The sequence below is a fragment of the Macrotis lagotis genome, chromosome X (assembly GCF_037893015.1).
Source record: "Macrotis lagotis isolate mMagLag1 chromosome X, bilby.v1.9.chrom.fasta, whole genome shotgun sequence".
Classification (NCBI taxonomy): Eukaryota; Metazoa; Chordata; class Mammalia; order Peramelemorphia; family Peramelidae; genus Macrotis; species Macrotis lagotis.
The window spans coordinates 621,364,626-621,484,598 of record NC_133666.1 but is presented as its reverse complement, the minus strand read 5'-3'; the positions used below and the strand labels follow the sequence as shown (position 1 = coordinate 621,484,598).

General features: G+C 44.3%; 5 protein-coding genes and 1 pseudogene across 11 annotated transcripts; 3 read left to right on the top strand and 3 right to left on the bottom strand.

Moving 5' to 3' along the window:
- Nucleotides 1-5,077: 5,077 nt before the first annotated feature.
- Nucleotides 5,078-8,390, bottom strand: SHARPIN (SHANK associated RH domain interactor). Its single transcript, XM_074203098.1, is given in 10 exon segments — nt 5,078-5,551; nt 5,642-5,770; nt 6,358-6,476; nt 6,606-6,774; nt 7,117-7,207; nt 7,303-7,328; nt 7,330-7,445; nt 7,529-7,621; nt 7,769-7,970; nt 8,165-8,390. Coding segments are annotated over 10 exon segments (1,224 nt in total). The 5' UTR covers nt 8,357-8,390; the 3' UTR covers nt 5,078-5,464.
- A 12,876-nt stretch (nt 8,391-21,266) lies between these two features.
- On the top strand, nt 21,267-30,964 carry MAF1 (MAF1 homolog, negative regulator of RNA polymerase III). Of its 4 annotated transcripts, none has more exons than XM_074203093.1 (8): nt 21,269-21,560; nt 23,602-23,748; nt 27,397-27,525; nt 27,662-27,827; nt 28,063-28,184; nt 29,701-29,820; nt 29,946-30,083; nt 30,351-30,964. In XM_074203093.1, exons 2-8 carry the CDS (start codon nt 23,666-23,668, stop codon nt 30,370-30,372), a joined length of 780 nt encoding a protein of 259 aa, XP_074059194.1. In that variant the 5' UTR covers nt 21,269-21,560; nt 23,602-23,665; the 3' UTR covers nt 30,373-30,964. The 4 variants fall into 4 exon arrangements, with proteins under 4 accessions (XP_074059197.1, XP_074059194.1, XP_074059195.1 ...); XM_074203094.1 differs by lacking the exon at nt 21,269-21,560 and adding an exon at nt 21,756-21,857; XM_074203095.1 differs by lacking the exon at nt 21,269-21,560 and adding an exon at nt 23,911-23,936 and having other exon boundaries at nt 23,676-23,748.
- Nucleotides 30,965-31,472: 508 nt separating this feature from the next.
- WDR97 (WD repeat domain 97) lies at nt 31,473-88,996 on the top strand. 4 transcript variants are annotated; one of them, XM_074203092.1, is made up of 26 exons: nt 31,473-32,032; nt 32,188-32,315; nt 32,437-33,065; nt 33,160-33,281; nt 33,538-34,294; nt 34,438-34,580; nt 35,913-36,155; nt 36,337-36,427; nt 36,601-36,733; nt 37,032-37,153; nt 38,156-38,219; nt 38,544-38,699; nt 39,677-39,745; nt 44,735-44,845; nt 44,976-45,074; nt 68,090-68,221; nt 69,667-69,798; nt 70,257-70,502; nt 72,023-72,220; nt 72,910-73,031; nt 75,633-75,795; nt 76,494-76,556; nt 77,931-79,123; nt 79,922-80,254; nt 88,228-88,289; nt 88,557-88,996. In XM_074203092.1, the coding sequence occupies exons 1-26, from the start codon at nt 31,915-31,917 to the stop codon at nt 88,763-88,765; spliced, it is 5,838 nt and encodes a 1,945-aa protein (XP_074059193.1). In that variant the 5' UTR covers nt 31,473-31,914; the 3' UTR covers nt 88,766-88,996. The 4 variants fall into 4 exon arrangements, with proteins under 4 accessions (XP_074059193.1, XP_074059189.1, XP_074059190.1 ...); XM_074203088.1 differs by having other exon boundaries at nt 77,931-80,254; nt 88,557-88,995; XM_074203089.1 differs by lacking the exon at nt 44,976-45,074 and having other exon boundaries at nt 77,931-80,254.
- On the bottom strand, nt 54,562-56,657 carry LOC141500148 (asparagine--tRNA ligase, cytoplasmic pseudogene; annotated as a pseudogene).
- Nucleotides 88,997-95,750: 6,754 nt separating the features above from the next.
- HGH1 (HGH1 homolog) lies at nt 95,751-115,356 on the top strand. The gene is made up of 7 exons (XM_074203087.1): nt 95,751-95,801; nt 95,945-96,502; nt 96,582-96,682; nt 96,762-96,860; nt 97,402-97,493; nt 97,589-97,711; nt 99,624-115,356. The coding sequence occupies exons 2-7, from the start codon at nt 95,949-95,951 to the stop codon at nt 99,798-99,800; spliced, it is 1,146 nt and encodes a 381-aa protein (XP_074059188.1). The 5' UTR covers nt 95,751-95,801; nt 95,945-95,948; the 3' UTR covers nt 99,801-115,356.
- On the bottom strand, nt 101,441-109,340 carry LOC141500145 (testis-specific serine/threonine-protein kinase 5-like). Its single transcript, XM_074203086.1, has 8 exons — nt 108,881-109,340; nt 106,151-106,258; nt 105,681-105,883; nt 104,302-104,357; nt 103,496-103,628; nt 102,606-102,721; nt 102,143-102,313; nt 101,441-101,943 (listed from the first exon to the last, which is right to left on the bottom strand). The coding sequence occupies exons 1-8, from the start codon at nt 109,082-109,084 to the stop codon at nt 101,507-101,509; spliced, it is 1,428 nt and encodes a 475-aa protein (XP_074059187.1). The 5' UTR covers nt 109,085-109,340; the 3' UTR covers nt 101,441-101,506.
- Nucleotides 115,357-119,973: the final 4,617 nt, after the last annotated feature.

Below are 119,973 nucleotides of genomic sequence, written 5' to 3'. Positions count from 1 at the left end.
CAGTTGGCAATCTCCATTTTTCAAAGCCTGGAGTTGTTGATTTGCTCAAGAACAATCAAGACTGCCTTGGAGAAGGAAATGTTTGGGTTTTAGGGGGAGGCATTGTGGTAGTCTTTAACTTCCTTATGTTCCTTGAGGAACTTAACCTGTTACCCGACCTTGTGAAGAGGCCCTCAAAATCCCTCATTCCTTTCTGCCTCTTGAGGATGATATTTTCTAGTATTGAGGCAGAACAGGACATAGAGGTTTATGTTTCCCATAATTTGAACAAAAATATTCCCTCATTGAGTTTTAGTACTCAAGAAACAGGTGGAATTTTAACTATCCGATTACCTTACTCTTCCCTACCCTTCCCCACGCCAAACACATCAAGGGCAGTTTTGAAGTTGGTACAAAAAGAAACATTCTCATACTCATATATACCCTTTGAAGATGGCTACCCCAGAGCTCCCTGCCTCAGGGGAGTGAAGAAACTGGAATTTTTTTCATCTCCAGTGTAGTTACCATTACCCCTGGTTCCCTCAATTCTTCCTCTTAAAATTCATCTGAAGGGCAGCTAGGTGGTATAGTGGATAGAGCACTGACCCTTGGAGTCAGGAGGACCTGAGTTCAAATGCGGCCTTAGACACTTAATAATTACCTAACTGTGTGGCCTTGGGCAAGCCACTTAACCCCATTGCCTTGCCAAAAAATTTTTATTAGCAACTAATGACATTTCTCTTCTAGAGCCACATACCACTGCCCTATCTCAGTCATTGCTTTCACTAACCTTCCTATTCCTGAATAATCTTTCTTTCCTTAGGCCCTCTTATTCCTTTAACTCAAGACACCATCAGTGGTTCTCCACTGAGTAAACACACAAACAATGGGACCCAGCATATAAAGCCTACCAAAACCAGGCTCAGTCTATCTTTCCAGTTTTGCTGTTGCTGTTTTCTGTGTTTGACGTAAGCTGTGATAAATGCTTCTGGTCCCCTCTCTCTCCCTAATGTGTGGAATAGACATCCAGCCCATCCCAGATGCTGGCATGCCAGCTTTCCAGTCCCTCAGCATGTTCCCCTCTGGAATGGTTAGGAAACCTTTCTCATCCTCCCATCTCCCACCCCTTTCAGTGAAAATGCTCTCCCTCTAGTTCCTCTAGGAGCATATTTACCTTTCCTTGCTATTGGGTATCTTGCTCTTTCTTGTTTGTGTTCCTTTTATACTATATTATATGGCCCCTGAGAGCATGTTTAATGCCTTATGAATGAAGTACATGAATGAGGAGATGTGCAAGTTACAGAGCCCAGGCCTCCCAAAAGCCAGTCCCTTAGGCCTGTGCTGATTTATACATCTTTTATTGGAAATAAAAAAAATCTACACACACTTCAGTCCATTCCTCTCAGCTTGACTCCATGGTTATCCCTCTGTCCTTGCCCTTCTGATTCCTCCAGAGCTTCATCCTACCATCTGCATCCTTTGCTCCTGCAAAGACATCTTCCTAAACCAAACAAAGCTCTTTACACATACTCATTTCTCTTCCACTTTCAAAGCTAAACTTGAAAATAACTGGCATGACACTTGACAAATATTAACCATATTATCCATATAACTATCCTGGGAGGCACTGTTATCCCCATTTTACGATGAAACTTAGGCAGACATTTGATCTTGGTTCTTGTCCTTTGTTATCAAAGAAGACCAAAATGACATCACTATGTTTGAGTCTAATTACAGTGTGTCTTGACTGGCTGATCAACCCAATATAAGCTGTTATTGCAGGTCGGGCACAAATGGTCCATGTGAACACTTTGGGCTAGGTACTCTAAACTTTTTCCTTTGAGCTGCTTCAATTCTTTTCTTCCCATAAAGTGCAGTATCCTCACTGAGGAGGGCACCCCATGCTGGGTGGTATTGTGCCAGTCTCTCCCATACTGCACAATCATTTCCAAAGTTCTTAAGAGAGACCTTCAGGGAGTCTCGGTATCGCTTCTTCTGATCCCCTTGTGAGTGTTGTCTTCTGTGAGTTCTCCATAGAACAGTCTTTGGCAAGTGTACTGGCATTCTAACAATGTGTCCAGTGCATTGTACTTTCACTCTCTGTAGTAATGTTGGAATACTTGGCAGTTTAGTTCTGGAAAGGACTTCAATGTCTGGTATCTTCTGCCAGGTGATCTTCAGAATCTTCCTGAGACAATTCAAATAGAAGCGATTCAGTTTCCTGACATGGCACTGGTAGACTGTCCAGGTTTCACAGGCATATAGCAATGAGGTCAGCACAGCAGCTCTGTTGACCTTCAGTTTAGTAGTCTAAAACTTCTCTCCCATTTCTTTGTCTGAGCTTTCCAAACACTGAATCTGGCAATGCAAGTATCAAATCTCCTTGACAGGACACTGCCAAGGTAAGTAACTTGTCCACAGTACTCAGAACTCCATTTTTTTAAATTTAAATTTATTTTTATTAAAGATATTATTTGAGTTTTACATTTTCCCCCAATCTTGCTTCCCTCCCCTCTCCCCCCCCACAGAGAGCACTCTGTCAGTCTTTACTTTGTTTCCATGTTGTACCTTGCTCCAAATTGGGTGTGATGAGAGAGAAATCATATCCTTAAAGAGAAGTCTAAGAGGTAACAAGATCAGACAACAAGCTATCTGGTTTTTTTTTTTCTAAATTAAAGGGAATAGTCCTTGCACTTTGTTCAAACTTCACAGCTCCTTATCTGGATACAGATGGTACTCTCCCCTGCAGACAGCCCAAAATTGTTCTCAATTGTTGCACTGATGGAATGAGCAAGTCCTTCAAGGTTGAACATCACTCCCATGCTGCTGTTAGGGTGTACAGTGTTTCTCTGGCTCTGCTCATCTCACTCAGCATCAGTTCATGCAGATCCCTCCAGGCTTCCCTGAAATCCCGTCCCTCCTGGTTTCTAATAGAACAATAGTGTTCCATGACATACATATACCACAGTTTGCTAAGCCATTCCCCACTTGAAGGACATTTACTGGATTTCCAATTCTTTGCCACCACAAACAGGGCTGCTATAAATATTTTTGTACAAGTAATGTTTTTACCCTTTTTCATCTCTTCAGGGTATAGACCCAGTAGTGGTATTGCTGGGTCAAAGGGTATGCACGTTTTTGTTGCCCTTTGGGCATAGTTCCAAATTGCTCTCCAGAAGGGTTGGATGAGTTCACAGCTCCACCAGCAGTGTAATAGTGTCCCAGATTTTCCACATCCCTTCCAACAATGATCATTATCCTTAGTGGTCATACTCAGAACTCCATTTGCTGTAATCAGTGGTTCCACATATGGATGGTTTTACAGATGAAGCTTGACTTCAAGACCAGCACTCTATTCACTGCACCACTCAGCTGCCTCTAAGGAAATGCCTGATGATACCTGATACTTCTACTCTTAACATTGCCTCTCTTTACCCTCTTATCATCTGACTTTTGCCAATGATTTCCAATCATATAATCCAAAGGTCTCTATTTAGATGTCATTCTCTTTGACTTTTTTTCATCATTTTACAATGTTGATCATGATATTCAGCAGTTTGCTGTTTCTCCTCTTATTGTTTGGGGTTTCTTAAAACAGACACTCCTCAGATATCTTTCCCTGGCTCTTTTCTCCCTACTCCATTTAGCATTTTTAATCATTCCCATGTGGATTAGGCCTGGGGTCAGCAGAATCTGAGATCAAATCCATACTAGCTAGGTAATCCTGTTTGCCTCAGTTTCCTCTTCTGTAAAATGAATTGAAGGAAATGGCAAACTACTCTAGTATTTTTGCCAAGAAAACTGCAAACCAGATCATAAAGTCAGACATGACTAATTGACAAGGCATCAACAAACATTAGTGATGCCCCAAGCCATATTTCTAGTTCTAAATTTTCTTCTAGGCTTCAGGCAGGATATCTCCACCTTGGATGTCCCATCTTGAATTCAACATCCCCAAGACTGAGTTTAATTTTCCCTATTATGAAGACATGTTTTATTTATCCAGTCTCCTATATGTCACCTTGGTTATCTTTTTTCTTCACCCTTTCATATATAACCAGTTCCCTAGACCTGTCAATTCCACCTTCTCAACAGCCCACACCCATAACCTCCATTATTTCTGCTGTCAACACACTGGCCCAGACTCTCATTATTTTACCTGCCTAGACCATTGGCAGTAGCAACTAGGCCTCCTACTGCACTCTACATGCTTCTAAGTCCATCTTCCTTGTATAAAGAACCTCACATCAATCTTGCCTCAGATGCCAGTCGCTGCCCATACAAGTCTCCTGTGAGAAGCTAAAATTTCATATTCTAGTATACGAGACTCTTCTCAACTTGGTATCCCTCCTGCCTTTCTGGCTTATTTTATATTTATTTTCCTGGTATTATTCCAATCAAACTGGACAGTTCTCAGGCACAAACCCAACAGATTGCCACCTCTACAATTTTGCTATCCCAAGTATCTCTGCATGGTGTATTTTTACCTATCCTCTTTTGCTGATGTTTGTCCTTCATTCTTGACAAGGACCATGATGTCAGGGAGGTGATACTGTGACAAGAGAGTGAATTGGATTTAAATGAGGGAGTGCTGTGCTAAGTCAACAGCCTCATTTTTCTCTGAGCTATCTGGGTCCAGTAGTTCTGGACTAGATAGGATGAGATAGTTCTGGATTCGAGGCTTAACCAACTGACTTGTCCAAGGTCACATAGCTTTTCAGCATCTGGTCTGAGATCAGATTTGAACTCGGGTCCTCCTGACCCCAGGGCTGGTGCTGTAACCATTTCACCACCTAGCCACCTAGGCGCCTAGGTCCTATTCTCTTTTATTTTTTTTTTCAAGGCAAATGGGGTTAAGTGGCTTGCCCAAGGCCACACAGCTAGGTCATTATTAAGTGTCTGAGACCGGATTTGAACCCAGGTACTCCTGACTCCAGGACTGCTGCTTCATCCACTGCGCCACCTAGCCGCCCCCTATTCTCTTTTGAAGTCCAAGTTTCTACTCTTCCAGGAAACCTATTCTCATTCATCCCCTCCCCTCCCAAAATTTTACTCCTAACTCTTCTGACTTTACAAAACATCTTAGTTTTATCTCCAATGAATTTAGGTAATATTTATTACAATTCTGTATTCTTATTCCATTCCTGGCTAGAGTTCTTTGAGAGGCTGGAATCCTGTGTAGACCAGTGAAGATAGTACTGATCACAGGATTCTATATATAGCCAGTGTTTAAAAAAAAAATACATTTGCTAAATTGAATTGATGTCTTCCCAGTGCGTTTGGAGAAGAGGTCTTAATGACAGAAGCCTGGCTCGTATAATGGATATAAAAGTGCTCTGACACAATCTTCTCCAAATATGATGAATTACTTTTATTATAGTCCAACTTCCATTCTCTTGTCCATTTAGGTTTAAAAGGGTAAGTCACTCTCAGATTTCTCTCAGTCTTTAATATTAGCTTCAGTTCATTGGTTTAACCTCATCAGTCAGGAGAATTCACTCGACATGTGAAGGAAGCCATCCAAGGACCCGATGCTAGAAGGAATAGTCATGTCTTCTCCCCGCCTTATAATCTAAAGAAAAATCAATATGTGAAAGTCAGTCCTGCACCTTAGCAAAGTGTGTACTTCATGACTGGTCCTTAACATTTTCCCTACCCTTACCCTTGGGGGCTGTTGAGTAGGAGCCTCTGGCTGGGGGCTTCGGAAAGCTGGCTGTTCGGTGCTGCACATCTCGCACCCTGGTCGCCCAGGAACATTGATGAAGGTACAGGAAGGGCAGGACCAGCCTCCCTGAGAGGAGGACAGATAAGGAAAGGAATCAATCAAATCTTGATACTTACTTAGTATGTTAAGTATGTTAGACCAATGAAAAGAAACCTGGACTAGGTTATGAATCAAGAATCTGAATTTGAACTCATCAAGATAAATCTTGATTCAAAGCCTAGCTTTAAATACTCTACCACCTAGCTACCCTGGAATCAGAAAGACCTGAGTTCAAATTCAGCCTCAGATACTTAACGACCTGTATGACCCTGGGCAATCTATAAAGTAGGACTACTAATAGTATCAACATCCCAGAGCAGCTGTAAAGATAAAATAAGTCTTTGTAAAGGACTTTATAAACCTTTAAGCACCCTATAAATGCTAGCTTGTATTATTTCTTCACTTTCTTACAGTCTGTTCATCCATACAAACAGGTACCTGTTGAGTGAACTGAATCAATGTCCATGTATGTGGGGTGTTGAGGGTAGAGGTTGGAGATAAGGCAGGGCAGAGGTCAGATGGGGAAACTGCTTTTCTTTGGACTTTTAGTCCAGTCCCATTCCCCACCCATCCTTCACAACAGACTAGAAGACATTCTCATACGTTATACTCACTTGCAAGCATTCAGAAAGGTTAGTGGGGGCTGGACGAGAGGTTTGAGGAAGCCCTGGTTGCTGGGTGAGGAGGGAGCTGACCTCCCCATTTGACTTCTCCCTGGTCTCTAATCCCCGACCTGTATCAAAGAATGGGTTATGAGAAAGAAAGGGGTATTCTTCCCTGTGATTTCACAGTTGGACTGACCCCTCCCCCAGGCCTGACGGCTCTGCCACCCTCCACCCTCCCCGACACCGATGCCACTAACCTGGAGGCCGAGCACCCCGAGGCCCAGGGGGCCCCGAAAGCAGGTAGAGAAAGGCAGGGTCTCCGTCTCTCTGCACCCCGTAGGAGGCCAAGCTCCTCTCGGGCACACACAAACACCGGCCTATCACCCAGCGCTGTACCCGGGGCGGGAAACCATATTCTTTGAACACCTGCGGTTCCAAACAGCCCAAGTCATGAGGTCCTTCATCCCCGGGGGGTCTGAAACAGCAGCCTCCCCACCTTTCCCTTCTCCGGCCTCGGCAGCCCCTGAAGCGCCAGGCTCACCTGCTCCCGGAGGGCTCACCTGCTCCCGGGGGGCTCACCTGCTCCCGGGGGGCTCACCTGCTCCCGGGGGGCTCACCTGCTCCCGGGGGGCTCACCTGCTCCCCGGGGGCTCACCTGCTCCCGGGGGGCTCACCTGCTCCCGGGGGGCTCACCTGCTCCCGGGGGCTCACCTGCTCCCGGGGGGCTCACCTGCTCCCGGGGGGCTCACCTGCTCCCGGGGGGCTCACCTGCTCCCGGAGGGCGGCTACCGTGCTGTGGGGCTGAACCCGGAGGGAGATGTGCGCCGAGGACGCCGCGTCCTCCACGGTGACCTGCATCCTGGGCAAGGGGAGAAGGGATGGAGGGAGGCAGGGGCGTCGGGCGGCGGCCGGGGTGGCCCCTGCGGCCCGGGGCGGGGTGCGGCTGGGGCTCACCTGACGGGCCCGGCGGGGGGGGCAGCTCTCCTGCAGCAGGACGCTGAGGGCCACCTGCTCCCGGGCCAGGGCGGCGGCGGCGGCGGCGGCTCCCTGCGCATCCCCGCCGCGGATGGCCCGGCTCAGCCGGCCGGCCAGGTCCTCTGCGGGGACAGGGGGTGCGTGTGAGGGGCGCGGGCCCGGCCGGGACCCCCGCCCCGCCCCGGAGAGGGGAGCCCGCGCCCACCTTTCTCGGAGAACTCCTGGGGGCTCCGCGGGGCCTCAGAAGCTGCGGGCGGGGTGCGGGGGCCCGGGGGGCCCGCGGCGGGGCTGGCAGCGGCTGAGAGAGAACACGAGGGGGCCCTCACCGCCGGGAAAACGCCGGCCGGCCCCGGGCCCCGGGCCCCGCCCCGCGCCGGAGCCCCCTCCCCCGGCCCCGGCCCCGGCCCCGGCCCCGGCCCCGGCCCCGGCCCCGGCCCCGCCAGACCTGCGGCCCCGGGGGCCGGCTCCCGGGCGCTCTCCAGCAGGGCGCTCTCCAGCAGGGCGCTCCAGCGCTGGGCCTCCTGGGGGTCGCGGAAGCACAGGGTCAGGGGGCCCGGCGCGGCGCCCTCCGCGGGCGGCTGCAGCGCCAGTTCCCCGGGGCCGCGGCTGCTGCAGGTCACCGACTCCAGCGGCCACTCGAAGCGCTCCTGCGGGGCGGCCAGGCTCAGCGGGCTCTCCGCGCCCGGCCCCGCCCCGACGCAGGCCCCGCCCCCGCCCACCCCCGACGCAGGCCCCGCCCCGATGCAGGCCCCGCCCCGACGCGCAGGCCCCGCCCCCGACGCAGGCCCCGCCCCGCGCCCGCCCCCCGACGCCCAGCCCCACCCCATCCCAGGACGCTCACCGCGGGGGGGCTCCCGGGGCCCCGCAGCGCCAGGCGGAAGCGCCCGGGCCTCGAGCTCTCGGCGCTCAGCTGCAGCCGCCACAGCCCGTCGGGCCCCGGCCCGGGCCTCAGGCCCCGCACCTCCACCAGCACCGACGCCTCCTCCGGCGGGGCGCCTGCCGCCTCCTCGCCCCCGCCCGCAGGCGGCGCCATCCCCCCGGGCCGGCCCGACGCGCCTGGCCCGGCCTGGGCTGGGGCAGCGGAGGCGCGCGCGGCGCGGCCACGGGCGCGGGGGGCGGGGCGCCGGGAGAGCCTACCTCGGCCCGGGGGTGGGCGGTGACGTGTCGGGCCTCCGCGCCCGGAGTGAGACGGACTGTACCAAGGACGGGGATGGGGGGAGCCGGGCGGGCCGCGCCACCCAAGGAAACGGAGCCGACATTCCCCGCAGCGGCGCCATTGCCCACCCTTGTGGGAGGCGCCGGCAACTGCAGCCACAGTATGAGCATAAAAGCCGGGGCGGCCGTCTAGGGTCACAGTGAAGTGGCTAAAGGAGCATTTGAACCCAGGTCTTGCTGTTGCTGTACCTTTTTTTATTTAAGGCAGTGAGGTTGTGACTTGCCCAAGGCCACACGGCTGGGCAATTATTAAGTGCCTGAGGCCTGGCTCCAGGGCCACCCAGCCTCCCTGTCATGCCTTCTCATGGATCCTGGTGTCCAGACTCTGACACTTGGAGGGGCCGTTCATTTCCTTACATATATGTGTGTGTGTGTGTGTGTGTGTGTGTGTGTAAATTTGCGTCATAGTTGCTTCCCTCTCAAAATTTCTGGGTTCTTCAGAAAACAACCAAGCTGGGACCAGGAGGTCTGGGACCCAGGACTCTGTGTCTCTACATGGTTTTAAGCTTTTGTTGTTGTTTTGCAAGGGCACACAGTAGTATCAAGAGTCTGAGGTTGGATTTGAACTCCTCACTCCGGGACTGATGCACCACCTACTGCATACCTAGCTGGTACAGTTCTATCACAGACTTGGACCAAGACTAGAATGGCCTCCTTATCAAACCTGCAGATGACCCAAAGCTGAGTAGAAAGCTAGATGACCAAGATCCAAAAATATCTTGAGAGGCCACAACAGTGGATTGGCTCTATTAAGAATGCATTTGGGGAGCAGCTAGGTGGCACAGTGGATAGAGCACGAGCCCTGGAGTCACGAGTACCTGGGTTTAAATCCAGCCTCAGACACTTAATAATGACCCAGCTGTGTGACCTTGAGCAAGCCACTTAACCCCATTGCCTTGCAAAAAAAAACTAAAAAAAAAGAATGCATTTGAATAGGGGTAAATGTAAAGGTTTACATTAGGGGTCAGAAATGAATATCACCAGAACAGAATTATGGGGAGCATGGTTTGACAGCCCTGAACCTGAAAAAGATAAAGACTTGAAAAAAACTCAAGCTTAGTATGAGTTGACAGTGAAATGTGGTGGCCTAAAAAGCCATTAATCTTTGGCTACATTTTTTAAAAAAGCATGAATAACCTCCAGAAATAAAAAGCTGGGTCTCCTGTACTTTGATCTAGTCAGATCACAACTGAAATATTCTATTTGGGTCTGGTACCAAGGTTTAAAAAGGACATTGAAAAACTGGAGAATGTCCAAAGGAGAGGCAACCATTAGGGTCAAGAATTTTGAGATCATGTACTATGAAGGTCATTCAAAGAAACTGAGCTTGCAGCATCTGGCACATCAGTAAGTGCTTAATATCAAATGCTTGTTGATTGATTGATTGGACTGATATTTAAGTCGGAGGAGAAGACTCAGCTAAGAGGAAGATTTGATTTGTTCTCTTTGTTCCCAGAGGGCAGATACTAGGAGCAAAAAGGTTACAGAGAGACCAATTAGTTTGTGTCAGGACAAATTTCTTAACAGAACTGACCAAAGTTGGACTGCCCAGGGGTGGCTAGGTGGTGCAGTGGATAGAGCACCAGCCCTGGACTCAGGAGTACCTGGGTTCAAACCCAGCCTCAGACACTTAATAATTACCTAGCTGTGTGGCCTTGGGCAAGCCCCTTAACCCCATTGCCTTGGAAAAAACCTAAAAAAAAAAAAAGTTGAACTGCCCATCCAAGAAGTACTGGCCTTCTCATGCCTGGAGATCTTCAAGCAAAGGCCAGATAGCCTATTGCCCATAACTATGTTATAGCTTTTCTATCATAGGTTGGCTGCTAAAGTCCCAATTTCATAATTCTGAGATTATTTTACTTCTCTGAGGTCACTTGAATATCCCACTATAAAATGGAGATTTTTTTTTTAAAATCATCAGATGTCCTGCTAAAGAGAGAAAATCCAAGGTGAACCCCAAAGACCACACATTCTCTAGTCTTCAGCCATGAGGTCAATACTTAGGAATTAGATATGAAAGAATTGATAGAGAGTCATCAGGGGATAGTTATTGTAGCAACCAGAAGTAGGCTGTCACGAGACTGCCCTGCATGTTGTACCTTTGGACCAAAATTATGTGTTCAGGGAATTCCCCAACAAACTTTCTGGGTGTGCCTATGGAAAGCCAGCTGCAAAAGACTGAATGGGAAAAATTGAGATTCCAGGAGATTCCCAAAGAGGAGCAGCAAGGTCACTCCTGGGCCCAGAGCTTCAGAACTTTGGCCATTTCAGTTCTGCTTTAATTCTAACCCATATATATATGTGTGTGTGTGTGTTTTATATGTCCATGTAAACAGATGTACATATGTGTGTATGTGTGAGAGAGAATAACCCCTTTAGGACTATATATATATATATATATATATATATATATATATATATATATATATATATATATATATAAAAGTGTTTCCATTCTGTCTTCCACAGCAGACTTCTTCCATCATCCCCATTCCCACTTAGTTTCAATCTTTTCCTGTCCACTAACTGCTACTGATACCCACCAACATGCCCATGTTTCCCATATTCTCAAAAAAAAATCCCTACTTGACCCTCTCTATCCTTACTAATGATTATGTCATATCTTTCCAACTTTGTATGGATAAAATCCTTGTGAAGGCCATCTAGTTAAATTACTCCACCTTCTTTCCTCTCGTTCTTATCTTAACTCTCTATAGCAGTGATGTGTGGTGAGGTCCATGACTGGGGAGGCAGGAACAGTAATGGTTTTGCCCTTCATTTTTGAAGAAGACCACAACATCAGGGAAGTGATGCCATGACAAACACATGAATTAGCTATGAGTGGGGATGTTGTGCTAAGTCACCCACCTCAATTTCTCCTCTGGAGTCACCTGAGTCCAGTGGCCAGATATAAACCAGGATGAGGACCAGGATAACTGGAGATGGCCCTGGATGCCAGGCAGTCAAGATTAAGTGACTTGTTCAAGGTCACACAACTAGTAGGAGTCAGGATTGAGCCCAACAGAGGTAGCATACACTTTTTCCCTTCAGTGAGGCAGTGGTACTGACTGCCTCAACCCAGATAGTTTTTCAGGTGGTTAAAATCAGATCAATAATACTAAATATTTTATATACATATGTGAAATGCATCGTGTAGACTATGAAAAATACATGTATAATAAAAGGGTCTACAAACTTTACAGAGAAATAGCAATAGGCACATGCTTGATGTACACACTCAAGCCAGTTTGTGAGGGATTGTGAAATCTGAGGTGAGACATAGGTTGCCACTGCTTCACTTTGTGTCTTTCCCTGTATTTGAGGCTAATATATGCAAATTTTGTCTATGAAAATAACTAGAATCATATAGAAATTACATATATAATAAAACAATGAGCAAATATTAATATTTATTTTATCAATTTTTTTATTTTTTGTTATCTCAGGGGAGCCAAAGTGATCTTCCCAGAACTCAATCTTGATCATGTCATTCTCCTATTTGAGTAATAAAAATGATAATAATAATGATATTTATACAGTGTTTATTATATACTGGATCTGTGTTAAGCATCTTACAATGATGACATTTGCTCCTCACAAAACTCTGAGAAATAGGTGCTATTATCCCCCCATTTTACAGATGAAGAAACTGAGGCAAACTGTGGTTAAATGACTTTCCCAGAGTCACACAGCTAGGGAGTATCTGAGGCTGGATTGGTTAAGTCTAAGACTGGATTGACTGGAGGTTTAGTGCTATCTCACTAGATTCCAGTGGCTTCCAGTCACCTGCAGGATCAAATAGTAACCTTATCCTCCTGCACACACTTTCGTCCCGTCTTCTTACACATTATATCACTCCACTCCCCATCATGTGCCCTGGGATCACTGGCTTCTTTTTTTGTTTTGTTTTCATTTTGTTTACAAGGCAATGGGGTTAACCATTTGACTTAACTTAATCAAGTTCACATAGGTAATCATTAAGTGTCTGAGGTCGGATTTGAACTCAGGACCTCTTGACTACAGGGCAGGTACACTAGTCAATGCATCACCTGGCTGCTCCAATCACTGGTTTCTTTACTGGTTCAGGGTATTTTCACTGATATGGAATGTTTTCCCCCTCATCTCTACCCCCTGGCTTCCCTGGCTTCCATCAAGTGCCAACCTTTCCTAATTCTAAGCCTTCTCTCTGTTGGTGATTCCACCTAAACCTTTATATATCTTCTTTGTACATAATTGCTTGCATAGGATCTCTCCCATTTGTGAGCTCCTTGAGGGTTTTTCACCTTTCTCTATATCCTCAGCGCCAAGGACAATATCTTTATACACTTAATAAATGTTTATTGTTTATTGACTGATTAGAATTTCAATTGGATGAGGTCCAAACCATGAGGTATTTATGAATCACCATTTAAGTTATTCTGATCCCTAGATAATGGAAATGCTGAGGATGGCGAAAATGCGGATCTCATGCTTGTATCAAAACAAGGTGTGTTGAACAGTCTCTACTGTCTTCATCTAGATATAGCTATCCACTAGGATACTGGTTTGTTCCCTGAAGTTATGCAGTGAATGAGTTCTCTTACACCAGTTTGGAAGAATCTAGAGTACCTAGATCATAGGAAATAGGTCATTAGTAAATCTCTAAAAAAGAAGGATGATTATAACAGCTAGCAAAGCTTCACCAAGAGCCGGTCATGCTCTGTGGCTGTAGAATATTGAATATATTCTCAAATTACTAGTTTTGCTCAACTATTATTTTTTTCCTTTTCCTTTTTAATTGCTGATTCAAGGGATGGCTTACTAGGTAGGGTAGTATACACATAGATATGTATACTTATGTATGTGTTGGGCATATGGATGTCTATTCACATATTTAGAAATGAGAATTATATAAGAAACAAAAAGTGATCAAGAAAAATATGATTTGAGGCAGTTAGGCAGTGCTGTGGATAAAGCACTGACCCTGGGGTCAGGAGGTCCTGAGTTCAATTCCGGCCTCAGACACATAATATACTAGCTGTGTGACTTTGGGCAAATCACTTAACCCACTGCCTAGCCAAAAAACAAGCAAGCAAACAAATTTGGCCTCAGACACATTTAATACTTACTAAGTTGTATGACCCTGGACAAGTCACTTAACTGTATTGCTTTACAAAAAAAAATTTTTTTAGGTTTTTTTTTTTTAGATTTTTGCAAGGCAATGGGGTTAAGTGGCTTGCCCAAGGCCACACAGCTAGGTGATTATTAAGTGCCTCAGGTCAGATTTGAACTCGGGTACTCCTGACGCCAGGACCGGTGTTCTATCCACCGCGCCACCTAGCTGCCCCAAAGAAAATCTTTTAAAAGATGTGATTCTAAGGGATGGCTAGGTGGTGCGGTGGATAAAGCACCGGCCCTGGAGTCAGGAGTACCTGGGTTCAAATACAGTCTCAGACACTTAATAATTACCTAGCTGTGTTGGGTAAGTCACTTTAACCCCATTGCCTTGCAAAAAAAACCGGAAAAAAAAAAACAAAAGATGTGATTCCAAAATAACAGCTTTGGTCAAACTAACTTTATTCCTTTTTTTTGAAAAGAATTTCTAAACTATAGATCAGGAACATTCTATGGCTATAGTTTAACCTAGACTTTAGGAAAATGTTTGATAAAGTATCTCCTACTATTCTCCTGTTGAAAAGATGGAGAGATGTGCTTATTTTTTGATAACACAAGTTGTAGAATAGCTGGAGTTGAAGTAGTTTATTTTTTAATGCAAAGAAGAAAGCCAGGGGGCAGCTAAGTGGCGTAGTGGATAAAGCACCGGCCCTGGAGTCAGGAGTACCTGGGTTCAAATCCGGTCTCAGACACTTAATAATCACCTAGCTGTGTGGCCTTGGGCAAGCCACTTAACTCTGTTTGCCTTGCAAAAACCTTAAAAAAAAAAAAGCAAAGAAGAAAGCCAGGATAAGTTGTCTTTCCCTTTGAAGACTCCTGAATGAGATGCTTTTCCTGGTTCAGTGCTCAATCCAATTTGATCCATCCCATGGGGTAGAGGATGCCCTTAGCAAACAGCTGAAATCCTTATCTCACATGTTCTTATGGTGTATGTTCTACTCCATTATACATATTTAATGATATATTTTAATATATGTGAAATGAATACAAGGCAGTTTAGGGACTGGTGGGGAAATGGGGAGAAGCACTAGTACTGGAGGGATCAGAAAAGACTTTATGTAGAAGATGGTGATTGGACTGAGTCTTAAAGAAAACCAAGAATTCCTAGAGGTGGAGATAAAGATGGACTAAATTCTAAACATTGCAACTGATCAACCAGTGCAAAGCATGAAGACAGTCATGGGGGGTCTTGGGTAGATGATAGGTGGGTTTGGGTTGGGGCAATGGAGGTTTGAGTGGGAATGTGTAAGAAGGAAAATTGAGAAGGGAGGTCAGGTTGTAAAGAGAGAGAGAATTTTATTTGATCCAAAAATTAATAGGAACAGAGAGCTTATTGAGCATGGGTGTGATATCAAATTCCTACTTTAGGAAAATCACTTTGCAGGTTATGTGAAGGTGAAGTGGAATTGGGGAAGAGACATGAAGTAGGGATACCAAATGGGCTATTGAGCTGGAAAGCTGAAGTGTTCAAAGCTTGGCTCTTGGAGCCAGAAACACCCGAATTCAAATCCAGCCTCCAATACTTAATAGTTGTGTAACCTCTGTAAAATAGGGATAATAACAGTTTCTACCTTCCAGAACTTTTATGAGGATCCAATGAGATAATATTTGTAAAACACCTTACAATCCTTAAAAGGCTATATAAATGATAGCTATCGTTGGGAGGTCTTCAGAGATTGGATGACCTCTTTTCAGCAATGTTGTTAAAAGAACTGATCATATACAGATCTCTTCCATGAGATCTTATAACAAGATCTGATTCCTACCCTCATTACCTTTACAATCCCACAAAGGGATGACACAAATCTAGGAATTACTATACAAGATTACTTTGCCTTCTAGCCCAACTTCTGCTTCTGATTTTTTTTTTATATCAGGAAATGCCACATCTTGTAGTCTTCTAGTTACTCAAGCTACCTCATGTAGGGAAGTAGTTGAAAGTCATCGGGTAGAGGACTTTGAATGTTAGGTAAGGACTTTGAATTTATCTTATAAGCATGAGCCAGTCAGTCATTCATGTCCTCCCAGATCATTGAGTATAAATAAAGGAGAAACTGAACCTACAATTCCCCATATGACTTGGGAAAGGAATAAGGAAAAGGGATGTCTGCTCTCTATCTCAGGTTCATGAATTAGAAGCCAGGGAAAGCAAAGAAGATAGTAAGGAAAAACAATTTCCCAGCTTACCATCCCAAGAAAAATCACAAGAACTGGTAGATATAGGAATTCTGGATCATCTCTCCTCTGGGCTCCCTCCTGTCTTCCTCATTCCAGAAACTCAAGGCCAGTGAAAGGAAGCCAAAAGCAAACAGTGGACATCGGCATGCAGATTATGTCTCCCTTCTCCTGGTGCATGTTTTTTTGGTCCCCAAAGCACCCATGTTGACTCCTCTGTCTTAGAGGCAATCAGGGCAGTCTCCCTTCTGGTGGAGTATCTCACAAATGTTTTCTATTTTTCTCTGTGGAAGACCTCCTGAGTCTTAGAGTGTCCAAAGAGATGAAAAGCAGGGAATGCAAAAGTACTAATTATAGAAATAACCCGAGTAAAAGAACTAAGAAAAAACAAGTACATTTAATTCATTGTTGGTAGAACTGTGAACTGGTCTAGACATGCTGGAAAGCAATTTAGAACTATTTCTGAAAGTAAAACTTTGCATAGTCTTTGGGCTCATAAAACCACAACTAGCCCTATACCCCAAAGATATTAAAAAAAAAAAAGAAAAGGACCCATATGTACAAAAATTTTCATAGTCATTCTTTTTTTTTTGGTGGCAAAGAATTGGGAACTGAAGGATGTGTCTGAGCAAATTATGGTATATGAATGTGAAGGAAGACAATTGGTATTATAAGAAATTTTGAAAATTATGCTTTCAGAGAAACCTGGGAAAATTTGTATAAATTAATACAAAGTGATGTGTGAAAAATTAGGAGAATAATTTACACAAAAAGAACAATGTCATAAAGACAAACAACTTTGAAAGAATTAGGAAATCTGATCAATACAATGGTTAATCATGATTCCAAAGGACTTAAGATACAATATGCTAGCCATCTCCAAATATGAGCTCAGAGAACAGATGGATTTATCTTGCTCTCTCTTCATATATGTATATATTTATATGTATATACATATACCTATATGCATACATACATACACACATATATATATAGTCACTGCAGGAATTTGGTATGACTATACACGTTTATAATGAAGGTTTTGGTTTTCTTGTTTTCTCAATGTAGGAGAGTCTGTGTGTGTGTGTGTGTGTGTGTGTGTGTGTGTGTGTGTGTGTGTGTGTGTGAGTGTGTGTGTGTGTGTGCGTGTGTGTGTGTGTGTGGGAGGTGGGAGGAGAGAACATGAAACTGAAAATAACATTAGGTTTAAAAAAAAAGAAAAAATCTGACCAAAGTATTGTTTTAGGAAGATTAATCTTGTAACTGTGTGCAAGATTTAGTAAAGGGGAGATAGTGGAGTAAAGAGTTGTTAGCCTTACAAAAAAATGATAGGTAGAAACTACTACTATACATACAGTAATTGGAAAATAAATAAAGTATGAAAAAATAAAAAGTTAGATTAGTTTAATGCAGCAGGGGGAAAATACTGAAACAAATGTCAAAACTCTGTGGATTTTTTTGGTGGTTATTTAACATCTTTGAGTTTCAGAGGTTTAACCAAGATAATGTTCCAGCACAAAATCTAGGATCATAAATGATAACTGCATTTTAGAGAGGTCCAAAACAAAATGAGGTGATCTATGAGATCCCAAAGGAAATTTTTCCTCACTCAAAGGATTGGAGAAGATTTTGTCTGGAGGGAAACATTGAAAGTTGGGTAGAAAGTAATTAAGCGAAGATAGGGAGGGAGAACATTTTCAGGATCAGAGAACACAGTGAACAAAGATAGAGTGGCAGAAGGGCATGGGGATGAGGGGGAGAAGCTGGAATGTAGAGTATGAAAGACAGGAAAACAAATCTAAAAAGATACAGTGGTGCTAGTTTTGAACTGTGGTAAACCTTGTATAATATATAAATTGTGTAGATTGTGCCACTTTGTGGGTAAACTATGACACTTGGGGTACTGCGTTTGGACTCTAAAGTAGAAGCAGTTCAATCATACATCAACTGAGAGTGTAGTATGGCTGAGTTGTCCACCAGGAGGTATTCTATTCCAACACCAACCAAATGATCTTGTTGAGTCTTCCTGTTGTATGTCTGAGAACCTCTTATACTACTATGCTGAGAGAGTTCTCAGCTGAGCAGTTTAAATGAGTTTGGCATTGAAATTAGTGTTATGCGAAGTTGATCAAAATAAGAATAGGAAATCTATGGTTCTTCCAATATCAAGTATATATCAAAATAACCCCATATTTACAAGACTCAGGTATTCAACATGCTGTAGCCACATAGTTTATTAAACTCAGAAAAAAATGAAAGGAAAACAAATGGCTGGGGTTGCTATAAGGAACCTTCTGTCTAATCATCTTCCAAAATTCCTCTTGTATCCATAAGTTATAGAAAAGGAATATGAAGAGAAAAAAATAGGGGAACCTAGAGGTTTCAAGAATGGAAGCATCTTCCCTTCTGTCTACAACAGCTGCTGCCTTCCATAGCTGCCAGTTCCTGCTGCTTTGGACCTGCCTCTATTGTAGCTCACTTTTACCATCTGTCTCGAAGTGCTGTGAATTTGGGGAGCATGGGTTTACAGACTCTAATCCTCTTCCTCTAGTCCTATCAATCAGCATATTCAGCTTGTGAGGCAGCTTGCCAGCATTTCGTTAGCACCCTAGCTCCAAGGCAGCCATTGAATGACCCAATTAATTGTTTTCATTTATAGAACACTTTAGGGTTTGCAAAGCCCTTCACCTATGTTGAATCTTACAACAACTTTATGCTGTTATTTTCTCCATTTTACAGATGATATAATTGAAGTTGGTGGAGGGAAGGACAAGAGCATGGTGATCATCAGAAATGTTTTTTTCCAGTTTATCTTTCTCAAAAGTATCATTTTCAGCAGCAAGAACAACATACTCTGGGCGTGTGGTGGGGGGGGGGAACAATGATAATTCAAATAGATAATTGTTGTGAGCAGAGATTAAGGAGTTTGAATTTTATTAGGCAATAGGTGACTGGTTGAAATTTCTGAATTCAGTATAGGACCATATTTCTAAATATAAGGATGATCCTGCAGAATGCTCTCCCCAGAACTTAAAACAACACTTTTATTTTGTAGATGGAGAAATGGTGGCCACAAAAGGGGTGGTGACTTGCTCTAGGTCACAAAAACAGGTAGTGGCAGATTAGGAATTCAGATCTAGGTTTTTGGCCTCTTGGGGCTTCAGTAAGGAGAAAGAGCACCTTATAATTAGAACTGAAGAAAAGGAGGAGAGAATGAAGGAAGAAGGCAAGAGGTTTTGCATTGTAGAAGAGAGAGGAAAGAACTCATTGCAAATAGTTTCTGTTTGTTATTCAAACAATGAGGGGTATATGGGTGTTCAAGGAGCACTAGCACCTCTGGTGTGAGGGCTTGTCAACCCCTTTTCAGGGCTGCTCATCCATCTTTGGTGTTCACCTGGCACTCAAATCTCACCTGTGGCTTCAAGAAGTTGTAGAAGCACAGCAGCTACATTCTGGTAAAACCATTTGACAGACTAAACCAGATTGAGCATAACTGACAGGCCTCAAACCCATCAGTGAATTAGAGAATGTCTATGACAAGCATGTGAAGACTTCCTCTAGCAGAATGGACCATCTATGGTGACAACTGAAGTAGGTGCTGTGGAGGACCTAGAGCTTAGTCAGACACTGAAGATGCCAAGGAATCATCCACCTAATCCTGGGCTATCCCAGTCTTCTTTATTTTTTATTTATTTTTATGTTATTTTTAAATTTAAGACAATGGGGTTAAGTGACTTGCCTAAGGTCACACAGCTAGGCAATTAAGTGTGTGAGGTGGAACTTGAACTCAGGTCCTCCTGACTCCAGGACTGATGCTCTATCCACTGGGCCACCTAGCCGCCCTATCCCAGTCTTCTTGACCTTTGTCTTGTCACTGGATTTCCATGACTTTGGGAGAGAGTGAGGCTGATGACTTTGGGCAACTCTGCCTTACAATAAACCAGATTCATGTACATGTCAAGACATCATACCTGATGCCATTGTAACTCTTTGAAAACCAAGGATGGGGACAGCTAGGATACCACGATAGAAAACCAATCCTGGAGTCAGGAGGACCTGAGGAGGACCTCAGACACTTAATACTTACCTAGCTGTGTGACCTTGGGCAAGTTACTTAACCCAACTGCCTTGCAAAAAAAAAAAAAAAAGACCTGTCTCTGAAAACCAAGAACAAATAACAAAATTTTATTAAATGCTAGAGTTATAAAAACAGGCAAAAGACAGTCCCTGCCCTCAAGGAGTTTATAATCTGATGAGGGAGATAACATGCAAAGAAGTATATATTATATATATATATATATGCAAATATCTAATGTGTATACATGTATACATATTATATGCATTTATGGAGAGAGAGCAACTTATATACAGGAAAATAAAAAATAATTAATAGAGAGAAGCACTATAATTAAGGGAGGGAGAATGTACCAGGTATAGGGAAGAGCCGGGAAAAATTTTTAGCATCAAGAGTGTCTTGTCTCTAGAACAGTGAAGAAGGCGACGCTGGACTGAACGGTATATTTCGGGGAGAAAGGTGTGGGAAGGCTAGAAAGGGAGCTCATGAGCACTTTGTATTCGATCCAGGAGGCAGGAGAGAACCTCCGAACAGCAAGTGGGGGACAGGGTCAGACGCTTTAGTCCACTTTAGTGGGCCCGTGGAGGATGAACTGGAGCGGAGGGGGCTTGGGCCGGCAGGCGCACTAGCGGGCTACCGGGGTGACGCCGGCGCGGGGTGCGGGGTGCGGCCCGGGGCTCACCCTCCTGACCCCCAGTCCGGCCTCGGACACTAGCCGGTCCCGGGGCCATCCTGCCGGGGACACTCACAGGGCGTCCGGCGGAGGCCCGAGGGGCTCGAGCAGAGGAGGCAGCGGAGGTGGGGAGAGGTGAGGCTGGAGGGTCGGCACCGGCATGGCTCGGTGCGGAAGGGGCACGCGAGTGGGGCCGCAGAAGGAAGCCCCGGGCCCTCGGCGCCCCCCGCGCAGCCTTTGTCTCCCGGCCTCCAGCGCGCAGGCGCGGCCCAGCCCACTCCCCGCCGTCCCGCCCCTTTCCAGGCCCGCCCTCTCCCTGGAGAGGAGACTCCGCCCACAGAGAAGGCGGGGCGGGCCCGGGAGAGATGAGTGGCAAGCGGGGCCACCAACGGGAAACGAGGCAGAGTCTGAGGCCGCTAGAAGGGAAACACACCAATACGAGATCTCCCCCTACACGATAGACCAATTAGTGGGGCGGCCGCATGGGGTGGAAAAAAAAGAATGACGGGCAAGAATACGAGCCAATAGCTATGAAGGACGTGATGAGCGGCGGGGATCGAGACCAATGGACATAGGCTAGCTAGACGAGGACGGGGAAAAAGAACCCAATCGTCAAGGCGAGATCCGCGGTGGGGGCGGGGTCGGGCCTAGCGGGCGCTTGTTGTTCTCGGGGTTGAGAGGCGGAGGCGGCTTCCTCTGTGTGTCTCTAGCCGTGTTGCCGTAGTCGGGCGCCGAAGGTAGCCGGAGCCGGGTCGGCGGTGGGGCCATGTCTCGGAGATCGCCCGCGCAGGCGGGCGGGACCCGGAGGAGAAGACTGTCGCTGCGAAGTTTTCCTCGGATACAGTGCGGCCCGAGCGGAGGCCGCAGCGTCGTAGCCCCCAGGGACTAAGGAGCCTCTGGGACCTCGGGATTTTCTGGTGCCCCGCGGCCGGACGCCCCAGGCAGGTTGGTGTCGCCGACGCCTTAGTGGTCGTCCGAGGACTACAGCTCCCGGCAGCCCCTCGCCCTCCCCCTTGCCTCCCAGCGCCGCACTGCCTCTTGGGACTTGTAGTTCCGGGGAGGCGGGGCTTGACCCGGGGGTGTGCCCGACCCGGGTTCCGGGAGGGGTAAGCTGGGAGCGGGCTCCCGGGAGGCTCTGGTTCCATTAGGTGCCAGCGTATTGAGACCGCCCCTCTCTGGGGAGACGAGGCCGGTACGGTGGCGATATCCGAGTGCTTTAAGTAACCTGGCTTACCCATCCAGGTAAAGGAGACTCGGCCTGGTTCCCGGGGGGGGGGGGGGGGAGTGGAGGGGGGCGGGGAGTGTTGGCCGGTGGCAGACTTCCTCGGGTGGGGCTTTGGATTTCCCTTCCTCCCCCTTCCAGGGGCAGCAGGTGTCCAGACCCTCAGGCCTGGTCAGCCCTCCTGGCCTCCCGAGGGGCAGCTTCCTGCGCTGCCCCCTCCCCCATCCTCTCCAGGCTGAGCAGCCCCCTGGGGGGCAGACCTTTCTGTGCGCACGCTCGCACACACTTCATACACACACACACACACACACCACTCACACTGCCCGTCACACACACTTGCTCACTCTTCATACACACACACACCACTCACACTGCCCGTCTCACACACTTGCTCACTCTTCATACACACACACCACTCACACTGCCCGTCTCACACACTTGCTCACTCTTCATACACACACACCACTCACACTGCCCGTCTCACACATTTGCTCACTCTTCATATACACACACTACTCACACTGCCCGTCTCACACACTTGCTCACTCTTCATATACACACACACACCACTCACACTGCCCATCTCACACATTTGCTCACTCTTCATATACACACACTACTCACACTGCCCATCTCACACACTTGCTCACTCTTCATATACACACACGCGCACACACACACCACTCACACTGCCTGTCTCACACACTTGCTCACTCTTCATATACACAAACACGCACACACACCACTCACACTGCCTGTCTCACACACTTGCTCACTCTTCATATACACACACACACGCGCACGTGCGCACACACACCACTCACACTGCCCATCTCACACACTTGCTCACTCTTCATATACACACACACCACTCACACTGCCTGTCTCACACACTTGCTCACTCTTCATATACACACACGCGCACACACACACCACTCACACTGCCTGTCTCACACACTTGCTCACTCTTCATATACACACACACCACTCACACTGCCCATCTCACACACTTGCTCACTCTTCATATACACACACACCACTCACACTGCCTGTCTCACACACTTGCTCACTCTTCATATACACACACGTGCACACACACACCACTCACACTGCCTGTCTCACACACTTGCTCACTCTTCATATACACACACACGCGCACGTGCGCACACACACCACTCACACTGCCCGTCTCACACACTTGCTCACTCTTCATATACACACACACCACTCACACTGCCTGTCTCACACACTTGCTCACTCCTCATATACACATACACACACAAGCTTCAGAGGGTGCATGGAAATCGTGATAAAGCCTGAGATCTTTTGGGGAGATACAGAGACACCCTAAACTGATCTTGAAACCCCTCCCCTTTTCTCTTGAGTAAGGAGATCTCCCCTTCATGATACCAGAGCTCTCCAGGTGGGGAGGGATTAAGGTTCTGGTGTCTTAGGCTTTAGATATGGGAAGGGAGGTATGTTTGCTTCAGATTGGCACTTGGTTCCCCCAGCCTGCTGTTTTCTCCACAAACTCTGGGCCCGCGCCAGGTCCCTGCTTGTTTACAATTTCTCCACTTACAAGACGGCAGCTTGTGTGTTTGGGGAAGGGAAAGCAATGGGGGATGAGACACACAAGACCCTGAGGCCCTGCCATGATAGGGATAAGTAGTTATGCAATTTTAACAATGACCTTTCCTACCTATCCCTCTTTTCACACAAGACAACTCTTTAGAGCCACAGTGACATGCCCCTTGTTCCCAACAGGCACACTTTCTTTGCTGCCCTAACCCTGGGCCCTTGACTTCCCTGTCCCTGGCCCCTGCAGAAGATGAAGCTCTTAGAAAACTCCAGTTTTGAGGCGATCAACTCCCAGCTAACAGTGGAGACAGGTGATGCTCACATCATTGGCAGGTGAGGCCCTCTGCCCTAAGGGGATGTTCTTAATTTGAGAAGGGCCCAAAGATTTCTTTCCCTATGAAGGTAAGGGGAAGACTGTGGTTAGTGACTCCACCCTCCCATTTCCTTCCTCTCTTCCCCCCCCCTCCCCTCACCCCCCCATTTCACTCACTACAGCCTTCACATCTTGATTCTAAGGCCAGGTACTCTTGACTTCCTAAAAATATGTTGAAGTATTGGAGGTTCTTAAGACTCCAGTTAGGCTAGACACATAGTAGAGAGGAGTCAAAGAAAATAGTAACAGAAGCCACTGATCTGTATGTTAGTCACACACATATTTACACATCTTCCTGGAAGTTACATGTTGACTCAGTTTTAAAATGTAATAGTCTCTGTTTTAGTGTAATTTTATTTATTGTTAAATAGTTCCCAATTACAGCTTAATATGATCTGGATTGCAATTGGTAGTATTTCAGGCTGCTGCCGTGTGTTTGACACCTCTGTTGCAGTAGAGCACCGGCCTTAGCATCAGGAGGAACTCGGTTCAAATCTAGTTTTTGACAATGGATAAAATTACTCTAGGTGTCAGTTTCCTCATTCAGAAAATAAGGGCATTTTATTAGGTGACCTGTAACATCTCTTCCAGCTCAGTCTATAATCCCTCACAATCCTAATTCTGTCCTCTTCTTCCTCTCTGTTCCAGGTACTACTTCCCATCAAATATATCTTCCATCCATCCCTATGTTTATGTCCATCCATTTTCCCATCTTTTCTGCATGCATCTAGCCCATATTTGTGTTCAGACCTATTTCAGATTCCTCACCTATATCAATCTCTCACCCTTCTCTTCCCTTTCCTCTCTTCCCTTCCTCCTCCTCCTTTTTCCTTTCCATCTTTCACTTCCCCTCCTTGAATTTTATAACTTGAGCAGCTGAGACCCAGAAAGCAGAAATTCAATTCATCCAAGAGTTATTAAGTCCTTGCTTTTTTTGCAGAACTCTATGCTAGATGCTGGGGGAAGACAAAATTAGTTAATTTAATTAGTCTTCATTTGTCATATGCCTACTGTGTGTTACGCTAGTAGCTAGGAATTCAAAGACAAAATCAAAATAATTCTATCAGAGAGTCTGTATTCTAAAGGAAGAATACAGCTTTTGCCTAAATTAGTAAATATGAGGTAATTTGAATAGGACTGAAACATGAACTTGGGGAATCAAGACAAGACTTCAAAGAGGAGGTGTCATTTGTGTTTAAGGGAAAATAAGGTATATGAGAGCTAGAGGTAAGGAGAAAGTTCATTTTAATGGTAGAGGGTGGTTTGTATGAGTACTTGGAGTCAGGAGAAGGAATGCCAACTTTTGGAACAGCTTGTAATACATTTTGTTTGGAAAATATGAAGGGGAATAATGAGATACGAGGCTAATAAGGTTAGGGAGCCCTTGAAGATTTTTGAATAAAGGAGTGACATAGTCAGGATTGTCCTAGGAAGATTATTTTGGCATTTCTTGCAAGATTAGATTGGGGAAAGATCAGAAGTAGAGAGATCAATTAGAAGGCTATTACAACAGTCCAGGGAAAATGTAATGAGACCTGAGCTGTGGTAATGGCCATATAAGTTAAGAGAAGAGTACAGATTAGATGTTATTGAGGTAGATTTGGCACTTGGTTGAATATAGGGTAGGAAAAGATCAAGGATGATTTTGAGACTGCAAATTTGGGTGATGGTAGTATTCTTTACAAAGATAGGGAAGCTAAGGGAAAAGATGAGTTAAATTTTGGACATTCAGAGTTTGAGATGTTGATAGGGAGGTATTCAGGAGACATTTAGCATTGTGTCTGGAGATTCAAGAGATAGATTTGCCTGGGATGTATAGATGTTGGAGTAATCTATCTAGTGATGATAAATGAACTCATTGAAACTGATGAGGTCACTAAGAAAGAGTACAGGATGAAAAGAATGTCCAGGTCTGCATTGGAGGACACACCCATGATTAGAGAATGGAAGAAAGATGATGAATAAGCAAAGTCAGAAAGATAAGTCAGCAGTGTCGAAAGTTGCAAAGAGGTCAGATAGGATGACTTAAAAGACCTTTGGATTTGAAATAGCATAGCAGTGAAAGAAAGGCAAGACCATAGTATGAGAAGTCAAGTTTAGGTTTATAAGGATCGGGGATAGATTTTTTTTTAGGCAGCAAATAAGAAACTTGTAGAAATAAAGAGATTGAAGATGAAAGAGGAAGGGAATATAACCCAAGTTTTATACTATTAGAGGCATGGATTAAAGACAAAAACCGAGGACTTTGCCTTAACGAAAAGGGTCGTATTTTCCTTAGAGTTTAGATGAGAGGAGGAAAAGACAGATGAAAATAGAGTAGTTTTGAGCTGTAGAGAAGAGTTGTTGAGATGTAGAGGGCAGTTGATGATGGCATAGATTTCTTAGTAAAATGGTGAGGTGATTTGATAAGAGGTGGGAGATATAGAGTTGGAAATTCAAGAAAATTGAGTACAGCTACTCTGAGCAATGTGGTAGTAAGTCATGAAATAAAAGGACCACCATGCTGTAGTTGAGACCATCCTTGTTACTTGGACTACTGCATAGCATCCCAACAAGTTGTTCAACTCTTCAAAACTATCCTTCATATCCAAAGTTTTTTTACACATTGTTTTGGTGATGTTACTGTTGTGGTGGAAATCTGGATTGGTGCCCTCAGGTCAAAATCAGACTGTTCTGTTATACAGAGCCCTCCATAATCTGCTTTCATTTTGCCTTTCCAGTCTTATTTCATTTCATGTTATTTGTATCCATGTTATCTATACTCCCAACAGAAGTGAACACTTTCTTTTAAACACTCTTCACCAGCAGAACTAAATAACTCTCCTCTAAATATATTCACCAGACCACTTTTTTATCTTGCCTTTGCTCAGAAAGTTCCCTTTGCTCCTCTTTCCCACTCTTTTTGACAGTGTAATTCCATTCTTTCTAGCTTAATTCAAATGTATCTCATACTTTATACGATCATATAGGGCTGCAAAGATTAACAGTCTATTTGGTGGTCCTTTATCACTCCAAAAGGCACTTTTATTATTGTATATTAGTTATGTCCATTTATGTCTTATCTCTCTACTTGACCTAAGCTCCTGGAGGGTAGGAATCAATTATATCTTTTTCACTGCCCAATTATTTGTTGAATAAATAAATGTTGAGCTTGAGAATGAATTTAAGGAATTTGGGAATATTTCCTGGAGGGAGAAGTCTTTTGAATTGGACTTTTAAAAGGAACTATTAGGGATCACCCCAAGGAAGAATGTGAACAAAGGAAAATGAGATGTGTATAGAAGATGGTGAATTGGCTAATGACTTCATGTTATGGTCACATTAAATAGTAGCAGATTTGAGACTAATTCCCTGGTTAGTGGAAAGTGCATTGGACTTACAAACAAGAGGGAACTGCATTCAAATTCTGACAGTTGCTGACTTTAGGTACCTCAATTTCCTTTTTGTCCTCATATGACCTAGTTCTTAGGAATATTAGGAGAAAAACTTTACAAACTTCAAAGCTCTAGAACTATGAGTTGTTATGGTTGTTTCCTGACTTCTAGTCCTTGTGCTCTTTACATTCTCCACCCTCATCTGTGGATCCCTCCCCCCTCCCCCCCCCCCAGGATCGAGAGTTACTCCTGTAAGATGGCAGGGGACGACAAGCACATGTTCAAGCAATTCTGCCAGGAGGGCCGACCCCATGTGCTAGAGGCTCTGTCGCCCCCCCAGACCTCTGGCATCAGCCCCAGCAGGTATGGTCTGTCCTATAAGAAAGATGGGTTCTCCAAGCCCCAGGGGAAGGGCACTCAGGGATTCTGAATCTGGGGGTGGCTGGTGGGAACTCCAGAAGTGGGGTGAAGAAGGATGACAAAACCATATCTCTGACAGGCTGAGCAAGAGCCAGGGAGGGGAAGATGAAGGACCACTGAGTGATAAGTGCAGCAGAAAGACCCTCTTCTATCTGATTGCTACTCTCAATGAATCCTTCAGACCTGATTATGACTTCAGCACCGCTAAGAGCCATGAGTTCAGCAGAGAACCTAGCCTCAATTGGGTGAGAGAAGAGAGGGGTGGGTGGGGGATGGGGAAGAGGGAGGAACAGGGCTGGCCATTTTTTTTTAAGCTGGGGCAGAGTTGGGGTGGGAGGGGCAGGTGGCTTTAGTGGTGGCTGGACAGCTAGAAATGGCCCCTGCTCCACATCTTTGTCTTCTGACCATGAGAGATTGCTTGTGTTGGAGATGAACAAAATTTTTTTTTGTCATTATCTCTCCCTCCCCACACCCCTTCAGGTGGTGAACTCAGTAAATTGCAGCCTATTCTCTGCAGTTCGTGAGGACTTTACTGCTCTGAAACCGCAGCTCTGGAATGCAGTAGATGAAGAGATTTGCCTCTCTGAGTGTGATATTTACAGGTGAGAATCCAAGAGCATGTACAGGGGATTCTTTGGGCAGTTTGTACTGTTGTTTCTGTCTCAGAAGCCTTTGCTGGATCATCATTCAGGTCTGACTCATTCTGTCTTAGACCACTTTGCTTTATGTCTGTGGTTTATATCTTTTTGGTGTCCTGGACACTTTGGCAGTCTGGTGAAGGAAGCCTTCTCTTCTAAGAATGTTTTTGAATGCACAAAATAAAATGGATGGGATTACAAAAGAAGGCCAATTATACTGAAGTACAATTATCAAAATTTTTTTAAAAAGCCCAAGTGCCAAGTTAAGATCTCCTGTTCTGTACTCTTGGTGATTTCCAAGGATTCAGATCTACATACATATCCAGCCCTCATCTGTCTCAACAAACTGTCTGCCAGACTTTTCTACCTTGATGTCTCATAGGCATTTCAAATTGGAACTATTCTTTGGTACAAACTTAACCCACCTTTTTATAACTTCCTCTATCTACAAGGTCACTACTATCCTTCCAGCCACCCAGGTTCACAACTTCAGGGTCATCCTTAACTTGTCCCATCCTCATTTCCCATGTTCAATCAGTTGCCAACTCTTATCCAGTTTTCTTCTTCTTGTAATATCATCCAAGTCCTTATTTCCATGCACATGGTCCCCCACCCCTCTGTTGATGTTTTAGGCTAGAGACTATTGCAGTAATTTCCTAATTGGTCTCCATGCCTTCTGTTTCTTCCCTCTTCACAGTTACAGTAACTGACATTCTTAAAGCACCAGTCTGACTCTTCATTCCCTATTCAAGATGACCTCTCAGCTCAAATAGATATTTTTGAACATTTTATTTTTTCAGGTTTTTGGTTTTTTTCACAAGGCAGTGGGGTTAAGTGACTTACCCAAGGCCACATAGCTAGGTGATTATTAAGTATCTGAGGCCGGATTTGAACTCCTGACTCCAGGGCTGGTGTTCTGTCCACTGCACCACCTAGCTACCCCATTTTTGAACATTTTAAATTCCTTTCCATTAAAATCTAAGTCTGTCTTTCAGACTGGCTTCCCATGGCTCTCCTGGTGGACTTTGGCACATCCTGAGCTCAGTATTCCATCTGCAGTCTCATTGAATACCTTCTTCGCCTCCTCCACCACCACCCCCACAACTAGAAGTCCTTCAGAACTCCCATTTCAGCTGGCACCTGAGTACAGAGAAACCTATTATTGCCCTGTAGTTTGTTGATATTTTCATCACCCGGAAATTACTTTCATGTGTATTGAGTGTTTACTTCATGTTGTCTATCTTTCCCCCAGTAGACAGTATGCTCTGACACCAGGGATATTCATATTTTGTGTGTTTATCATCCAGTAGTTGCCTGACCCATAGCAGATGCTTAATGAATTGGTGCCATCTGGTCTTTCCTCTTCCCTCTTATTGACCTTCTCCCACCTCAGATAGGATACCTAGAGTATGGGAGGTGCTCAGGTACATTTGGGAAACTGAAACCTTGATCTGTCTTCTCCCCACCCCCACCCCCCCAGCTACAATCCTGATCTGGACTCTGACCCCTTTGGTGAAGATGGCAGCCTCTGGTCCTTCAACTACTTTTTCTACAACAAGCGGCTCAAGCGCATCGTTTTCTTCAGCTGCCGATCGATCAGGTCTGAGCCAGTGCCTCTGCCCTCAGCTCTCTTCCTGAGGCCAGTTGGGCTTTTTATGTATGCAGGAAGGGGTGTTCAGGGCTGGAGGGGAACCTAGGGCCACATCTCCCCTCTTTCTCCCACAGTGGCTCCACATACACTCGATCAGAGGCAGGCCATGAATTGGATATGGATTTGGGAGAGGAGGAAGAGGAAGAGGAAGAAGAAAGAGGGGGTAGCAGCAGTGAGGGGGCAACAGAAGAGACTAGCACCATGGAGGACAGGTTTGCCTTCAGGATTGGGGCCACTTCGCAGCACCTTCTCTCTCACCTCAGTTCATCCATGAGGGGGAAAGTTCTCCATAACCCAAGTTTCCTCCACTCAGCTTTAACCCTTAACAACCTCTTCTTCTTTGTCCTGATCTTTCAAATACCTTATATCCCTTTCTTTGCTCCCTTCTCCTTTTCTCCTTTTCTTTTTTGGAGTTGACAGCTCTTTTATCTCCCTCCCTTTTGGGTTCCTTCCTATAACCTTCTTTCCTTTGTCCTTAGGCTCCAAGTGATCTGCATGTGAGAGGTACAGGAACCACTCATCTTCACTGCGCTTGGGCAGGGACTTATCCTGTCTGCTCGACCCCCTTGGGCCCCCCAGTTGGCCATCCCTCTGCAACCAGCTGGGCTTAGCCCTCCTAGCACTTTGGCTCCAGACTGTGAGCAACTGACTCTTCCCCAACCTTTCCCAATCCTACAGAACCAGCACTGGAGCCCCTGTCTTCTCCTTCATGCTGCCTAGCCTTGGACTCTTGGGGAAGGATTGAGTCCCACTGACTGTGTTCTTGGAGGTGGCAGGCCTAGCTTTGACCTGCTCCCTCTGGCTCCCAGATTGTATTTTTATATTTTGTACAGGGGCACTAGCCCCTCTTTTCCCCACCACACTCCATCCCAAATCACTGGGGGCAGTAGGGGCTGCCCTCTGGGCCTGCTGGTAGCCGGTCTGGACTCTGGGCACAGCCTTTCACCTCCTGGTGCTGGGGCAGGAAAGGATGGGCCCCAGGCCCCAGGCCCCTCCTACCTTGGCCCAGCCCTGAAGGGCAGCCAGTGTGCACTGAGGGGTCACTTTGCTGCAGCTCTGTGTTTTGTCTCCAATAAAGTTTCTGTGACTTGGCTTTGAGTACCCAGACTGGGGGTGGGGGGGGGGGGAGAAGATGGGGCGGATACCTATTGAATCAGCTTGGAGTAAGATGAGGGGAGGCTATCGAACCTAGATGGTGTCCTCGTGTCCAGATGGAAGTTTGCTGACCTCGAACAGAAGTCTTCCCTGGAACGGGTGGGGGAGGGTCTGACCCCGGGTCTCCTAGCAGCCAAGAGTGGCGCAATAGGAGTGACCAGTACTGGACCCCAGCTGTAGGTGAATTCCAACGCAAAGGGATCAAGGCCTTCGAGCAGCTCTATCGCGTCAATAAAGTGGCCAAGGGGTCTGCCGCTGGCGGGACACCGGTGTCCGGAGGGCCGGGGTCTGCCCCAGGATTGGACCCTGCTGAGGGAGGAGTCGGGGGTGGGAGAGGTGGGCGGTGCAGCACTTCTGGGGTAGAGTATGGGAGTGGGGCCCCGGACCCCGGGATGTGGCGCAACACTCGGGAGGAGACCGGCGGGATCCCGACGGGATAGAGTGCTGTTTGGGGGGCCTTGTGGAAGCCAGGAGGAAGGGCAATCCCGAACGGCAGATGTGGCGGCTTGTCCCCGACGCCACTATCCGGAGGAGGCGAGAGCTGCGGTGGGGAAGGACCTGCCCCGTTCTGGGGGGCTGGCTCCCGGCCGAACCGGGGAGTGGGCCGCGCCGCTCCCCGGGACATCAAGTCCTGAGGGACGCGGCTCAGGGCCCCCTTCCTGGGGTGGCGCTACTGTGGAGGTGGGGCCCACAGGCCGCGGCCACGGGTCACCCCCAGGGGAGTGGGGTGCAGGCGGGGGGCCGGGGTCCATTCGGTCGGATGAAGGTGCTTCACCGGGGGGGGCACTGTCCCCTTAGGGGTGCAGAGAAGGTGGACGCTGACTCCAGAAGGAAGCTATTCGGGGGGCCGGCGGGCCGCAGCCCCCAACCCCAGCTCCCAGAGCCGCCATGGATCCGAAATCCGGCTCGACGGCTCGAGGGGGCTCCGGAGCCGACACCCCCACGGGGGCGGAGATGTCGCCGCCGCGGGTGGAGGTTGCAGGGGAAGCAGGCCCGGCGCCGCCCGGTAGGCTTGGGCATGGGCCTGCTGCCCCCTGGACCCCGCGGTCCCTGGAGCCCCCCGCCTGGCGCGGCTGGGCCCGGGGCCCTCAGTCGGGAGGGGCGGGCGGGCCTTTGTCGCGTGACCGTCCAGGTCACCGGCCTCGCCTTCTGGTCCCAAAGCGCAGGACGCGGCCGCCGCACGCGGCTCCGGCTCCTCCAGCGGCCCGCGACCCGGCGACATGCCCCGCGGCCGGGCCCGCCGCCTCTGGCTGCTGCTGCGCGATGGCTTGTGCCAGCTGGTGGAAAAGGTAGGGGCGCCCTCCCCGGGGCGGCGCCCTCCCCGGGGCCGCGCCCTCCGCGGGGCCCGGCCCTCGGCTCTGCGCGGCCGCCCCGGCCCCGGCGCCCACGGCCCTCATCCTCTCTCCCCAGATGAAGCGCGAGGAGCTGCAGGTGCAGCACCTGACCCACGGGCTGGAGTTCCGGCAGCACCTGGGCGTGCCAGCCGGGCTGCTGGCCGTGGCGCCGGACGCCGAGAACAAGCGCCTGGTGCTCCTGGACCGCGCGGGCCGCCTGCACCTGCGCGGCGAGGACGGCTGGGGCCTGGGCCAGGTCCGCCTGCCGCTGCAGCTCACCGGGCTCCTGGCCCTGGCGGGCTTCCGGCACCAGAGCCAGGACCCGGGCCGCTTCCTAGGGTGGGGGCCCGAAGGGATGGCGGTCCTGAACCGGGACCTGCAGCCGCTGTCCTGCCACCCCCTGGAGCCGGCCGCCCTGCCCGCCTGCTGCGTGCTGTTGCCCGACAAGGGGGCGGTGGTCACGGGCTGCCAGGGCGGGGGCCTGGTGGTGTGGGAGTTCCGCGGCGGCGGCCGGCGCCTGGCGCCCGTGGCCAAGCTCCCGGCCTTCCCGAGCCAGGGCGGGTCCCACGCCGTCAGCCGCCTGGCTCTGGAAGTGGCCCCTCCGGGGGTCTTCCCGCTCTGCTACGCGGTCTGCGGGCGGGAGCTGCTCACCTACGACCTGGCCTCGGGCTCCATCGTGGACGTGCGTCGGAAGCTGCACAAAACGTGAGGCGCGGGAGGGGCGGAGCCAAGGAAGAGCTGGGGTGGCCTGGGGGGCCCTGGCTGAGCCTCACTGAGCCTCACTCGGGCTCCTCGCTAGGATGATCTCGGACGTGGTGTTCTGTGATATCGAAGGGGTCGTGGTCACCGCCTCGAGGGACAGCACCGTGAAGGTGTGGGAGGCCGACTGGCAGATCCGCAACGTGTTTGTGGGCCACACAGGTAGCGGCCGAGTCCCGCGGCTCCCCTCCCTCCTCCGTGGCCCGGGACCCGGGGTCTCCTGATGCCGCCGTCCCTGACACTGGCCCCACTGACCCTCAGGTGCGGCACCTCCAGCCGTCCGGCTCCCCTCCGTGTCCCAGTCGCTGCCCTGGCGCGGAGCCCTCTGGAAGAGGCAACTTCGCTCCCCCTGCACACCCGCGTCCTTGGTCTGGGCCTCCCGCCCCAGCCGTGGTCCCTGACTCCGTCCCTCCTCCAGGTCCGGTGACGGCCTTGGCCTTGGTGCCCAACTCCACCATGGTGCTGTCGGCCTCCCAGGACATGACGCTGCGCACCTGGAACCTGGAGACGGCGCAGCAAGTGGGCCAGGTGTCTCTGGGCAGTCATTTGGAAGCCGGTTCGGTGCTGCCGCAGGACCCGGGGGACGAGGCGGACAGGCCTGCCGCCTGCACCTCCACCACCTGCAGCGACGCCGTGAGCCACCTTTGGGTGCCCACCGAGCCAGGCGGGCTGGTGCTGGCGCAGGGCCCGACCTTCGTGGAGCTGTGGTTGGTGCGGGAACTCTACTGGCCTCTGGTGATCCTTGACTCCCCCATCCAAAGCCTGGAGCTGGCGCCTCCGCTGCCGCAGCCGGACCAGTCCCTGATGCCGCCGCGCGTCGTGGCCAGGTGCGCCGACCGCACGGTGCGCGTCTTCTCGGCAGTCACCGGACAGATGGTCTCGGTGCTGCTGCTGGAGGCCGGAGACGAGGCTGCGGCCACAGCCTACTGCATGCCCCGCGAGGCGCTGCTGGTGCTGACCCGCGACGGGGCCCTGCTGAAGGCCGACGCGGCCCTCTGCCCCATGCCGCTGATGCACCGCCTGCAGCCGGCGCCGCCGCCCGCCGCCCGGCCCTGCTGCCTCCACCTCGTTAACCACGTTCTGGACGAGGAGCGGGCCTACAGATCCTGGGAAAGCGCCCGGAATAGTGGCAGGGACTTCAGCAGGAGCAGCTTCATGCGGGGCAACAAGAACAGGTGAGCACGCATAAGGCCGGAGCTGGGAAAGAGGGCCCAAGCTGGGAAGACCTGAGCTGGGAAGGCCGTGGGCTTCGGAGGCCGGGAGGGAAGCCAGGGAAAGCTCGGCCAGAAAGGTGCTGACGTCCCTGTCCGGACCACAGGTTCTTGCCAGTATTAGGTTACACCGACGGCAAGATCGAGGTCCTGGACTGGCAGTCTCTACGAAAGCTATGTCGCCTAGAAGCCCACAGCCCAGGCTCCGTGATTACCATTGCTTCGGGTTCCCAGAGTCTGATAACCTCCGGTCAGCACGCCCTGCTCTGGGGTTCAGCCTTCCCACCCTCTGCTCAGTCCTCCTTCTGTCCAGCCTTCCTTCCCTCTCCAAACAGGCTTTCACCCCTCCATCCCTGTGCACCCTCTGGACTTCCACATCCCTCCTCCTCCGTGACCCTACTCCTCCCACCCCCTCCCATCCCTATCGAGAGAGTTCCCATTTCTTCCACATCCCCTCGTTCTTCATGTAGTTTCCCTACCTTCCCCTTCCCGGTCCAGTCCCCTATTTCCTTCTGAAGTAACAACTTTTTGCTTGTTTGCTTGTTTTAGTGGGATAATGTTAAGCGACTTGTTCAAGGTCATAAAGCAAGTAAATATAAAGTCTGAACTCTGATTTTTTTTTGGCAAGGCAATGGGGTTAGGTGACTTGCCCAAGGTCACACAGCTAGGTAATTAAGTATCTGAAACTGGGTTTGAACTCAAGGTCCTCCTGACTCCAGGGCCAGTACTATCCACTGTGCCACTTAGCTATGTTCCCCCTTTTTAAAATTTAAATTCAGTGATTTTTGTAAAGGCACAGTCTTTTATCCAATTACTTTCTTCCCTTCATCCCAAAGAAACATCCATTAAACAAAGAATTGAAAAAAAAATTAAAAAGTTCAGCAAAAATAACCAATATATCAAGCAAGTCTGGTATAATATGTAGCATTCTGCACCCAGAAGTCCTCACCTCTAAAGAAAAAGGAGGGAGGTTCATTCAAGATTTCTTTTTTGGGGGCCAAGCTTGGTCATAATGTCATAGAATTCACTTTGTTTTGTTGTTTCCAGTGTTTTTTTTTCATTTAGGCATTGTGTATATTTTCATGATTCTGTTTGCTTTACTTTACATTGAGTCTTATAAGTCTTCTAAAAATGCAGTAATATTCCATTACCTTCATGTTCCAGTTTGTTCAACTATTTTGCACTTTGTGCCCCTTTTGGAGGGAAAATATTTTATTTATATTAGACCTTCTGTTTTTGATCTCATCAAGTATGTGTTTAACAGTGGGACCTTTGGGTCAGCATCACTTTCTTAGCATAATCCAAAATCAAAACAGCTAATCTGATGCCCCAAACTCCAAAAGATTTCAAGGCCCTACCCTGATGCTCTGAGAGACTCCTTGGCCTCACCCCATTGCCAGTACCAATATACACCAAACCCTGTCCCAGAAACCTTTGCTTATCCTTCCTGGTGATCCTCTCTTCCCTCCCCTTCTTCCCAGGGCCCTGCCCTTCACTTATCCTGATATCCACTAAGGTAAGCTCCCTTATGTCTGTCTGTCTCTCTCTCTCTCTCTCTCTCTCTCTCCTTTCTTGGAGGCAGGCACAGATAATACTGTAAAGATGTGGCGGTTATATCCCTACTCAGAAGAGAGTCTGACCTTGATGCATACATTTTTCTGCTACCATCCAGCTGTGGCACTTTGCCCCTTGGGTAATTTTGTCACTCTGGCCTTTGAGGACCCCAGCAATGCCACCTACAGCATAGTGCAATATGGGAAAGCTGACTGTGGTGAGGTGCGCAATGACCATAGCCCCCAGGATGACCCCACAGACCATATCACAGGTCAGTAGCCTGGTCAGTGACACCCAACGCACCCCTCCCAATCACTGAAGAGGACTTTAACCCCTTCCCCTTCCCTCTGAACCAATTCCTAATGGCATTCCTGAGCCCAAAAAAGCTCCCTTTCACTAGACTGAGACTGCCATTCTGATTCTAGCCATCTTCTCTCTTTCCCAACTCTCAGGTTTGTGCTGTTGTCCTTACTTGAAGCTTTTTGCCTCCTCAAGTCTGGACTGCACTTTGAGAATCTGGACTCACAAAAATAAATTGCTCAGGTGTGTGATAGAGCCTAGAGTATGTATATGCAGAGCCCAGGGCACCTAGCAAGTCTGCTAAGCCTCTTTGGCTCTTCCATTCTCTACTTGCAGAATGAAGCGCTAAGAGCTAGATTAGAAGAGAGGTAGAGAAACTCTATATTTGACTTAACCTCACTGTCCTTACTCTCTAGGGTAATGCATCTGGACATGGCTCCAGATGCCATGACCTTTTGCAATGACAAGGGGGATCTGCTCCTTGCTCTTGGTTCACACCTTTGCATGGTCTCCCACAAACTCTACCTACCTACATCTTATCTGATCAAGGTACCTACCAGCACTGGGTTGGGATTTAGAGATCCTATCTTCAAACCACCTGGGTGATTTTGGACAAATTCCTTTCTCTTTCTGAGCCTCAATTTCTCAATCAAGTGAAAAGGTTGGATTAGATGGGGTGGGGGGGAGAAGGGCTTAGCTCTGACTCAGATTCCTGGTAACCCAGATATTATTCTCTAAAAATAAAGGGAGCCAAGGAGATAGGTGTGTGTGGGGGGGTCCTTTTGGAGAGACTAAGGAGAGTGGACTCCCAGATCAAAGACACTGCTCTCTTCTCTGAATCCTACAGGTTCTGGGTCGGAAAATGCAAAGCCCTAGGAATGACACAGCCCTGCCACTGACAGATACAGAGCTGCTGACTACAGAAGAGTTGAACAGGCTAAAAGGACTGCAGGCTCTCCCTAGTATCAGGTCATACCAAACCACATCTCCCCCCAATACACATCCTTTCTTCCTCTATCCCTACCCTAACCCTAATCCTTGATTGAACCCATAGTTGGATTTACAGGTTCACTAATTCTCCCAACCCAAGAGTTTTTCAGATTCCTCCAGACTCATGCACTAAAACTGTCCATAATGTCCCACAGTCTATCATACCCTCAGTTCTAACAGATCTCTGTTACTCACTATTTATCCCTTATCATAGTCACCATGGAGATCTAGACTCTTAATGCCCACACACCCAAGACCCTGATACATCAACTCTTTTACTTGGACCCCACAATCCTCATAATCTCCACTTTCAGACCTTCTCCCCCCACCCCCATTTCCATACAACTTGAAAACTCCAAGACCACGTGATTTCTCAGATCCCAGAGTCTCCCAGTCCCCTCCCCCTCTGCAGACTTGCTCTCACGGGCTGCACAGAATGTCAGCATGAGAAGATCATGTCTGATGTCTCAGCAGGAACCCTCTTATAATAACCCTGACAAATAGGCCAGTTTTAGGGACTCCACAGGCTCCTGAGGCAGTCAGTTTCCTTCCATGTAGGCTGTGATTATTGGGATGATTTTCCTTGAATAGAACCTAAATCTGCTTCCCTCAACCTTCTAAGTTCTGCCTTCTGTGGCCAAATAGAATCAGCATCTCTTCAAATGAGATTACATGTGCTTTGTGGAAATACTTCTGCTAGCTATTCATTATTTGTTGATTTAGTCCCCATAGCAACCCTTGAGATAATTGTCATCCCTAAGCTTTCTCTTCCAATGCCTTATCACTCGTTTCTCCAGCTGGTTCTTGTATGAGGGTATGCGATACTTCCCTACAGAGGCTGTTCTGTTCTCTTACTCTCATAAGGACCCCCATCCTTCTTTTTCCCTCCCCCTTCCCCTTGACTGAGTTTAGCAATCCTTGGGTATCCCACAAAAGGCTGGATCCTATCTTTTCTTCTCAACCTATATCTCTTGTGTGCAGGTTGAAGCACACTATAAGGCAAGAGTATCTAGAAGCAGAGAACAGACAGAAGCAGTTAGATGAGGTGTGTAAGAGAATGGATTGGAGTAAGGGGGGATGGGATGGGGATGGGGGTGGGGGCAGGACTTCCTCACCCAACTCCATGCCCTGGAAGCCTTTGCCTTGTCTTCTTTCTGTCTCTCTTCTTATCTTTTGTGCGTTCCTCTATCTCTCCTGTTTTTGACTGTCCCTGTGGATGAGTCTGACTTTCTTCATTTCCAGTCCTCTGTCTGTGTCAGCATGTCTCCCTTGAGCATGCCATTGGGCAGTATTGGGTGAGAACTTTCTTGGAACATCTTTTGGGGAGTAAAGCGGACCCAAGTTGAGTGGTACCTTTTGATTCCCTTAGGCTTGTGCCAAGCTGGCTTCCAGGGATCAGGAGGTATGGAATCTGGCCTTGGGACAAGTTCAGCCCTTGGCTCAAATACTTCACACCCCTGAAATGCGGATGGAGGCCTTTCACAACTACCTACAGGTCATCTATGGCCGCCAACTGGATAGCGTGGTGAGCTTCCATTTCTGCATACTGTAACTTGGAGACATCTCTTAGGCCTACAATTCCTGCAGTTCCTGCTGACATTCTTTCTGGGCTCACAAGGGGGTACTCCAAACTCCTCCTGCTAGCTAAGATTTTCACTTAAGTTTTCCCCCCAAGAGACCAAGTTCCCCTATTAGACCCTGGGGATTCCTTGAACTGAAAGGCAACAGTTGTGCCAAAGATATAACTGCCTGCAGTTTTGTGAGAATGGTGCTGGTGAAAATGTAATGGAATTGGGGAGGACTGCAGTGTGGGGCATGTGTAACTCTGAGAACAGTTAGCTGGCAGGACTGGATGGGGGGGCATGGTACATACAAAGGTTTGGGCAGGTGGAGGGAGAGAATTCCCCAGAGCCCATCCACAGGGAGTTGGAATAACAGTCTGGGGCCCGTTGCACCAAGTCCCAGGCTGGAGAGCAGTGACAGTTCCTGATCTGCTCTGTCGAGCACTCACTGTTCTCCACATGGAAAATAGAATAAATGAGGTGTAAGAGGTGATAGTAGATCCAGGTGGGTGTGTAATACACCCAAGCCACACACACCTATTTTCAGACCCAGATTTCTTCTCTACTCACCTCCCTCCATCCCCTTAGTTTGCTCCTCCCAAGTTTAGATTTTTTTTCCCTAGGCTCAAGTTTTCCCCTAAGTTTCCCCCCCACAAGCTCACATTTCTTTCCTCCTTTCAATTCCAGCTGGGCTCAATTCCCCTTCCCCCCTCCCAGATTCAGATTGCTTTTTCCTATCTCCCACCAAGCTTAGATTTCTCTTTCCCTTCCCCATCACCAAGTTGAGATTTCCCCCTAGGTTTGGGTTTCTGTCCTGCTCTGGAGCCCCTATATAGTCCTGCTAAATTCTTGGGCCTCTCAAATATCCCCCAACTCCAACCTAGATAGAACCTTAGGCTCATGACCCCCCTCTTCATCTTTTCCTTTCTGAATGGCAAAGAGCAAAGTGGAGGATGAGGCATTGAAAACTTCTGGTTCATTCTCTTGGGACAAAAAGCATTGGACCTCGGTGAGAATTCTATAATCTCCAGAAAACCTAACACCTTCCTTGGATCCTCCCTTATCTATAGGGTATTTCTATACCCTCTCCTAATATTTCCCTAAGACCTTAACTACCATATAATCTCTCCTTAACTTTTCAATATTACCTTGGACTTTCTCCCACTATCCCCTTGGACCTTTACCCAATATTTCCCTAAGCTTTCCCTACCATGTCTTTTTGTTTTTCTTCACTCCCAGTATCCTCTCCTTATATCCTTGTGGGAAACTAAATATCCTGATCTCTACTAATATGCCTTCAACACTCTTAATATCCTCCTAGAACACTTCTCCCCCTTCCTCTGTACCCATAGAGTCATCCTTTAGTATCTCCTGGAACCTCTCCCCCAGAATCTCCTAGATCCCCTCAATATCTTCCTCTCCCGTATTCATGGCCAGACATCTCCCAAATATCCTTTACTAATATTTCTTGTTATTCCCCCTCCCCCAATAAAAACTGAAGGATGTTTATCTGAGATCCTCCCTTTCCCCCTTCCCCAATTCTTATTTGGACCTTCCTCCTTCTTCAACATCCCTGATATCTTCTCCATCTCTCCGATATATTTCCAGAACCTTTCTCCACTTTCTTTGTAGTTTCCTTCCCCAAAATGTCTCCACCACCTTCCAGATTTAAAATTTTTGCTTTCCCCTCCCCATGACCCTCTTCCAATAGACCTACAAATCACTTACCAAATGTTCTTCTGGGACCTCCTTACCATCTTTCCCCTCCTTTCCCTCTCCTTTTGAATGTCCTTCAGACTTAGTTTCAATATACACCCCATACCTTCCTCTCAAGATCCCAGGAGACTACTCTGTATCTGTCTAGGTCTCTTTCCTAACATCTCATCCCCTTTTGTCAGTATTCTCTCCAAATATATTTTGGGGACCCTTCCCTAATATTCTTGTTACCTCAGTTCCCCATATTAACTACAGGACATATGTCCAACACAATACACCCCTGACACCTTTCTCCAATATTTCCCTAGGACCCTCCTGCAATTTGCCTACAGGATACTTGCACAATAACTATCTGAATTCTCCTCTCCCTTAATATCCCCTGGGACCTTCCCTCTTCCTCTTCTCTGGAGACCCTTTCCCAATCCCTCCTAGAACCCTACTCCATTATTTTCCTTCAGTTTCTTACCCCCCCAGAGTCATCTCTTAATAAGGAATCCTTTCTTAATCTCCTTATGTTACGTGTCTCACAATATTACTGCAGAATGCTCCTCAGACTACTTCTGTAGTTTGGAACCTTGCCCTCAGCATGATCTTCCTGGGATTTTTCCTGCAATTTCTCTTTTTCTTTGTTTAGCCTGGAGAAGATTGGGGGGAGAAGGGAGGGATTGGAGGGAACTTCTTTTAACACTTGGGGCAGGACTGGCTATTAGGGGTGGAAGTTTCAAAGGGGCTGATGGAGGAAATCAGTCTTTCTTGATGTCAGGAAAAGCTTAACCATGAGAGCTCCCCAAGAGTGGTCTGGGTTGTCTGGGAGGGAATGGGTGCCTCATCCATGGTGAGCATGTTAGAGAAGGGATCTTATCAGGTATGGGTTGGACTAGGTGACTATGGAAAGATTCTAAAATTGGAAATCATGATTAAACTCTTCCTCCCTTCCCTTCCCCTCCCCCCCCCAAAAAAATTCCCTTAGCATCCTTTCCTAATGTTTCTACTGGGACTTCAGTCCTAATACTTTGCATTACCTCCCATTAATACAATTGAAGGACATTTCTACCATACACCTTAAAACTTTTCCCCACTGTTCTCCCAGGACAACCCCCACCAACATGCTTGCAGTATACTCCCCAATATCCTCCTGGGACCTTCCCCAATATCCTCCCAGGATGCCTCCTCCCAATATGCCTACAAGATGTTTACTCAGTAACCCACTAGAACTCCTCCCTCCATGTTTCCCCATATACCTTCCTGAGATCTTCTCCCAAAATAGCCTCCAATATTCTTGAAGGATATTTACCTAATACTTTCCCAGGACATCCTCCAATGTCTCCCCAGGAACCCTCCCTCATGATGCCTGCAAGATGCATATCATTTATTCTCCTATTCTCCTATCATTGCCTTCTTTCTTCCACCTCCCTTATCCCCTAAGTATCCCTAGAAATCCTTCACTCATATACCTATAGTACACTTAGGTAAAACCCTCCTGGAATCCTTTCTTCCTGGAACCCTTACCCTGCTAAAGTATTCCTTCAGAAACATTCCTAAAATACTTGCGAGGTGCTTAATGATCTCCTGGAAGCTTTTCTCCCTAGTATTTTTTTCAATATTTTCTCCAGGACTTCCCAAATATCATTTTAAGATGTGTGTGTGTGTGTGTGTGTGTGTGTGTGTGTGTCTGTCTGTCTGTCTCTGTGTGTCTATGTGTGTGGTGCGTGTGTGTGTGTATATCTTATCTATTCACCCCAACAATATCGTCCAAGATCCTTTTCTCATTTTCTCCTAGAAGTCTCCTAATACCCTAATGTAATCAATATAATTGCCAGATATAATATTCCTCCTGGGATCTTCACCCATTATTTCTAGGAACTACCAATATACCTGCAAGACAGTTATCCAAGCCCCGCCTGGGACCTCGTCCAGCTAAATGCTCAGCAACTGTAGAATACTCTTCTAACAGCCTTTTGGCACCCCAATTATGCCTGAAGGCCATTTACATACTTCTGAGTGCTGTCTCTGGGATCTTGGCTCAAGACCTTCTCTTAATATGACCAGAGATCTAGAGATTCCCTCCCTCCATCTCTTTCATGGTCCCCTCCCCCATATCTCTTCCTTTGACCCCCAGATTTCCTTAGTACTCTTTCCTAATATTTCTTAGTATCCTTGTTTAATCCTTACTCTTCTGAAACTCTACCTTAAAACCTTCCCCCAGGCACTTGTTCTGTACTCTCCTGGGATTTTCTTCCAGTTTTACCAATTTCTCCATAGCTTTCTCACTAATTAACCTCCCTAGGATTCATCACTAGGATTTCTTGGTACCCATCCCCAATATATGCTGTATTTCCAACTCCCAAATCTCTTGTACCCTGATATATCCTGTGGTCACTAATATATTCTATTCCTCTAGTATAACTTGTCCAACATTATTCTGGGACATTGCCTAATAACCCCCCTAAACCCACTCCCAAATATTTTTCTAGCACTCTGTCTTAATCTCTCCCTCTAGAGCCATCCTATAGCTATCTCTCAATATATTCTCAGGACACCCAATACCCTTCTGGGACCCTCTGTCCTTAATATAGCCTGAGGTATATTATAATATATCCTTTCCCAATATCCCTTATGATCCTCACTCAATATCCCATTAAATTTCTTCCCAGTATTTTCCTCCTCAACACCAACACCAAAACTTATCTATTATAATGCTCCTGGCATCCTTCCTTAGGATACACTCAAGAATATTTACCCTTTAGTATCTTCCCAGGACCCTCTACCAACATGCTCCTTAATATTCCTAAGTGACTTTATCCAGTTTTTACCTTAAAATATAGTCCATTTTATAATTTCTTCAAAGGACCCTTTACATATATCCTGGTTCCTATTATAAATGCAAGTTACTTCCAACACTTTTCTGGAACCTATCCCCCATCTTTCCTTATGATGTTTTCCTAATATCCTTGGGATCTTCCCCCAAATATCTATAGAACACAACTGGAATCTTTCTTCTAATAAGCTTAAGAACCCTTTCCCTTTATTAGTTCTTCAGTGTACCTTCCAAAAAAAACCCTCTCATTTCCTGTTGGGATACTCTCCCCAAATATTTTCCTTTTTATTCACTCACCAATATGCCTAAGAACCCTTTAACCAGCTACCTTTAACAAGATTGTCTGTATTGTTCTGGGACCTTTCCCCAATGGGTGGTCTCATGACTTTCTTCCAGTTTCTTCTGGAGCCCTTTCCTAACATCTACTCCCACAGTTTCCACCCTCCAATATTCCCTAAGCACCTTTTCCTAATAATTCCCCAGAAATCTTCCCTAATTCCTTTGGTGACTGTTTGCCACCACACCAAGAGGACACTTAGCCAACAATCTTCTGGGGCCTTCCCCTAATATTTCTCCAAAGACCCTCCTTAAATATACTTATGGGACTCTTGCCCAATTTTTCTGTTCTCTAATATCCCTCCAAGTCCATTTCTCAATATTACTCCTCAGTACCCTTTCCCAATATCCCTAACTTTAACCCTATTCCACTGTATACTGAGCCTTTCCCTCAGTATTCCCTTACTCCTTAGGGAAAAATTCCTTTACCAAAAATCCTTTCTTTTGTATCCACTCATCAATATCCCCAAAGGATCCTCTATTAATAAGCCCATTGGGAGCACCCCTCCCACCTTCTCAGGATTCTTGTGTGATCTCCCAATATCTGTTGGCCATTTATTCACCATCCCTCCTGGTACCCTTCTCCAATATCATCTGGGACCTTCTTACCAGTACATTTCAGAACCCTCTCGGTATTCCTTAGGTGTCTCCCTAATAATTTTTTCCATTTCTTCTCTGCCCCTTACCAACAGCCTCCATATATCTTCTCTAATATACCTCCTCCTAATTTTTCCTGGTACCTTCCCCTAATAAACTTCTAGGACCCTCTCTCAAGAGCCTGTGACTCCTTTCCCAGTACTTCTCTGAGTCCCTATTCCAGTGCTGCTTCCATTATTTCACTTCCCCAGTATTCCCTGGGACACCCTTTCCTAATGTCTCCTAATATCTCTGTATGACCCTACCATAATAATCTAACAATCTCTCCCCAGAATTCCTCTACATCTTTCCCTAGTATATTTTGGGGAACCTTTGCTAATATTTTCCATGGTCCCTTCAATAGTATCCCACAGGGTTCCTCCTCAACACCCTCCTGGGGGGAGGACGTTCTTACCAACATCTTCCCAGGGGACCCTTCCTTAGTACCTCCCAGGAATCCTCCCTCAACATTCCCCTGGGACCCTCCTTCAGCTGGTGGCCCAGAGCGACTTGTTTCAGATGTTGAATTTAGATGCCCTATTCATGCAAGGAGTGAACTCCACACAGAGAATGAGAATGAAAAAGATCCGGAAGCAGCCCCAAGTAAGTGAATTAAAGGTCAGGGATTTGGGATGGGGATATGCACCTGCCAGAGGGGTGGCAGAAACTCTTTCTCAAGCTCTTGGTGTCTTCCTCTTCTGCCCTCTCCTCCCACCTCACCCCCATCTTCTAGATCCCGCTGAGTGACAGGATTCTGCAACCCTCCATGGAAATCAGTGGCTTCTTCCCCTCCTTCAAAACTCAGTCCATGTCCTCTTCCACTAAAAGTCAGGTGAGGAGTGAGTCCCCATAAAGGTGGGCAGATACATGTGTTCCAGAGATACAGGTACACAGAATAAACTTAGAGATTATCCCCTCACATACACAGAGACCCCTCCCCATACCATACCATATGAAAAACAGGTGAAGGATTTCTCCCTCCTCTTGAAGAACCAGTTGAGTATGTTGACTTCCCTAAGAGATGCCCCTCCTAGATATCTCCACTTTAGATCACACTCCAGAGAGTTCAGCAAAAGAGCCCAGAAATACCCTTAAGTCTTAGGACCCCACAGAGACACCCCAGAACCCTCTATACCCCTTGTGTGTAGAATCAGTCAATCTTAGAACCATCCCTGCCAAGACTCCTGTAGACCTCTCCCCACTCAACTACCACACATGGAATTACCCTAAGACCTAGAGATTCACAACAAAGTACAGACTCTCACACATTGAAAATCTGCAGAACAAGTGAGTGAAGGCAGGGACAGGAAGGTAGAATAAGATATAGGCCCCATGATACTCCACCCTAGGAACATTCCTCTACCCAAAGAGAACCATGACCTTCTACAAGAACTGCATCCCAGAGACCCCAGAATCCAATCCCCCACCCCATCCCAAACACCTCTCTAGGAGAACCATCTCAGTCCTCTCATTTCCATATGTACCCAGAGATTCCCCCAGGAAGAAAACACACCCTAGGAAAATATCTCCAAACATCTCTTCTCTCCCACTGAGGGTGCTTCTTAGTTGTTCACTAGCTCTCTGGTCACTCCCACTACCCACCCACTTCAGGGGTTTGTTTCTAAGGGTTTTGCTGCTAATATTATCAGGGAAATGAGTATACACCAGAAGAAAGGAACTGTCAGTGACAGAGTGACTTGGTATGGTTTGTCCTCAGTTTCCACTGAACCTTAGATGGCATCAGTACTCACTCCTCATCCAAAGCTTCTTTTCCCAGATTCTTCTCCCTCTCCATTAATATTCCTTGGTTGATTGATGCTCTAGATTCCTCCTCCTTATTGTAAGGTGAGAAACCAATTCCTCCTTTTTGTAGGTGAGGAACCAAGGGTTCTAATTTTGTTCTTTGTCATATGTTCTTATCATGGAAACCATAGGGAGAGTATTCTGGGTAGGTCTGGGGACCATTCCCTTTAGAGAGGTCAGACATCCTAGGATCATAGATTTGATGTAGATAATATTGGAAAGGAACATTGAAATCATCTGACCCACCTTGGAAAAAAAGAAAAATGACTTTCTTAAAGTTGCATAAGGACCTGGAACTGGAATTCCAACCAAAGTCAAATGACTTCCAATTCAAAGTTCTCAACATCACCCAGCCAACACTGCCTTTTGGGTTGAGTCATGACTAAAGCTGGAAAAATGAATTGAACTACACATCCAAGGTAGGCCCAATAAGACAAAGAGCAGAGAACATGTCCACTATAGTCCCATGAGCAAGAGCCCACCTTGGAAAAGAAAGAAGGTGAATCAATGGGCAGAGAGTGGAAAGAATTAGAGAATGTCAGACTTGTAAAGGAGCTTCAAGAGCATTGAACCCAACTTCCTTTCATTTTCCAAATAAGGAGGACCAACAGAAAGGTGACTGAAGCCAGTCCTTGAGGTAATAAAACCCACAGGAGAAGATGATACCTACTTTCAAGAAAGAATGACCACTAGGGAACTAGATGGGAGATGGAGAAACTAAGCTACATTGAATGAGAGATTCAGGATTTAGGGGACAGAGATAAATAAGGCATGGTCAGAATAAGAATGTGGAATCAGTCCAAGTCAATATGGCAGCCAAAAAAAGGCAATTATCTTGCAGGTCATAACTATGTTGTCTTGAATGAGAGAGGGGTAATCTTGCTTGTATTCTGCCCCCAGTCAGACTCTGCCTTGTTGATATTGTGCTTAGTTTGGGGTATCACCCTTTAGAAGAGAAATGGATTGACTGGTAGAATGACCAGTGGAGGGTACCCCAAAACTATATCAGATAAGGGTTGGTTGAAGGAACCAGATATTGCCTGAAAAAGAGAATACTTTTTTTAAAATTTATTTTTCCAGCTACATGCAAAGATGGTTTACCACAATCATTTTTTGGTAAGGTTTTAAGTTTCTTGTTTTACGTTTTTCTCCTCACCCTCCTCCCCTTGACAGAAAGCAATATGATATATTTTATATGTGTATAATTATGGTAAACATCAATATCAATCATATTGTGATAGAATGAAAGCAAAAAAATTAGAGGGGAAAAACAATATTTAAGACAACCTTTAAAAACTGAAGATAGTAAGCTTTGGTCTGCATTCAAACCTCCATAGTTCCTTCAAAAAAAGAAGACTTTTAAGGGAGGATATAATAGTTTAGCTGTCTTTGGAGGGTTATATGAATGAACAATACTCAGACTTGTTTTGCTTGATCTTATGAGGACAGCACTAAGAGCACTGGGACATCAAAGAAAGGCAGATTTTAGCTCAAAGTATGGAAAAAATTTCCAATAATGACAGCTGTCAAAAAATGGAATGGACTTCCTGAGACAGTGAGTTCCTTTTCATTGAGGGTTATTTACAAATATAGTGGATGACTACATATAGGGAAGATGTCAAGATTTTTGCTCTTGCAACCTTGAGATTCTGTGATGTGTCAAAGCCTTAGTGACCTCTAGGGAGGTGAAGGAAGGGAGGGTGAGGACTAGCTGAAACTTAAGAAGAATGTATGGGACCTAACCAGGAAGGGGCTTTTGAGTATGGAATTGGCTTCTGTGAGGTATGCTCTCAATTCTGACACTGTTGTCCCCTAGCTTTGCTGCTTAGTACTCTTTCTATAGTCCATCTCAGGCTCCCTCTCTATCCCAGTCTGGTTCCTTCTTCCAGGAAAGGGTGGAAGAGTTATGATTAGACAAGATTATTTTAAAAAAAACAGCGAAAACCTAGATATTTTGATGGATCCCAAACTGAGTGAATGGACATTTTATGAGAGCAGCCGTGGATGTTAATGATGTTTTAGACTGATTGGATATATCCTATTGCCCAGATGAGATGGAAGGGTATGGGAGTTGGTAGTTCTACTGTGTTCTGCCCCAGTCAGATCACAGCTGGAGCAATTTGCCTAGTTTTGGAGGCCATGTTTTAGGTAAAACATTGACAAAATGGAAACTCAGAGAAAAAAAGAGTTCGTGTTGTGAGAACCAGCAGACAGCCAACTGTAAATGATTGCCTTCCCTTTCAGAGACTAGAAGGGACTACAGGATACTTCAGCCCAGAAATAGTGAGATGGAAGGCAAGGTCCAAAAAGATAAACTGGTAAATGGCTTTCTACTTGAGCTCTTTTTTGCAAGTGGTGGTTAGGCAATGTTTTTATTAGAACTCAACAGAACATTGCTAATTACCTACTCTAAGATGAGAATTAGTCCTCAGAGCTACCAAACCAAAAAAAATAGGAAAGATTTAGGGTCTTTCTTCCCTAAGGCCAGAGAAGTTTGCAATAACCTGTCCCAAAGGCTACCATTTATTTCTACAAGGTGTCTTCCTACTTGGATGTATTTCTTCTTTCTGACTTAGCTAGTAGTATGAAATTTATTCTTTGAAAGAATGAGGAAAGTGCTTTGAAGAGAAAAGTAATCTGGAGAAATAGTAGGTGATCTTAACTTATCATGAGATTGGAGAGGGAAGAGAGGCATATTGGAAGAATGTGACCCAGAAGAAAGAACTACTAAACATTTGGAGCTATATAGATCAGTTCATTACTTCTTTTTTGTGTCCTGAACCCCCTTGGCACTCTGACAAAGCCTAAAAATCATTTCTAGGAATGTCATTTGTAAATTCACAAAATAAAATACATAAAGTTACAAAGGAAATCAATAATACTGAAAATAATTATTAACATTTTTAAAAAATTCACAGTGCCTAAGTTAAAAATCTATTGTAAAGATTGCAGCTGTATTCTTTGAGAAGAAAGCAATTGTATATCAGGAAACGCTGTAGACCATAAGGGCCTGCCAGGAAGATGTGATTGACTAGGGAAAAATAATGATCCTTGATGACAACATGTCAAGATTTATAGCCAGGATGATTCAGAAAACCTCCCCAAATCAACTCTTGGTTATTTATATATGGGGGGACAAATGATAATTGACAGAAAGAAACTAGAAAATGCTACTAGTGATTATGAAGTCCTTGGTAAGAAGTTGAAGATCTTTGGGGCACAAGTGGTATTTTCATTACTGCTACCAGATGAATGTATGAACTTTGAAAGATACACATTTGTAAAAAGAATTTGCTAGCTAGGAAGATGGACTCTTGAGAACAGATTTTTGGATTTCTGGACTATGCCTCAAAAGGAATGACGGACACCTATCAAGGACTGGTAAGACTATATCTGCTTTGAACCTTATGAATCTAATCAAAATGACAATGGAGCAAGAGGGAGAAGGCTGCCCAAATAAATATCTGCCACACTGGAATCCTCAGAAGGTAGCAAGCACAATATAGGAAGATAAACAAGATCAAGGACCCATTAAACCCATGGCTCTAGATTCTGGTATACAAATGTATACCAAATACAAGAGAGCCATCTGAGGCTGAACAGAGATGCATGATGCTTGGTTTGAGGAGGCACTCATTCCCTTCTCCTCTGCCCAAATGTTTAGGACAGTGCTTAGTATGTAGAAGGTGCTCAATAAAGGCACAATTAATGAATAATAGACAATGAAGAAATAAAGTTGTTCAACTTCATCTTTAACCTTTATATGCTAGAGGCAGCTAGGTGGTGCACTGGATAGAGCACCAACCCTGGAGTCAGGAGTTCAAATCCAGCCTTAGGCATTTAATAATTACCTAGCTGTGTGACCTTTGGAAAGTCATTTAACTCCATTGATTTGAAAAAAAAAAACAACCCAAACTTTTATATCCTGAAGTTCTTTAAACTGAGGAAGCCTAAAACAAAATCTAGTTAATCCAGTCATTTATTTCAATCTTGTAGTATCTCTCCTGTTCTCCACCAAGATTGTGACTGAATAATCACAAGTCAGTTCTTTCAGTAGCCTTGAATATAGTTCATCTAGGTCTGGTGATGATCAATTAAAGATAGATAATCCTGTAAATTAAATTAAAACTTAAGCCCCAATTTCCTAAAAGAGACTAAAGTGGAGTCTTCAAATGTCCAAACCTTTGGACATAATTCTTTACAAAGTTATCAAATTTCATCACCAGGTGGCCTCAATAGCCACTTACTTGATCTAGTTGAAAAAGGATTTCCCCTGAGTCTTCCCATTCACAATCTGGATAGTGTATTCCTTTCCTGCTGTTGTATATTCCTTTCCTACTGAATGGAGCTCTCATTGGTTCTCAGAGAGCTATTGATCTTTCTCAATGCTCTGCCTCTCCGTGTCTTCTGACTTACTATCTATAGGTATATGAATTTGTAGACTTACTCAGAACAACTCTGAGCCTCCATTGGCCAAACCTAAGCCAGATATATTTCCACCAGATGTGTTTCAATGAGTCAGTCTTGTGACCCTGGAAAAATGGTGGCAAAAATTCACCAAAAGAAACAAACATTCTTGCATACTGTATACAGTGATTTTACTCAGCCTAGGAATAACAGAAGCAAATGCTACAGAAGAAAAAACCTAAGTGACTATGTCTATTACTCTAGGACTAATTTGAACCCCAAGGCGATTTAAGAAATGCAGTTTATTTCCTGCCCTGCTAGCAAGGAGAGTGTCCACTTGATGCTTGAATTACTCAGAAATGTAAGGCAGTTCAATCTAGGATGTAGAACTCATTAGGTTCAGTGGTTTTCTATGGTCCTAATTGAACTGTTCTTGGCAGTACTATGTGATTCTGTCCCTAGATAGCCTCTGAAAGAACCAGCAAAGAGTAGCACCACCATTCCTCTGCATCTCTCCAATGGAGGATATTCTTGAGCATGGCAGCTCAATCCTATAGTTTCATTGGTCCATTTCCTATAACTTTTTATTCTACCAGGTCATAGCCCTACCACTCTATCAGGAGAAGGGGTATAACAGTATTATTAAAGGGATGATTTGTGACTTTATAGAAAGGAAAGTAATGCTAAGAGCTATCTGGGGAAGTGTATAGAAATAGTAAATCAATGCATATGGTAACCTTTCATACTGCTATATGGACAAGGGACATTTATATGTGTGTGTGTGTGTGTGTGTGCGTGTGTGTGTGTGTGTGTGTGTGTGTGTGTGTAGAATGAGCTTGAAGATAGAATACTTTGCTGGATTAAAAATGGGACAAATACATTCCAACCCCACCCCCAGTATTGACTTGTGTTAACCTTGGAGTTCAGTAAAGTAATGTTATCTCTGTTCAACATTTTTTGCACAGGCTTAGATGGCATTCTATCCATATTACAGATGACACTAAGCCAAGAAGGGTTAGATATCAGAATGTCAGTATGCCAGCAGAAAGGACTGAATGAATCTAAACAGGATGACAGTTAATAGGGATCAACGTAATCCTACACTTAGATCTAGAAAACAAATAGAAGATATATATATATATATATATATATATATATATATATATATATATATATATATATATATATATGAGTTGGGGAGGATTAAGTAGTCCATATCAAAAAAAAATCTGAGTTTTAGTGGGCTTCAGAACTAGAGTCAACAGTGCAATGTGGCAACCAAAATAGATAATACAATCTTGGGCTGCCTTAAGAGAAGAGTAATGTCCAGAACCAGGGAGAATTTTGCTGTATTCTGTCCCAGTCAGATCACATCTGGATATGTTTATTTCAGGGAAGTAAATTTAGGAAAAACATAAAATGCAGAACATCTAGGATGGGGAACTAGCAATTATAAGGCTCAGCTGAAGGAACTGAGATATTTAACCTAAAGGGGGGGCATTAGGGGTACACAGTGGCTGTATTTGAAGGCTTGTCATTGTGGAGAAGGACTTATTGTACTTTGCTGTAGGGGACAGAACTAGGAGTAAGAGGTGGAAATCACAGATTTGTCAGGGAGAGACAGGATTGGATTCCTGCTCAGATAGGGGTTATACTAACTGAATTCTCTGGTCCTACCTCATTCTGCTATTTTTATGATTCTCTCCAGGCTCTATCTGTTGTTTCCAGCAGATATTTCCCTCCTCAACCTTTGACTGGGAAGATGGTCTCTGGTCTTTTTCTCTCTCTCTGGATCATTAGTCCAGAATAAATTCACTAGCCCACCAAACCTTTCAGGAATGGCCAAGTCTTGTTTGCCTTATCCAGGAATCTCAAAATAGCTCCCTCCCTCTCCACATAGTCTGATGACCAAGGTCTAGCTTCTCTCCTGGGACCCCTAAATATTTAAACTTCTGTCAAACAAATCCCCCTCATCCTCCTTCCTGTGTTGCATTAGTCTGAATTGCAAGATACTAAAAGTGACTGTGTGTTTTATGTTTAGAAGGCTAGAGACGATTGAACACAGAGGATCAGGTTGAAATTAGTAGACCTACTAGATCTAAACCAAAAAGACTACATTTACAACTCAGCTGATCCTAAACCTGAGCTTCCTGCATTTTTGGAAGGTCGATACTCAATAATCAGAGGTGTATAGTTATAAGCACTGAGTGGTACTTAATGGACCATTCCTTTGGAGCCGAGGGGCATTTATGTCTCCAAAGAAGTGCTGTATGGAAAAGTCCTTACTGTGCCCTCCAGACCCTGGCTGGGATTTTTGGAGGTTGTGATCATCTCTTGAGACAGCCTAATAATGCATGAGGGCTCTGAAAGATCTTGACTTGGAAGGGGCTAGAGGAGCTCAGGATGTCATGGAGTTAATAGCCCCTCACATATGGTTATCTAGATGGTTGCTGGGACAGGAAATATTTATTGGGTCACACCTTCTTCACCTGACACCAAAACCAAATTGGGGTTATTTAACCTATGTCATAGAATTGCCAACCTCCTGTGGGTCAGGCCTAAGCTCTTAGGATGAGGACATTGTGCTCTGGAAATTACTCTTATATTAAGCATTTGTAAAAGCCACCCCCAACTGTGGGGGGGGGGGAATCCCGGTGGTCTTGAAAACCTGTGTCCTGGGAAGGTGAACTCAGGAGAGTCACTCAAAAATGACTTAGGAGAGGTGGCACTTGGGTAGGTTGGCCCAGGTTGGAGTGGAGAGGCAGGGGAGGGAAGAAATTAGTCATTTCAGATTCCCCAAAACCTGGATTCATTCTTGCCAGGCTGTATTGGCCATGTGAACCTCTATGATCAAGATAGGGCAAGGATGCCTTCCTATCTCTTTGCACTCATTGTTCATTGCAGACCCAAAATGTCCAAGTTTGTGATTGTGAGGATCTATTCTAATGTAGCATAAAGTACATTGAGTGTGGTTTCAGTTCTGATCCCCTTGTGAGCACTTGCCCTGTGTGAATTCTCCATAAAATAGTCTTTTTGGCAAACATAATTCTGACAATCTAACAATAGCCTATCATAGTTGTACATTCTGTAGTATTGTTGGAATGCTAAGCAGTTTAGTTCAAGGAAGGACCTCAGTGTCTGGTGTCTTCTGCCAGGTGATCTTCAGAATCTTCCTAAGACAATTTGAATGGAAGTGATTCAGTTTCTTGACATAGTGCTGGTAGACTGGCCAGGTTTCACAGGCATATAGCAATGAGGTCAACATAACAGCTCTCTAGACTTGTTTGGTAGTCTAATACTCTTCTCTCCCACACTTTCTTTTTTTTCTACATGTTGTCATTTATTAATTTGCAAGATTACAATAAACTGAGTATATATATGACATGAATTTTTAATTGACCTGAATCTGAGCTGGAATAATTCAATAATTACAGTGAGAGTATAGCTCAGATTAGATCCCAAGACATGAGATCATTCAAATATTTATTTGCATTAATTATTAATCAATTTATTAACATCCTGGCTTAAAATTCTGAGTTCATTTATTCTTATTTATGGAAATTCCAGAAAAGAAAAGCAACCTGACTCTTCAGAATAATGAAACAGAGATCCTGCAAATTACTTAATTATACCCCCAAATAGTATTTATACTATTGTTTCCCTTTTGACTTTTACTAAACTATTGGAAGAATCCTACAAATTCTTCCATTTCTGTAGTGAAACTGTTTAAATACACTTAAACTTCGAAATGTTTATCAGATAATAACAATACACAGCTCAAGAAAATGATTCATTTTATTCCAGTGTCTTCAGTTGAATGACATTTATATTGAACAAATTTTTAACAATGTATTAATTAGGTATCAATTTTCTTCCAAACTACTGGTTCTTAATTCACTGAAAAGAATAAGATGCTAGGGGCGGCTAGGTGGCATAGTGGATAAAGCACCGGCCTTGGAGTCAGGAGTACCTGGGTTCAAATCCAGTCTCAGACACTTAATAATTACCTAGCTGTGTGGCCTTGGGCAAACCACTTAACCCCATTTGCCTTGCAAAAAAAACACAAAAAAAAGAATAAGATGCTAGAAATCACAAAAAGAAATGCAAGAGCACAGAAAAGAACATAAAAAATTCAAGTTATTAGGATATAGCAGAAATAACTGGTGTCAGTGGTATGGTATATGAGATACATAGTCCCATATGATCCATAATCAAGAACTGAAATGTTACTAACTGCTAACATGCCACAATATCCCTCCCCCAATGTTTATAATGGTCAATAACTTTTCTACAAATGGCAACATTAATATCACTTGAGGTCCTTTTATTTTTAGGACATCCCAAATAACTGTGACTCTTTTATGGCAATGAGAACAGATAATAACACAAACAGTGACACTGATGGAACAAAAAAAAAAAGGATGGATCATTTCATTTTGGGAAATCGTATCTTTTTTATTAAGCTTCATGTACCCTTTCCTATTGCTGTAATTCACTGGACAATTAAGGTTTACAGCGCTGGATGAAGCGTGGGTACAGGCACACATCTCGGATATGGTATCTGTTCAAAATCCAAGTTAAGAATCATTCCAAGCCCAAACCATATCCTCCATGAGGGCATGTACCATATTTTCTCTGATCAGTGTACCAGTAGTAGGGAGTAGGATCAATGCCTTCTCTTTTGTATCCTTTAAGCAGTTCTTCACTATCCCAAATATGCATGGAACCTCCCACAATCTCACCAACATTTGGCATTAGCACATCTACAGATTCAGTAAGCCGGGAATCCTCAGGACATCGCTGCATATAGAAGGACTTGATCTCTACAGGAATCGACACAGCAAGATTGGTTCATTAATGGTGTCTGTCATCAGTCTCTCAGGGGCTTCTGGGATATCTTCTCCGAATTCATAATAGGTGCCATCCTCCTTCTTTATATCATGTTCCTTTAGCCACACAATGGCATCTGAGTAGTTCATTCATTTGGAAGGTCTTTTGGGGGGTGTGAAAGTCGGGTTGAGATCGTATAAAAAGCTTGCTGCAGGTGATTTTAAGACCCTGTCTACTACATCACAAACCAAGTCTTCCAAACGGTTTAGGAGATCATCAAAAGTCAAGAAAGGGCACTCGGCTTCAATGTGAGTGTATTCTGCGAGGTGTCTTCGTGTTCTGGACTGTTCTGCTCTGTATGACTGAGCAATACAAAAGACATCTCCTAAAGCTGGGAGGCAAGTTTCCAAATATAACTGTGATGACTGAGTCAAAAATGCCTCTTCTCCAAAATAGTCAAGTTTGAAAAGTGTGGCACTACCTTCTACCTGTGTTTATACTAATGTTGGAGGAGTGATTTCATAATAGCCCCTTTCAAAAAAGTGATCTCTAAAGCACTGGGTGACCACTGAACGTGCTTTCAAGATTTTGGACATGTTCTCTCCTCGAATCATCATGTATCTGTTATTAAGCTGGACATCTACATCCGATTCTTCATTTATAAGGTTATCAGCTCCTCCAGCAGGAGCTAAGCCAATCAATTCCCAATAGTCACAGCTCAGCTCATGGCCTCCTGGTGCCTGCTTGCCTTCTGGTGTAAGATTGAGCATTCCATACACTGCCACACTACTCTCTGTGGACAAGACCACTCCATTGTAACACTGACGCAGTTCATCTGACAAGACACATTGAAGAAATCCTGTACCATCTCTTAATATAAGAAATATTAAGTTCTTCCCTTGCCTACGTAACCTGTGGACCCAGCCAGATACCTTTACTCTTTGGCCTCGATGGGCTTCTAGAGCATTAATCTTTACATATTTTGCTTCTGGAAGACTTGGATCCTGTTGAATGGTAATTTTCTTTGCTTCTTCTAAGTTTTTTTCTCGTCTTAAATTGTCTTCTGCTTCTCTTTGCTCTCGGGATTCATTCTTCATTCGTTCCCTGTACCAAATTTTTTTAATGTTCTTCAGTTGTGATTTGGAAATAATATCCCATCTCTCATTTTCTTTTTGTGAATCCACATAAATGGTAGGAAATGGCTCTTTTCTGGCTGTCATTAAAGCCTTAAGTCCGGTTTTAAAAGTTTTCTCTTTTGTTCCATCACCAGTTGCATCACTCCCTTCTCGATCTGAGACATAGAGTTCTTCCAGGCCAAGCCCGGCCAGCGCGTGAGACACTTCCAGAGCCATCTGGGCCTAGCCCAGACCCCGGGGAACGCGTGCGGCCTCTCCCACACTTTCTTTTGGATCTTCCCAAATATTGAGTTAGCTCTGGCAACCTGGCAACCTTATTGTCAATGTATATGTCACTTGGTCCACAGTACTCAAAATTTATCCATTTGCTGTGATCGATGGTTCCACATATGAATGGTGTGATGCTGGCTGATGGACCACCTGTGTTTTCATGGTATTAATTGTTAGCTGACAATTAGCACAAGTAGTAGAGAATGGATCTATACTTTGTTGCATCTCAGCTTCAGAGGCTGCATTGAGTATGCAAGATCATGCACCAACACTCCCTCCACTTTGGTCTTGGTTTGTATTCTTTTCAAGTTGAAGAATTTGCCATCAGTGCATTTGCTGACCTTCAGGCCATGTTCCATCTTCTGTGAAGGCATTCGATAACATGATTGAGAACATCATACTAAAAAACATGAGAGTAGGGACACGTCCTTATTTCACTCCATTGGTGACTGGGAAATCTCGAGAACTTTGTCCACTATCTAGAACCCAGGCAAACATGTCATCATGAAACTGACATGAAGTACTGATGAACTTCTCTGGGTAACAAATTTTGATATAATTTTCCATAAACCCTGATGACTGATAGTTTCAAAGGTCTTTCTCAGATCCACATATGTTATATATTGACTTCTCTGTTCCTGGTATTTTTTCTGGAGTTGTTGGACAGCAAACATTATATCAGTTGACTTTGACCCTTTCTGAAATCAAACTGGCTCTCAGGAATATGACCGTCTTCCAGGTGAAGGATCAGTCATTTGAGAAAGACTGGCAAGAATTTTACCAGCAATGACTAAAAGAGAAGTACTCCTGTGATTATCACAGGAAAAACTATTCCCTTTACCTTTATAAAGTTGGATGATGGAGGCATCCTTGAATTTTTGGGAGGATAACTTCAGTCAGTTATTGGATGAGCAATAACACCCCCCTCATCCTGGGATAGAAGCAGTAATAGGGTGCTTTGGTACTTGAAAGGAACCTAAAGGCATTCAAAACATCATCTTCAGTTGGAACTTCATCTAGGGATTGATTGACTTCAACTTGAGATGAATGGTCAAAGGCTTCTGCATTGATTGATGACTATTAAGTACACTATGGAAGTGTTCAACCCATCTCTCTAGGATCACATCCCTATTGTTAATCAATGTGGATCCATCAGCCCTGAGTTTTTGGCCCATAGCCTTCAGGGCATCATAAAAACATTTTTGTTTGTTACTGTCTGCATAAAACTGAATTTTATCTGCCTTCTTGCTGAACTAAGGTTGAATTAAATGCTGCCTTCTTAGAAATGGATGAGCTATCCTACTGGTAAACCCTGTAGAACTCTTGTTTTTCATCTAGCAACTTCTGGATTTCCCCATCATTTTCATCAAATCAGTGTTGTGATTATTCTGACCCTGATGAACAAATGCCATACACCAGAAATTATATTTGAGGACTATGAAAGGAAAAAACTTGTTAAAGTTGAGCAAAAATTGAATGGCTCTCCCAAGAGTTCCTGCTATCAGATGACCATTTGCCATTGTAGAAGTGATTGCTGCTCTGCTCATCTAGTCAGATCAGATAAACAATGAACAATGATATTATTGATAGAGCACTTTAAGTTCATAAGGCCCTATATGTCTCATTTGATCCTTACAACAATCCTATAATTGTAGATGCTGTTATCTTTTTTTTTTAGGTTTTTGCAAGGCAAATGGGGTTAAGTGGCTTGCCCAAGGCCACACAGCTAGGTAATTATTAAGTGTCTGAGACCAGATTTGAACCCAGGTACTCCTGACTCTAAGGCCAATGCTTTATCACTATGCCACCTAGCCACCCTAATGCTGTTATCTTTTGCAGAGAAGGAAACTGAGACTGAAACTTAACCCATGATCACTCAACTAATGAGGCAGGATTGACTTCAATTCTTCCTAACCAGCACCATAACCATTGTACCACCTATTTATCTCAGGTCACCTCTGAGGTGCCCCCTAACTCTTAGGGTCTGTATTTCAGTTTTTGCCTAATGGAAGCCCTTTCCCTGTTGAATAGGAAAAGCCATCATGCCAACTTCAAGGCTGAAGAAAGGGAATAAGAATTTATATTGCACTTGATTTCTGCCAATCATTGTGCAAAGCACTTTATACAAATAGCTCATTTGATCTTTAAAACAACCCTGGAAAGTCAGGGCTATTACCATCATTTTACAGTTGAAGAAACTAAGGGAAACAGGTACAATAACTTGCCCAGAGTCACTCAGCTTGTAAATATCTAAGACTGGGTTTGAACTTTTTGACTCCAAACTCAGCACTCTAGTAATTGCATCACCAGCTGCTCTAAGCACCACAGTCTAGATACAGTGACTTTGTTTAGAATGGGACCAGAATAATGTCATCCCCCACTAGCAGCTTTTATTTTAATGGGGAGACATTCAAACAAGTATGCATAAATGATGTATTTAGTATTAATTGGAAGTGATTTCAGAGGGGTTTCTCTTCAATAATTGTAGTGCAGTAGGAAAGACTTCTTACAGAAAGTGGCATCTGATCTGAGGATAGAAGCCAGGAAGAAGAAATTAGAAAGGAGCATTCTAAGCATGGGGACCCCACAATGAAAAAGGAGCTTTGGGAGAGTCTTGTATTCCAAAAATAGCAAGGAGGTCAATATCATTGGACCATGGACAGTAATGTTGCACTAGAAAGAGTCAGATTTGGAAGGTCCTTAAAAGCCCAAACCCAGCCACCAGAAGTGATTGAGAGAGGTGGTGACTTGTCCTGGATTGTGCTTTAGGAAGTCACTTTGGAAAATGGGTGGAGAATGACCTGGAGTAGGAAGACAGGAGGCAGAGGCGCCAGTCAGATGGTTTTCTCCATAGTCCAGGCATAAAGTGATGAGGTCCTGAACCCACATGTTAGTAGGGTTAGAAGAGGATATACACTAGAGACATATCAAAGGTAAAATTGACAGGATTTAACAATAGCTTGCATATGGGCAGGTGAACAAGAGAATGACACTTAGGATGTTAGCCTGAGAAATTGGGAAGATGGCAGTGCCTTCTACATAATAGGGAACATGGGATGGGGGAGGATTGGGGAGGATTGGGGAGGGAAGATTTGAATTTGCTTTTGGACATAATGAATTTAAGATATCTCTGGGACATCCAGTTGAAATTTGTCCAATAGGAAGTTAGTGATTTGAATCTAAAGAGAGATTAGGGTTGAATGAACAGATTGGAGAATCATCTGCATAAAGATAACTATCGATGAAAGTGAATTAAGAATCATCTATTAAGAACCTGTATGTCAATTATCTAGCTGTGTGGCCTTGAGCAAGCCACTTAACCCTATTTGCCTTGCAAAATCCTAAAAAAAAAAAGAACCTATATGTCAGCCACTGTGCTAAGCATTAAACATAAAAAAAGATGTAAAAGTCCCTACTACAAGGTTGTTCAGACATTTCAGTCATGTCTGACTCTTCATGACCATATTTTTGGGTTTTCTTGGCAGAAATACTAAAGTAGTTTACAATTTTCTTCTCCTATTCATTTTACAGAAGAGGAAGCTGAGGTAAACAGGGTTAAGTGACTTGCCAGGATCACACAACTAGTGTCTGAGGCTGGCTTCAAACTCAGGTCTTTCTGACCCCAGGCCTCTGGACTTCACAATTTATAAAGATTTTATTTGAGTTTTACGATTTTCCCCCTAATCTTACTTCCCTCCCCCACCCCCCCACAGAAGGCAATTTGTCAGTCTTTACATTTTTCCATGGTATACATTGGTCCAAATTGAATGTGACGAGAGAGAAATCATATCCTTAAGGAAGAAACAAAGTATAAGAGATAACAAGATCAGACAATAAGATATCAGGTTTTTTTTCCCTAAATTAAAGGTAATAGTCCTTGGTCTTTGTTCCAAACTCCACAGTTCTTTCTCTGGATACAGATGATACTCTCCTTTGCAGACAGCCCCAAATTGTCCCTGATTGTTGCCCTAATGGAATGAGTGAGTCCATCAAGGTTGATCATCACCCTCATGTTGCTGTTAGGGTGTACAATGTTTTTCTGATTCAGCTCATCTCATTCAGCATCAGTTTATGCAAATCCCTCCAGGCTTCCCTGAATTCCCATCCCTCCTAGTTTCTAATAGAACAATAGTGTTCCATGACATACATAAACCACAGTTTGTTAAGCCATTCCTCAATTAATGGACATTCCCTCAGTTTCCATTTCTTTGCCACCACAAACAGAGCTGCTATGAACATTTTTGTACAGGTGATGTTTTTACCCTTTTTCATCATCTCTTCAAGGTATAGACCTAGTAGTGATATTGCGGATCAAAGGGTATGCACGTTTTTGTTGCCCTTTGGGCATAGTTCTAAATTTCTCTCCAGAAAGGTTGGATGAGTTCACAGCTCCACCAACAGTGTAATAGTATCCCAGATTTCCCACAACCCCTCCAACAATGATCTTTGTCCTTTCTGGTCATATTGTCCAGTCTGAGAGGTGTGAGGTGGTACCTCAGAGAAGCTTTAATTTGCATTTCTCTAATAAGTAATGATTTAGAGAAATTTTTCATATGACTATGGATTGCTTTGATCTCCTCATCTATAAATTGCCTTTGCATATCCTTTGACCATTTGTCAATTGGGGAATGTTATTTTTATTTATTTAATTTTTTTTTTTAGTTTTTGCAAGGCAGTGGGGTTAAGTGGCTTGCCCAAGGCCATGCGGCTAGGTAATAATTAAGTGTCTGAGGCCAGATTTGAACTCAGGTACTCCTGACTCCAGGGCTGGTGCTCTATCCACTGTGCCACCTAGCCACCCCAAATGTTATTTTTTTTAAATTTGACTCAGTTCTCTGTATATTTTAAAAATGAGTCCTTTGTCAGAAACATTAGTTGTAAAGATTGTTTCCCAGTTTACTGCATTTCTTTTGATCTTGGTTACAGTGGTTTTGTCTGTGCAAAAGCTTTTTAATTTAATGTAATTGAAATCATCGAGTTTGTTTTTAGTGATGCTCTCTATCTCTTCCTTAGTCATAAACTGCTTCCCTTTCCATAGATCTGACAGGTAAACTAGTCCTTGATCTTCTAGTTTGCTTATAGTATTGTTTATCTAAATCCTGTATCCATTTGGATCTTATCTTGGTATAGGGTGTGAGGTGTTGGTCTAATCTAAGTTTCTTCCATACTAACTTCCAATTTTCCCTGCAGTTTTTATCGAAGAGAGAGTTTTTATCCCAATAGCTGTACTCTTTGGGTTTATCAAACAGCAGATTACTATAATCATTTCCTGCTATTGCACTTAATCTATTCCACTGGTGGGACCTCACAATCTAATGGAGACAAACATAAGTACAAATAAACTAAATACAGTATTCAAAGGAAATAATTAGAAGGGAGGCCTTAGATAAGAAGACTGGGAAAATTTGTTGGAACTTAAAAGAAGACAGAAAAGTCAGGAGGTAAAGCTGAGGAGGAAGAATATTCCAGACATAGGGGAAATGACAAAACTCAGAGTCAGAGATGGAGTGCCTTGCTTAAGGAACAGCCAGGAAGTGTCACTGGATTGAAGATGTATCAGGGAGTATAAGAAGACTGCAAAAGTAAGGAGGAGACAGGTTGTGAAGGGCTTTGAATGCCAAACAGCATTTTTGTATTTGATCCTGAAGATGACAAAATGCCATGAGTTTATTAGGTGGGGGGATGCCACTTCATCCTGAGCCATCCCAGTCTTCTTGGGATTTTTAGGACAGTGGCAGAACAAGTGAGATAGCTGAGTAGGGTTAATGACATAATCACATCTGCATTTTAAGAAGAGCATTTTAATAATTCATCTGAGTTGGAATGGGGAGAGATGAGGCTGACAGACCTACCAGCATATGATTGTAATAGTCTAGAAGTGAGGTGATGAGAGTCTACACCAGAGCAATGGCAGGGTCAGAAGAGAGGAAGTATATTTGAGAGATATTGCCAAATAGTTGGACCTTAGCAACAACTTGGATTGGGGGTGGATGGTTAGAGTAAAGAATCCAGGATGATGTGAGCCTGAGTGGGAGGATGGCTTTGCCCTCTATGGTCATAGGAAAGTTAAGAGGGGAGAGGGTTGAAGGTGAAAAGTTCTGATTTGGACATGTTGAGTTTAAGATGTCTATTGGAATCCCATTTGAGATGTTTGAAATTTGGAAATGTGGTATTTTAGGTCAGAGAGTTTGGAGAAAGAAATATTTGAGAAGCATAGCATAGGGGGATTGTAATTAAATTCATGGGAGCTGATGAAATCAAGTGTAAAATAGTATGGAAGAAAAGAAAGAAGTCCTAGATCAGAACCCTGAGGAAGACCTATAGTTAAAAGTTGATCTGAATGAGGATCCAGCAAAGTAGACAAGCAATCAGACTGGAGAAGAACCAGGAGGGAGTTATGTTTCAAAATCCTACAAAGAAAAAGAGTATCAAGAAGGAAACAGTGATCAATACAAAGCGGTCAGGGAGAATGAGGATTGAGAAAAGGCTTTTGAATTTAGCATTTAAGAGATCCTTAACTTTGGAGAGAACAATTTTGATGGAATGATAAAGCCAAAAGCCAGATTGTAAGTGGTTGAGAGAAAATGGAAGCATCTATTGTAGATTACCTTTCAAGGACTTCAAAGAATTGAAAAGATATAGGACAATGGGTAGCAAAGGCTGGACCAAGTAATGCCTTTTTCAGGAAAGGGGCAGGTTTGTAAGCAGTAGGGAATTCTGGTAGACAGGAAGAGATTGAAAATAAGTAAAAGAGTGAGGATGACCAGGGGGAATCTGTTGAAGGAAATGGGAAGATGGGCTAGTTTATATGAGTAGAGATTAGCCCTGGTGGGGAGTAACATCTCTTCATTATATGAGGATTGAAAGATGAGGAAAAATAGAGGAGGAGCTCATAGCCAATTTCTTAATCTTTTCTTTTTTAAGGTTTTGTTTTTTTTTTGCAAGGCAAACGGGGTTAAGTGGCTTGCCCAAAGCCACACAGCTAGGTAATATTAAGTGTCTGAGACCAGATTTGAACCCAGGTACTCCTAGCTCCAGGGCTGGTGCTTTATCCACTAGGCCACCTAGCCACCCCTTCTTAATCTTTTCTACAAAATATGAGGCAAGGTTCTCAACTGAAAGGGGAGGATGGGGGAAGGAGGAGGAGCCATGAGAAGTTTGAGGAAGAATTTAAGGAGACTGGGATATATTTAGCCAAGCTCAATCTTGGAATATTTCTATCATTTGTCCTCTTCATACTTAAACATGTAATGAGACTAGGGTCTGGGAGAGAAGTTAGTAGTTAAGGGATTGGAGGTCATGAAAGAAGTTGGAGAAAATCAAGCCACATTCTGAATGAGTCTACTAAGAACTTAGGTTATCACAGCCTCAGCTGGGCTCTCACTGCCACAAGGCAATCATCTCCCCCTTATATCCTTTCTCCATAAATCCCTCCTCAAACTTCTCATGACTTCTCCTTCCCCCATCCTACCTACAGGGGACTAGGGATTCCAGAGAGTAGGACAATGAAGAGTTGAATTGGTTTATCAAGAGCTCAAGATGATGGGCAGTGGCTTCTTTAGGGGAGATGTCCTGGGAGAGAAATGAGGAGTCAAGGGATTGGAGGTTATAGTACAGCCTTCATCTCTCCTCAGAATACAGGCTTGCATTACTTGTCTAAGGGACATTTACAACTAAATATCTTGTATCTAAACTCATGTTCAAAACAGAATCCACTGCTGTCCTCCACTTCTTCCAATCTTAACTGTTTCTGGTGAAGGTATCTATATCCTTGTGCTCACTTAGATTTGCAAACTTGGGATCAACCTCAGTGCCTTACTATGGCCAATCCAATAAATCCAACAGGACACTTAACTGCTAAGTCCTGACAGTTTTCCTTTTCTGTTTCTATTCCTGAATTCAACCCTGTTTCATATGTCACTCACACTATTGCAATAACCTCCCTTCTTCAATCCTTTCTCATCTTCAATCTGTCCTCCCCACAGTTGCCAAGTGTTTTTCCTAAAGGACAAGTCTGACCATTAGTCCCTTTTGCAATAAATGCCTGTGATTCCCTGTTACTGCAAGGACCAAAGATAAGCAACTTTCTGTTTGGCATTTAAAAACTGCCACAATCTAGTTGGCTACCTTTCCTGTTTTGTTATTACTATTTTCCATGTATTGCATAGTCTTGCCAATATATCCTTATTTCTTTCCTTTTTTTAAGAAAGATTTTGAGTTTTACAATTTTTTCTCTAATCTTGCATCCCTCCCCCCACCCCACCCCCACAGAAGGCAGTCTGTTAAGTCTTTACATTGTTTCCATGGTATACATTGATCTAAATTGAATGTGATGAGAGAGAAATATCCTTAAGGAAGAAACATAAAGTATAAGAGATAACAAAATTACATAATAAGTTAGTTTTCTTTTTCTAAATTAAAGGTAATAGTCCTTAGTCTTTGTTCAAACTCCACAGTTCTTTCTCTGGATACAGAGAATTCTCCATTGCAGACAGCCCCAAATTGTCCCTGATTGTTGCACTGATGGAACAAGTAAGTCCATCAAGGTTGATCATCACCCCTGTGTTGCTGTTAGGGTGTACAGTGTTTTTCTGATTCAGCTCATCTCATTCAGCATCAGTTCATGCAAACCCCTCCAGGCTTCCCTGAATTCCCATCCCTCCTAGTTTCTTTTTTTGTTTTTTAGGTTTTTGCAAGGCAAATGGGGTTAAGTGGCTTGCCCAAGGGCTGGTGCTTTATCCACTATGCCACCTAGCCACCCCCCATCCTAGTTTCTAATATGTTCCATGACATACATACATACATACACCACAGTTTGTTAAGCCATTCCCCAATTGATGGACATTCCCTCAGTTTCCATTTCTTTGCCACCACAAACAGAACTGCTATGAACATTTTTGTACAGGTGATGTTTTTATCCTTTTTCATCATCTCTTCAGGGTATAGACCCAGTAGTGGTATTCCTGGATCAAAGGGTATGCACATTTTTGTTGTCTTTTGGGCATAGTTCCAGAATGCTCTCCAGAAAGATTGGATGAGTTCACAGCTCCACCAACAATGTATTAGTGTCCCAGATTTCCTATATCCCTTCCAACATTGATCATTGTCCTTTCTGTTCATATTGACCAGTCTGAGAGGTATGAGGTGGTTTATCCTTATTTCTTAACCATCCATATTACTCTCATCCCTGGGTCTTTAAAGGTCCAGTCTCCTCCCTATGCCTGAAATGTATTCCCTAGTTCTTAGAATTCTTAGTTCCTTCCAAAACTCAACTCACATATGTTCCTCAAAGTCCATATTTTCTAATATTATTACATTTTAATATTGTACTCATTGGTAATGTTAGTTACATTGTAGTCATAACTATTAAATTCTTTACATGGCCTTCAACAAGTTTTTGTTGGGTGATGTGGCCCAGAAAAACTAAAAGGTTATAGATTCCCATGTTTCAGTGTAATATACGCTACTCTTCAACAGGAAACGTTTCATTTGGGTTACTACTGGTTACTACTGGTTAGCAGATAGGTCCTTGTTGACCTGGCATGCTGGCCAATTGAGATCTTAGGCTCAAACATCTGCCTCTGAAACTTATTACTTGTGTGATCATGGGCAAGTTACTTAACTTCCTTGAGCCTCAGTTTTCCCATCAGTAAAATGGGGATAACACAGGTTTTGCGAGGCTCAAATAACATAATATTTTTGTCATGTTTCAGTTGGATCTGATTTTTTTAAGACTGCCATTTCCTTAAAGCTATTTCCAATTTTTTTTTTAGGTTTTTGCAAGGCAAATGGGGTTAAGTGGCTTGCCCAAGGCCACACAGCTAGGTAATTATTAAGTGTCTGAGACAGGATTTGAACCCAGGTACTCCTGACTCCAGGGCTGGTGCTTTATCCACTGAACCACCTAGCCGCCCCCAAATTTCCAAGTGTCATAAATGTCAGTTCTTATGAACACAGCAAATATGCATCTACTCTGTACAATGGGTAGATAGCCACCTTAGTCATCATGATTAAAAAAATGGGAAAGCTCTCTCATATTAACTCAGATTTCCCTATCCCATCTCTCCATTCCTTCCTTCAGTGGCTCTTATATGTTCTAAGCTACTAGGTGCGGAGACCAGACATGAATAAAATATTCTGTCTTTACTTCTTCCTTAAGGAAATGGAGTTTAACTTCCATTATTCTACCTTCCTGATTTTTCCCACATTTCAATCAATGCCCATTCATTGTACAGTGTACAGATAGGAGATTGCCTCTGGCTATTTCCTAGTTCACTGTCCATGAGGACTTCAATCTAGGCTCTAAATTTTTCAAACTGAAAAATTCCAGACTCTTCTTTGTGCTTCCTGAGCATAGTTCAATCTCCCTGGCAAAGAGATACATGGTTAATAAAAACAAGAAGGAAACCAGATGGGGAGAGGATGAAAGATGATGTCACTTAGTATTGGTGGGTATCTATATTCTTTACTGACTTCTATGTAGACAAGATTTCAAACAAGGCCTTAAGAGGCAAATATAGGAACAATGGTGGGAAATGGAAAAGGGAGGAGGGAGGTGTTGACTTGATATAAGGAAAAATTTCCTAATCATTAACTCTATCCATGCAGACAGCAGGCTGCCTCCCGAAATGGTATATTACCCCTTCCAGGAGGCATTAGAAGATCGTAAGATTAAGAACTGGAAAGAGACTTAGAGATTATTTAGTTCAACCCCTTAATCTTACAGAAGAAGCTGAAATTCAGGTATCCCAAATTATATAGATTACTTATAGAAGATCCAGGATTCAAACTAGGTTCTCTTCCTATTATACCTTGGTATAATAGAGGTTAAGATGAACCCTTGCTGGAACAGTGGTAGAAGGTCCTATTCAGATGTGGACTTTGATGAGATGACCATTGCGTTTCCTTCCAGCTCTGAGAGTTGGGAGAGAGGTGAAATTATTCTTCTGTGACTCCTCTGTACTCTGGGACCTATAGTTAACCCACTGGCCTCTCTGACTTGCCTTTCCATCATGGAATTCATACTCCAGCCACAGGTGGTATGACCCCTTTCTGGTCACCCTGAGGAAAGCTCATCTTGGAACTCGGGATTCACAGGGATAGCCCTGCAGCCCAGAGGGTGCAATAGCCTGTTCTTGCAGGTAATTTAATATCAGTTCAATCATAGTCTAGTCTTATCTCCAGCACAGCCCAGATTGAAAAGTCTTTAAGAGCAAGGGGCTCAATGAAGGTTGAGTTCTGTCCTGTGACACAAGAGGTTTTCTGAAACCAAGCTATGTCTCCCCCTCTCTCAGAATAACACAAAAGGACAGAATAGAAAAGTCTGTCCCTGATTTCCTTGCCTTCCAAACCCTGTGGCCTCCTGGTCCTCTAATGATGTGGTTTTTTTCCTCTCTTGTAGATGCCTCCACCAATCAAATTCCCAGGTTACATCCCCAACTCAGTGTCAATACAGCAACTATGGACAAAGACAGATTTGAAGGCATTTGAAAAAGCTGTCTGTCTGAAGTCAGATAGCTTTGAAGTCTTGGAGGTATGTAAACAGATGAGCCGTAACTCTATGAACCTCTAACCTGGTAAAACATTTCCACGACTTCCAACCTAGTTATCACCCTAACTGTAAGACATTCTTCTTCCAGTAACCACCATTCCCATGACCTTTCTTCCCTGTTTCTAATCCTTTCCTTTGATCCCCTTCCCCATAACCCCTCCCCATTATATCCCATCCTTTTGACTTCTGTGGCCATAATCTCTATGCCTCCCATTCTAGTAACCTCCATTCCTCAAATCCCTATCTCAATAAAGCTAATCAGAATGGAGATGTCCCCAAACAAAATAACAGAAACATCTTGACAGGCTAAAAGCATTGAGCTGAATCAAATAAAATGAAATTTACTTAGGTCAAGTGTAAAGTCTTAGAGTTAAAAAAAAAATCACCTTTGCAAATCCAAGCTATAGGAGGCATAAACAGCAATTTGTGGAAAAGATCTGAGTTTTAGTGGTTCACAAACTGAGTCAATGTGAATCACCTTATTGATGTGACTGACAAAAATGATTTTTATTTTTATTTTATTTCATCTATTTATTTCATTTCATTTATAGAGGCAAAGCTTAAGGAGGTGATAGTACCACTGGTCTCTGTCCTTGTAAAACCACAATGGGAGTATTACATTCATTTCTGGGTACCAGTTTAGGAAGAATATTGATAAACTAAAGGGTACTTAGATGAGATCAATCAGGATTGTGAAGGGCCTCGAATCCATGGTTAAAGGAGCTAGAATATTTGGCTTGAAGAAGAGAAGATTTGGGGAGGTAGGGAGTGAGAGAATTGTCAAACCTATATTCAAGTATTCTTGAAGAACTATTATAAAAGGGAAATAGTAGCTAGCTGACAGGATTTGAGTCCACAGGGCTTAGGTTATGGGTTACAAACTTATTCTATTTGGTCCCAGAGAGTACAACTTAAAGCAATATATAGAAGTTGTAGAGTTAAATATCATCTTGACATGAGTGAAAAACAAAACAATTTCCTCCCAAATACAGCTGTCCAAAAATGGAATGTCTTGCCTCTAAGAGTGGTGGGTTCCCTGATACGTATGGTTGGGATTCCTTTTGGGTAAATGACCCCTCAACTCCCTTCTGAGTCTCATAGTCTATAATCATGTGATGCTAGGATATCGTATTCCTCCCATCTTCTCCCCTTTGCCCCTAACAAGAATGTAAACTCCTTAATAGGAACTTTTTCATTTTTTCTTTGGATTTCATTTCCCACCAGCACCTAGGATAATACTTTACACATAAATAGACTTATTGGATTGGATCCATCATCCCCATGAACCTCAATCCCTATGAGCTTCTTCCTTGTGATTCTCCCTGCTGTCTAACTCCTATCTCCCTCCTCTTTTCCTATGACCCCTCCTTCCTGAACCTATCTCTTCTTCATGATTGACCCATCTGTGTTCTCTTTTCTGTGATCAGCATGAGATGGACAAAATGTGGCTTCCGTGGGGTGCAAGTAAGGAAAAAGAGGAGGACTGGTTGAAGAAAGCTTTGGATTTGGATGCCAGCTTCATCCAGGAATCAAGCCTTGAGGAACAGAAAACCCTCCCTGTAGGTGGTGGCTAGACATCTAGTTTTCAGTTTAGTAAGACCAAGGACCCTGCTGTACTTCTTTGGAACCCTTAGGACCCTCTTACCAACTTCCTTCATACTTTTATATAGTAGCCCCTAGAACCCACAGGATCTCAAGACATCCTTCTGGAATTCTTCCCCTCCCCTCCCAGCTCCTGGAACTTCCTCAAGACCAACTCTTAAGACTTTTCAACCCCTTCCAGGAACTCCTATCTCTCTAAGACTTCCAGATTTAGCCCCTAGATGACCCCCTCCCCACAGAAGACACAACATGCTATTGTCTCATAGACTTACCCTCAAATCCTCCCTCTAAGTCCTCCTAGTCATCTTCCTGATGTATCCCACCCCCTTGTCTCCTTGGAATCACACACTAGAGATCCTTTGGAATAGAACCCAGTTACCACTTTCAAAGCAGATCATCTTCCCTGTGATCCTAGGAGAATATTGTCCCTAAAGGGATTTCTGAAAAAGAGGATGAGAAGGAACTTGAGAAGGAAGAGATGGTGGCTGAAGTTTCTGAAACTACAGAATTACCTTCCCAATCAGAGCATCTCCCTAGCTTGCAGGGTGGTGCTGAATCATGGAGCCCTGACTCAACTGCTGAGGCCACCAAACCTTTACCCGAATTTATCTCATCTTTGTTGAATCAAAATTGGTTCCAGAGATATTTTCCAGATTTCAAGGTACATGACCTTTCCCAAATTTTCCCTCAGCCATGATCCTATCCCCCCCTTATTCTCCTCAGTGAATCTTGTGGTAGTTCTTGGAATCTTGGAATGTTTTCAACCTCATGATACAACCCCAAGTCTTTTGTTTTGTTTTGTTTTTGCAAGGTAATGGAGTTAGGTGACTTCCCAAGGTTACATAGCTGGGTAATTATTAAATGTCTGAGGACAGATTTGAACTCAGGTTCTCCTGACTCCAGGGCCTGTGCTCTATCCACTGTGCCCCCAGTTGCCCCACTGTGCCACCTAGCTGCCCCTACAATCCCAATTCTAATAATATCTAATGTCACAATGTGATATAGAACTCACATCCCATGCCTATATAGTACAATACCAAGAAAGTAAAATGCCATTTAGCTTCATGGCATAATAATAATGCCCCTTGCCCTATTGTCTTTAATTTCCTGGTATAGTTTCTCACTTCCCCCAATCTCATAGTGTAGTTGAGGATCTATGATATAATCTATAATCACATGTGGTCTTAGGATACCTAGTGAACTCTAAATTCATCCCTTGTCCCTCTACTACTACCATATAACCCTTTACCCAATGCATTAAGAACCAAAGAACCTTGGAATCACTGCCTTGCTCCCTTTTTCTTCAGTCTCCCAAACTAGACCCTGTCTGCTTTCCTTATTCATCCTAACTCTGTTTTCCCTGAGATTCTTCCCTTCCAGGGAAAACAAGATACATCCTCCTAGTATGTTTTCCCCCAAACCCCAGAGTTTTCCATGTGATCATCTGTGGTTAGGGACTTCTAAGGAAAGCATATGGAATGATGAAAAGACCCCTAGGTCTGGAATCAAAAGAGGCCTGGGTTGAAATTTTGGCTCCTGTGCTTACTTAAAAGTTATTTGACCTTAGCAAAGTCATTCCCTCTCTCTGAGTTCAGTTTCCATCTTCCAGAAAATAAGGGGTAAATAAAAATCCCTGCACTACCCATCCTACAGAGTTCCTATAAGGAGACTTGGAAATGCATTGAGGTTTCAGTGCTTGTAAGAGTAGGGTAGTACAGGAACATAGGACATAGAAAATAAGAGAAAATTATCAAGAATCTGCTACTGCCATTTAGATCAGACTACCCTCCCTATGATCCTAGGAGGTTAGTTTCTCTAAAGGACTTTGTGAGAAGGGAATAAGAAGAAAAGGGGAGAAGGAAGGGGATGAGGAAGAGTTGCCTCCTGAGGTTACTGTGACCCTGAAATTCCTTTCCCAATCAGAATGTCCCTCTAGCTCCCTAAATGGTGATAGATCTTCCCAGGCTTCTTTATCCCCTGTCTTGTGTCTTTTAGGCTTTTTTTTTTTTTTTGCAATGTCTTGTGTCTTGAAACTGAGTCTGACAACAAGTAGAAGCAGGTACATAAAGCTACTGGTATTGGGTCATTTGGGGACCCAAAGAACTAAGGTCAAGTTTGGGTTTCTGGTTCTAGTCCCCCAAATCCCTCTTCAGTCCCTGTTCTTTTGCTATTACTTCAAAGGCATACCCAGAGTGTGACACAATGGAGGACCTGGCCTCTTTACTGCTGAAGGTCCTGGAGAAAGCCAGCTGGGAAGATGGCACCAAGATTATGATGCTACTCATGCAAATGATGCCCCATCTAGGAATGGAATTCCGAAAGAATCTGCTACACTTGCTGTTGAAACTTCTCAACAAAGAGCCTCCTCCAAACCTTGTGGTATGACCCCAGACCATGCCCCATCTCACCAAACTCCAGACTTCATATTCTAGCTAGGAGACCCCTCCTTAGTGGACCTTAGTGACTTCCAACATATCCCCAGCCTTGAACTGGTAATAAAGCCCTGGGATTCCCAGTTCCCCTGACCTTATGGTATGACCTATTTTTTGTTTAGTCATTTCCAGTTGTGTCTGATTCTTCATGACCCCATTTGGAATTTTCTTGGCAAAGATAACTAGAATGATTTGCCATTTCCTTTTCCAGCTCATTTTACAGATGAGGAAACTGATGCAAACAGGGTTTAAGTCACTTGCCCAGGGTCATACAGCTAGTAAATGTCTAAGGCCAGATTTGATCTCAGGACTTCTGACTCCAGGCTCAGCACTGTATCCTCATGGTAGAGCCTAAAGGTCTTCTCTTTCCTGCCTGCTCCTAAAATAGACCTGAAACCAGATCCCTCTTAGATATCTTCCCCTTCATCTTGCAAACCTGAAACTGCAAAGCCCTGGTAGAGAGTCCTCATCACTCACAATAAATTTCCAAAACCTTGACACCTTAAGCTTTATAAAACCTTTAGTCTCAAGGATGATGCCCCCTAGGACCCCTCAAGCTTAAGGATCAACAATGAAAGGCTGGGACAAACCTGGCTATGTAGACACTGACTCAACTCCAACCTTGGGAGTCCCCAGAACAAGGCAGAGAAGACATTTGTGATGACAGCCCTGCAGATGCTCATGGTGGTTGCCCTGGGCTCCCGGGATATGGTCCTGGAACTCATGTCTTACTTCATCTACTCACCCCCTCGGTGCAGGTGAGTTACTCCCACCCACTCCCACCAGAGAGACTATCCCTGGGACCCAGGGTGAGATCCACCCTACCCTTATACTCAGATATATTATGGTGAGATACAAAAAGGCAAGAATTTCCCATACAAGTGAGCAAGCCAATCCCTCCCTGCCTCACCCAAGCACAAATGAGATACCACCACCCTTTGAGCTCAAGTGAAACCACAGGTAACCAAGACCCCCTACCCAGGAGGCAGCCAGTTAGTCTCACTGGTGAATGGAATTCACACAAGGGAGCTTCAAAGGTAAGTAAGTCCCCACAAGTTAGTTCAATAAGTATTTATTTAGTGCCTGTTCTTTGGCAGGGACTATGGTAAGTGCTGGTTAGGCAAGGACAAAAATGATAAACATCCCCTGCCTCCAAAACCGCTGCCCCCAAGGGTTCAGGTAACCCTCAGGGTTCACATGTAAACAGGTAACAAGGTAATTTTGAGGAGGGGGAGGGGAGTTTGAGAACTCTCAACTGGAAAGAGAGAGGGCTTCCTAAAGGAGGTGCTTCATTAGCTAAGCTGCCAAAGAAGTTCAGAAGGCTGAGGGGAGGAGGGAAATCCTTCCAGGTATGGGCTGGGGCAGACTCAGAAGCTGGAGCCTCATGTTGAGTTCCAGGAGGCAATTAGGCCAGTTTGGCTAAAATGTAGATTGTTTAAAATCAATCCAGAAAGGAAGTTGGAGCCAGACGAATGGGCATTAAGGACTAAATTGAGTTATTTGTAATTGATCCTTAAAGCAAAAGGCAATAACAATACACAATTTATAGAATTTGCAAAGCACTTTACACATAATTCATTTGATCTACACACCAGCCCTATGAAGCAGTGCTATCATTGTCCCCCATTTTACAAGTGAGAAAATTGAGGCCAAGAGAGATTTAATGACTCATTCAAGGGTACACAGCTTGCATGCAGCTGAGGTAGGATTTGAACTCAGGCCTTCCTGTCTCCAAATACAGCACTCTATATCCTATGATATCTGAAGGGTCTTGCTTAAAACTGTGAGACAGATTATTTTGTCAGTTGTGTTGGGGATGGATTGGAGAGAGTGGAGACCAGAAGCAGAGAGAGTAATTAGGAGAATATAGTAATTTTCCATTTGACCTGTGAATTAGAATGGTAGCTGTGTAAGTGGAAGATAAGGAGATAGAGATAAGAGATATAAAGTTAGAATCAGAAAGACCTAGTAATTGAGAGAATAAGGGGTTTGGGAGAGGAATATGTTAAAGATGATTCTGAGCTATTAAATCTTAAAAAGATCCTAGAAAAAATAGGGAAATCTGGAAGAGGGTCAGTTTTAAGGGACTGGAATTATTTGAGGATTTTGGGTAATGCTTGTTGATTGATTATGGTGGTAAGATAATGAGTCTTGTTTCAGACAGAATTGAGATAGAGATGCCTCAATCCTCCAGCATTAGGGAATAGAATCTGAGAGATTAGGGTTATATTTTAGCAAGTGAGCCCAACTCCTTTATACCTTTGTCAGAAGAATCCATGTGTCTTTCTATGGAGAAAGGACTTTCTCTTTAACTGAGTTTGAAGTTTCAGGAGGGATGCATAAGGAGCAGTGAAGGAGGAAGGGGACACCCACTCAGTCAACCAGATCAGGAAGCAATGACCAAAAGGAGGTAACATGATGTCATTTTAGGCTAACGTCATTTTCCCTTTTTGGCAAGATAACTGAAATATTAGGGATAGATGTAGATATAGTTTACTTAGATTTTTGAAAGCATTTATTAATCACCTACTATGTCCCACATGATTTTAAAATATTTCTTTTGATTCTCACAACAGCTTTATCCCCATTTTATAGTTGAGGAAACAGAGGCAGACAGAGGCTAAAGGACTTGCCCAGAGTCACACAGCTATTGAGTGTCAGAGGGCAGATTTGACCTCAGGTCTTCCTGACTTCTATGCTCTGTGTTCTTTCCTCTGCACCACCTAGGTGTCTTCATTAGAGGCCTTCAAGCTGAAGCTGGATTGTAACATTATTGGATATATGATAGATCAGATTATTTTTTCAGGTCTAAGATGGACTGGATGGACACCGAGGTCCTCTCAATGGAAATTCTCTTAATTTTGTGTGATATACAAGTTAACATCTACATACATATGTTATGTGAGCACATAGGGAGCTCCCACCCATAGTAGTAAAGACATCTATACACAGAGATAAGACTATCCACATAGGTGATTCTCTCACGAGGTAGCCTCACCTCTAGGGAAAAACCATACACAGATGTGGACTACACACCTATACACACATTGGTTAAACCTCTCACACTTGGACAAAACTTCAACAAGAAGGGAATAGTCACATACTCAGACATAGATGAGACCAAATACACACAGGTCAGACCATTGAAACATATGTAAGACTATACACTCAAGTGAGAACACTCTCTCTCTCTCTCTCTCTCTCTCTCTCTCTCTCTCTCTCTCTCACACACACACACACACACACACACCACATAATATACACACAAAAGTGAGACCACATATTGATAAGACATGCTCAATGTATACCTACAATTGACACTCACTGTCCTCAACTCTATTTTCCCCCTGACTCCCTAGACCCCTGCTGAAGAAACTACTAGAAGATTTGGGCCTGAGAGACCCCCATGATTTCCTGTTCAAGGAAATGGTGACTTGGGCAGAAGGGAAAGATTTAGCCAACAAGGCAGCCCTGAGAGGGCGCTGTGGACAGAAACTGGAATTTATGATTAATACACTTAAGGTTAGTCAAGGAGAGGAGAGAGGGAAGAAGTAGGGATACTGAGGAAGGAAGGAAGTGGTGGGATTTGATGATAGGGGTGATTTAAAATTTATATTTTATGTTTTCCCAATTACATGTAAAAAATAATTTTTAATCTTAATTTCTTTCAATTTTGAGTTCCGAATTCTCAATCTGCTCTCCCCCAACATTGAGAAGGCAAGCAATTTGATAAAAGTTATATATATGTACATTTATGTAAAACATATTTCCCTATTAATCATACTGTGAAAGGAAAAAAGAATCCCCCCAAAAACAAGAAAAAAAGAAAACTCAGACCAAAAAACCTCAAGAAAAATAAATTTAACCCCCCCTAACATTATGCTTCAATTTGCATTCAGATTCCATTAATTCTTTCTCTGAAAGTGAATAGCATTTTTCATCTCAGATCCTTCAGAATTGTCTTGGTTCTTCATATTGCTGGATATAGCTAAGTCATTCACAGTTGATCATTGTACAATATTGCTGTTACTGTGAAGTCTTTCCAGATTTTTCCTGAAAGCATCTTCATTATTTCTTAGAACTCAATAATAGTCTATTACAATCATATGCCACAACTTGTTTGGTCATTCCCCAATTGATGGGCATGAAGGGTCCTTTTTGGAGAGGAGTGGGGAAGGTCTGTGAGAAGTTCTAGTCCTGATCTGCTACTCTCTCTTTAGGACTATGTGAAGAAGAACTTCATAGTGCCTGATTGGGAGGAAGAGTTAAAGACAAAAAAGCAGGTATGAATCACCCTCTCCTCAACCTCCTGGCCCTACCCTTTCCTTACAAGAGACATGCTGCACTCTGGCTCACCTCCAATCCCCTTTCCTTCTAGTTCCCCACAATGCTTCTACTTTCTTCCTTTAGGCCATAATTCTCCATTTCCTTATCCTCTCTTTCCAATCCAGTTCTCTCCCTTCATTTAACCATCTTCTTGTGCCCATTTTCCCACTGTCTCCACAAATTTCTAATTCCCTGTCCCTGTGCGCCTAATATTGAATCTCCAAGTTCCTGAACCCTCAACATTCTTCTTCCCCACCCTTGTGTTTTCACTATCCCTAATCCCCAGGGTCTCCATTGCCACCAATCCCTGAACCTCCCACCCAACTCTCTTCCCCTCATTCTCCATCCCTCAGTCTCCATTATTCCCAAACTCCCCTCACCAAAACTGTCAATTACTCAATATCCTTATAACTGTGCCATTTTTCTCCAAATTTCTCTAGTTCTGGTCCCTGGCCCACAAAACTCAACTTCCCTGTCCCTGAACTGCCAATGTTACTCTTCCCCTACCTCCAACCCCCTAATCATCCCAAGCTAATCATCTTCTGTCCTATTGTACTATCATCCTCTTCTTAACCACCACATTCAAAATCCTTTCTGCCTCTGTCCTCAACCTGTTTCCCAGTTCCTATTTCCCTATTTCCTCATCTACCCATCTCCCTGCCCCTGGGTCTCCACTGTCCCCATTCCTCAGTGTTTTCACTGCTTCCATACCCTCAATGCCCTATCTTTGCCCTCAGTTGCCAGTCCTCAACTCCCCCTTCCCTCCTCAATACCCAAGACCCCTTCTTCCATCCCAGTTCGCAATTTCTCAGTTCCTTTGCCCATGGGTCTCCTCTGCCCCCATTAGCCTGCTTCAATGCCCCTCCAATCCTCTATTCCCTTTGCCCCCAAATTCTCAATTCCCATCCTGTTCCTGGGCCATCAATTTTGAGCTAACTTCTTTTGTACCCTCAATGTCACTGTCTCTGTTCCTCAATCCCCTTTTCACTTTCTCTATCCCCTTAATTCCATATCCCCAGCCCTTACATCCCCTGTCCTTAATACCCTTTCCCTATGAGGTCTCATGCCCCTCCCCTCCCCTAACTCCCTAATTACCCTGACTCCATACTCCCAGAATTCCTTTGCCCTACCTCTGTAGATTCCCTTTAGTCTCCTGGCCCCAAGTTCTCACAGCTCCATTTCTCATCATCTATATTCCTGATTCTCCAGTCTTGTTCTTTCTCTGCCTTCTCTGTCTCCTTGTGTTTTCCTTCTCCCCCCCCCCATTTCTCTCTGATTTCCTCCCTCCAACAATGTACTCCCATTCACAGTGCGTATCTTTTCTCTTACAGATTTCTAGCAGTCCCAAGGAGCAAGGAAGTTGGGAAAGACTCTCTCTGGACTTGCTTACAAACTTGAATGAACCTTCACAACACAAGTTCCCACAACCTCTTACTCCCATCCCCTCTGCAAAGGATGTGCTTTTTACCCGATGCAAATTCATGCGTTCCCTCATGCTTTCTTCCATCCTTTCCCCCAAGCATTCCCCTGAACTTTCTCCCAAGCATTCCCTGGAGCAATCCCCCAAGCTTTCTCCCAAGCCTTCCCCCGAGCAATCCCCCGAGCCTTCTCCCAAGCCTTCCCTCGAGTTTTCTCCCAAGCCTTCCCGCAAACATTACCCAATGCATTACCCAAAGCATTCCCCCGAGCTTTCTCCTGAGCTTTCCCCCAGGCATTATCCAAAGCATTACTCAAAGCATTCCCCCGAACTTTCTCCTGAGCCTTCTCCCAAGCATTCCCCAGAACTTTCTCCTGAGCTTTCCCCCAAGCATTACCGAAAGCATTACTCAAAGCACTACCCAAAACGTTCTCTCAAGCATTCCCCAAAGCATTCCCCAAAGCATTCCCCAAAGCATTCCCCAAAGCATCCCTCCAAGCATTCCCCCGAGCTTTTTTCTGAGCTTTCTTCTGAACATTCTCAAGAACTTTCTCCTGAGCATCCTCCAGAACTTTCTCCTGAGCATCCCCCAGAACTTTCTCCCGAGCATCCCCCAGAACTTTCTCCCGAGCATCCTCCAGAACTTTCTCCCGAGCTTTCCCCAGAACTTTCTCCTGAGCTTTCCCCCAAGCATCTCAAGATTTTCCTTAAGGATTACCCAAAGTATTCCCGCAAGCATTACCCAAAGAATTCCCCTGAACTTTCACTAGGCTTTTTCCCAGGACTTTCTCCCGAGAATTCCCCTGAGTCTTCCCCCAAGCATTCCCCTGAGCTTTCTCCCAAGCTTTCCCCCAAGCATTACTCAAACCATTACCCAAAACGTTCTCCCAAGCATCCCCCCAAGCCGTCCCCTGAGCATTCCCCAGAGCATTCCCCCAAGCTTTCTCCTGAACTTTCTTCTGAGCATTCCCCAGAACTTTCTCCAGAATATTCCCCAGAATTTTCTCCAGAGCTTTCCGCAGAGCTTTCCCCCAAGCATCTTCTCGAGATTTTCCTCAAGGATTACCCAAAGTATTCCCCCAAGCATTATCCAAAGCATTACTCCAGGTATTCCCACAAGCATTGCTACAAGCATTCCCCTGAGCTTTCTCCCAAGCTTTCCCCAGAGCTTCCTCCTAGGCATTCCCCTAAGCTTTCCCCAGAATTTTCTCCCAAGTTTTCTCCCAAGCATTCCCCAGAGCTTTTCCCCAAGCATCCCCCAGAGCTTTCTCCCAAGCATTCCCCAGAGCTTTTCCCCAAGCATCCCCCAGAGCTTTCTCCCAAGCATCCCCCAGAGCTTTCTCCCAAGCATCCCCCAGAGCTTTCTCCCAAGCATCCCCCAGAGTTTTCTCCCAAGCATTCCCCAGAGCTTTTCCCCAAGCATCCCCCAGAGCTTTCTCCCAAGCATTCCCCAGAGCTTTTCCCCAAGCATCCCCCAGAGCTTTCTCCTAAGCATCCCCCAGAGCTTTCTCCCAAGCATCCCCCAGAGCTTTCTCCCAAGCATTCCCCAGACCTTTTCCCCAAGCATCCCCCAGAGCTTTCTCCTAAGCATTCCCCAGAGCTTTCTCCCAAGCATTCCCCAGAGCTTTCCCCTAAGCATTCCCTCAAGCATTCTCCAGAGCTTTCTCCCAAGCATTCCCCAGAGTTTTCTCCCAGACATTCCCCCAAGTTTTCTCCCAAACTTCCTCCTGAGGCTTCCCACAAACTTTCCCCAGATGTAGCCACCATCATGACTCCTTGTCTCTCTCCTCCTCTTGGGCACAGTCCCAGTCAGACAGTCCTTAGCCCTGAAATTCCAATGCTCACAGAGTCTAGGGCTAGAGAGTCCAGGACTTCCAAGACTTTCTTTAGATTCCTTTCTTTCAGCCAGCTCCCTCACCTGAGAAGAGTGATGTCTGAGCCCCAGGAGCAACCCACCTTTGAAAAGAAAGTGCTCCCTTGCCACTCAGCTCCTGCCTTGATGATGCTGGGTTGGCTGTCACATTTGGATTCCGAAATCAAGACAGAGCCCTCGATCTCTACGCCTTCACTTTCTGAGAAGATGGAGATTGAGCTCACATCTACTCATGCACTCAACTTCTTCTGTAAGCAGAAGCTCCAAGATCACAACGAACAGATGCAGCAGAGGGAAGAGAAAAGCCATCACAAGCCCAATACCATTGTCATGCATCCTCGGGGAGTCCTGTTACCCACCTTTCAGTGAGCAAGCACCCTGTTCTTTTGATCACCCTCCATAGAACCTCAGAATCAGAAAATTGGGGGGGGCCTCCTAGGGATGGGATCTGAGAAGTCACCTAGCATGTCTGACTGTGATCACCCCTCCTTCCCCTGGAAGGAATCTCTTCCTAGCACTTCTGATAGACACAGCCTCCCCTTCCACCCTCCTCCATCCCACCCCCTCCTCTCCAGTGACAAGCAACTCCCGATCTGATGAGGCAGGCCCTTACACTTGGGGAAAGGGAAGGGATGGGATGGGATGGGATGGGACCAAGTAATTATTAAGCACCTACTGTGAACTGAGCCAGTAGTTTAGGGCATATAGGTGGTGCAGTGGATATAGCACTGGCCTTGCAGTCAGGAGGACAGGAGTTTGAATTTCTGATCTCAGACACTTGACTCTTACTAGCTCTGTGACCTTGGGCAAGTCACTTAACTATGATTGCCTCACATCCAGGGCCATCTCCAGTTGAAATGATTCATGTCTGGTCCCTGAATCCAGATGGCTCTGGAGGAGAAAGAGAGGCTGGTGATTTAGTAAAGCACCCCTCATTCAAATCTAATTCACATCTTGTCATGGCATCACCTCTCTGATGTTGTGGTCTTGGGAAATGAAGGACAATCATTATCACTGAATTTTTGTGCTAAGTGTTCTACAAAGATTATCTCATTTGATCCTCACCACAAGCCTGGGAGGTTAAGTGCTGCTATTGTGTCCATTTTACAAATGAGGAAACAGGTTAAGTGAATTGCCCGGGTCCACATAACCATGCAGAATCTGAACTCAGGTCTTCCTGATTCCTGGGCCCTATCTGTACCACTTATGTGCTCAGAATTCTTTGAATGGCTCTCATTGGATTAGGAGACTTTTCTCCACATCACTCTGAAATTTGATTTACTACAATTTGCACTCACTGCTCCCAGTTCTATTCTACATTTTCCACCCAACATTTAGAATGGCCTTCAGGTGTTCTCTTCTTCAAAGTAAAGGAAACCCCTTTACCAGTATCTAGAAACAGTTGGAGTCATGGGACAATGTTTACACTAGTTCAAGGGATTAAGTAGCTAAGAGAGCTTAAGCTCTTTAGTGGTATACGGCACAAAGTCAAGTCAAATCAGCAAGTAGTTATCATTTATGTTCCAGGAAGATAAATATAACAGCTAATAATAATAAGTTAACATTTCTATAGCCCTTTATGGCTTTCAAAGCACTTTACAAATATTACCTCATTTAATCCTCACAATAAACAAGGTAAATCCTATCATTTCTCCCCCTCCCCCTTTGCAATTGAGAAAACTAAGGCAGAGATTATATCTCTCAGAGTCACACAGTATCTGAGAATGAATTTGAACTCAGGTTTTTTTGACTCCAGATCCTGCACTCTTTTCATTACAACACTTGGCTACTTATTAAAAAAAAAAAAAGGTAAAAATAGTCCTTGCCTTCAAGAAACTTGAATGCTAATTGGAGGATCAACATGTAAATGACTTAGATGCATACAAAATAGATACAAAGTAGATGAAGAGGGACTGACAGAAAGTGGGATTTGAACTGAATATTTATTGGTTGATTGGTTGGTTGGCTGGTTCTTGTCCTTCATTACTGAAGAAAATCAAAATGACATGTTTAAGGTTGTGACTGATCAGACCAATATGAACCCAGAATGCTCTGCCACAGGTTGTGCACAAATAGTCCATGCAAACACCTGAGTTGGGTACTCCAAACTTAAATATGTCATGTTTCCATTGAGCTGCTTCAATTCTACCTTCTTCATAGAGTGCAGCACCCTCACTAATATGGGTATTCCATGCTGGGTGGGCCTGTACCAGTGTCTCCCAAGTTGTATAATCAAGTTCTAAAGTTCTTCAATGAGACCTTCAGGGTGTCTCAGTATGGCTTCTTCTGACCCTTTTGTGAGTGCTTACCCTGTATAAGTTCTCCATAAAATAGTTTTTTGGGGGGCAAGCACACCTCTGGCATTCTAACAACATATCCAGCCCATTGTAGTTGCACACTCCATAGTAATGCTAGGCAGTTAAGCTTGAGAAAGGACCTCAGTGCCTGGTATCTTCTCCTGACGGGTGATCTTCAGAATCTTCCTAAGACAATTTAAATGGAAGTAATTTGGTTTCCTGACATGGTGCTGGTAGACTGTCCAGGTTTCACAGGCATATAGCCATGAGGTCAGCACAATGGCTCTGTAGACCTTCAGTTTGGTAGTCAGTTTAATACCTCTTCTCTCCCATACTTTTGGAGCCTCCCAAATACTGAGCCAGCTGTGGCAATGTGAGTGTCAATGTGTGTATCATCTTGGAAAGGACACTGTCAAGGCAAGTGAACTTGTCCACAATATTCAAAACTTCTCCATTTGCTGTAATTGATTGTTCCACATGTGGATGGTATGGTGCTGATTGATGGAGCACCTGTGTTTTCTTGACATTAATTGTTAGATCAAAATTAGCACAAGCAGAAGAGAATCGATCCATACTTTGTTGTATCTCAGCTTCTGAGTACACAATCATCTGTAAACAGAAGACCATGCATTAACACTCCCTCCACTTTGATCTTGGACCAGTGTTCTATCCACTGCGCCATCTAGCTGCCCCAAAGAAAATCTTTTAAAAGATGTGATTCTAGAGGGCTGCTAGGTGGTGTGGTGGATAAAGCACTGACCCTGGAGTCAGGAGTACCTGGGTTCAAATCCGGTCTCAGACACTTAATAATTACCTAGCTGTGTGGCCTTGGGCAAGCCACTTAACCCTGTTTGCCTTGCAAAAACTAAAAAAAAAACATTTTGGTTTGTTAATTGTCTGCATAAAATTGAATTTCTTCTGCCTTCCTACTGAGCCAAGAATTCTGCATCTCCCTAAGCTTCACTTGGATTTTACTTCTAATGGAATTAAATAATTCCTACTTAGAAATGGATGAATTATCCTCATGGTAAATCCTGTGGAGTTTTTTTCATTTAACAGTTTTTGTATTTCCCCATCATTTTCATCAAACCAAGCTTGATGTTTTTGAGTGTTCTGAACCAGATGAGCAAATGCAGTACTGTACACCAGATCTCTGATAGCTGCCAATAATTTTCTGCTCCACTGTAGCCAACTGTGTATTGGCTCAGTTTTCCCTCTAAGTTAGCAACAAACTGTCCCCACTCAGACACTCTATTGTCTTGACATTAATTGTTCTAGTATCCATTTTGCCTTGGGATCACTGCTCTGATTGAATATGAATAGCTTAGAGAGGATGAGTCTGTGATCAGTCCAGCACTCTGCACCACTCATTGCCTTTGTCATTCTCACTTCCTATCTCTCTCTCCTTAAAATCACAGTTTAATAGATGCCAGTGTTTACTATGATGGTGTATCCAGTGAGTTTTAGGTAAACGGAGGACTGTGTGCTCTGAGATGCACAAGTCTAAAGAAGGTGACCATTGCTATTGCTGTTTCCAACTCCATTCCTCCCAAGAACTCCCTTCTGTGCCTATTCTAGCACCCAGAATTATAAGCTTGTCCTCTTTTAGTCTGATGATGAGTGTCCAGGTCTTCATAAAATTTTTCTTTAACTTCATCAGTGTTTATCATGATGGGAACAAAGGCACTGATGATCGTAGCATGGCATTTTCTTGGAAGTGGCAATCTCATTGTTATGAGTCTATCATTCACTCTTTTTTAGTAGGTATTCAAGAATGTTGACTAGTTTTGATTGCAAAACCTACCCCAGTTTCATGGCATTCCCTTTTACTGTGACCACTCCAGAAAAACCAGCTCCAACTTCAGTAAGCTGACCTTTATTTGCCAGCCTTGTTTCACTTGGGGCTGCTATTCGGATACCATACTTGCTGAGTTGTCTGGCAACAAGAGCTGTTTGTATATCAGATCTATTGGATCTTGTGTTATCTATGAGTGTGCACATGTTCCATGCACCTATGGTGAGTGAAATCTTCTTTGAAGATTTTTTTTTTTGTGTCTACACTGATCTGAGGGATTCCCTACCTGCAGTGGTAATCAGGACAGAGTTGGGTAAGGAGACAATTCTGGGCACCTTTTCTAGCCCCCTTCTTCACATCAGGTAGTAAGCAGTATGATCCTTCAAAGGGCTGCCCAGTTACCCAGGGGCTGCTGAATCTCACTTCTGCTTTCAGTGGAGAAACGACCTTATAGCCTGGGCCACCTGTGTGCAGGATTGTAACAACAGCTTCAACTGTACCTGCACCTGCTGCTATGCATAGCAAGACAGTCAAGACAACTGGTGACAGCTTCAAATGTAGTGGATGACCTTGGTGTCTTTGATGTTTAACCAAGCTCTAAGCATTCAGCAGCACCTGCTTCAGCTGGCTTCATGGCTTTTGGAAAGAATTGTTTTCCTCCACCCATTCCACTAGTGGAAGACTTCACATGCTTGGGATAGACATCCTTCACTACTCATTGATAAGTTTGAGACTCAATTGCCCTCAATCTGCCAAAATGGTTTACCAGGATGTGGCCACTGTGCATGCTATAGTTTTTTGGAGCCATAGGTGAGAATTAGGTGGCTCAGGTGGACATCAAAGGTGGAAAACAGCCCTGAAAAGGGCTCAGCAGACTGCACACCAAAGGTACAAGTCTTCTTTGAACACACCCTACACCCCACTGAATATTAAAAAACCAGAGAAACTATTAAGGCAGAGGAGACTGAGCAGTGTCTTAATAGATCAGTGTAGTCATAGAGGTTAGAGACAAGACCTTGGACATTATCCACCCTACCCACAGGTGACAATTGGCGAAACAGTAGGAGGAGAAAGTGTATTGCCTTCCCCCTTCTCCCCCAAATGAAAGGAAATTGACCCTCGTTATCCTGAGAGCACAAAAAATAATGCATTTGCAGACATGCCTATCACAAAAAGAAACCTTCCTCCAGTTCAGTCCTCCAGACTGAATTTTTATCTGGACTGAGATCTCCAGGGGTAGAAATCCTTGGACCCAAACCCCATCCATACTCTTAGTCAAGTCTTTGAAATTCAAGTCAGGTTCTGTATTTCCTTGGAAGGTTCTAGTGGGCAGTGAGGAAGAGCGGGTGGCTAGAAGGAGACCAAGGTGCATTTACCTCACCATCCTGTTTCTCCCTTCTCCCCTGCTCAGTTCCCCATTCCCCACAATACGCCTCTTAGTCTCATGAATTGACTGTCCCTAGGGATTTCAAGTGCTTAAATGATTAAGATAGGGTTTGGGATCCTATCTATATCTCTTTGAGAAATCCTTTGATCTAATGATTGTCCCAAGAAAAGACATCCTACAAGAATCTAGGGGAAGGGGGAAGTACAAAGTTTTCCCCTCCCCTTTTTGGATGGAGTTTTTCCTTTTCCCTTTCCCCCGCTGTTTGTCTCCCCAACCCCCAGCTCTCTGTGATTTCTGACAAAAATATTTCCAATGTACTGTTGGAAGTCCCTTCTGGCTAGTAGAAGATAAAGGAGCAATGTCAGTGAAATGCAGTCATTGTGCAGGTCAGAGGCAACCAACAATTTGACCATCAGTCAATGATAGAATAACCTAAGCATATTAACTGTCTCCAAGGGAGGTTGCGACTTCGGGGACTGTCCAGGAAATATTTGGATCACTCAGAATCCCATAATCATTGGGCAAGATCTGATCATTTCCCACCATTCCAAGGGTGGCAGTGATATTTGAAAGATCTAGTGAAAATTTTTCATCCTCTCCCTTTCACAAAGCCAGGAACTCTAGTTGTAACCAAGGGGACAATGGTGGGCTCTTCCCCCATTCATTGACCATTAGCCTGTTGGGCATTTCTCTATTTTCTGCCTTATGTAATCTAAATCTCCGTTTCCTTCTGTCTTCCTTCCCCTTTGAATTGTTACTGGTTTGAGAGCAACTGTTGGATTTCTCTGAGGGCTTCTCTGTTTGCTCCATAACAGTGGAGAAAGTGTTTTGCTTCCTAGATTATAGTTTCAATTTTTCCTTGGGAACCCAGGCAGTAAGATTCTTAGATCTTAAGTTTTGGGGGGACTAATTCCCTCAACTACCAAGCTCCTTTGATAGCACTTCCCCAGGAGCTCTGCCACCTCCACCTCTTCCCCTTAACCCTTGGAAATCTCCATTGCCTTTCTAATCCAGAGAGATGGATCACAAACCATATCCCAATAAAACTTGTGGCACTAATCGTGGAGAGCTCATGGGTGAGGTACTGAGAAGCAATACAAACATTCAAATTATCACAAGTTTACTCACACACATGCAAACTTGCAGCTCTCCAGGCCTCCAATCTCATGAGCAAGCACAATGTAGGGCATATGGTGGGGTGTGTATTGTGATCTAGGTTTCAGATCCTTAGGTCTCTGTCCTTAGATCTGTTTATTGTTGCTGGGCAGATTCACAAGGACCAAGAGGGAGAGACATCAATGAGCGGACATCCTAGACTTTCATAGTTTCCCCCTCCCCAATTTTATTAATCACAAAATTATTTTGCTAACCTGGATTAGATGTTTATTTTTAAACAGATAATGATTATTAGTGCTTTGTATTATTCCATGCCTAAATGTAGCTGACATAGGAATTTTCCAGTTGGTAAGTAGGTCAGTGGTTAAACATGAAGTTACTTCTATCACCTAGAGTCTAACAAGCCAATATTCACAAATACTCATTCTCCTAAGATAAGGAAAGAATACAGGCAAAATAAATGGGCACAAAGTATTGGGAATATGTGGCAGAAAGGTGGGAGAAAGAGCAATCTACTCCATCCCTTCACAACCCAAAGGTTCACAGCAATCTTTGAGCTTCCAGGGAAGACAGCAAGAGATTCTCTTCAAATCTTTTGAAGAATTGCTCTAGCTCCCTAAAATTCATCACACAAAACAAGACCTTCAATTCTTTTAAGACCGAAAGAAGGGTCCCCTAGTCTCCACATGTTGGGTCAAAACCAGGCAGTGAATATTGCCTATTCTCTATATAACCCTCCAGGAAGTATGCCTCAGCATTTCTTTAAGGACCGAACTTGCATTGGTCAGTGTTTCCATTTACAATATCATGTCCCTTTCTCACCTACACTCTTGAATATTCATGCACAGACAAACAAAACCTGGTGAGAGAATTCCCTGTTCTTCCCACAACACTGAGAGGAAATAGGGCAGAGTAGAAAGAGTCCTGTATTTGGAGTCATTGAGTCTCGATTGGAATCCTGGTTCTACCACTGTGTGACCATGATACTAACACACTCTGAGCCTTTCAGTCACCACTTCTGGAAAGTGAAAGGATTGAACTAAATAATTTTGGAAGTAAATGTTTATGAATGGATTTGTTTTTATCTCATCTAGATTCCCTTCTATACCCCCCCCACTCCCACACACCTATCACAACAGAAATTTAAAAGAAAATTGAAAAAAGTTAATTGAAAAATTGCATCAAAACATTGAAAAAATCTAACAAAAATCTGGAACTGGGGGAAATGCAAAAGGTTCCGTATTCATTCATCCATACCTCATATAAAGGAGAAAAGGGATTTATCTCCATCTCTGAGGCTGAGTTCTTTGCAATTTTGTCATATGTTTTTATGGGATTTTTTTTCGGGGGGGGGGGATTGGTCTTTACATTTACCTTATGCTAAATGAATTCTAAGATTTTTCCCAGTGCAAAATTTTCAACCCAAAGTGCCTAATATCCTGAAAGGTCAGATGTGTATAATCCTCACTTTTAAGTTTCAGTTTTTCCTCCCCCCGGGCTACCGAAGGATCAGGGCAGAGAATACAACAGGATGGGGTGTGGAACTAGAAGGGACAAGACAATAGGAGGTAGTTCTAGGGCCAAAGGCGTTTATAGGAGGAAAAATATTAGCGAAGGAGATCTGCAGACTATAGAACTTCAAAGATGGGGTAGGGCTCAATCACCAGTAAAAAAAATCTATGAAAGATACTATGGGAAGCATGAGGGCTGGAGCAGACTCATCTGGGCTTCCATTTTTACCAGTTCATCCCGAAACCGAAGGATCCTGCGCCTCCAGGAGAAAAGTTTCCCGACGGTTCTGCCTGGTGAGTGAGGTAGGGGAAGCGGGAATGAGTTGATAGCGGGCGTGTCGGGGAATCCGCTCCCTTTTTCTTCTCTTCCACCCTGTCTCCCCTGATCCTTGACTCCGCCTCTCCCATCTTGCTTCCCTGGATCCAGCCGCCCCCGTCTCCTGACACCCTCAAACTCCTTTACCCCACTACTTGAATCCCTGCATTCCTTACCAGACCCCCCAGACCTCTTCCTCTTAATCAATCTTGCTCCTTCCCCTTACTATTTGATTTCTCCTCCAGCTGCTGGGGCGGCCAATTTCCAGAAAGCCCGCTATCGGATGAGTAGCATTTCTCGTTCAGTGAAGCTCCCCCTACCCCGAGTGGAACCAACTCCTTTCCCATCAGTCTGGACATCTGCATCCCGACCGCTACCTCCCTCGATCCTACAGGACTCCTTGCAGCGCTATTTCCTACCCAATCTTGCCCAAACAGACAATGAGCCCATCTAGGGGTCTGACTGCCCCCATCCCCAACCCAACAGCCTTCAGATCTGTCCCTGGCCCAATCTGGCCTAACTTGACCACTCAGAGGAACCCTGAACCTGACCCATCTTGGCCTAGTCTGGCGGAATTTCAAGTCATAACTGGCCCAAACATAGACTCTGGCCTCAAGACCCACTGTAGGCTTAGGCAGCAGGACCAACAATAGAATAAAAAGAGGATGTTTTACCTAATACAGTTCCATTGGGATACTTCAACTCTACCTTACACTGCACCAGGACTAGTGTCCTTGGGACAGAGCCAGCAGCCTGAAGCTTGTGATGGAGGGTGGGGGGAAAAGAAGGACCTAGTGTATCCAGAAGGATAGAGGTCTCCAATCCATGGCCATGTTGGTGCCACAATGAAACAAAAGGTGCTAGGCATGATCATAGATTCAGACCTGGAAGGGACCTTAAAAGAAAACTGATGCAAAGAACATTTACCACCCCAGAAAGAAAGTGACTTGCCCAAGATCATAGGATAAGAGGCAGACCTAGAACCTAGGTGTGGTGTTTTGTCTAACACCATATTGTAAATCATTTGTATACAGAATTACAGTGTTTTACATGAGACCCCCAAAGGCCACTTGGACCAATTCATGATTGAGCAAGAATTTCCCCATGTCATGCCTAACCATAATTAAATCCCCAGCCTCTGAAAGCCTCTAGTGATAAGGAACCTACCACCTCCTTAGTATCTCTACTTTGGGTCCATTAGTATTTAGGAAGGTTTTCTTATGTCAAGCCTAAATTTATCACTGCAACTTTCTGTTGTTGTTCCTGGTTTTGTGTCCTGGGACTGAACTCTGGGACTAATCCCTCTTCTGATGTGGCAGCAATTCAAAAACTCCAGAACCACTTAAAACAGTTTTTTTCCCTTTTTATTTTTGCAAGGCAATAGGGTTAAGTAACTTGCCCAAGATCACACAGCTAGATAATTATTGTCTGAGACTGGTCCTGATTCCAGGACCTGTGTTCTATCCTTAAACTTGAGATTAACCATCCCCAGTTTTTTCAACTGACCTTTACAATTCTGCAAAGAGTACAGAGTAACATTTTTGTTTTGAGCTTCATTCAAGTCAGTCTTACCTATGAGGCAAACTTGTCTCCTATGGAAAAGTCTTATTTATCTGATTAGTAATATTTAATGCATCTAGCTCTAGACTCACTCAGAACAAATTTGGCTACATCTTTCCTTCAAGGTTACAGCTTGAGCCCCCCCATTCTGGAGTTTTTCCTCCCCCCATCCACCTGTAAAGTTTAAGAAGTTTGAACATTCCTTCCCTTGCTACCTGAGGGGCACAAATTCCCCTTCACCACCTCAGTGGGTTTAAACTTAATGCAGTGGAGGGGAAAAACTATTTTAAAACTTTTTCTTGAGGTTTCTTTTTTTTGGGGGGGGAGTCTGAGTTTTCTTTCACAATATGACTATTACAGAAATGTTTTCCAAGACTACATATTCATAATCTTTATTAAATTGTTTGCTTTCTCGATTTGGGGAGAGGGAACAGAGGCAGGGAGAGAATTTGGAACTCAAAATTTTAAAAATGATCATGAAAATTGTTTTTACATGTAACTTGGGAATACTAAATACAAAATTTAGATCTCAAAAAAATTGCATGCTGTTACTTGGTGTATATATATATACATATATAGGGATATATATATATATATATATATATTTAGTATTGATATTCATTGCTTATGGTGCCTTTTAGCATGATGTAGTTTTCCTCATCTCTTTTGTCTATTTTTAGTTTACTTTGCCTGAGATCATGATGGCTACCCCTGCATTTTTAACTTCAGCTGAAGTGTAGTTGATTCTACTCCAACTCAGTGTGTGTCTCTCTGTTTCAAGTGTGTCTCATAAATATATCATGGGATTCTATTTTCTAATGCATTTTGCTGTACACTGCTGTTTTATGGATGAGTTCATCTCATTCAAACTCATGTTTATGATTACTAACCTTGTATTTCTGATAATCTTATTTCTGTTTACCCTGTCTCTCCTCTAAAGCTTTTCTGCTCTTGATCACTGTCTTTTTTAACGTACTCCATCTTTTATCCCCTTGCTCTCCTATTTCCCTGTTGGATAAGATAGATTTCTATACCCAGTTGAATGGATATATATTCTTTCTCTCTTTGAACCAATTTAAATTGGTGAGAAGTTCAGGCATTGCCCATCCCCTCCATTTTCCCCTCCACTACAAAAGCTCTTTTTTGCATGCCTCTTTTATGTGTGATAATTTTTTCTATTTTCTTGTCCCTACCCCCTTCTCCAGGGACATTCTTCTTTCTCACCCATCCATTTTTTTTTCATATACCCAAATAATTGTCTCACTCCATGCTTTCTATCTTTGTAGAATCCTTTTAAAAATTCGAATAATGATAAAGTTCTTATAGGTACATGTATCATCTTCCCATATAGCTATGTAAACATGTTGATTTTATTGATTCCCTTATGATTTCTCTTTTATTTACCTGAATCTAATTCCTATTTGAAATAAACACAGGAAAGTATAAAGTCTATATACATAAATGGTCTGCTGTAGAATACACCAAACTTGAGGGAGCTGGAGAGTAGGTTAAGGTATAGGGAGGTGAGATTTATAGGAAGGATAATACTAAGGAGGAAATAGTGACAAGCAAAACAAATTTCTAGAGCCAAGATAAAGTAGGGACTGAAACCCAGCTGAACTCTACTAACACTCCCCTCCAAATAACTTTAAAACAATGTCAAATTGTATTCTGGAGTGGCAAAGCCAATAAAATGTCAAGATGAGAAATTTATCCAGTTCAATACAACTTAGGTTTAGGAGAGGTCTATGATAACAGGACAGGTCCACACTATAGCAGCATCAGCTGCAGGTGAGTTAGCTATAACAGCAACAAGCAACTGCAGCTTTGGGAGCTTTCAGCCCAGGCATAATAAGGGCGTCAGACAACTGGTAAAAAAGAGACTGCAGGTTACCTTGACCTGACATCAAGTGCAGGATCTGTTGATTTGGCAATTCTATTTCTTGTATGCAGTTCTTAGTCACAGTTCCAGGGTGGAGAGGAACACTAGCTCTTGTTATAGGAAAGTGGGGTCTTTCGTAGATAAAGACCAGAGTACAGATCAGAAGAGTAGTGTCACACCTTTACCTGGTAATCATACCACCTTGAAAGCCCTGAAAACTTGCAGACTTCTAGAGCTAGCTCTGAAAATAGCATGAAAAAAGTCTAAAGCTTGGAACAGTACCCTCTCCAACCCAGAAGCAGAAAACTTTAATATAAAGTTAAAAGTCAAGAAATATGTTGGGAATGAACAAACAACAAAAAAGAATGTGACCATAGAAAGTTATTATAGTGACAGGGAAGATCAAAACACAAACTCAGAAGATGATAAAGTTAAAACAGCAACATCCAACATCCTAAAAATGTTTCAAACTCCTCTTTACTTTCAAAGATCCATTTTTTTTAATGTTTGGTCAATCTTAGATTTGCAGGGTAGATCCACCTGGACTGTATCTTGTGCTCCATTTCTCTTCTGAATATATTGTTCCATTCTCTCCTATATCTTCTTTTTTTATTGACATATTTTTTATTTTTACAAATACATGTGTGAGGAATGAAGGGCGTTGTAGGTCTTAACAGGGTGTGGAGGGAGGCCTCTTTGAAATCCATTACAAGGGGGGGGAAATGGCCCCAGCTAATCACAAAACTGGGAGAGTTCTCCTAATCTAATCCCATTCCAAAGAAGACAAATCTAAGATTACAAGAAACTAGTCCTTAACTGGTCAAGAGTAACCTAGAGTCTTGACCTTCTCCTTTGCACATGCTCTGTTCTTACTCATTAGTATAATGAGCAGGGTGGGGACATGTATTGGAACCAATGTATCAGTTAGATTTGTGACCCGGCTGACATGAAGAGGCAGGAACAAAGTCTTTCAAACTGCATAAAAAAGCTTGTATTTCGGGGGTTTCCCCGCCCCTCTCTTCCACCATGAGAGAGGTGTGCCATTTTGTTAAGATATCTTAATAAAACCATTTTAATCAATCTGGACCAAGTATTCTCAAGCCATTTACAACACATTTTGAAAGTTTTTCAATATTCAACTGTATACATATGTATATTTTTAAATTACAAAATTTTCTTCCATCCTCCCTTCCCACTCCCCTCCTATATCTTCTTGTAGACTTTAGTTGCTTTATTAGACTTTCCTTTATATTTGAAGCTCTTTCACCTTATCACTAGTTTCTGAATAGAATTATTCAATTTAACTACTGTCTTGTTTGTATCTGTAGTTCTTTTTTTTCCCCTGAGGTGATCTGTGAATTCCTTTAATTTGCATTCATTTTTTATGTTTGGAAGTTCCCTTCTAGAGAGTTATGATTTCCTACATTATGATATTAGCATTTTTTTGTCCTGTTGTCTTCTGAGAAATCCATGATTCTTAAATTGTTTCTACACATTCTCTTTTGATCAGTATATTATACTTGCAGGATGAGTTTTTAAAAAAAATATTGCTTTTTCCTTCTCTCCTTCCAGATTGTTCATTTGTGTACATTTGCATTCCCAATCTATTTTTCTCTTATTTTTCTTTTGATGAGACTTGCAATCGCAAGTTCCAGTTTTTCTATTTTGCTCATTGGTTTTGCTTTGCAGGCCATAAACTTTGCTCTCCTAATTCTTATTTCTCTTTTGAAACTATCAGGCATAGAGTGTTGCAATTCCATGTTCTCTTCATATTCCACAGGCTCCTCTTCCTCTTGTCAAGTACTGAATCACAATTTTCCTCTACTTTGCAATATTTATTCATAGATATGAACTAATTTACTATACCTAGAAGTCATATTTCTTCTGAATGTTAATGCTTTTCCTATTGATTTATCTGCTTGTGTTCAAGATCTCTGAATTTTCTTCCTAAGATCTTTGGTAATTTTAGTCTTCTCCTCTCCCTTATTTTCTCCATCACTTACTTTCTGACTCTCTTCCCTCTGATCATGATTTTCTTGGGATATGAACTTACAGTGCCTCAGCCTCCTCTTGGACTGGGAAATTCACAGTTCACCAAACTGGATCTCTATCTCAAGTGACTTTTGAGGGGGTCAGAACTGTTCCCAGATGAGGGATTCGTGGAGTGCTACACTTTCCTTACCTCATTCTGTTCTTTCTATTGCTTAGTTCTCTGACCCAACCACTGGCAGTTCAGAGCTTTGCAACACTGGTGCTTTTGGGTGATGACCCTTTTGGTCTGTCTCAGCACAGACAAAATCCAAGACTTGGAGTTAGTATCTCTATAGCACTGGAAGATGGAAGAGGGAATCAAGGTATGATAGTGGGTTCTTTAGTGTACTAGTGAAGCCTAGATGCTGGTATTGTGGTAATGAGGGAGGGGTGCTGAATGAGCTCAGTGTTGGTGAATATCCATTCATGGATTGTTTTTCTTTAACCTTATTTTGGATTCTGTTTGTCCTCAACCACTGAGACAGCTGTTGTTGCTTTGTCTTTGGTACATAATTTATATTTTGGAGGAATCTGAGAGGTCATGAGGATCTTAGAAAATTTCTAGGTCTCCATTTTCTTGCTTATATGACCTAGAAGATGTTATGTCCCCTTTATAACTGATTCAGCTTGCTGCCTCATTCACCTCCTCCTACCCCACTCCTTCAACCCCCACTGCTATCTGGAGAAGGCTGAGAAGACCACCTAGGGTTTGCTGCATCTTACCAGAGTTCTAAGATTTTTCAAACTTGAATCACTGGTTCCCTTCAACATAGAATAGATTGAATAGATTGTTGAATAGATTCAACACTACATGGAGTGTCTTCTAATCAGATCAAATGAAGAAAGCCTGCTATTGACCCACTATTACACTTGTACTTGTTGAGTTGTGTTGAAGATAATCTTTTCAAACCACTAAGCACAATAGACACGAGATTGTTATTGTTTTTGTTGCCATCATTAATATGATGCTCACCAGATCTTCCTGTTTGTGCATTTCATCAGTTGCTGTCACTGAAATACTATTAAATTGACTCAAAAGAGAGTCAATGTAATCATTTGAACCAGGAAAATCAAATAGATGGAAATCAGAATTTAAATGGTCTCTCTCAAGGAAAGAGTAATAGATTTGGAGTTAGAGAACTTGAAGCTTTGAATCTATGATCCTCGAACAAGGACCAGAATTACACAAGATGATTGGAGAAGGAACACACATAAGGATGAAAACAGGATCATTTGTCATAGCATTTCTATTTAGCTGTGCATGTGGCAGTGAAGTGGCTTAATGCTAGTATGCTGGTCTTGGAGAGTCAAGAAGAGCAGGATTCCAATCCTGCCTTAGATCCCAGGCAAATCAACATCTCTAAGCCTCGGTTTCTTTGGCAACAAAATGAGGATCAAAGAAGGCATCGTAGACATCTGTGGAAGTCCTCAGAACTGATAAGGAGGCCAGGCGAGATACTGTCTCCCACTCGGATACACCTGCCCCCTGACCCAATTGTTGGCTAGAATTTTCTGAGAGTTAGCTCTAACTCCCTATAAACTTCTGCCAAGGAGCAGCTAGGTGGTGCAGTGGAGAGAGTACTGCCCTTGGAGTCAGGAGGATGGGAGTTCGAATCCAGTTTCAGACAGCGCACACTCACTAGCTATGCGACCTTGGGCAAGTGGCTGAATCTTGATCGCCTCCTCTCAGGGCCATCTCCAGGCGTCCTGATTCTTATCTGACCGCTGAATCCGGATGGCTCCGGAGGAGAAAGTGAGACTGGCGACGGCACAGCATCCCCCTCCCTTCAAATCCAATGCATACGCTTGACAGAGCATCACTTCCTTGATGCCATGGCATCCTCCCCTCCAGAAACTACACCCCCCACAATGCACCTCACGACCTTTGGCCCTATGGGCGACGGTGATTGGTTGGCCGCTTGGCCGAGCCCCGTCTCTTCCTTCCGGCGGGGCTGCACTCCATTGGCTGCGTCTGGGCGCACGTGGCGGGAGCCGTCGCCGCGGCAGCCACCCGGAGGTAAGGGGCTGGGGCGGGGGGCTCCCGGCGGGCGAGGGCCGGGGGGGCGGGGGGCTCCCGGCGGGCGAGGGCCGGGGGAGAGGGCTGGAGGCCCCGGGCCGCCGCCGGGACTCCGCCCGCAGCTCTGTCCCCCGCACGCCCAGGGCCATGGCGCAGGAGCTGACCACCTTCCTGAGCCACAGCGGCCGCCCGGACGTGCAGGCGGAGGCGGCGCGGCAGGTGCTGGGGCTGACGGGCTCGGAGGCCGGCCGCGCCCTGCTGACCACCCACCCGGGCCTGCTGCCGGCGCTGCTCGGGCTCCTGGAGGCGCCGCCCGGGGCGGCGGCGGGGGCCGTGGCCGACGCCTGGCGCGCCTTGGTCAACCTGTGCGCCGAGCCCGGCGCGCGGGCCCCCCTGCTGGCCGCCCTGCCCGGCCTGCCCGGCCACCTGCTGGCCCGGGCGCTGGCGCCCAGCTGGCCCTGGGCCGGGGAGGCGGCGGCCGCGCTGGCCAACCTGAGCCGGGACCCGGGCCCCGCGCGGGAGCAGCTGGAGAAGAGCGGCCTGGGGCCGGCGGGCGCCGAGGAGCCCGGCCTGGCGCGCCTGGTGACGGCCCTGAGCACCCCGGGCTACAACGCGCACGCGCCGCTGCACCACCTGGCCTCGCTGCTGCACCACCTCAGCCACCTGCCCGCCACCCGCGCCTTCCTGCTGGACCCCGCCAGGTACGCCCGCCCCGAGCCTCCCCCGCCAGGGCCTGGGGGGCTGCGGCCCGGTGCTGAGGGGTCCCCTCCGTCTCCCCAGGGGGCAGATCCAGCGCCTCCTGCCCCTCATCCAGGCCCCAGACTCTGCTGTGCTCAGGATGGGGGTGGTGGGCACGCTGAGGAACTGCTGCTTTGAGCACCGTGAGTAACTCGGGGATCAAGGGGGGGAGGGGAGGAGGAAGCGGTATCGGGGTCCCTCAAAGGATCCCCGTTTCTCTAGGTTCCCACGAATGGCTCCTGGGTCCCCGGGTAGAACTGCTCACCTTCCTGCTGATGCCACTGGCTGGCCCAGAGGAGTTCTCCGATGAGGAGATGGACCGTGAGCAGGGCTGGGGGCGGGAGTGGGCATGGGGCGGAGGGGGAGGAGGCCTGCCTGGGGAAGTTGCTAGAGCCTTGAGGATCCCACAAGTGTTAAAACTAGGAAGAGTCCTTCAGCACCTTGAGTAATCTCTGAGGCTTGAAGCAGCTGGGTGGTACAGTGGATAGAGCTCAGGATCTGAGGTCAGGAAGAACTGAGTTCAAAGCCAGCCTCAGACACTTAGAGCTGAGTGACCCCGGGTAATCTATTTGCCTTAGTTTCCTCATTTGTAAAATGGAGATAACAGCACCTAACTCAGGATTGTTACAAATGAGATACTTGTAAAGTCAACCATTCGATAAATGCTTCTTACTGTGCCCCCCCCCCCCAAAAAAAGCAAAACTGAGACACAGAAAATAAGGAACTGCCTGGGGTCCTTTAATGGGCCAAGGATAGAGGCTGGATTAGAATCTGAGTCTCCTGGCTATTGGCCAGGCCCCCTGTGGCCCTGCCATGGGAGACTCGGGGTACATCCAGGAAGTCAGATCCATGACCTCCCCAGAATTACCAATAGACCTGCAATACCTGCCTCAAGACAAGGAACGTGAACCGGACGCTGACATCCGAAAGATGCTCATTGAGACCATTATGTTGGTGAGTAGTCCCAGGGGATCCTGGGATCTGCCTGTACTATATCCCTTTCCCTGCCTGGTAAGCCTGGATCTCCTCATCCCCCTGTCTCCCTATAGCTCACAGCCACAGCTCCTGGACGGAAGTTGGTGAAGAATCAAGGGACTTATCTAGTGCTTAGGGAGCTGCATAGCTGGGAACGTGACCCTAATGTCCGGGTGGCCTGTGAGAAGCTCATTCAGGTAGGTGGGAGGATTGGAGTTGGTCTAAGAGCGCACCCTCATTTCTGGAGCCTTTTATGTGTTTCTCTACCTTCTTCCCCATTCTCCCTAACTTTATGGCAGTACAATTTGAGATCTCCACCCATAGCTACTGTTTTCTACCTTCCAATTGGTTCTGAACACTAATCAGTCAGTAAGCATTTATTAGCCCCCTACTTGTGAGGATCTTAATAGTCTGATACAAGGACATATATAAATATATATGTGGAATATAAAATGAAGACATGTAGGTGCAGAGTTAAATATAAGAAAATTTTAGAAGTAGGGCACTAGTAGTTGTAAGGAATCAAAACAGGCTGCAGGCAAAAGGATTTCCAATCATGGGGGAGACAGCCAATGCAAAAGCACATTGGGAGATGGAACAGAGTAGCAGAGAAAAGATGCAATCAGAGTATGAGGGGGAGTCTCCACTGAGGCTGGAAAGATGGATTGGGACCAGGTTGTGAAGAGTTTTAAACAGAGGTCCTCAAGGTATTAGGGAGACACTGGAGTTTCTTAAGCAGGGGAGTGACTTTGGTACTTAAGGAAAATTACTTATGCGCCTACTTGTAGGATGGACTGGAGTGGTAAGAGATTTGAGGCTGGGAGATTTAGGAGGCTGTTGCAGTAATCAGGGAGAGGTGATGAGAGTTTTAACTTAGGTCAGGGCTGTCCAAAATACATGGTGGCCACTTGCGAGTTTACTAAAGCTACAGTGTGGGAATAACTGAATTTGGATAACATTAATTTATGTATGTACCCTATCAGCATTGTTGTGACTCTTCCTCCAGTTCTGATGGCCCTTAATGCTTTAGTAAACTGAGCTACTGCAGAGCTCTCACCAAAATGGCAAATCAAAATATGTCTATTGTTTCAATGCAAAGTGAGATTGGACAGTCCTGACATAGATGATAGCTTTAGGAGAGGAGTCTGTATGATGCAAAACATATAAAGGTAGGAAATGACAAAATGTAACATCTCATTCAGTACATGAGGTGAAGAATGAGGAATCAATGAGGTTAACCTTGGAGACCAGAAGGATGGTTGTACCTTTTCCAGAAATAGTGAAGTCTGAAAAGGGAGGGAAGTAGGGTCCAGTGAAGGGTTTTTGTTTTTGTTTTTTTTTTTTTTTACCAGGAGAGAGAGGATTGAGTATGTTTGAAGGCAGTAAGGAACTAGGGAGAGGTTAAAAGACAGAGATCTGCTAATATGGGGGGAGACTAAGGACACAGGTAGAGGAGAAGAGCCTTTTCATTTTCAGAGTCTTGGGGAATGCCAAATAGAGAGGGGAAGGATGTAATTGGCTTTTGAATGATGGGGAGAAGAGGGAGTTTACATGAAATGGTCTAATATTTTCTCAGTAGAGGGGCAAGGTCTGCAACTGAGAGGGGAGAAAGAAGTGGGAAGCTTGAGGAGGAAGAGGTTTGGAACAATTTCTGTGGGGAGCAAGGGAATTGGGGGGGCATAAAAGCCTTGCTGTACCTTGTCAGCATGTGACTCTTCCTCCAGTTCTGATGACCCTTAAGAATGGAGGCTGAGGTTTGGCAAGAGATGAGTGGTGATAGGATGTGAGAGAACCCTGGGACCAAACCCCTAAGCCCTTCCACTGAAGCTACCAGTTTGTGCCTAGGATTCTCTCTCCTGAGTGCAAGAGTCTGTTTTCATCCTGTTTTGATTTTTATCTGACCCCGAACCCTCCTCCATAAGGGGTATCCCTTCTCTGTGACACTCCTTTGGACCCTGGAAGACAGCTCTAATGTCCAGGCCTTTTACTTTGTCCCTGACCCATTTTCATCTCCTCAGTCCTCCTTTAACCTGGTGGGAGCCCCCAGCCTCTATATTGTGTCTCTAGGCCTGAACCCATGAGATCCCCCTTTTCCCTGTGCCTGAGCAGGTGCTGATTGGGGATGAGCCTGAGGCAGGCATGGAGAACCTGCTAGAAGTGAGTGTCCCCCCAGATGTAGAACAGAGGTTGCAGCAACTGGACCAGCAAGAGCAACAGCAGCTTCAGCAGGAACAAGAGGAAGCAATGCAGACCCTTAGCAGGCTTGACGGCCTGTCACCTAGCTGATGTCTTCTCCCCAGGCTGGGGCTCTGGACCTCCCCCATCACCCATCCCCCTCTGACCACAGGCTTCTTGTGACTGGTAGACACACCTGAGATTTGTGTCTAGGCTGCTGTGCTAGATAAACCAACCTTTCACTTCAGTCTCTTTTTGTTGGGTAGGTAAAGCTTGGACTCTGCCCCAAGCCAAGTGTTAGGAATGGACTGTGAACACTCTTGGGGTGCTCAGAGTTGGTATCCTAGGTGGGTAGTTAAAAATGTTCCCTGGAATGGGGCTGTCATGGTATATACCTTTAGGCACAAAACTATTGGCTAGGCCTCTCTCAGAGGTATCCCATCCTTTTGGAGAGCTCTTGGAATTGAAGTTTTTTTCACCAGAAGCTGGAATTTTCCTGTGTTCACATTGCCCTCTTATTTTGGTGCCAAGTAGATAGAACACATCTATTTTTGTGATACCCCTCTGAATATTGGAAGAGAGTTCTAATGACATTATTGCCATTGTCTTCCTCCTCCCCAATTGATTAACCATTTTCTATGTTATGTTCTCCAGACCTTTCACTATCTTGGTGGACCTCCTTTTCACAGCTCTCAGTTCATTAAAGTCCTTTATAAAATGTGTTCAAATCTGAACACCAAAGGTGGTTAAAGTAGAAGAGAGGCCAGTAGGGTCATCTTCCTAGGCCTGGACACTGTGCCTTTATCAATACATTGTTCTGGTTCATACATTGACTTATATCCCCAAATCTTTTTACATCTCTCTTCCTCCCTTCTCTGGGTGGTTGATTTTTTTGAGCCCAGGACTAGTACTTTATATTTAGTCCTTTTAAATGTTATGTTGATTCAGGTCATTTAGACTTTTCAAATCCCTCTCAGCTTCATCCTCATCCTCTTCGTCTAAGTTGGATCGACATTGCTTCTATGATTTCATCTAGATCATTGGTTAAAAATGTAGAGCCATCCTAAGATCAAGGGAATGAGCTTCCCCACAGTGACCACAGTCTTCTGAGTCACTGCTTCTGGTCTGGTGGTTCTACTGGTATGAATCTCCCTCGTCTTACTACTGTCCACCTTGAGTTTATCCATAAAGATAATGTGAAAGACTTTGTAAAATGTTTTGCTGGAATCCATGCATCATGCAGGGGGTCTCAGAAGCTTTCATGCCATTTTAAGTTAGTATAGCTTTAGTAGCTTAAAATTGCATTCAGATTTTTGGGATCCCTTGTCCTATTAACTGTACCTTCCCCTGACTTACCAGGCCAGTAACCCAAATGAAAAATGGAAATTTGGTTAGTCCTAAAGAGTTTTTTTCTGGGTAAACCCATGCTAGTTCTTGATGTTTGCTACTTTTCTCTCAAGTGTCTAGCACTGAGGTGCTAGTAGACTTAATAGGAGAAAATCACTTCTAACTGAGAACTCTGGAAGGCTTCATGGGAGGGAGAGCTATCACAATTTGGGATCCTTGGTGTTCATTCCTGTTGCTCTCTGAGCTGGTTCCATATGAACGGGGCCTGTGTCTGATTAGAAGCCTCCCTAGGTTGGAGGGAGACTGCCTCTCATGCTCCCCCAATTCCTGGTCCAGGATGGGGCACACAGCATCATGAGCTACTTCCCACCAGCCCTTCCCAGAGAAACCTCCAGCACCTCTGACAGAATAAATACTTTATCTGGCCCCTTTCCCCAGTCCCCTAACCCAATCCAACCCCTTCCCTTCCCTCAGTTGACCAGGCGGTGCAGTGGGGCTTTCCGAATCACAGACATGGAGTAGAGGGACAGAATCTGCTGGGAATCACTGGGCCCAGCTAGGCTGGCCCCTAAAGGGGCCCGGGTCCCCATTCTTCCCCATGATGACATAATCCCAGTCTTGTGGAAATTAGGCTTCAGGCTGGCCAATATGCCAGGCCGACCTATTGATGGAGGGCGAGCAGGTGGGGACACAGGGCCAGGACCTGGACTTGAACCGAAAGACTGTGCCAGCTGAGGAGATGGCAGGTGCAGGAGGGAACTGGGAGGTTGGAGCAGGATGGGTACTGACAGCTCACTCATTGGGGCCTGTTCAGGGCTACCCTCAGAGGGCCCCTCAAGTGTCCTTGTGGTTGAAGGGGTTGGGGTTCCTGCTTCCTGGTCCTGTGGTTCAGATCCCTCTAATTCCTCTATAATACAGAATGGAATTGGGGGTCCCCTTGGGTGATAGGGTCAAGGTTAAGAAAAGGAGGGTCATAGGGAAGGGTTTGGCTTTTGGGAGGAGGAGCCATAGGACAGGTAGGAGGTTTGGACTTGGAGGGGAAGAGGGGATTTGCTATGGGAAGAGGGGAGCTCTGGCTCTGGGTGGGAGGGTGTGAGAGAAGTTACCTGGTGCCAGCTCAGCCTCCAGGGCTTTTTCACTTCCTGGCGTAGCACTGAGTACATTGTGGAAAAGGGCATGGGAGGCAGGCAGCATCCAGCAGTGGGAAGCCACCTGCTGCAGGCCCAGCCGGGCTCTCGGCCGTAGCTGGAGCAGTCCCTGGATCAGATCCTGGCACTCTGGGCAGGTGGGGAAGCTCAGTGTCATGCCGTTGGCACGATTGGCTCCCCTTCTCTGGCCTCCCCACATATTCCTGTGGGGAATCCTCCTGCCCCCAGCTCCCTGCCTCCAACCTAGGTGGACAAGAAGAGGGAGGACTCAAGAACCTTCTCTAATCCAGTTCCCTTTCTATACTGAAGAGGAAAACAGGTCTAGAAAAGAGAAGGGTCTTGCTCAAAGTCACTCCACAGTTGCCAAGTGGCAGAGACAGGATTTAAACTGTTGTATCTGAGTCCATTGATGCCAGGTTACCTTGAGACAGGCTGGGCCTGAAGGCCAGGCTCTGGCGCATGAGGTGCAGCATTTTATGAGGTTGTCTCTCCTTGAAGGGCAGCTTCCCTGTCACCATGGCGTAGAGGATCACGCCACTGCACAAGGACAGACCTGTCATCACCATTGTCCCAAGCACCCTCTTTTTACAAAGAGCTTTCCTCTAAACAACCCTGTGAGGCAGGTCAGTATTGTCCCTATTTACAGAGGGGAAAAGTGAATGGGTAAAGCCAAGGGCTCTGATGCTCCAAGGGCAGTGGCTGGTGACCCTCAGGGCCTTCTGTCTTCAGGCCCATATTAGCCTTATTGATTTAAAAAGGGTTTTCCTCAAGCGACATAGTCTTGCAGGTACTTTACTGAGGTGCAGAGGTCAGTCACTTGCCCAAAGTTGCACTGCTAGGGTCAGAGCCAAGATTTGATCCTGGGGGGCCTGAGTGGCCAATATGATTACTAAGATCCACCCCAGTCCCAAGTCTGTGATCCTATGAATGGGTTCTTTATACTTCCCCCTCTTCTCTCTCAATCCTAGTAGAACCATTCCTGCCCCTCCTGGGGCTCACCCTCAGTCATACCCCCATGTTCTGTTCTTTGTTAAGAGTCCTAGCCCCTTATACTATAACCACTAAGTTCATTGCCATATTGTCTGACTTGTTCCCCGGAGCTCATTCTTCTGCATTCTTTATTCCTCACAATCCTATATTTTGTGGGACTTGCTGCCCTGCTTCCTGTTAATTTTCAGGGCTCACTATAACCTTATGATTTGCTCCCCTATTCCCTGCCCTCCTCCCCTGGGCTTCCCTGTGTCCTTAGAGCTCTCTCTTCTGGCCCCATGTCCTCTCCTAGGATACCCCCCCCATTACTGTGTCACTCACAGGCTCCACAGGTCAGCTTGTTCCCCATTGTACTTCTTGCTCATGAGGATCTCGGGGGCTGTGTAGGCCACAGAGCCACAGAATGTGCTCAGCAGAGAATTCTTCACTGCTGTCCGATTGGCAAAGCCAAAGTCTGAGGAGGGGTGGGAACAGGTGGGCGTAAAGGGAGAGCAGATGTGAGGGGTGATGGGAGGAGAAGAGGTGGGGAAGAGCAGAAGTAGGGTGGGGCAGAAGGGGGTACAGAGGAGAGTTTGGTGCGGATGATTTGAATTGATGAGGACAGTTCAGGAGATGAGGATGAGGAACAGAAGAGAGGACTTGGAGGCTAAAGAGGGATAGCTTCAAGGGGAAACATCTTTGATCTTCCCCAACATTTCTCTATGTCATAGGGTCTTCACATTTTTGTGTCCTAGTCCCCGTTGGTAATCTGGCAAAACCCAGGCACCCTTTGTCAGAATGTTTTTAAATTCACAAAATAAAATACAAAGGAGATCAATCATATTCAAGTTGTTTTCAAAATATTTCAGAAACCTTGTTCATGAGCCCCTTCTTAATAGTTAAGAATCCTGGGTCTATCTTCCAGCAACTGGTCATCCAATCTTTGCCTGCAGATATCCAGGAAGTAAGTAACCTTCAGAGGCTGCCCATTCCACTTTTGGTCAGTTTGTGCTTTATGTTGTAACAAAATCCAAAGGGAAAAAGATGTCTCCAAAGGTGAGAGGGAAGAGATTCTGGCATATAATAGAAGAACCTGGGTGGGAAGGGGCTCAGTCTTTTGAAAAGGCTGGGACAGCAAAGGGTCTTACCAGTCAGTTTCACAAATCCTCCATCATCCAGTAGGATGTTCTCACACTTTAGATCACTATCGAGACAAAGAGGAAGGGATATGGAAGGCAGGGTAAGGTCAGGAGTTGGGGCTGGCTGAGCAATTATAGATGCAGATCCACTATCTTTGTCAAGAGATGATTTTGTTTTTAAAGATCTCTGGTATCTGCCAAGAAAACCCCAAATGGGGTCACAAAGTATAACATCACTGTACAACAGCAGCAACAACAAATAGTGGTTGGGGCAAAGAATGGATCTTGAGGTCAGGATCTTCCACTTCTATGCTCCCCTGGGGACTTGGCCTACCAGTTCTTTCTTTCATCTTCAGTCTTTGCCTAAAGAAATGTCTCCTAATATATAAAAATTGCACAGCTCCAAACATATCACTATAGCCCCAAAACTTCCAATATTCCGTTACCTCTAGTATAAAGAATAAACTCCTGTTAAACAGCTGCCCTCAGGATTAATCCTTTGTGAGGATCAAATGAGATATTTTTAAGAGCTTAGCATAGTGCCCAGCACATAGCAGGCCAGCACTGATGTTCACAACCACACCTGGGAAATAGGTGCTATTAATATCTTCATTTTACAGATGAGGAAACACTGAGGTAAACTGAGGTTAAGTGATTTGTCCAGGGTCACATAACTAGTAAATTGACTGAGGCCAAATTTGAACTCAGGTCTTCCTGACTCCAGGCCAAGACCCCCTTTTCCTCCTGTCCCCTAATTTAAAGTCTTCTACAGTCTTGCTCAAACTCATCTTATTTCATTAGCTTCGTCTTCTCAGTGTTCATAGGTCTTGAACTTAACATTTCATCACACATTTTCATGAATTCAATCAAGTTATAACTATATCTCCATCTTTTGGAGTCCTTAACAACTACCATCTTCTCCATGAAGCCTTCCCTGATTCCTCATGTTCCTCAAACCTTTTGAATTTACTTATCTGTATTCATGGAGGATTCCCACCCTAGGACAGACACTCCAAGGTCCTTGTCCATGGAGATGATTTTGTTTTTATGTTTTAAGTTCTCTGCACCTCACATGTCTGACCTACAGGTAAGCTCTTAACCATTTGTGGAGTTGAGAGCTGTTGGCAGAATCTGGGGTTAAGGCACAGGATAGACTCTGGGGCAGAGCAAGATCAGTGCTGAAGATGACCATGCTACTAATTGTCCTATGGGGTTGGTTAAGAAAATCCGGAGGGAGAGAAGCCATGGTCTGGGGCTGAGACTGAAATTTCAGGCCTGGGTAAGGGGAGGGGTTGACCCTGAAATCCAGATTGGGACATGTAACCTGAGGCAGTGAGAGTATGTATATGTATATGGGGGACAGGAGTCTCCTAGGCTCACTCCCTCACCGGTGAACAATGCCCACATTGTGGCAATGGGCCACAGCGCTGACCAGCTGTCGGAAGAGTCTTCTGGCCTCCTCCTCCTCCAGGCCTGGGCAGCAGCGCCGATCTGATGTGGCATTGATGTACTCCAACAGGTCTCCACGAGATGCGAGCTCCAGAACAAGGTAGGACCGCTGGCTGTTCCGGTAGGTTTCATACAGCTGAATCTGTTCCCCAGGGAGATCTGTAGGCCTTAGACCTCACCCTGGTGTGCTTCCAGGAGGCAGGACTTTACTTGATCCAGACAAAGAAGCTCAGAAGAGCCAGTTTTAGAGGAATTGGGATGCTCAGACTTGGGGGGAGCAGTCTGAGTAGGGGACCTCAGGCTGAGGGGGGATGTGGTAGCTTCACAAGAGCTGGACCCTTGGAAATGGGAAATCAATATGAAAGGAATCTCACTCCCTTCTCTCCCTGTGCCCCTATCCCCAGCTCACCACATTGAGATTCTTGTAGGTGGCATTGAGTGAGTAGATCTCTCGGGGAAGGAACTTCCGGGAGTACTCTAAGGGGGCTTCAGCTGTGGATATTATCTTAATGGCCACCTGTTGGAGGAGGGGGTGAAATAAAGGAAAATATATGGAATAGGCCGCCAGGACAGGGTCTGCCTTGCCATCCTTAAATTAACAAGCTCTTCATGTCCTCTGTTCTTATTTATTGCAGGGCTTGGGTCATAGTGTTTAATAAATGTTTGCTGACTGACTGACTGGCTGGCTAATTGACTGATTGATAACGGGGAAAGACTGGACCTACCCTTGTCATGCTCTGACATTTTTGTGCTCTTCCTAGTTTACTTTCTTTTTTTTTTAGAAAGATTTTATTTATTTTGAGGTTTACAATTTTCCCCCCCATTCTTGCTTCTCTCCCCCCACCCCCCACAGAGGGCATTCTGTTAGTCTTTACATTGTTTCTATGGTATACATTGATCTCAGTTGAGTGTGATGACAGAGAAATCATATCCTTAAGGAAGAAAAGTAAAGTATGAAATACCACCTCACACCTCTCAGACTGGTCAATATGAACAGAAAGGACAATGATCAATGTTGGAAGGGATGCGGGAAATCTGGGACACTAATACATTGTTGGTGGAGCTGTGAACTCATCCTACCTTTCTGGAGAGCAATTTGGGATTATGCTCAAAGGGTAAGAAAAATGCATACCCTATGATCCAGCAATATCACTACTGTATCTATACCCTGAAGAGATTATGAAAAAGGGTAAAAAAAAATCACTTGTACAAAAAAATATAGCAGCCCTGTTTGTGGTGGCAAAAAAATTGGAAATTAAGTGAATGTCCATCAATTGGGGAATGCCTTAACTGTGGTGTATGTATGTCATGGAACACTATTGTTCTATTAGAAACCAGGAGGGATTGGAATTCAGGGAATCCTGGAAGGATTTGCATGAACTGATGCTGAGCGAGATGAGCAGAACCAGAAAAACATTGTACACCTTAATAGCAACATGGGGGTGATGATCAACCTTGATGGACTTGCTCATTCCATCAGTACAACAACCAGGGACAATTTGGGGCTATCTGCAATGGAGAATATTATCTGTATCCAGAGAAAGAATTATGGACTTTGAACAAAGACCAAAGACTATTACCTTCAAATTAGAAAAAAAAAACCTAATCATCTTAGTAATTTTACTACCTAGTTTACTTTCAAGAGAGGACCGGGATAGAAAGAACCCCATCATTTCCTCTTGACAACTTTCAGATATTTAAAGGTGGCTGTCATGGCCTATAAGTCTTCTTTTCCCATGTTAAAACACCTAGGTCAAAAAGATTTAGGGGCAAAAGGACCTTAGAGATCAAAATCCCTCATTCTGCAGATAAAGGAAAAGAGATCTGAGTCACCCAAAGAAATACAGAGGCAGATTTTGAATGTGGTCGTCATCAGCCAAGTTCAGGGTCTTTAGACTATAACCTGCTGCCTTTCTCCTAGGCAGCTAAATGATGCAGTGGAAAGCTGGGATGGAGTCAGTAAGGCTAGAGTTCAAATGTAGCCTCAGAAACTTCTTAATTCTGTGACCCTGGGCAATTCAGTTAATCTCCATCTGTTCCATCTATAAAATGGGGATAATAACATCTACCTCCCAGAAATACCATGAGGATAAAATGAGATCATATTTGTAAAATTTTGCAAACCTTAAAATGCTATATAAATACTAGATGGAAGAAAGACAGAACAAGTGGTAACTATCTAGAAAACCCTTTTCATTTTAAGACAATTATGTTGCTCCTAAGCTTTCCTGTTTTCAAACTCAGTCCCTATAGTTCCTTCAACTAATCCCACAAATGGCATAGTCTCCAGACAACCCAACCATCTTGGTTATTCAGTTCTGAACAGTCCCTAGCTTGTTCAGTGTCCTTTGTATAATGTGGTTTCCAGAACTAGGCGTGATACTTCTGATGGGATCTCCTTCTCTTAGAACAGCTTAGTGTTCAAGTCTAAATATCCTGTATTATTGTCATCTGTTAGCTCAGTTTTAGGTATCTGGTGGCTCCAGAGTAAAATAATGGCTAAATGACCTGCATAGAATGTAGGGAAGGTAGCTAGGTGATAGTAGTGGATAGAGCATCAGGCCTGGAGTCAGGAAGACTCATTTTACTGAGTTCAAATCTATTCTCAGATACTTCCTTGTTGTGTGACCCTGGGCAAGTCACTTACTTAATACTATTTGCCTTAAGTTTCCTCATCTGTAAAATGAGCTGGAGAATAAGTGGCAAACCACTCCAGGATCTTTACTAAGAAAACCCCAGATGGGATCATGGAAATTCCTATATAACTGAAATCACTAAACCACTAAAACATAGGGACATGATTGCTGCTTAGGTGTCTGAAGATAGATCTGTCTTGCAGAAGAGAGATTAGTTTGGATATGCTTGGTCTAAGGAGGACTAAAGTGTGAGAAATGAATGAGTGAAAATGGCAGCTTGATAAAGGGGGAAAAAATGGGTCACTTAAATTAGTGGGTTTCCTGGAGGTCTTCAAGTAAAAACTGGAAGATATTGAGAAAGTAATAAAGGGTATTGTTACTCAGTTCTCGAGATTCTTTGAGAGGATTAAAGCCTTAATGGACACATTTAGCTAGGTTTACTTTCCCCCTTTCCCCACTTCTCAGTATATGCCATCCCATATTCCCTGTTCCCAGTCACTCACCATAGTATGGCGCTTGGCTCGCAGGTCAGAAGACAGTTTGTAGTTTTGGCTCATTCTTTCATGAGTGGCATAGCCCAGGTAGACTTTGGAGAAAGCTCCTGAACCAATCTTCTTGGAGGACAGCAGATAGCCATTGTCTCGACACTCCCGCACCTGATCCATGAATGCCCGCCGGTTTGAATCTCGTTTACTGCTACTCTTCATGACGTGGCTGGAGAACTGGGGAGGTAGAGCAGCTGGGAAGCTCACCTGGTCATAGAGAGAAATGGGGCTGGGCAACAAAACTTCGCACAGAGAGACCAGGGTGAGAGTCAATGCATACACAGAAGGTTGAGGTGAGTTGGGGCAGGTGTCCCAGAGGTAGGTGGTGCCCCAGACTTCCCACTGTGCTCAGGGTCAAGAACCAGGCATTTGCAAGGACTGAGTCATCTGGTTGGAGAAGGTATGCATTGGATTGGGTATAGGAGGGATTCTAGAATAAAGCTCACTTGGTAGTTCTGGAACTTGGGCCTTCATTGTCTTTCACAGGCTGTTGCCCTCTCCCATATCTCACCCCTCCCAGACAAGATTGTTGGCAGGTGCTTCCTTCCTTGCTCCATACCTGCCCTCAAGTGTGACCCAGTCACTCAGAATCACACTCTTGGAGTTGGAAGGGACTTCGGTGGCCCAATCCAGATTAACAGGGGTTTCTGAGAAGTGGATACTCTGACTGCCTCTGCTTGAAAATCTCCAGTGATGAGGCACTCATCCTCCTTTGAGACTGGCCAGTCCTCATAATCAAGAAGTTTTTCTTCTGATGGAACCTCTCTGCAACTTTCCCTTTTCTCTCTTTGTTCAATTGAAGCAGTCAGTCAACAAGCATTTATTAAGCACCTATTATGTGCCCACCACAAGGCTAGCACTGGGAATAAAAAGACAAAGGAATATGTTTTAATGAGGGAGGCAGCAGGTATACAGCATATATTTAGAGCTAGAAGGGACTTTAGAGGGCAGAGTCCAGTTCCTCATTTTACAGATAAGGAAACAGACACAGAAAGGTTAAGTGAATTGCCCTGAGTCACACAGCTAATAAATGTTCTAAGGGGAATTTAAATTCAGGTCTTCCTGACTCCAGATAATATATTTCTTCTACTTGTACATATTCTGCATATACTTAAGATAATATATTTTAAGTTCTTGAATATTTTGTTTGTATATGATCTAGTATATACAAAACAAATACAAGGTATTTGGTCTTTGATTATGAAGGACAAGAACCAATCAACAAGGCATCTGTAAATATAAAGGGCACATAATGATTATATGTAGAATAATTATGAAGAGAACAAATAAAAAAGAGGGATGAAAAACTGTTAGCAGTTATGAGATCAGGAATGTCTTTGTTTTGACCATGGTAGTGATTCCTTTTATCATGTGCCCTCCCACTCCTCACCCCCCACAGTCCTGTTTTTCCTTCTCTAGAGAGCCCTTTCTGGTTACTCAGAATTAGGCTAACCTTAATTAGAAACATACTGGAATGGGTTAGATCCCAATACTAACTTCCAGTTTTCTGGTCATCTTTTGGATCTCTTTGGACACAGCCCAGTTTGTCCTAGGATTATTGATACTGAGCTTGAAGGGAGCATGGAGTCCATGCTCTAGCATAAATCCAACCTCTTCCTGGTTATGGATGAAGCATCTAATGGCCAGAAAGAGTCCCTACAAATAAATAGACAAAGGAACACTTGAATTTGAACATAGGTCTTTGATCTTTGGACTCTAGCTGCATTCTTTCTGGTTTGTTCTTGTCCTTCGTTATCAAAGAAGACCAAAATGACCTTTCCATGTTTGAGACAAATTACAGTGTGTCCTACTATGGCTGATCAGACCAATATGAACTTAGAATGTTCTATCACAGGTCAGGCACAAATAGTCTATGTACACCTGGGATGGTTAAATATGTCACCTTTCCTTTGAGCTTCAATTCTGCCTTGTTAGAGTACAGCAACCTCACTGGTGAGGGCATACCATGCTTGGCATTTCTGTGCCAGTGTCTCCCATGCTAAAAAATTATAAAGTTCTTTAGTGAAGTCTTCAGGGTGTCCTGGTATCACTTCTTCTGACCACCTTATGAGTGCTTACCCTGGCAAGTGTACATCTGGCATTCTAATAACATCCAGGCCATTTTAGTTGCACCCTCTGTAGTAATGTTGGAATGCTAGGTAGTTTAGCTTGAGAAAGGACCTCAGTATCTGGTATCTTTTCCTGCCAGGTGATCTTCAGAGTCTAAGACTTAAATGGAAGAGATTTAGTTTCCTGACATGGTGTTGGTAGACTGTCCAGGTTTCACAGGCATATAGTAATGAGATCAGGACAATGGTTTTGTGAACCTTCAGTTTGATAGTCTAATACCTCCTCTCCCACACTTTCTTTCAGAGCCTTCCAAATGTTGTCATTGTCAATGTGTACCTCCTTGGAAAGGTAAGTGAACTTGTCCACAGTATTCAGAAGTCCTCCATTTGCTGTAAATGATAGTTCCACATTTGGATGATGTGGTACTGACTGAGGGAGAGCCTGTTTTCTTGGTGTTAATTGTTAGATCAAAATTAGAGAATTGATCCACACTTTGTTGTGTCTTGGCTTCAGAGGCTGCATTGAGTGCACAATCACATGCAAAAAGATCATGCTCCAATATTCCCTTCACTTTGGTCTTGGATTGTAGCCTTTTCAAGTAAAAATTTACCATCAGTGCTGTAGCTGACCTTGAGGCCGTATTTATTCTCAGTGAAGGTGTTTGATAACATGGCTGAAAACATGCTAAAAAGTATGGGGGCAAGGACACATACTTGTTTTACTCCATTGGTAACTGGGAAATCTCCAGGCATTTTCTACTGTCCAGAACTCAGGTGTCCACACTATCATGAGATTGACATACAATACTGATGAACTTTTCCAAGCAACCACATTTTGACATAATTTTCCATAAACCCTTGCAACTGACAGTATCAAAAGACCTTGGTCAGATCTACAAATGTTGTATGCAGACCTCTGTTCTGTTCTGGCATTTTTCTTGGAGTTGTCAGGCAGCAAACAACATATCAACTGTTCCTCTACCCTTTCTAAAGCCACACTGGCTCTCAGGAAGGTGACCAATTTCCAGGTGAAGGATCAGCTTATTGAGAAGAACTCTGGCAAGAATCTTCCCAGAAATGACTAAAGGAGAGATACCCCTATGATTGTCACAGGGCAATCTATTCCCTTTACCTTTATAGAGATAGATGATGGAGGCATCCTTGAATTCTTGGGGATAATCTTTTCGTGCCATATAACCTGAAAATTTCAGTCAGTTTTTGGATAAGCAATGGACCTCCCACTTTGTAGATCTTAGCTGGATTAGAATCAGCACCAGGTGCTTTGCCACTTGAAAGGAACCTAATGACATTGAAAAACCTCTTCTACAGTTGGAATTTCAACTAGGGACTGATTGCCTTCAACTTGAGGTAAATGGTCAATGGCTTCTGCAATGATTGATGATGGGTCTGTTAAGAACATTATGGAAGTGTTCAGCCCATCTCTAGAATCATGTCCCTAATGTGGATCCATCAGTACTGAGAAGTTGAGGTGCACCATTGGTCTTTGGCTCATAAGCTTCAAAGCATGATAAAATCATTTTGGTTTGCATAAAACTGAATTTCATTTTCCTTCTTACTGAGCCAAGAGTCCTGCATCTCCTAAAGCTTCCATTGTATCTGCACCTGCTGCTTTGTCACTTGCCTGTCACCAGAGGACTTTGAGGAATGTTATTAGTGATGTCTTTTGTTGCATGGGTAAATTGGATTTAAGTGAGATGGAGCTGCATGACGTTGTCTGCCTCTCTTCCAAAGTCATCAAGATCCAGCATAACAAGACAGTTCAAGACAACTGGTGATGGCTCTAGATGCAGTGGATTGACCTTGGTGTCTCCAATGTCTTACCAAGTTCTAAGTGCACCACAGCACCTGCTTCAGTTGGCCTTGTGGACTTTGGAACGAATTGTTTTTCTCTGCCCATTTCACCAGTGGAAGACTTCATATGGTTGGGACAGACACCCCTCCCTACTCACTGATGAGTTTGAGACTCCCTCAAGTTACCATCAACTTGGTTTAGCCCACCTGCCAATGGTTTACCAGAATGTGGCCACTGTGCCTGCTATAGCTTCTTGAAGTCACAGATGAGGGTTAGGTGGCTCAGGTAGACATCAAAGGTAGAAATCAGCCCTGAAAGAGGGCTCAGCAGCCCTCATACCTAGGTACTAGACTGACTTGAATACACCCTATGCCCCCAAAATAAGCTACACTAAGACACGTATAGCCCAGGTAGCAAGTGCTTTTGGAGCATCAATGATCAATGTATCCTGCAATTCACATTAATTCTCATAGCTAGCAGCTTTCTTCAGCAAATCCTGAGACAAGTGATCCACCACTAAGGCAGTCTGTCTGATGTTCCATGGTACCTCTCAGTGGCAAGGACCTTCCTAAAATGTTACTCAGAACTGAACACCACACTCAAGATGTGATCTGATCAGGCCAGGGGATAGTGGGAATCACTATACTATTGCGTTTTTCTTTTCAAAAATTTCCTAATTTGAACACCAAATATTATGAATATTAGTTAAGGTTTGCTTTTCTTTTTAAGTCTATCATAAAACCAATGTGTAACTTTCAAAATTATCCCATCTTCTATAATTTTCTCTCTTCCCCCCACCCCTGTAATAGATCCTATTCCTCTCTTAGCTACCTGAGACAGCTAGGTAGTGCAGTAGATAGAGTGCTGGTTCAAATCTGAGTTCAAATCTGGACTCAGATCTTACTAGCAGTCACTTAGCTTTTGTTGGCTTCAGTTTCCTCAGGAGCGACATGAGTATAATAATAATAGAGTTGTTGTGAGAATCAAATGATGTTTAACACACAGTAGGGACTACTCCACAATTTTTCTAAAAGAAAAGCAAAACCCTTATACCAAACATATATAGTAAAGCAGAACAAATTTCTAAACTGGCCTTGCCCCCAAAATGTATGTCTCATTCTGTACCTTGAAGCTTTCACATCTCTGTCTAGAGGTAAATAGCAAGCTTTCTTGATCATTGAAATAATGGAATATACCAACCAAAATTAGTCAGTCAATGAAATGGGGCCTCAGTTCATTGATCAGTATTCTTAAGTATTTCAAAATTGTTTTTTCTTTTACATGTGATATTCTTATATAACTTATTTAACTGGTTCTGCTCACTTCACTGTTTCAGTTCATGCAAGTCGTTCCCGTTTATTTATTGTATAATAATATTCTATCACATTCCTATACCTTAATTTGCTCAGCATTTCCCAGTTGATGGGCATCCTTTTAATTTCCAAATCTTTTCCACCACAAAAAGAACTATTATAACTATTTTTGTTCATATGAGCCCTTTTCCTCTTTCTTTAACCTCTGGAGTCTAAGTCTAATGGTGCTATCCCTAGATCAGAAGACATCTTCAGTTTGGTAACCTGGGATTCCAAATATCTTTAAATAATAACTCAAACCAATTCTAGAGTGGCAGAACCTACAAAAAGACTGAAATAATTTTCCAGCCTAAGACAATTTGGAAGATTTGTGGGAAGGGTCTGTTGAACCTGGATTAGAAAAGGCCTGAAGTGTAACCCAGGTTGCCCTGGAGCAAACCAGCTCCAGCCATCTAGGAATAAACTGCTGGGCACCTGGGTTCCCGGGAGCACTGGGGTCTGTGGCAGCAGTGGTTGTTTCCAGACCTCCCAGCCCAGAGACTGCCAAGGACAACCTGGAAGGTCAGTAGGAAAATTCTGCCACACCAGGGAAAGGGGGGCCCTGTCCAGCAGCTGCTTCTAGAGTGGTCAGCCCACAGATGGTTAGGAGGTCAGGGGAAGATTGCAGAGGTCTCTGAGGCAGGACTCTGTTGCTTCATCTGTACTCAGATCCAGGTCGCAGACTGGGGTCTCAGTTTCAGGAAAAGAATAGAGCTTACTGTCTGCAGTGGTGCAAGTACTCTCCTCATGGTTCCAAGGCAGAAAGGAGTGTTTGTGATCATCCACAGACCAAAGAACAGGCCAGGAGAACAGTCAAAGCCTCTTATAAAACCTTGGAGCAATTGAGAACTTGTGTGGGGGTGGGAGGATGCCCCTGAAAACAACTGCAAAAACCCTCAAAAGCTTGGGACAATGGGTTCTCCACCCTGGAAGTAGAACCCCACCTTAACAAAGAATTCAAATCAAGTCAGAGTGCAGGGAAATGAGCAAGCAACAAAAGAAAAATCCAACCAATTTGGTAACTTGGGGAGCCTGGTTCCAAACTGCTTTCCAGAATGGCTGGACATATTCATAGCTTCAACTGTGAGTCAATCCACTTATTTTCTTAAAACCCTGTAATTATTTGTCATTTTCTTTTTATGTTGTATTTTTCAAACTGTAAGAACCTCAGAGTTAGTTTAATTTGCAATTAAATCTATTATTTGGTGTATTTTTATATGATTTTTGATAATTTGGGTTTCTTTGGAAATTGATTCTTCATACTTTGACCATTTGTCTATTGAGGAAATATACAATACTTAAAAGAGTGTTACAAAACATTATATGTATGGCTGCTATTCTTCTTTACTGTTGTCTCATTTTGAATGTGTAATGCTTGGAGACCTCCAGATCTTTTTCACATAAAGCACCATCTGTTTTTTCTATAGCTATCAATTGATACTTCTGACCTGACGAAAAAGGTTTTCTGGAATCACCAAATCACTGTTTGTTAGAATTGAAAAGAGTCAGCCAGCCAATTAAGTCAGTATTTATCTCAGGTCATAACTAAGTTTATTTTCACCTGGGGCAAAAACAGGGTTTGAAGGAAAAGGTGACACAACTTGTACAAGTTTCCCCAGCTCATTTAGTAAATGACCAAGACAATTCAGGTCCTCTGACTCTAGATGGGTCTTGCTCACAGGGTTTGTTCTTCCACATTTGATTCTCTTTCAGATATGGAAAGTGGTTCAGAGAGGTAACTTGTCCAGGGTTCCATAGCTAATAGTGACAAAGCTAAGAAGGTAAATTATTTTCAAGTATTTGAAGGATTATTTGCTTGGCCCCAGAAAACAGTGCTAGCCACAGCCTGTCTTTCCCATTTCTCTTCACTGTCACCCATGTTCTTACAATCTAGAATGTCCACTTTGAGATAAAACTATTAAACCAAAAGAGTCCGTATACTGAAGAAAGTGTAAAGGAAATTAGAAATTCAGATTGTGAAATTGGTTTCCTAATGTTGTGGTTCAAGGGTTGCCATTTTTTTAAGCCTATAAAAAAGAAAATGAATTATCACTATGGTAATACATGGATTGCCCACAAGATGAACCACTAGCCTAGCCTCATAAGATTGCTTTATCTGACTTATACTGGAAATGGCTTTTTTCTTTCTTTCATTTTTGGAGGCACTTTGTCTCCAAAGTAACTTGCTCAGCTTGTGTCTAAATAATGAATTTGAACTCAGATTTTCCTGACTCCAGGGTCAGGCTCTATCCACTGCACCAAGAGAAAGTCCTTTTCTAAGAATCTACAATATACCTTTGGTTGCCAAATGGACCTCAAACTGAAAAAAAAAAAATCCAAGTTGTTCTCCATCTCCAAACTCATATGGTAGCAGGAATGTTAAGGAATTTTGATTAATGCCTCCCTTAGCTAGGTGTAAAGTTAACCTAGGAAATGAAGTGGAATCTTACTCAAGATAGTAAATTATAAGATCTGCTATCTATATCTAGCTCAGAGTCCCTACTCTTTTATTGATTCCTTCCTCACAATTCATTTCCCTTTGTATTTGTAGATTCAAAGAATTAGCACGCTGTGATCTTACAGTTTATTGGTATGTAGAAAGAAATTGGAAAGAAACTAAACTAAACATACCTATGAGGAGGCATTTGCTTCTGACCATTTCCTAATCCTCTTTGCCAATGATACTTCTCTCTCTCCCTAGTTCTTCAGGTGTAGCTTGGGGCAATACTAACCATATACATCTATAACTTACTGAAAAGAAATAAGGTGGTAGAGTTGTGCATTCCCTATCTTAAGATGCATAACTAAAACGAAAAGCAGGAAATATTATATTTCTCCTCGTTCACTCTCCCACAGACACACATTACTCTTGCTGGCTTTTGAACCTTGGTTATTTGGGGAGAGCTGTATAGTAGAAGCATTATCCTAAACTCAACTTAGCATATCATTTTGTTCCAATTTCAAACCTAAACTAGGAGACTATTTATAAGTGCCCATGTAAAAACAAGTGGAGATATGAGGTATGATCTGCATAGGAGATAACTACTGCTGTCTAATAACAGAATTTAGACTTTACAGATTAAAAAGGCCCTCGGAACAAAGAACTGGCGTTCCCACTCTGTGTCTGTCTCTCTCCCTACTATCTCCCTGAGCCCAAGGGAAAACAATAATTCAGAGAAATCAAAGGACAATGCAGATTCTTCAAGGTTACAAAACTTTGACAGAAGTAACTGTGCTCAGCCATTGTGATGTTAAATACTTTTATACTTTATTTTCATTTATAGTATCATTAATAAATTTAATTTGTATGCTGAGTGAGAACATGCTCTGATGTGATGACTTTGGAAAAAAAATGAATTTAGTTTGGCAAGGCTTAATTTTTTTGGAGATAGTTGAGGTTAAGTAACTTTGAACTCAGGTCCTCAATGACTCCAAGGCCGGTTCTCTATTTACAATGCCACCAACCTGCCTCTGCATGACTTATTCTGAAAAGAAAAAAATCAGCATTGACTCTATGGAGTGTTTCTTGGTGTAGACCATATGATGACACTGGAGGAAGGCTGAGAGGTGGGGATAGATGAGACTAAAAATGAATGGAAGCATACAAGTATTGGGAGCCAGGGTCTCTAAGCTGTTTGACACAGTCACAGCAAGAAGACTCAGGGCAGGGTCGGAGCCAAGATGGTGACAAGAAGGGATCAAGTCTTAGGCGCTCTCTGATAAAACTCATAAACTAAGGACTCTAACTAAACTTTCGAGAGACAGAACCCACAGAGGGACCCAGTGAGGCAGTTCTATTCAAGGTAACATGGAAAAGAGCAGAAAGGCTCTGCTCCCCGGGGTCGGAGGGGCGGCCTGCCAGAGGGCCTCCTGGAGGCAGCCCCAGGGCGCTGGGAGCCGCGGCTCACAGCAGCGGGGCAGTCTCCTGAGCTGCACCCCGAGGAGCAAGGAGCACCGGGCATAAAGTGGGGGAAGGGGGGAGGAACTACCTCTGCCAGAGCGAGCCCAGCCCTCAGGGCACACAGCAAGCTGTGTGGTCTTTCTGCAGCCCTGATCCAGGAAATAGAAGCAGGTGGAGCCAGTAAGCAGGAGCCCCCAGGGCATGAGCCCATTGAGCTGAGGGAGGGGAGTGAAGAGAGACTGCAGAGCTCTGCCTCTGGAACAGGACTTTGGGGCTCTGACCACATTCAGATCCTGATTGCAGTCTAGGCCCTCCCATAGAACAGCAGGTTCCCCCCCCACCTCAGCCCTGTGGCAGAGTGGGGTGCTTATGGTCATTCACAGACCAGGAGGGAGGACAGAGCCTCACACACTGAGACCCATGTGAGAGTGTCCCAAAAACTCAGGAAGTACCCCAAAACCAGGCTCAGGCTGGGAAAATGAGCAAGCAGAGAAACAAAATGAAGACTATTGAGAAATATTTTGCAAATGAGCCCAAGAAGGATCAGAATACTCAGTCTGAAGATGAGGAAGCACAAGCTCCTGCATCTAAAGACTCCAAGAAAGACAGAAATTAGGCTCAGGCTATGACAGAGTTCAAAAAAGACTTTGAAAATCAAATGAGAGAGTTGGAAGAAAAACTGGGAAAAGAAAGGAGAGAGATGCAGGAAAAACATGAAAATGAAGTCAAGCAGTTTAGTCAAGGAAATCCAAAAAAATGCTGAAGAAAATAGCATGCTAAAAACCAGCTTAGGTCAAATGGATAAAACAGTTCAAAAAGTTATGGAGGAGAAGAATGCTTTAAAAAGCAAAATTGGCCAGATGGAAAAAGAGATAAGAAAACTCTGAGGAGAACAAATCCTTCAGACAAAGAATAGAATTCAGGGAGATTGATGAATTTAACAGAAATCAGGAAACAATACTTCAAAACCAAAAAAATGAAAAATTAGAAGAAAATGTGAAACATCTCATTGAAAAAACAACTGATATGGAAAACAGACTTAGGAAAGATAATTTAAAAATTATTGGAATACCTGAAAGTCATGATCAGGAAAAGAACCTTGACATCATTTTCAAAGAATTCCTACAAGAAAATTGTCCTGATATTCTAGAAGCAGAGGGCAAAATAGAAATGGAGAGAATCCACCGATCCCCCCGAGAAAGAGATCCCAAAAAACCAACCCCTAGGAATATTATAGCCAAGTTCCAGAACTCCCAAGTCAAAGAGAAAATATTACAAGCAGCCAGAAGGACACAGTTCAAATATCGTGTAGCCGCAGTCAGGATCACACAGGACTTAACAGCAACTACATTGGAAGCTTGTAGGGCTTGGAATACAATATACTGGAAGGCAAAAGAGCTTAGAATGCAGCCAAGAATGAACTACCCAGCAAGGCTGAAAGTCCTCTGGCCTTTTGGAATGGCCAGAGCTGAACAGAAGGTTTGATCTTCAGATACAGGACTCAGGTGAAGCATGGAGGTTGGAGGAGAGGGGGGAAATATGAGGGACTTAATGAGGATGAACTGCATGTATTCCTGCATAGAAAAATGACACTGATAATACTCATATGAACCTTCTCAGTTAATAGAGCAGGTAGAGGGAGCTTTTATAGTTGAAGCACAGGAGAAAGCTGAATTTGAAGATAAAATGTGGGGTAAAAATGGAGTCAATAGAAAAAAAGGGAAATGGAATGGGAGAAAGAAAAAGGAGAGGGGGAATAGTCCAAGATATTTCACATAATAAGATTTTTTTTTATTACATTGAGCTATTGCAATGATATGGAAGGGGGGAGGCAAGGGGGAATGAGGGAACCTTTGCTCTCATCAGAGGTGGCTTGGAGAGGAAACAGCAAATATATTCAATGGGGTATAGACATC

Coding starts and splice junctions, on each gene's coding strand:
- MAF1 (XM_074203093.1), top strand. CDS start 23,666: ATGAAGCTCTTAGAAAACTCCAGTTTTGAGGCGATCAACTCCCAGCTA. Junction 23,749..27,396: donor GATGCTCACATCATTGGCAG/GTGAGGCCCTCT, acceptor CCCCCCCCCCAG/GATCGAGAGTTACTCCTGTA. Junction 28,185..29,700: donor TCTGAGTGTGATATTTACAG/GTGAGAATCCAA, acceptor CCACCCCCCCAG/CTACAATCCTGATCTGGACT.
- WDR97 (XM_074203088.1), top strand. CDS start 31,915: ATGGATCCGAAATCCGGCTCGACGGCTCGAGGGGGCTCCGGAGCCGAC. Junction 45,075..68,089: donor CCTCTTCCACTAAAAGTCAG/GTGAGGAGTGAG, acceptor CCTCTCTTGTAG/ATGCCTCCACCAATCAAATT. Junction 72,221..72,909: donor AGCCTCCTCCAAACCTTGTG/GTATGACCCCAG, acceptor GGGAGTCCCCAG/AACAAGGCAGAGAAGACATT.
- HGH1 (XM_074203087.1), top strand. CDS start 95,949: ATGGCGCAGGAGCTGACCACCTTCCTGAGCCACAGCGGCCGCCCGGAC. Junction 96,683..96,761: donor GAACTGCTGCTTTGAGCACC/GTGAGTAACTCG, acceptor CCGTTTCTCTAG/GTTCCCACGAATGGCTCCTG. Junction 97,494..97,588: donor TCATTGAGACCATTATGTTG/GTGAGTAGTCCC, acceptor GTCTCCCTATAG/CTCACAGCCACAGCTCCTGG.
- LOC141500145 (XM_074203086.1), bottom strand. CDS start 109,084: ATGAAGAGTAGCAGTAAACGAGATTCAAACCGGCGGGCATTCATGGAT. Junction 104,358..105,680: donor AATGTGGGCATTGTTCACCG/GTGAGGGAGTGA, acceptor TTGTCTCGATAG/TGATCTAAAGTGTGAGAACA. Junction 103,629..104,301: donor AGGATTTGTGAAACTGACTG/GTAAGACCCTTT, acceptor ACCCCTCCTCAG/ACTTTGGCTTTGCCAATCGG.